This window comes from Ictalurus furcatus, chromosome 15 (genome assembly GCF_023375685.1).
Source record: "Ictalurus furcatus strain D&B chromosome 15, Billie_1.0, whole genome shotgun sequence".
In the NCBI taxonomy this organism is placed as follows: domain Eukaryota; kingdom Metazoa; phylum Chordata; class Actinopteri; order Siluriformes; family Ictaluridae; genus Ictalurus; species Ictalurus furcatus.
In genome coordinates, this window is record NC_071269.1 from 22,150,432 (window position 1) to 22,294,610 (window position 144,179).

The window sequence follows — 144,179 nt, forward strand, 5'->3', positions numbered from 1 at the left end:
TGTCTTTAGGCAGACTGGCTGTGTTTGCCACCATATTTGAGGTGTTATCGGCAGGAAAAACTCGATTTTGACCAAAACATGATTTTTGGATATTTCCCCGTAACATTCGCTGGGTTTTCTCAGACTGCCACGCACATACTGATTCCCCTTAAATCTCCTCAGTCATACTTTTCCCCATGCTGAACTTCAACTTGAGTCACTCTCTACAAATGTCATACCAACCAGTAATCTGTCTTATTAGAACAAATCCTTAATAGAATTTTTTTGTTTCCCAGAACATTGCAGGAACACTTCTAAGCATTATGCAAAAAAAAAAAGTCCTCCGAACATCTCGACACACTGAATGTTCCTCAGCGTTCTAAAACCGTTGGATTTCAGAGGTCACCTCATGATGAATTAAAGCTGGAGGATTATTTAAATATAATTAAAATGTCATTTTAGCTATACCACAGAGTAGTTTATCAAACCTTTTTAACAATTCTAGCACCAGTTAGAACTGCGTTCAAAACTTTGATGGGATACTACTAAGTTACAGAGACTAGACATAGATGCTAGCTTACTAGTTATTAGCAGCTGTCACAAAATAGACACAAATGGATGTACAGTTTCACCATAAAAAAAAAAAAAAAAGGATAACAAACAGAAAACAAAGCTCAGCACATCTGGACTGGATTGGATTGTGGATCCATGGTGGCTCCTGCATTGGTGGTGAAATCGGATGTAAGGGTAACTGTCTAATATTAGCTCTCAATGATTAAAAACAACGATTTTTCACTGTTGTTGTAGTATACGAGAAATAAAAGACTCTGAGATGTGCCGTTCTAGGAAAAGAATCAACGCTGAAGTGTTTTATTCCTATATTAGAATGGAAAGGTGATGAATAGGTGAAGAGCGGGCCGTTAATACGGAGTCTTCTCATGAATATTTGAACGTAGCATAATTGTATCTTCTGATTAGTGTCAATGAACGTCAAGTCTTCATGTTATTCTGGGTTTTGAGGAATTGATGAAACTCAGGCAGCGGTTTATGAGCTTTTTATTAACCACACTGCTTGTACTGTATGTTGATTAAATCACATCGGAAAACCTCTTCATCAACTCCCTGCCAGTCTGCCTGCAGATAGAAAGCCCACTGCCTTTATTAGCTTTCTCATTAGTGACAGTACAGCACCTCAATTAAGTCTTATCACTTCTTTTTGTAGAGGCAGGAAATGAAACACTCTGATCCAGAATGTTCTCTACCCTCCACAAAGGTTGTCCCGATGTCTGAGAGTGCGTGTCGTGGGTTGGACTAGTGTGCGCCAGGCTGCTCTGTATTCAAGGTGTGTATGAGTCGTGACTCATGTTAGTATCCGTCAGGGTGTTGTGCGTGCTGATTGGCTAGGTCACAGAGTCTCTCTGGCCAATCAGAAGCCACTGAGATGACCGCTGAGGGATACAGGACACACAGAGACGGCTGTATCCAAGCAACACCCTCCCAGCATCAGATAAAGACCTTATAGGACAAACAGTGTTCAGGAAAACTCTCTCTCGTTATAACAAAGACAAAACTCTTACATGAAATAGAAATACAGAAGAGCTTGTTGTATTTCTCAGTCTCTTTTCTGTGGCTTTTCTCACGGTGAAGTCTGTGCGCGACCTCAACTCCAAACTGACCCGTTTCAATTTATTCATCAGGTGCGCCTACATCGCAGCTTCAAAAAATGGTTTAATATTTACATATAAAAAAAATAAATAAATAAATAAACAAACAAACAAAAATGACACATAATTGTAAAATCATTCTTTCTTTATCTTTATTTATTTATTTAGTCAGTTAGTTAGCTAATTATTCTTTTGGAAATGAACAATTAATTAAAAAATAATAATTCATCGTTAATAAATTAAAAATGTTATCTTTTTTTTTTTTTTTTACTTATTCTACCCACAGTGTTCCCATTTTATTCACGATCCTTTTTAAAAAATACAAACATCACAAATGTGTATTTTTGCATATTTTTCTAGATGTATTTCAATATCTCTGTGTCTTTATTTCTATTTTCTTTTTTTTTGTAAATATAATGTTTCTAAAATATTTGTTTGTCTTTTTGAAATGTGTAATGCATTAAAAGAAAATAGAATAAAAAATAAACAACTTATTCCTCTACTACTACTTTCAAATATACAGTCCCCTACAACTACTACTGATTATAATAATAAAATTAAACAGCGGTATTCAAATTGCTCAATAGCGAAGATATCATCGGCGAGACTTATGTAAAGACTTAAATAAATAAAAATATCTCCTTGCCGTTTGGTAACATTTTGGGTTGTAAAAAAAATTATTGTTTCCTAAATTTGAGGTGTCAGAATATGTTATACACAGTATGTTATAGTTATGTTATATATGTTCTCTCTCTCTCGCTCTCTCTCTCATGCTGAAATCCTACGCTGACTTTGACACACTATGACACACTTAAACCAGACATGTCCAGACAGCCTCATGCACATTCATTTCTTTTTCAATTCCTCTTTTGAATAAAATGAGAGTGTGATTATTCGTTCTGGCTCTTTGTTTGTGAACAAGACAAAGGTTGTGTTTGTGTTTGTGTTTGTGTGTGTGTGTGTGTGTGTGTTGCGTGAGTGTGATATATACGTCATTGGTGCTATCAGATGTCACCCCTGGATAATCCACTCATTCAGCATTGTTGTGAAGTGTGTGAATGATACGTATAGATCGAAGCAGTAAACAGGTAGGTGGAACAGGGCTGTGGAATTCAGTCCCTCACGCAGACACACACGTCTGACACAGCATTCTTAGCTGTAATGTGAACACGGAGGATGAAGAATCCATCCCTCTCTCTCTCTCTCTCTCTCTCTCTCTCTCTCTCTCTCTCTCTCACTCTCTCTCTCTCTCTCCCTCCCCCCCCCCTCTCTCTCTCTTTCCCACTTTCCCAGAACACTTATTCACAAAATGCTTGCACTGAACAACACATTTAGTACACTAAAAAAAACAGTGCTTCAGTGGTTCAGTAAATATAACAAAAACAAATCTGTGATTTTTACACATAAAAAAGTTTATTAGATTACAGATTATTAGAATTACTTAAATGCTTTAAATTTTGTATTAAAACACGAGGCTAAAACACAAGGTGTATATTTCCCTTGCTTTACTTGGTAAAATGTTATATTATATTATGCAAGTGCTCACAAAAATAGAGAACAAAAAGAAGTAATGTTTATTTGAACTGATCGCACACTACAGTGTGGGTGTGGTTTTTGAACTTGATTTGCATATGCGTTCACAGAACTTTAAACTGATTGAATTTCGGGCGTTATGCATTGGTTGTTTTCAATCATTCTTGTTTTGTGTGGGCTTTACTTTTTCTTGAGTAAATTTCACTCCCGTATTTTTTTCAGCGTATACAAGTGTAGAAGAGCAAAGACAAGGAAGTACACAAGAAAAGTGTGGTAACAATCTCCATACCAAAAAATCACAGTAAATTCAACTAAGCATAGTCAAGTTTACATGACACCAAGGGTTAAAGGGTTACTCTCGTAAATATATATATATATATATATAAGGGCGCACGGTGGCTTAGTGGTTAGCACGTTCGCCTCAAACCTCCAGGGTTCGATTCCCACCATGGCCCTGTGTGTGCGGAGTTTGCATGTTCTCCCCGTGCTGCGGGGGTTTCCTCCGGGTACTCCGGTTTCCTCCCCCAGTCCAAAGACATGCATGGTAGGCTGATTGGCGTGTCTAAAGTGTCCGTAGTGTATGAATGGGTGTGTGAGTGTGTATGTGATTGTGCCCTGTGATGGATTGGCACCCTATCCAGGGTGTACCCCGCCTTGTGCCCGATGCTCCCTGGGATAGACTCCAGGTTTCCCCGTGACCCTGAAAAGGAGTAAGTGGTAGAAGATGGATGGATGGATGGATATATATATATATATATATATATATATATATATATATATATATATATATATATATATAACACTCAGCCAAAAAAAAAAGAAACGTCCCTTTTTCAGGAGACTGTATCTTAACAATAATTTTGTAAAATCCAAAGCTTTACAGATTTTTATCGGAAAGGGTTTAAACGATGTTTTTCACTGTTTTTCATTGAACCATGAACAATTATCGCAGTCCTTATGACACGAACAGTTTACAGCCAACAAACAACCAAGTTCTGTGAACAAATATGCAAATCAAGCTCAAAAACCACGCCCCCACTTTATTATGCAATCAGTTCAAATAAATATTACTTCTTCTTTTTTTTTTTTTTTTCTAGTTTTGTTAGCGCTTGCAAAATAATATTACATTTTACTCAATAAAGTGAGCAAAGTATACACTTTGGTCTTTAGCCTCAAATTTACATGAACTAATTTAGTACAGAACAGCTTTTAAATCAATCTAATCATTTTTGGGGGGTTTTGTGTGTGTGTGTGTGTGTGTGTGTGTGTGTGTGTGTGTAAAAATCATTTATAATTTCACTGAGTGATCTGCTGTCACTCAGAAGAGGACGAGTTTCATTTTGAGTCTGGTTCGTCTCAGGGTTTCTTCCTCATGTCATCTATAATGCTATTTAAATAAAAGTAAATTGAATTGTAAATGCATTATGTTGATATATTCGTTCGAAGCAGTCTTTGGTTCAGGAAGAGGGCTGCTGATGCTGTATTGAGTACTCTTTACCTCAGCCTGCTGTGGCTAAGGACTAATTATCAGCACTGGAGTTCTCTCTCGTTCTCTCTCTCTCTCACACACACACACACCACAAAGAAAAGCAGAAGGATAAAAACGGTGTGTATCTGTGAGAGAAGATGGTAAATGGTCTGCACTTATATAGCGCTTTTTTAACCTTAGTGGTTCCAAAAGCACTTTACAGTGTGTCTCATTCACACACACACACACACACGTACACACCAACGGTAGCAGAGCTGCCATGCAAGGCGCTAACTTGCCATCGGGAGCATCTTGGGGTTCAGTGTCTTGCCCAAGGACACTTCGGAGTCCCGTGGGCCGGGAATCGAACCGCCAACCCTACGATTAGTGTACAAGCCGCTCTACCACCTGAGACACAACAGCCCAAGATGTGTGATATGTGATATGTGCTGAGGTGAGCAGTTTACTGAGGGACAGAGTCTTAATCAAGCTGGATCATAGAACCTGCCAGCATCAGGTCATAAAGATGCTGATCATCACAGTGGATCAGAGGATAAACTGCTGATCTGTCAGTCTATATAGAGTACTCCCTGTACATGAGAAGGAACTTCTTCCACACTCCCACGCGTGTCTTCTTACATGATCTTTCCCCGAAAGAAGGAAACACTTGTCTTCATGAAGGATTTGATTCTAGCAGGTTCCTGTTTGTAACTCTGATTGAGACATTCTTGTAATTTTGAAGTTTGTAAATAAATGAATGTAGGTTTTATATATATGTATATATACACAGCAAAATCACCAGTGCTGATTTAACACCCGCAGTGTTGAATTCACAGCTTACAGTGTTTATATGAGTCCACTGGACTCATATAAACACTCTGGGTGTTAATTCAACACTAGGGATTTTACTGTATATATATATATATATATACACACACACACGCAAACAGACACACACACACACACAGACACACACGCACACAGACACACACACACACAGAGGCCAACAAGTCACCAGGGCAGCCTGTCCATATACATCTGCAGGTCTCACTCTGCTCGCTTCAGCCTACACACAGCTGCGTCTGATAATGCAATCTGACTGAGTCACTGTGTCTAATCTGTCATCGCTCTGTCACCACTTCTTCATTCTGTCCACATTTCTTCATTCCTTTCATGCATTCCGTTTCGTTCTGACGTTTAACAGGACACTCCGTTATTTGTCACCCTTCAGACTTTCAGTGGACACTACAGTACAGCACGGTACTCTACCCAATGCACGGCACTCTACCCAATGCACTGTACTCTACCCAATGCACTGTACTCTACCCAATGCATGGCACTCTACCCAATGCACTGTACTCTACCCAATGCACGGTACTCTACCCAATGCACGATACTCTACCCAATGCACTGTACTCTACCCAATGCACGGTACTCTACCCAATGCACTGTACTCTACCCAATGCACGGCACTCTACCCAATGCACTGTACTCTACCCAATGCACGGTACTCTACCCAATGCACGGCACTCTACCCAATGCACTGTACTCTACCCAATGCACGGCACTCTACCCAATGCACTGTACTCTACCCAATGCACTGTACTCTACCCAATGCACGGTACTCTACCCAATGCACTGTACTCTACCCAATGCACGGCATTCTACCCAATGCACTGTACTCTACCCAATGCACTGTACTCTACCCAATGCACGGTACTCTACCCAATGCACGGCACTCTACCCAATGCACTGTACTCTACCCAATGCACGATACTCTACCCAATGCACTGTACTCTACCCAATGCACGATACTCTACCCAATGCACGATACTCTACCCAATGCACTGTACTCTACCCAATGCACGATACTCTACCCAATGCACTGTACTCTACCCAATGCACGATACTCTACCCAATGCACGGCATTCTACCCAATGCACTGTACTCTACCCAATGCACTGTACTCTACCCAATGCACGATACTCTACCCAATGCACGGCACTCTACCCAATGCACGATACCCTACCCAATGGATGGCACTCTATCCAATGCACGGCATTCTACCCAATGCACGGCACTCTACCCAATGCACGATACCCTACCCAATGGATGGCACTCTATCCAATGCATGGCATTCTACCCAATGCACGGCATTCTACCCAATGCACGGCACTCTACCCAATGCACGATACCCTACCCAACGCACAATACCCTACCCAACGGACGGTACTCTACCCAACGGACGGTACTCTAACCAGTGCACGGTACTCTACCCAGTGCACGGTACTCTACCCAGTGCACGGTACTCTACCCAATGCACGATACTCTACACAGTGCACGGTACTCTACCCAATGCACGATACTCTACCCAGTGCACTGTACTCTAACCAGTGCACGGTACTCTACCCAATGCACGGTACTCTACCCAATGCGGTACTCTACCCAATGCGGTACTCTACCCAATGCACAGTACTCTACCCAATCCCTGAACCCATATTGCTTGTTATTTTCAATGAAATTTTACGTCGTATTTTAGTGAAATCCGATGTATTTTATGATGTTATGTCCATGCACCGATGCTGAGTTTAAGTAGTCCAGGTGATGTTTGTGTTTTTCTGCAAAATTATTCTGTTTATGAACGACTGTTTATAGCTGCTATAATGTAAATGATAACAGGAACTAAGTGTTTTCATGGACATTCCACCACATTAAATGTAAGTATAAATGGATAAAAAGTCATTCAATTTGTATAACAGCTTGTCTCGTCATGTTTTACTCCTTACTTAGTAACTGTTTTTGCTAGGTAGTTTGGAATGGTGGGATTTACAAAGTGGATTACACGGTTTAATTTTTGAAATTCACCTTTTCCGATTTGAACAGGAAAAAATGAAAAAGGAAGATGATGAAAAGACAATTATATAAAATGATGACAATGTAATATCGGCTTTTGCCTCTCGTGTGGTGACCATTAAGGACGTGCAAACTGCTAAGTTGCTAAACCAGTGATGATAGTAGGGAAAAAAAAGTGCATTCATTTTAAAAATGACTTCCTTATCATATGAAGGCAGAGGAAATAGCGTGAGATCAGTGTGGCCTCTTTTATCCTCTTCCACTCAGCCTCCTGCTTTCCTCAATCTCCACTATCATAATGCTGATGGAATCCTTAATGATTTCCTAATACACACACACACACACACACACACACACACACACACACACACACAGAGCACCGGGAGCCAGCGTGTCTCCTCTCCTGCTTCTTTTATGACATTCCAGGCTCGCGCTGGTCTAAAATAGCCAAGCTTGCTCTGCACAGGAAGCGGGGTGTGTGTGCACAGGAAGTAGCAGACAGGAGCTGGAGACAGCAGTCTACTCAGCTCAGCTCAGGGTCAAGGGTCACACACAACTCTGCAGTTCAGGAAATACACACACGGGAATGGGCACACATAAATGAAATAATATAAATAGTATAAATTTTATCCAGGCATATAAAAGTGAAGAATGGGGCTGCAATATATTAATTAGTAGTACCTTAATTCTCTCTTACTCTTAAGGTACTTTTACCACACACACACACACACACACACACACACACACACACACACACACACTGCAGTTTTCCTTCTTTTCCTGACTCCGTGTTCCTCTGGTCATCTCTCACTCTTCCCTCGTGCCCTGTTTTCCATTTTTAGGTCTTATTAATGGTTCATCAGCGAGACAGCCATGATAGGCGCTGTCTTTTTATGGTATGATCAAGGCGATTTCTCAGGAAAAGAGTCTTTGATGGATGAATATCTGGAGAAATAAATGGAACATGACATGACCCAGAGAGAAGGAGTCAGGAAGAGCTAAGAATACAAACCACTGACGAGCATTTATTGGAAGCCCAATTTGTGAGAGACTGGCAGCCACAGGCAAAGACTTTTTTTTGTGGGGGGGGGGGGGGGGGTGTGTTCTTTTAGCAAAGAGAGCATTTAAAAATTTGTAAACGAGAAATATGTGTAGGCAACCTTTTTTCCCCACATAAAAATCTTTTCCCCAAAACCTTACTGCGAAGTTATTGAAAAATAAGGACTGCTTTTCTGCAAAATTGATGCTGACAAATGGGAAACTCCTGAAGACTCGTACAGTACTCTGTCTACAACCAAACAAAATGCTGAACCATCAATGGCCAGATATATACAAGTACTTGATTGAGTGCACATTAGAGTAAGAAATCCTGAATTTAAAAATAATAATAAAAAAAAAATAATTTAATTCTATAGCAAACACTGTATCACAAACACAATGCCAGCAAAACCAGATTATTAAGATTTACACTGGATTATCATTTAGTTCTCATTCAGTGAATCTGTAGCCTGAAATATGTGTCTGGGAAATCAATAAATTGGCAACGCTTTACATGGAGAAATGGCATGATTTAATGCAAGTTTAATACAGCAGCCTAAACTAATATTGGCACCCTTGGTAAATATGAGCAAAGAAGTCTGTGAAAAATGGTCTTTATTGTTTAACCTTTAAATCTTTTGTTAAAAGAATTCACAAAAATACTCTGCTCTCAAGGATATCAAACAATTGCAAACAAAACACAGGTTTATCAAGAAAAATATCTTTGTTAAATATAGGTGCGCAACAATTATTGGCACCGTTTTAGTCAATACTTTGTGCCAAGATAACAGCTCTGAGTCTTCTCCTATAATGCCTGATGAGGTTGGAGAATACATGGCGAGGGATCTGAGAGCGTTCCTCCATACAGAATCTCTCCAGATCCTTCACATTTCGAGGTCCACGCTGGTGGACTCTCCTCTTCAGTTCACCCCACAGGTTTTCTATGGGTTTCAGGTCAGGGGACTGCGATGGTCATGGCAGGACCTTGATTTTGTGGTCAGTAAACCATTTTTGTGTTGATTTTGATGTATGTTTTGGATCATTGTCCATTTGAATCTTTCTGGCAGAGGCCGTCAGGTTTTCATTTAATTTCTGTTGATATTTGATAGAGTCCATGATGCCATGTATCCTAACAAAATGTCCAGGTCCTCCGGCAGAAAAACAGCCCCGAAACATTAAAGATCCACCACCATATTTAACCGTAGGCATGAGGTACTTTTCCATATGGCTACCTCTCTGTGTGCTCCAAAACCACCTCTGGTGTTTATTACCAAAAAGCTCTATTTTGGTTTCATCTGACCATAGAACCCGATCCCGTTTGAAGCTAGTGTGTCTGGAAAACTGAAGACTCTCGAGTTTGTTTTTGGATGAGAGTAGAGGCTTTTTTCTTGAAACCCTTCCAAACAGCTTGTGGTGATGTCGGTGACTTCGGATTGTAGTTTTGGAGACTTTCTGACCCCAAGACGCAACTAACTTCTACAATCCTCTTCACAGTGCGTTGAGACGATATATACCCCCGTCCAATTCCAGTTTGATTCATAACACTTCCGGTTGATTGGAACTTCTTCATTATTGCAAACTTCGTTATTATGAACCAGTGTTTTATTCGGTAACCCTTTACAATAATGTTCAATATAACTCATATGTAACTACTGTATACAGGGACTAAGCAGGGATACATGAGTAGTACTATACAGTATTAGCACCTACTATTAACTACTAATGAATACTGCATAAATGCTCTGTAAGTAATAATACATAAATGGTTTGGAAGTTTATTACTAACTAAGCATTAACACAAAGCACAATACTGCTCCAGATCATCATTAACGTCTTGGGAAGATGACAGTAATAGCAAACTTTATGGACTTATTAAGTCATTTATATATGTTCATTAATGACTAAAGTGTTACTGTGCTCTTCCTTAGTAGTTAATGATGATCTGGAAGAGGATTGTAGTAAGGATTGTTAATAGTGGGAACTTATCCATTAATAAAGCACGACTCTTTCATTCCTGCATAGACCCTACATGGTTATCTATGCTTGCAGGCCTTTCAGCCACTTTATCAACAATTACGTTCAGCCATTTTGATGAACTCTTCTTGAACTAGTATTAACTGTGATAGTATTAGCTTCCTCACCTTGTTCGTTCTCATCATCATCATTAGCTACTCTAGAATCTGGCTCATAGGAGGAGGATCTTGAGCTGAAGATCCTCAAGATCCACAAGATGAGGCTCCTCATATATAGTATATGATCAATCAGAAACTCATTCACTCTGCTTATATTCCATTCATTCATTACCCTTATACCGCCTGACCTGTTTAGCCTCATATTTGTATGTGGCCCAAGGGCAAAGGTTAATGAGGGTTTATGTACTAGACATGTTTATTACACATAATGTTAGCTTTACATCAGATGTCCTGACTGGTGTAGTCTGCTTGAGTTTATGTCCCGTTAGTGTTGATATCCTGTAGGGTTATTTCTTTGCTAAAGTTCACTATTGGGTCTGGAAAACACTTCCCTGACTGTAAACCCATCTTAGTCATTATAAAGAAAGGTTTAATACTGTAACCTTGTACTTCACCTTAAAAAGTGGCGCTTTTTTTTGTCACTTCTGCTATGACGCTAATTTTCACAAGCGTCCTAATGGGAGTTGCAGTGTTAACTTCCGTGAACTTTCCGTAATGATGTAAAAGCAGGAACCAACAGACATATTACCAATAGACAATTGGAATAATTATCATATCAACGTAATCATATTATCATATCAAACTTTGAAGAAAAAAAAAACACAGAAGTTTTATTTTAAAAAGTTGGGAAAATACACTAAAAGAACTGAAAAGAAAAACCCAAAGCAATAAAGTATGAAGTAATGTTTACTAAATCGCTGTCCTCTTCCCCTCTGTGGTTTCCCTTCATTGCCTGTGCAGGTCTTTGACCTCTTTTAACCGTTAATGCCCTGCAGTGATGCAACGCTCTGACATACCAATCTGCCAACACCTCTCCTACACACACCAATCCTGTGAGGCCCTTCTGTGAAACCCACACACTCAGATACGAACACACACATGCACAGAAGTCTTGCTGGCATTGCATTTGTAAATGAGTTTGCAATCAATAAATGTATGTAAATATGGTAAAAACACAGGGGGCGAGAGACATAGAGTCAAAGTGGTAGGAAGGGGAAAGCAAGATGACAACATCACTGTTTGGCTTCCATATGACTAGCAAGGACAGAGAGAGTGTGTAACGTCAAGGTCAGCACGAGACATTACACGTCACACATGTGAAACACACAAACACGGGCCTCGGGATTTGTAAATGATCGGCTTCTGATCAATGCACAGAGACTAAAAACATTGTGTGTGGTGGGGCTGGAGGAACACGTGACAATAACATGACGTAAATCCAGATCCGAAGTCAAGAACAGAAGCCCACATGATAACCACATGTACAATACACCAAGGACCACTTACACACACACACACAAACCCCTGAATCACACGAATGCTGTGAATAATTGGCTTATGATCAATACAGGAATAAGTGCTGAGACTGTAAACACTGACAGAGTCAAGAAAACACAAATGAAGAAAAAACAAGAAAACAGCAGCAGAAGTCACTATAGGACATCCACGTGACGGTGAGCAGTCGCAGTCTAGCGTGAGGGTCTTACACAACATCACACACTCGCACATCTGTCCTCTCAGATATACAATACACTCACCAGCCACTTCAACAGAAACACCTGGATTCAAGCAACTATCCAATCAACCAATCATGCGGCAGCTTGGGTTTAGAGATGTTCAATCAGACATCAGAAAGTGATTCTGGCAATTCAGTGAGTAGAGACACTTTGTTGATGAGAGAAGGCAGAGAGAGGTCAGAGAGAGGTCAGAGAGAGGAGAACGGCCAGAGTGGTTCCAGTCGACAGGAAGGTGACGGTAACTCAAATAAACACTCTCTACAGCCGTGATGAACAGAAAAGCATCTCCGAATGAACAACTCATCTGTTGAGGCAGATGAGGCAAATTTTGCCATAGTCCGTTCTCTGGGTTGTTCATTAGGGTTCTAAATGTCCGTTGGGATTTCCGTAAAACTGCTTTGTGACCGTGTCGAGCTCTAAAAGCTTTAAAAACTCAAATTGATTCGAATAAGTGAAGCCTTTCATTGAAAGACATTTCGTTTCCTGAGAGTCAGAAGTAGAACCTTGTCATGCAAATGAAAAAGAACTCTTCTTTTTCTGGGGTTATTTATTTATTTATTTATTTTTTGGAGTGTGGCACTCTCTTTTCATCAGGCAACACTGTGGAAAAGGAACAGCGTGTGTTTCCTGAGCGGAGCCTCGCTGGCACACCGCTCCCTCCTCTTCCTCAGCCTCTTCCTCCAGCACTTCTGAATAGAAGGTTATTCCCGCCCGTCCTCTGAGAGACTGGGACTGTCACACTGCGCCGTTGCATAATAAGGGAATAATTGTGTGTTTGCAAGTGTGCGCGTTAGCGGGAAGCCGATCTGGTGACTGAAGAATCCGAGGAAAAGCTGCTCAGGAAATCAGCTGGTGCACGGTCATTGTTAATTATCTGAACAGGGTAAAAAGTGTTCCACACGCACACGCACATGAGGGGACAGTCTGTCAGTGACAGTCCGAGACGCCTATCTAAACGGAAAGGATATAATAGACAGAGGGAGCTGTTTAGACAAAGCATCTGCGCACTGGCGACACACTCGCACACAATGTGGAGGAAACAAAGCCACGCTCGCTTAAAGGAGTCACCATGTCTGCCTTCAAGCTTTGGCCTTCAAGCTTAGAAACACACCCACACACACCCTGCGTCTCTGAAGGACACCCTGACGTACAGTTGTATCAGTCGGTATTGTCCTGATGCTTGCGTGTGTTTCACACACACACACACACACACAGAGTTACACTCATACATCATCCACATCTAAAGAACGGCAGCCATACCTCATACGTGCTCATGCTCTTTAGATTTATGAATAATATTCATCTCGAGATTAAAGAGTAATCAAGTAGGTTTTACTCAAAAGGCTCGACAGATATGTGCATAACAGATCAGTTTGCAAATTACAAATTAATGATGACCCTGTGTGCTTGGGCACCTGCCCTGTTCCCACAATTCATCAGAAATGTCATCAAAAGAGATTAATATAAATGATGAGATTTAGCTATTTCACATTTCATATTTCTCATCAGTTTGGATGGACTGGAGCTAATTTTGGCTGCATAAGGGATTTAAAAAAAAACAAAAAGAAACACTGGGGTGTGCAGTTACTCTATAAGAAAAAAATCAACGACAATGTGGTGTGATATGGCGTAACACAAAGTGGAGTTACTGTTACGGTTAGGAACTTGTAGTGTGGGCCAGGAATTCTATTATGTTCATGTTTGTCCATATTCCCGGGTTTCTTAGGTTCTAGTCTCAGTTGTATTTGTCATTGTTATCTGTCACTGCTAGATTTATCTGGACATTAAAGTCATTTTCTGTTTCACTGCGCTATATGTTGGTAGGTTGGTAAAATAGACAGTGAATAACCTGCTGATACATACACTGTTACTTAACCTTATGTGGAGAGAGCATGGCTCAGTACAGCTGTAAAATAAATAGACACCAGTGACAGTGACACGCTGAGAATTTAGGACAAGGCCGGGAACCCTTCTGTGGATTTTCCATCTGTGTATATACTTTAGGGGGGGCGTTGGTGTGGTGTGTTCCTGTCCTCCAATTCAGAGAGAGCCTGGGCCCATGGTGGGAGGAGACTGAAGTATGGAGACACACAGACGAAGGGGTGGGTCACGATCGTGGTGAAATCAAAAGCAATGCAACACGGCTCGTGTCCCAGTGTCGCAATGTGTCCTGTGTACACTTCGGACTTAGATGTCCTTGAAACGAACGCTCTCACTGATAATGTCACAGCTATAATGGCAATAATGATGTGACAACCCAGTGTGGTTATGTTATGTTATAAGATTATTGACCTACATCACTGTGGGTGTCATTTTCTTTTGGAGTGTGCAATGAGACAATATTATTTCCTGACTATTGCAGACAGGCAATACAAACACAGTTAGTCTGCAAAGCATAGTCATTATTCAGCTGAGTCATTTTCCACACTGTTCTGCTGTGGGTAATAATGTAATTATATTCACACTGTGATTCACCGCTGGCTCGATGTGTGTGAGTGTGGAGATGCTTTTATATCTTGGTGGGGACTAAGCTTAGGGTTCGATTTAAGTGTCGTGAGGTATTCACTGTCTGCATTAATAATTAGGTCAATGGAATTTCCTCGCAAGGATAGTAAGACAACCGTGTGTGTGTGGTTTTCTAGGGTGACTTGTACAGGTCTGTGCTGTGTGATATTCATCTTTATGCTCTCTAATAGAAAGTTTCTCCTGCAGCATGTTCAAATTAAGAATGAGAAATGGTCATGGAGCAGAGCTGGAGGAAGTGTCGGGGTCCATCTTTAATTCGTTGGCGTTCTTTCCCAATATAGCATGATGCAAAGAATTTCAGACTGTTGCATACTGTCAGAGTTTACACAAGCAGTCAGTCACTGGAAGCGGAGATAACACGCCCACGTGTCTGAGGACGACCTCCTGCTTTTTCAGCACGATGGAAATGAGGAAATGTAGGCACTTGATTGATAATGTACAGGCACCGTGGGTGTGTGAGGCCATCGGGGTTACATAAGCATAATGCTAGATAGCAGCAAGAACGCCAGCTGGATGGTAAGGCAGAGAATCTTAAACCATACAGTGTTAGTTTAGGCATTCATTTCAAAACGGTGCTGCACAGAAATGGAGTTCCACTACAAATACTTTATGTGCCTTGTAAAGTAATTTTACGATCCGACATCAACCGAAAACACTACATCCGTGATCTTGACACAAAGACAAAGTAACTGACTCAATACTGAAACTTTAATCAGTCAGTTGCAACTGAAGGCCCTAACCTTAGAGATTTTAGCCAATCAAGTGCGAGTGAAGTCTGAGACTTTAGTCAATTAAGTGCGAGTGAAGTCTGAGACTTTAGCCAATCAAGTGTGAGTAAAGTCTGAGACTTTAGCCAATCAAGTGTGAGTCAAGGCAGAGACTTTACCCAATACAGTGCGAGTCAAGTCTGAGACTTTAGCCAATCAAGTGCGAGTCAAGGCAGAGACTTTACCCAATACAGTGCGAGTCAAGTCTGAGACTTTAGCCAACTAAGTGCGAGTGAAGTCTGAGACTTTAGCCAATTAAGTGTGAGTAAAGTCTGAGACTTTAGCCAATCAAGTGTGAGTCTAGGCAGAGACTTTAGCCAATCAAGTGCGAGTCAAGTCTGAGACTTTACCCAATACAGTGCGAGTCAAGTCTGAGACTTTAGCCAATCAAGTGCGAGTCAAGGCAGAGACTTTAGCCAATCAAGTGCGAGTCAAGGCAGAGACTTTAGCCAATCAAGTGCGAGTCAAGTCTGAGACTTTAGCCAATCAAGTGTGAGTCAAGTCTGAGACTTTAGCCAATCAAGTGTGAGTCAAGTCTGAGACTTTAGCCAATCAAGTGTGAGTCAAGGCAGAGACTTTAGTCAATCAAGTGTGAGTCAAGGCAGAGACTTTAGCCAATCAAGTGTGAGTAAAGTCTGAAACTTTAGCCAATCAAGTGCGAGTCAAGGCAGAGACTTTAGCCAATCAAGTGTGAGTCAAGGCAGAGACTTTAGCCAATCAAGTGTGAGTCAAGGCAGAGACTTTAGCCAATCAAGTGTGAGTCAAGTCTGAGACTTTATCCAATCAAGTGCGAGTCAAGGCAAAGACTTTAGCCAATCAAGTGTGAGTCAATTGTGATTAAAAACTAAAAGTTGAACCAATCAAGTGTGAGTTGAGAATGAGACTTAAACCAAATCAGTCAGGGCAGAGACTTCCACCATTTGAGATGGAGACTTGAACCCATAAAGTATGAGTAAAGACCAAAAAATTGGACCAATCAAAAGACAGCATTTATATAATGCTCTTTATTTATTATGGAGATCAGCCAGATGCCCCCACAAGGTCAAATATTAGTTGCGTAAAGAGATATTTACCCTGAAACCTGCACACACACACACACACACACACACACACACACACACACAGAAAGTCAGCGTTATAACCCCTCTATCCCGATCAACGTGAATCCAATTTACATAAGGTCATAAGGTTTTATATCAGAATGTGTGTGTGTAGGTGTATGTGTGTGTGTAGGTGTATGTGTGTGTGTGTGTGTGTGTGTGTGTGTGTGTGTGTGTGTTTATTTAATTGCTATGACCCAGAAAGACCCAGTGACCTAAATAGGTTAGTGTAACCAGGTTGAGCCAAATTCTATTCTGCCAAGTCACAAAACACATACAGTGCTAATGCAATACAATGCAACACACACACACATGCACAAAATCCAGACAGAGGTTTTTCATGCAGGTTTTTTTCCCTCCACAACCAGCGGATGGGCTTGGTAGCGTTGTTTGGCACAACACACACACACACACACACACACTGTACATTTCGGCCCTGCCCTTGGCTGCAGGAAGTTCCACTGGCTACGTGATCTTCCACCATGTACTTCCTGGGTCATGCACACAAAAAATGAAAGATACAGGGCAGGGCTCACGTTAGGCTTCATTCATTTTCCTTTCTTGCTTTTCTTGCTCTGCGTTTGTTTAATCTGGACGCCGTGAGTTTACTTCACAGGAGCCAGCGATAAGTCGTTCCGACATCCACCCTGCAGAGCCCATAGAGGAGCCTTAGGCCACACTGCTGCTGACCTGCTGGTTCCTTCTCACACGGTATTTACACACACAACCCTGCATACAATTTTCCACTGCTACACTTATGAGGGCATTAAACTCTGATTAAACTCTTGCCCTGTGTGCAATGAATGTAGGTCCATGTGTGTTGCATCGATTCGTTTTTTGCCTGTGTTGGGAAACGCTGGGGTATGGACTCAATTAGAAAACATATGATTGGTCCAAAGGTCTTTATAGCACAGCTAACTTTCACCTTGACAGTCGAACGGCAAATAGGCAAATGGGCGGCTGTGGATCAGGTGGTAGAACGGGTTGTCCACTGATCGTAGGCTTGGCGGTTCGATTCCCGGCCCACGTGACTCCACATACCGAAGTGTCCTTGTGCAAGACACTGAACCCCAAGTTGCTCCCAATGGCAAGTTAGCGCCTTGCATGGCAGCTCTGCTACCATTGGTGTGTGAGTGTGTGTGTGAATAAGTGAATGAGAACCAGTGTAAAGTGCTTTGGATAAAAGCGCTATATAAGTGCAGACCATTTACCATTAAAATAAATAAAAATACAAAACAATCTGAATAAAATAACAAAAAAAAGCATCTTTTTAAAAAAAAACCCGCTATGAAGCTATTGAGTGGATTTGTGATTTTTGTCTCTGTGTGAAATAATTCCTAGATAAGACAAGACATGATCTTTAATGGCACAAAGATTTGGTCCTCAGAACATAAATCTGCTAACACGAATAGGAAAAGTGCAGTTTACAGCAAAACCAAAAGCAGAACAGAACTGAGAGTGTTAAATATTGTATACTGAGTGTTTCAGACTGTAGCACTGTGCTGATTCAGCACTTCTTTGGTTGGGTTCTGAATCTGCACGTCGACCCGAGGCCACGGCGCTCAAGTCTGCACGATAACAAGCTCTCACACATGTTTTCAGTGCACAGCAGCACAGGCAGGACTTATGCCAAGGGAAACAAGCCCTTCATTTTTCAACTTTCTGTGTGTGTGTGTGTGTGTGTGGTGTAGGGTGGGCATCGTCTGCAATCAAATCAAAATAAAAACTGAGCTGGGTGTGGATGCAGTCACGCTCAGCGACGTGACTGAACACAGCACGTTTCCTTTCCTCTTTCATTAAAGGAAAGATTCCATCTATAAGGCATGACTCATTCATAAATCAAAGAATATCACCAAGATCTACGTGGCGTGCCAATGCACCACATCTCACATCTCAAGCGTCACAACGATGTATTCCAGATGAAGTTAAACAGTAAATAGCGAGTTACGTTTTGCGCACTTTGCTAGCTAGCTAGTTCCTTTAGGTCTGAACACATCACCCATAAAGTAACTGGCTAGCGTTAGCAACGATCAGGGAACGTAAAGGGAACAGCTGCGTAGTTGTGGTCTGCAGGAAGAGCAGGTCTTACACACACTGCTAGCTTTTCTACTGAGTTTGACAAAAACATTTCGCCAGACACTCACTGTCTATTTCTATACATTTACTGTCTATTTCTATACACTTACTGTCTATTCCTATACACTTACTGACTATTCCTATACACTTATTGACTATTCCTATACCCGTGCTGTCTATTTCTATACACTTACTGTCTATTCCTATACACATGCTGTCTATTTCTATACACTTACTGTCTATTCCTATACACATGCTGACTATTTCTATACACTTACTGTCTATTTCTATACACTTACTGTCTATTCCTATACACATGCTGACTATTTCTATACACTTACTGTCTATTCCTGTACACATGCTGACTATTTCTATACACTTACTGTCTATTCCTATACACATGCTGACTATTTCTATACACTTACTGTCTATTCCTATACACATGCTGACTATTTCTATACACTTACTGTCTATTTCTATACACTTACTGTCTATTCCTATACACATGCTGACTATTTCTATACACTTACTGTCTATTCCTGTACACATGCTGACTATTTCTATACACTTACTGTCTATTCCTATACACATGCTGACTATTTCTATACACTTACTGTCTATTCCTGTACACATGCTGACTATTTCTATACACTTACTGTCTATTCCTGTACACATGCTGACTATTTCTATACACTTACTGTCTATTCCTGTACACATGCTGACTATTTCTATACACTTACTGTCTATTTCTATACACTTACTGTCTATTCCTATACACATGCTGACTATTTCTATACACTTACTGTCTATTTCTATACACTTACTGTCTATTCCTATACCCATGCTGTCAATTTCTATACACTTACTGTCTATTTCTATGCACTTACTGTCTATTCCTATACCCATGCTGTCAATTTCTATACACTTACTTTCTATTTCTATACATGCACTGTCTATTTCTATACATGTACTGTCTATTTCTATACACTTACTGTCTATTTCTATACACTTACTGACTATTCCTATACCCGTGCTGTCAATTTCTATACACTTACTGTCTATTTCTATACACTTACTGTCTATTCCTATACACATGCTGTCTATTTCTATACACTTACTGTCTATTCCTATACACATGCTGACTATTTCTATACACTTACTGTCCATTCCTATACACTTATTGTTTATTTCTATACACTTACTGCATATTTCTATACACTTACTGTTTATTTCTATACACTTACTGTCTATTTCTATACATGTACTGTCATGTAATGGTGGCGAAGTCAGATGCAACTGCAGACTTACAAAAGACTATGATGCAAAACACTAGATATCGAGACAAGTGAAGAAGATACACATAACCAGAGAAGCAGAGATCGACAGACAAGAACGACCACAAATGACAAACGCAAGACAACGAGTGAGGTGCAAGAAGTGACTTAAATACATGTGTTCATTAATGTTAAACGTGACACGGGCGTAAAATGGTCATGTGACATATTCCAGTGCGGTGCAGTGGCTGATGGGAGGCGTAGTTCAGTGCCGTTTCCAGCATAGCCATGACACTTACACTATACACTTTAGAGACTTCAGTTGGAAGTGTCATCTTTTTAGATTATTTTATATATTTTTAATCAGCATTTGCTCTGGAAATGCCATGAAGGATATTAAAGATGACAGCTGCCAGGATTATGTGTGCAGGAAAACCTAAGGTAATAGTCTAATGTCCATCCATCCATCCATTTTCCATACCGCTTATCCACAACAGGTTCGCAGGGAAGCCTTGAGCTTATCCCAAGGAACTCGGGGCACACCCTGGACAGGGTGCCAACCCATCACAGGGCCCAATCACACACCTATTCATACACTACGGACAATTTGGAAATGCCATTCAGCCTACAACACACGTCTTTGGACTGGGGGAGGAAACCAGAGTACCCGGAGGAAACCGCAGAAACACAGGGAGAACATGCAAACTCATTTGATTTAGGTATAGTCATAATAATTATGTCAATGGGAGGTCCTCTCTATGATAGCAAGACAAATGTGTGTGTGTGTGTGTGTGTGTGTGTGTGTGGACATAAGCCAAACCACTGTATGATGTCACGAATGAAAGGGATCACTGGCTTGGAGACTGATTCACACCCAGAACATTCTGTGACGGTGAAGCACAGGACGGACGTGGGTTTGTGCAGAAAGAAGTGTCTGTGTGTGTGACCGTGTGTGTTAAAATTCACTTCCCACACTCAGCTAAACGTCCCACACAGCCTCACACCGAGTCTTTGGGAAAGCGATAGCCTTGCAACCTCATTACAGCGCCATATCACGTCGGTGTGTATTGAGAGCAAAGTATCGCTTATGAAACCTAAAGTAAATATTAAAGGAATGTGAGCGTCAGGTGGAGGGATTTTCATTCCAGCCCCGAGGAAACAAAAATGCTGCAGGCTGTGGGAAGAGTGTTTATAACTCAAAGACTCAAAGAGACCTGTCGCTTTCTGTTGTAGAGGCGATTCCATATTAACTGGTCCAATTCATTTGCCCCAAGATTCTTCTTTATAGATTATATAACATCCAGGTGCGCTCATAAGTTTACATCCGCCGTGCAGAATCTGCAACATGTAAATGGTTTAAAATAATATATTATAAAATAATAACTAAATTTTTCACAGTGAGCCAGTTCAAAAGTTTACATAGGCTTGATTTTTAATACTGTGTGATGATTTTAATACCTGGATGATCAACGACATAGTTGTTTGTCCTGAGCAGTTAAACTGCCCACTGTTCTTCAGAAAATTCCTCCAGGTCCGGCACATTCTTTACTTTTCCCGCATATTCTGCATATTTGAGCCTTTTCCAACAGCGGCTATATGATACCGAGATCCATCTTTTCACACTGAGGACAACTGAGGGACGCGTACACGACTATCACAAAAGGTGCACACGTTCACTGATGCACAAGAAGGCAACACGATGCGTTAAGAGTCAGGGGGGTGTAAACTTTTGTTTGCATCTTTGGGAATTTTTATTTTTTTTAATTGTACCGCCAGTAGCCTTGTAGCACAAACGTAATTCCGGAAAATTCCCTATGACCCTGTTTTTGGCTTTGATATATATTTTTAATATGATATTTGTTTAGGATGTAGTTAATGTAGGATTGTAGCTAATTTAGGTCGTAACAGCTGACCGGTATGGTTCGGTCCACTCGAGTGTAATCAGGTTTGCTCGTGGTGGACCTTGAGTAGAAATTCTTCAAATGGTTTACGACCGATGAACATGACATTTTGCAGAAACGTTAAGTTTGTTTAAGAAATCTAAGAAAGAATGAACGGATTGGTCCACAGGGAATACTGCTGAGTGAACTGCGTGTGAAAAAACAGTTGAAAAATGAAAAATAATCATTTGCCACCAAGATCACCAGCATGAGCTTTTTATTTTATTAAGTTGCAAATGAATACAATTCCATCATAGTGGATTTCTCGAAAACGTCTAATTGTAAAGCACAAAGTCTTTTATTTATCATGTCAAGGACATACACTACCGGTCAAAAGTTTAGGCACACTCATTCTTCCCCCGCACACATTTTAGAATAATAATAAAGTCATCAAAACTCTGGAGTAACACAAATGGAACTATGGGAATTATGTTGTGATAAAAAAAAAATCCGAAATAAATCAAAATAATGTAATATTTTTTTTTAGCATCTTCAAAGTAGACGCCCTTTTCGCCTAGAATTTCCAGAAATGTAACCAGTATTAAAGGAGTTCACACCGACGCCGGACTCTTATCGGCTGCTTTTCGGAACTTTTTCTCTCCGACTCGTCCGTTTAAAGAAAAAATTTTTATCAATAAAATGTTAGTTTTCTAATGAAAGAAACGAACACGTCGGCACGATTATATTTTTGTCTACGACACCGATTTCACACGTTTAATCACACACCTTCAGATCAAAACGCTTTTTAGCGATCGTGAGAAACATTTCAGTCGGGTGTCCACAAACTTTTGACCGGCAGTGCACTGAAATGCTTGTGGCAAGGCTTGATGATATTTCATATTATGATAAACTGTAATGTCAGCTTATACAAACGGACAATTATCCCTGTGTGTAGAGAGAATATACAGTATGTGATATTATATAAGGCATCACTAGGTTTTTTTTAAAGGTAGGCAGGTGAATATGATATTCAGAAATATTGTATTATACTGTGTCTAATTTTGAAAGCGTTTTTTATCATCTGAGTTAAACTAAGATAAAGCCACTTTAACGGTAGTGTATTAATCTGCGACGCCCTCAGTGCTTCACAGTAATAGTTTTAACCTCAGTGAAGAAGTGGTAGGAGTCTTTCCCTCCTTCTCTCCCGATGCCTGAGCTCTTCATTCCTCCGAACGGCAGGTTTAAATCTCGGATGAGCCAGCAGTTGGTCCACACTAATCCGGCCTGCAGCTGCCGAGCCACTCGGTGAACACGTCCCACGTCTCTGGACCACACCACAGCGGACAGGCCGTAGCGCACGTCGTTAGCCCGCGAGATCGCTTCGTCTTCTGTATCGAAGGGCGTCACGCAGGTGACGGGGCCGAATATCTCCTCCTGCATCACGGCAGAGGAGTCTGCAACGCCCGTGATCACCGTAGGCAGCATGAAGTATCCGGATGCGTTTCGAGGCGGGAGAGCGAGAGCGTCGACGCCCTCACCACAGTGCACCTGAGCACCCTCAGCCCTCGCCAGAGCCACATAACCCCGCACCTGAAACCAGGACACAACGGCCAGGCAAACCGAGTTGTTATGTAGCTTCATGCGAAACATGGTGACGTTAGTTTTAATCCAAGCAGTACATGTACTTGGACAATACAAACAAAATGCAAAATAGCTTTTCACAATCATGGAAAAATCAGAACAGTGGCTTGAGTAAATATTAACACCCTTTGAACTTTTCCACATTTTTCCAGTGCAAAGAACTGCTTATGAAATCTAAAGTAAATATTAGAGGAATGTAGGAGTCCGATGGAGGAAGTTTCTTTCCGGATACAAAACTGCCTCGAGGAAACAAAAATGTTACAGGTTGAAGGGAAGCTTCGGACTTGAGACTTGTCTCCTTCTCTTAGAGGACTGACTCCCTGTTTAAAAAAAACAACTACTTCTTTATGAGCTGTTAAATTAATATTTTAACCGTCACAAACCAATGGCAACATAAATGTAACAAAAAATACCACTATTACATCTTACCATTGCCATTTAATATTTGTATTTCATGTCATCAGCAGCTCAACTAGTTTCCTAACCAAAAATGGTTTCAAAGAAAAAAAGAGATATATATATCCATCCATCCATCCATCTTCTATACCGCTTATCCTTTTCAGGGTCACGGGGGAACCTGGAGTCTATCCCAGGGAGCATCGGGCACAAGGCGGGGTACACCCTGGACAGGGTGCCAATCCATCGCAGGGCACAATCACATACACACTCACACACCCATTCATACACTACGGACACTTTAGACACGCCAATCAGCCTACCATGCGTGTCTTTGGACTGGGGGAGGAAACCGGAGTACCCGCAGGAAACCCCCGCAGCACGGGGAGATCATGCAAACTCCACACACACAGGGCCCATGGTGGGAATCGAACCCTGGACCCTGGAGGTGTGAGGCGAACGTGCTATATATACACATATATACATATATATATATATCTTTTATTATATTACAAGTGTATGAAAATACAAAGGAACCTGTTTTGTTATTGTATCACACTATATTGCGTCCTCCAGTTGGAGTTGACGTTTCAGTGATTTGATGCCTCTCCCCCACAGTTATATAGTCTGAGAGAGAGACTACAGAGTGGAGTTACAATCAGCAGCATGTCATAACAACAAGCTTCACGCTTTATTACTGCTTTTAATCTGTCTACGAATAAAAAATAATCCCTCTCAGCAGGGTAAATGATATTTACTACATTAATTTCACATTTTACGTGAAAATACGAGAAAACTAAAAGGTCTAGCAAGCAATAAGAGAGACCAATCGCTCTCGCGCTCTTGTCACTCGCTCTCTGCTCCTATTAGGTCTCTCGCTCGCTCTCAAAAAGATCAAGTTCCAGGATATTGTCTAGAATCAGTATCCGGGAGACGTGGGATGCCTGTTTATGTCGTCATTTATTTTTTATCTTTCTTTTCATGTTACGCATGACGCAGACTCGACTGTACTCGGAGTCCAAAATGTCCGAGTCCACAAATCATCACTTACTGGACATGTAGCACACGTTTGAAGGTAAGTTTGAAGACAATCGATTTTCTATCTGTTTTTGCTAGCTAACAAGCTGGATGCTAGCTAGCAGGGAAAGCTGCTATGATACTGTAGCTGTGCTAAGCTCTTGCTAACAAAACAAAAAACAAATACAGTATAACAGTAGGTCATATATAACATATGTGGGACAAAAAAAACACTTTTAAAAACAAAGATACCGTATCATCGATTGATCTTTTAGGAATTAGTGCAGACAAAGTGTGTGATTTCGGAAGAATAGCTCGCTAGTTTTAGTGTTAGAGGCAACGATCATTCACCAGAATGCTAAGATTGTCTTTCTCAACTGAAGTAACACTGATAATACTGATTTCGTTATACTAAATTCAGTGTAGTGTTGTCTCACAGCTCCAGGGTCCGCTGTAAGATCTTAAGCTCAGGTTACTGTCTGTATGGTTTCACATATTCTCTCTGTTTCCATATGGGTGTGTTTCCATGTGTTCTCGGGTTTCCTCCTTAAAACTTGACAGTGAGTGGACTGGCTATGTTAAATCTCCTGTAAGTGTGAATGGTGTCCTGCGACGCACTGACATCCCATCGTCATACATAGTGTTCCTGGGAGAGACTACAGATCCACCGTGATAAAGCGGATACAGGATAAAGCGCTAACTGGAGATGAACGAATGAAAGATTGAATCATTTCAAGTGGCTTCTTTTATATATTTGCATCTGGAGGAATCCTAAAGAAAGTTTGGTGTATTTATTAACCATCCTTGAAGCCATCCAAAACCCAAATATCTCTTCAGTAACATTCAGCACTGTACATCTGAGAATAAGTTGAAATCCAGTATAAGAGTTTAATTATGACATTGTCTGACCTTCTTTAAGTGTTCCTTGCTCACAAGCGCTCCATTGTCGTTCGAAGGGTCAGAGGGCGTGCCGGTTTTCCACTGGCGAGCCGCCTCTACAAACTTTGCTAGGAATTGTGCATAAATGCTCCGCTCCACAAAGATCCTGCTGGTACAGAGACAAATCTCGCCCTGAGGAGGGAAAACAGGGTAGAGATGAGAGTTATATGGAGCATGAGCACCTCCATGTGGCGATACATAGTACAATAAAGTCATAAGTACTTCGTTACTGGGTCACTCCATAAAAGCTGCAGCCGTTCAAATGGATATAAATCTTTGGCAATAACATGTGAACAATATAGGGAATGTTGTTAAATAATCATGATTCGTTTAGGGCGCACGGTGGTTTAGTGGTTAGCACGTTCGCTTCACACCTCCAGAGTCAGGGGTTTGATTCCCACCGTAGCCCTGTGTGTGCGGAGTTTGCATGGTCTCCCCGTGCTGTGGGGGTTTCCTCCGGGTACTCCGGTTTCCTCCCCCAGTCCAAAGACATGCATGGTCGGTTAATTGGCGTGTCGAAAGTGTCCATAGTGTATGAATGGGTGTGTGAATGTGTATGTGATTGTCCAGGGTGTACCCAATGCTCCCTGGGATAGGCTCCAGGTTCCCCGTGACCCTGAAAGGAATAAAGCGGTATAGAAGATGGATGGATGGATTCATTGAGATCATTTCATAATATGTCATCTTTATACATTCTACCCGTTCATTAGTGTCGGAAATGATGACATTTCTTACTTTACCTAATAATTATGTTTCGCGTTAATTTTTGACCATTTCCTGTAATTAAAGGCTTCGTATTTTAGTACAGAGGCTATGTACTAGGTATCTATGGGAACGGTTGTTCAGGGTCACAGCCTGTGTTGAGTGTGAGAAGTCGTTGGTGTCTGCATGGGTTACGTTCAGTCTGTTTAAATAAATAAAAAAAAACAAGGTTTCCGTTAGTAACAACAATATTTCTGTCAGTCAGTCAGTCAGTCAAGCACGATTTATGGTATTTCAAAAACAAAGGAAAATGACCAGAACTTAAGATTTATAGATCAAATCGAGTTTGTAGTTTTACCGTGCCGTGTTTTGGGTACGTTACACTCGAAACAGCCGCAGCCTTATTCCCAAGCTTCGAATTTCCCACCGGACCCCGCATTCAGAACTTGCGGATCATTCAACACGGCGGATCTCAAGCGTTTTGACAGTCTGTGATGTTCGTGTCCAGTAAGTTATACCATGTTACACTCACGAAGTTTCGTATATACAGTATAGTACGCGGTGTAAAGTCACTCAATTAATATAAACAGTATTGCAACTACATTATCATGAAAACTAAAATAACGGATATGGTCTTATCTCAACGTCAGTGTGTTCTGAATCCTTCTTTATGATCGGATCGTAAATAGACTAAAGAGTTATCCTGTAATACTCAAGTTAGCAGATGTTAAGATTGGACTCCTAATTACTGAGTGATTATTTTCAAACTTCTGTTAATGTTATTTATTGACTTTTTTTTTTTTTTAAAGAAAATTTTTTTACTGACAAATTCATTGTTATATTCGTGTCCTTGTTACATGCACAATGCAGTAAGTGTGATGCATATTTGAGTGGAGATGTTATCCTTTGACCCATATGTCTGATGGTAATGTCAGAGCAAAGGTGGGCGTGTTCTTCAAAAGATCCTTTTTCGGGAAGTTTACCCTCACGTCACAGTTTGGTTGCAGTTTTCATGGAGTGACCCTGCTCAGAACTCAACCGATTGGACGGCGAAGTCTCTTTTTGTCTTTGCGCTCATGCGCCCAAGCCGGATTATTCTTATCGATATTCTATGTCTTTTTAAAATGATGTTCAGTTGGCGTTTTGTTGACTAACCTTAGCAAACCTCATTATCGTGATACATATTGCGTATTGTAAAAACATCGTCCTGTATCACGGGCTGAGATTTTTTTTTGCTGCATCATCAGTGTGTAGCTAAAATTACAACGTCTACAGAGAACTGGTACTAAAATTAGTGCTCACTTCAGACAGCTGAGTTCTCAGCAAAACCCGTGTCAAGTTTTCACAACAATTATACCCAGGATCAGAGAAGGGCCAAATTACATCTCAGTAGAGACAAAGTAGACTCGCTTTATTTGAAATCTTATAGCACGTGACTTTAGTGAGTCAAAATGGATCTTTTGGTAAAAAATCATTAAAGGCGCGACATTTCTTTAAAAATATTGTGTGCTTGGCTAATGATAGTATTCCTACATGATTTATAAATAATTATTATATGATGAATAATATATTAGAGGTTATTTTGGGATCATTTTCACTAACTGAGACTAACCAGGTGAAATAAAAGTCTTATAAATGCCTTGTGTAAATTTAAAACAAACAAAAAAAGTCAGGTTAGGGATTCATCTGTCTCTTGTTTATGCCCCCATCTACCTCAGGATGATTCTCAAGCATAGAACTTTTGGAATATTTTTAAACTTTATTTCAATTAATATTTATAAATCATTATTTTTATTAGGATTCTCCCTGATTTCTTTCCCCGCAATCTGGCCAATTCTCATTCTGCCTTCTTCCACATACTTGAGCACACTGACGCCCGCAATCATCTAGTGTTGCTTTGATTGACAAGGGAGAAAGAGTATGTCAATCCCTCCCACCCAGAAAGCATAGCCAGTTTTGCTCCCTTGCCTCCACCTATCATCGGGAATCGAACTCAGAATTCAGTCTGATTCACGATACTGGCTTCCCGATTGTATTCTATTTGATTCTTGGAATATTTTGGACAGAATTTTAATGAAGAAAAATTATGACTGAAAAGGCTTTATTTATTTATTTATTTATTTAAGAATTATAAACAGTGCAAAACGTGTCCATTTCTGTCTGTATAAAACTTGATGAACAAAATATACTACAGGTTTACCATATCTTAAAAATAAATACATAACTGGAAAATAATAATAAATAACTCACAAAAAATTTGATTCATTTAACAAAGTTTCTGACCCCTGGAAAAAGAGCTTCATAGCAGCGCCTGAGGCGTCATTTTAACTCGAAATAGAGCTCCAAAGTCGGCTAAAATGCCGCATTGTCTTTCTGTAGATTGGCTGGTGGTGTTTAAAAGCCACTGAAGAGCTCTTTTAAACTGTTATAACATGGTTGAATAAGTCTTGTGCAGACTGGGGACCTCTGGTGTTCAAACAGTGCAATTGCATTAAATAATAGACCGCTCATATGCACAATGTGAATTGTGAATCAGAATCATCATTAGTACATGATTGGTAGTCTGGAGTAAAAGAGTGAGCTGATTGGCTAGGTGTAAGAGTAAGAGGGAGTAAGAGAGCTCACCTGATTGGAGAAGCTGGAGCGCACGGTGGTACTGATGCACTGTTCGAGGTCAGCATCGGCGAACACGACAGCTGGGTTTTTTCCCCCGAGCTCCAGAGAGAGTTTCTTGCAGTAGGGGGCGCTGCGCTCGGTTATGACTCGAGCTGTAGCCGTGCTGCCCGTAAACGAAATTAAGGGCACATCCGGGTGAGACACAAGGGCATCGCCTGCACGCGGACCTGTGCCGAACACTATATTCACAACTCCTGGTGGGAAACCTACACACACACACACACACACACACACTTAATGTTACCACTCAGAAGTGGATTATTTTCCTATAACAACACACAACAGGGTTTTATTCCTTATATACCACAACATTTTGCCCACAATAAATTTTTTTGTATCACACTTTTATCACCTTATAGTTGTTAATGTTTTGGAACATTAATTTGGTATAAGTTCCTGTTATCACTTGTGTTATAGCAGCTATAAAGAGTTGTTCTTTTTTCTCTCTCTTGAAGTCAATAAGGCAAAACAAATCCAGCTCGTCATTTTATAGAGAAAATGCGAAGTGTAAAGTGCTTTTGTCCCATTTCCCATGAAAACATAACGTTATGGCTTCACATAGAAAGTGCTGACACTGGAGACTCCTTACGAAAATTCACCATACAAGTACCTGTGTGAGTTACTATAGAAACGCTAACATATTAGAACAAGCGCATTAATATAAACCTGTGATTTGATTTGCAGCAGGAACTACTGTCTGATCCTGATCTGCTGCTCTGGAAAATGAACCAACACCTTCTGACCAATTAGAATCGAGGATTGAACAGCGCTGTGGAATAAAAACAAAACTCCTAATCGTCAACAAACCATTTAAACCATTACACTACGTCTCCAGAGTGGGGAAAGCTATCGAAAGTTTCAACTCCTGACTGGGCCACAGACACTGTGAGATGTAAAACTAGCTCACTGTGAGTGATTAGCGCCCCCTAGTGACCCACACTGTGTTTGATGGTAGTTCAAATGAATACACTTTTCCTGCATATTTACAGTGTATGTTGTCAGTGCGAGAACTTTATTAGAGTGATTTTATTTACTGAGCAACATACTGTATATCAATTAGACTTTAACTGCACACACACACACACACACACTCCTCACCAGCCTCTTCCAACAGCTTGCACATCATCCAGGCAGTGACTGAGGTCATCTCACTGGGTTTGGCCACCACCGTGTTCCCTGTAGCCACAGCAGGAGCGATCTTCCAGGTAAGGAGAAACAGAGGCAGGTTCCAAGGACTGATCAGACCAGCTGTGAGGAAAACAAGTGTCTAATATCATCTCCCTCTATCTCTCCTTCTCATTCACACACACACACACACACACACACATATATACACTTACCCACTCCTACAGGGCTTCGCACAGTGTAATTGATGCAGCCCATGTGGTCCATCTGACTGCAGTCGGTCGTGTGGTGCTGGACGGACGAAGCGAAGAATCGGAAGTTGTACGCGGCACGTGGGATGTCGACATTTCGGGCGAAGCTTATAGTCTTGCCTGAGTCCGAAAAGATGTGGTGAGAGATGGGGGAATGGTGGAAGGGGAAAAATACCCCAAAAACAAATCTGTATGAAACAAATGTGCTAAATAATTGAGCTCCCATTATTGGAGCCATGTTTTTATATATTTATTTTTGCCTTGGTTACGCCTTCAGCAGATGACAGCACCGTAAGTCTCATTTTTAACATGTGTGCACATCAGTGTATCAGTATGTAGTCTGTAGACACACTGATTGTCAGTCATACCATGTCATTCCCTATAACTCCTCCACCTGTACATATGAGACAGGCTTGCACTATGCGATTATAAAATAATATAAGCTAATGGACATGTATACTAGGTCTATATATATATATATATATATATATATATATATATATATATGTACAGTATCTCACAAAAGTGAGTACACCCCTCACATTTTTGTAAATATTTGATGATATCTTTTCATGTGACAACACTGAAGAAATGACACTTTGCTACAATGTAAAGTAGTGAGTGTACAGCTTGTGTAACAGTGTAAATTTGCTGTCCCCTCAAAATAACTCAACACACAGCCATTAATGTCTGAACCGCTGGCAACAAAAGTGAGTACACCCCTAAGTGAAAATGTCCAAATTGGGCCCAAACTGCCAAGATAATTACTGGAACCAAGATAAACTTATTTGGTTCAGATGGTGTCAAGCGTGTTTGGCTGCAACCAGGTGAGGAGTACAAAGACAAGTGTGTCTTGCCTACAGTCAAGCATGGTGGTGTGAGTGTCATGGTCTGGGGCTGCATGAGTGCTGCCGGCACTGGGGAGCTACAGTTCATTGAGGGAACCATGAATGCCAACATGTACTGTGACATACTGAATCTGAGAATCTGTGACATACTGAAACTGAGAATGATCCCCTCCCTTCAGAGACTGGGCCGCAGGGCAGTATTCCAGCATGATAACGACCCCAAACACACCTCCAAGACGACCACTGCCTTGCTAAAGAAGCTGAGGGTGAAGGTGATGGACTAAACCCTATTGAGCATCTGTGGGACATCCTCAAACGGAAGGTGGAGGAGCACAAGGTCTCTAACATCCACCAGCTCCGTGATGTCGTCATGGAGGAGTGGAAGAGGACTCCAGGGGCAACCTGTGAAGCTCTGGTGAACTTCATGCCCAAGAGGGTTAAGGCAGTGCTGGAAAATAATGGTGGCCACACAAAATATTGACACTTTGGGCCCAATTTGGACATTTTCACTTAGGGGTGTACTCACTTATGTTGCCAGCGGTTTAGACATTAATGGCTGTGTGTTGAGTTATTTTGAGGGGACAGTAAATTTACACTGTTACACAAGTTGTACACTCACTACTTTACATTGTAGCAAAGTGTCATTTCTTCAGTGTTGTCACATGAAAAGATATCATCAAACATTTACAAAAATATGAGGGGTGTACTCACTTTTGTGAGATACTGTATATATATACATATATATATATATATATATATATATATATATATATATATATATATGTATGCACATGATTTCCTGAGTAAAACCCACTTTCTCAAACATTCAAGAACATAATACAAAAATTATATATATATATATATATATATATATATATATATATATATATATATATATATATATATATGTGTGTGTGTGTGTGTGTGTGTGTGTGTCTTGTATTGCCTTGGTCTTTAGATTCCGCCTGGGCGAAATCCTCCAGGCGAGCTTCTATCAGATCAGCAAGTTTATTCAGAACCCGAGCTCGTTCTGCTGGACTTGCGGCTGACCAGCCAGGAAACGCTTCTTTAGCAGCCTTCACTGCTGCCTCCACCTTTGATTACACACACACACACACAATTTTGTGTTTGTTTATGACAAACACAAAAGCTTTAGTTTTATGACCTTTTTTTTCTCTCTTTTCAAATAGCAAAGAGGCAGGGAATATTTGCATGGATCAGCAGTTATTATACGGCAGGCAAGTCTTCTAACCCTAAATCTCCTGTGTGCAAATATGAAAAGTTATATAGTTATAAGTCGAAGCATGATACACACTTACAAATGAAGTGTGTGTAGAGTATATGCTATAATATGGGATTTTGTCCTATCTAAACATACTGTAGAATTTAATCCTCATAGTTTGCATGAGAGATTAAGACATAGCTGGATTAACGGCACACGTCATTACGTCCCCGCGCCACGCCGTCCGACGTTCCCTCCAGAATTTCACGTATCGACGTACAGTTGGTCTTCGTTATGGGACCGTATACAGTTTTGGGTGTTTTTATTTTTAATTTTACGAAAGCTTCAAGTGCGGTTAATTATTTGTCATGCTATACGTGCTAATAGACGACTGCTTGAAGCCGTGGGCTGCGTCCCAAACCGCGTACTTACCTTCTATATAGTAGCTGATATGCATGTATCTCGCCTACTATATAGCAGGTAAGTACGCGGTTTGGGACGCAGCCGTGCTCTCTAGTTTGCCGTCAAACGGTTGAGCACTGCCGTGTGTGTACATGTTCTGTCACAAAATGCGGTGAAAACTCTCACACGACGTTAATAGTGTGATTAAGGTGTGTACATGTCTGTAACACACGTCGATAACGCGACTAAAACAGGAATACTCCACACGTCTTAATTCCGTTTGTGTTTACTTCGAGTATGACTTTAGTCGGATTAAGGTCCTCAATAATCACCGTTTACATGCTAGTTTCTTAATCAGAGTATCGTCTTAATCGGGTTCATATCAGATTATTGTTGTCCGTGTAAACGTACTGACTGGAACTAAGAGGCCAAAACCTGTTCCAGCGTGACGATGCCCCTGCGCACCCTGTACAAATACAAACGGTGTATTTATATATATATATATTTTTTTATTATTATTTATTTATTTGTTTATTTTTTACAAAATGTTCACACTTGCAATAATCACCCAAATAAGTTCTACTCCATCTAATATGTACATACACAGAGTTTGTAGAGTACATGACATTGTATGGAACTGTGTCATATCCACATATAATATATATGTATATATAAATACATATTCACTGAAAAAAAGACAAATAATAATAATATAAATATAATATAATATAATATAAATACATGCAATTTCTGGTCCATTTTCGAATGGTATAATGAATATTTATTATATAGGTCTAATTATGCACATAAATACATTCATATAGCTACGTCTGAGTAATATTGTTATAAATATATATACGATTTTATACTATTTTAGCCGCGTTCCGCTGACTCACAGCATGTTTTTCTCGTTTGGTTGAGGTTGAACTCTGAGCACAGACCCCGGCTACTTTTTAATCATTATCTCTGGGAAGACAAGGGCAAAGTGCACCCGACTGAAATGCCTACTCATGCCTCCAGAGCAGAGTCTCTTTCTTCCACACAGATGCTAATAGGTGTTAAGTAGCTCAAGGTAGATGAGCTTTCACTTATACGGAGTCATCTACTCTTACAGTTGCTCCTAAGAGAGGTCAGAGGAGAGCAGAAGGGGAAAAAATGACCATCGCAGAACGGCTACAACAACAGGTTCCACTCCTGTCAGCCATGAACAAGAATCTAAGGCTACAGGCTTCACCCAAACTGTCATGGTGGAGATTTTTAAAAGACGTCGAGATGCTTTTGTAATCTTCAACTGGTCAGATCCGGTGCCCATAGTAGTAGCCTCACATTCCTGTTCTTGGCTGCTGCTTTTCTGCTCACCACAGCTGTAAAGAGTGGTTATTCACATTATCATAGCATTTCCTGTCTGTCTGTCTGGACTAGTCTAGTCCGGACACTCTTCTCTGAACTCTTTCTTCGACAAGGCATTTTCCACCCACGGAATCATCGCTCAACGGATGTTTCTTTTTTTTTTTTTTTGCTTTTCGCATCACAAACGCTGTCACGTGGAAAATCCCAGATCAGCAGTTTATAAAATACTCAATTTGACACCAACGAGTTACCCCCCCTCCCCCCTCATTCTATTGTATGATATGAAGATATGAAGATGAACCTAAGCTCAGATGAACCTGCACGTACCTCCATGATTGTACAGTATGCATCGTTCTGCCACATGATTGGCCGATTGTATAATTAATTACAGGTGTTCCTAAAAAAAAAAAAAAAAGTCTATATTTGTAGATTCTGTATATATCTGTCTGGGTGGCTGTCCATCCTCATGAATCAGTATCTGTGGCACACTTCAGTACTTCGTGTGCTGGCAATAAAAACGTGCAGTGCACGTGCAAGCACCAGTCCTGTTTAAATGACTATTTGACAGGTCATATATTCCTCTCCTGTCAGCATGACAACTTTGTCAGGAGTGAAATACACGATCCGTGAAGTAATAACTGCGGCACTGGGGCACGCAACTGTGTAAATGCATGTTTATTTAATCAGCAACTAAACGCACAGGCTCAGTTTGGTCAGCCATCAGTCCTGATATATCACTGCACGAGTTTATCATCAGAGATGAATCCAACACTGGTCTAAACCGAGGTTAGACTGCCTGATTAAGACTGCCGGTCCTTTTTACTGTTTTATTTCTCACGCGCATTTGAAATGTTTTCAGTACTAGTCGTGGAGTTCAGGTGTGCACCCAGTGCACGCTCCTCACCTCAGCCACACCGCTGTCCGGTACTCTGCAGTACAGCTCTCCGGTGGACGGGTCGTATGAGTCTACGTGCCGGGAGCAGGGCACGAACTTCCCGCCGATGTAGTTCTCCAGCACGAGGGTCACGGACATGTTGGCTTTTCTCAGAGACTTTCTGCAGCACGCGGTGAGAAAACCGAGCAGTAAGAAAATAATACGCGCGCTGGGATGATTGTTGCCAGATCGTGCTGTTTTCTCCTTATTTGGCGATTCTATTTATTTGGACTTTGGACCAAGTCATAAAACACTTCAGGGCGCACTGTTAGAGGAAAACAATCAACGTTACCCAGCACATCCAACAGCTTCTTTAATGTATTAATGAATAATGCATCATACTTTTTTTTTTTTTTTAAACTGTTGTGGAATGTTCACAAAACAAGTTGGTTTATCATCAGTCACTTCAGCTGTAAACAGTTTAGCACTGACTACAGTCCATCATTTTTCTCTCTTGAAGTTGATAAACAAAAAAAGAAAAAAAAAAGAAAAGCAGGTTTATGTTGCTTAGAAACTGGAAGACATTCACACGGTGGGAACATTAGGTGGCTCAAACGGTTAAAGCTCAGAAGGTAGCGAGGGGTCAAGTCCCAGCTCTGCCAACCTGCCACTCTTGGGCCCTTGAGCAAGGCCCTTAACTCTGTCTGTTCCAGGGGTGCTGTATCATCTCACTACCAGCTTCCGAACAAGCTGGGATATGTGAAAAATGTATGTAAACTCTGCTGTAATGTATATGTGACAAATGGAATGACTGGTCTGCACTTATTTAACCTTAGATGTGTAAAACTCTTTGGAACTGCTAACAAAGAGTTAGACACACGTCTATGTAGGTGTACGTGATAAAACGACCAATGACCATAAGCATATAAACTGGCAGCTCGCTTAAAATGAAAACGTAATGAATTTTTGAGTCTGCAAGAGAGTTAGCAAAACATACACCGATTGAATTCCTTCCTGTGAAGATGGGGAAATTAACCACCCTTACCCAAACCAACCAAAAGTTCTTATCGGTTTTGAATAATTGTTCGATCCTATGACTAGGAAACAATCTGGCAACCAGGGACCTACAGTTAGTCTTCCCATTGGTTGTCATGACCGTGATTTCATAATCAGTGGTTTTATCATTAACCAAAAGTTTCAACACACTTCGGTACACAGAAAATGGCAAGTGTTTTCAGTTCAGGGTGTAGTTTTAAACTCCACCGAAATGCCCAAGACAAGCTTTAACATTCATCGAGGTCAAGGACCCCAGCTCTTAAAGTGTTTCTAAGTATTCCAATATGGGGAAGCCTTCAGGACAGAGGACTTTGTGATTTATCAATAAAATGGCAAAGGAACAACTGTTTACAGCTCCTATAAGTTTAAACAAGTAGAATTCCACGTCAATGGAAACGACACGACAAATCTATTCCTTCTGGTCACTAATTTTCTATGCCTCGAATACCCTTAACATGTACACCGATCAGCCATAACATTAAAATCACCCGTATAATATTGTGTCGGTCCTCCTTGTGCCGTCAAAACAGCTCTGACCCGTCGAGGCATGGACTCCACAAGACCTCTGAAGGTGTGCTGTGGTATCTGGCACCAAGACGTTAGTAGCAGATCCTTTAAGTGCTGTAAGTTGCGAGGTGGGGCCCTCCATGGATCGGACTTGTTTGTCCAGAACATCCCAGAGATGCTCGAGCGGATTGAGATCTGGGGAATTTGGAGTACGAGTCAACACCTTGAACTCTTTGTCATGTTCGTCAAACCGTTCCTGAACAATTTTTGCAGTGTAGCAGGGAGCATTATCCTGCTGAAAGAGGACACTGCTATTAGGGAATACCGTTGGGGTGTACTTGGTCTGTAACAATGTTTAGGTAGGTGGTACGTGTCAGAGTAACATCCACATGAATGCCAGGACCCGAGGTTTCCCACTTTAGATAGGTACTAATCAGTGCATACTGGGAACACCACATAAAGCCTGCTGTTTTGGAGATGCTCTGACCCAGTCGTCTAGCAATCACAAAGTCGCTCAGATCCTTACGCTCTCCTGTTTTTCCTGCTTCCAACACATCGAAGTCGAGACGTGACTGTTCACTCGCTACCTAACATACCCCCACCCCTTGACAGGTGCGACTGTAACGAGATAATCAATGTTATTCACTTCACGTTTCAGCAGTTTTAATGTTATCGGTGTACTTCAGATAGGAAGGACGCTATTAAAGAAAAACTATTTCAGATATTTGACCTTGACGCTGTTTGGATCTTTTCCAAAATCTCATCAGTTCATTTGCTGGTTACAATGACGATAAATCCGTACAAGAACTCGCTCTGGAGATATTGCACGAACGTGAATCTCGGATGGTCACAGAGACGAACATACGGACAAGCTGAAAACGTTATGCGTCTACAACCAAGTGGAAATAAAAAAAAAAAAGAAAGGGGGTGAAGAGAAAGCGCATCCCGTGTCCTCTGCTTATACTGCTCTGTACGTGAGCGGTGCAAATTCAACAAGGACGTACACTGGGTATATATTTTAAATGTGATTTAATGAGCCGCCTCAAACTAGTCTTAAATGTATCCACATAACAGCTTGGAAACCCAAACAATGGGAAATTTATCAAATATTCAGAATCTCCCTTACACCTTACTACCACAATCTTACCCTATATGCTGCTTTGCTTTCTTAATCACCGAGTATTTCCCTCCAGCAATCAAATTCCCCTGATTTCTCAAACTTGTTGGGTAAAAAAAGATCAACTGTTTGGTGAAACGTGTTTGAAGTAGAACAGTTAGGTCAATGCCATGTCTATATGGACGAGCTTACACCTACTCATTTACGCACCATACCAAAAAAATAATAATAATAAGTCGTATGAGTTGTGCGGTCATTTTCATGATTTTATTTTCTTAGTGAAGCAGCAGTCAGATGTTTGAACAAGTTCAGCTTCAATAAACCCATTTTAAATACGTCTCACTGCTGCCAGAGCTTCTCAGCAGCTCACAGTTTCTTCAGGTGCTTGTACCACGAGAACCCTAACCAAAGTGCTCCTAACCTGCTTTGAACTCTCTCGGTCTCTGCTGGATCAGATCTTTAGTGTTGCTTTAGGTTCGGTGTACAGTTGTAGATTGTAATTTGTTTGTCCCCCCCCCCTCCTGAATTTCCATTTCAGCTATAGGATCATCAGCATCAATGGATACAAGAGAAGGGAGTTTAGAAATATCAATGCATATTATCATATTTGGTACTGTGGTGCCAAAGCCCTTGATGAATAATTCATAAATAACCTCAAAAAAAAAAAGAAAAGAAAATGCACCTTAAAAACATCCTCACCCCATCCGGGGTGAATTGCACTTTTTTTTTTGTCGTCATAATCAGATTCACATAAAATAATAAAACAATCAGAAGAAAAGTTTTTGGGTTTGTTCATCAGGGACGTCGTCGGTGTAAACAAACTGTGCTGGTGTGGTGTTAAACAGCCACTAATGAAACAATGGAGGGAATCTAAGGCATGCAGACACCGAGCCTTTGTGTTCGAGACGGGAGCGGATGTGAATGAGCTTGTGATGAGGATGAATGAGGGAGATTGTGTGTGACGTCCAGTTTAAGGGTGGAATTGCACTTCTGTTCAGTGGCTCCTCAGTCCCGTCAGCATGTTCTGAAGGATCTGGGTGCAGCTGCAGTTTAATCTTTGATCTACACAATGGAAGAGAAATGCTTATTAAGACTAGCGAATACAACAGTGGTGGCTGTGTTTGTGTTAGAGCTAGGACATAGGACATCGTAAAACAAAACAAAAACAAAAACAAACAAACAAAAAAAAGCATTGTCAGCAATTAATGTAATTGACATTGGAGCATGATTAACAAGACTGATCTTTAAACAAGCTTTATAGGTGATTTTCACACTGGCCACGCTTGCTGCGGTCCGAATCCAAGTGCCATCGTTCCCGGCGCTCCCTGCAGCCTTGGTCTGGTTTCAGGAACACTTGATTCTATCGACTAAACGTTTTTTTGTAGTTGTTCTATAAAAAAATTATTTTGGTGCTAATATGTGCAGCAGTGGACCTCTTCTGTGTCATGGTACAGGTGTGTCGTGGAAACTTATGATTTCGTCATCGGCAAAAACACACAAACAGGTTACTTTAGTTCCTGAACGAGTGCCGACCCGAGTACGAGTTGCTTTTACATTCTCGGGAATCGTGGGTCAGTTCCAGCGCAACCAAACTCCTACAGGTATTCTCGGGTTCGGTACCCGACTAAACGGCTAGTGTGAAAGCCCCCATAGTGCGGCCCCGACATCTTGGTGCCCCATGTGAGTAATAGCATATAAATATATATAATAAATTACATATATATATATATATATATCTAAAAAATAGTTCATTTTCCCCCTCAGATGTACATACTGTAAAAATTATATTTACTGTCCATATGGAAGAGCTTTATTGTGATGATGTCATAGCTTGCTGCCATGTTCACTTTACAGTACATTTACTCATAACCTACATTATATAGGACGCTTAGTTTGGAACCTTCATGTGTGTGAGTGTGTGTGTGTGTGTGTGTGTGTGTGTGTGAGTGAAAGATACCTCTGTGACGACCCCAGCAGCGATGGTGGAACCCACATAACGCAGCATGAAGCGCCCGAGTTCTTTGTAGTCCTTATAGAGCTCCAGAGCCACAGGTCTCTGAGTCTGAATCTCCACCACAGCGTTCTGACCTTTACTCAAACATCTACACACACACACACACACACACACACACGGCACTAAAGATGATCGTCCCTTAGACTTTGTCAACATAACACATTTATAAAAGCATGAATCTTTTCTAAACTTATTTCCTTCATTTTGCTTAAACTACATCATTCACTGTGAAAAATATTCACCTGCCTACATTAATACACCCACACCGGGGAAAGAAGGGGGAGGGGGGTGAAAAAAAACAAACCAAAAAAAAACCCCTAGTGGAAACAGGATCTTTTGTATCTCTGCACAAAACATCATAATCAGACTTTGACATTACTTTACTTAAGACATGCATTAGCATAAAAATGTAGAAATACACCACGTTAGTCCTAGTGTTTTTTTTCAAGGTAGGGAAAATATGTTTTGCAAGCAACAACTGGTGATACTGAAAAAACTTAACGTAGGCTATAGAAAGAAACGACATGCGTCGAGATCATAAATCCGGGGTCCCATGAAATACTTCGCATCAGCGGAAATCATGTATAAATTCATCAATAACGCCAAACACGTGGATTAGTAACATTAAAAAGTCATTACCAGGCCCTAATTAAGCTTCTTAACAGCCGCATTCTGGCATCACAAGCTCGAACAAAACAACGAGGTGTCTAGAGATCCCCCAATTCTAACGTACTCACTTCGGTTTCTTTTTCAGAACCTCGCCGCTGGTTTTGTGTAATACACTGACGAGCTTTCTGATGGTGGCAGGCTCACTCACCGTCTGGTAGTGCAACAGGACCTGACGATCAGAAACACACACACAGAGTTTAAAACTCTGCACTGTGCACACAGATAGCTGAAACGTAAACAATACAAGGCATTTCAGAGCAGTGTATTTGCTCCGATGCTCGTCGGTGAGGTTGGGTGAACTCACGGGGAAGCCTTTTGTGACTGGCAGTTCGATGTTAAACAGCAGGATTCTGGCTCGGAAACGAGTGCAGGCCCTGATGGGCTCCTTGGGGTCACAGAACACACAGCCGATACTAACGAAAGAGAACGAGAATAACGATGTGAACAGGCAGGGAATGAAAGCGTTAGTATGTTTACACGTACAAAACGTGCCAAGTTTTAAATGATGCTCCACTTCGCCTATTGGAAAGCGCTCTCGGGCCGAGTTCTGGAGCGTTCGGGTTGGGAGAGATGTCTTGTTGGCAGTTTATTGTTTGGTATTTTTCTTGTTTGTTTTTATTTCAAATGTAAATCAGAATTGCTATGACTACTGGGATTTCACTCTCTCTCATCCTTTTATTGTATATAATTGTGAAGTTTTATGTTTTTGTTGAAATAACATAAAATGCGCAATTGCCAAAGATATCATTGTGTTAAACCCCAAAATAAAAAATAAAAAAACATTTAAAACAAAATGTGCTGACAATCACTCATTCATTCTTTAAACAGATGCATGCAGTGTTCATTTTGTTGATGGGGGGGTGTACGACAACTCCCCAGCCCCATCACAAAAACTAAATAATTCACTGCTCACAATGTACACACGCTACCAGTCAAAAGTTTAGACACACTCATTAATTTATTTCCCCCCCCCCCCCCCCCACATTCTAGAATAATAATAAAGTCATCAAAACTCTGGAGGAACACAAATGAAACTAGGGGAATTACATTCTAATTTTAAAAAAAAAACAAACAAAATAAATCAAAATAATTTAATATTTTAGCATCTTCAAAGTAGACGCCTTTCTCGCCTAGAATTTCCAGAAATGTATTCTTGCCGTTTTCTAACCCGATTTCTTGAGGAATTTCCCTGAGATGCTTTTTTTAGACAGTATTAAAGGAGTTCACACCTACGCCGGACTCTTTATCGCCTGCTTTTCAGAATATTTCACTCTGAGTCGTCCGTTTAAAAAAATGTATATATTTTTTTGTAAATGAAATGTTAGTTTTCTAATGAAAGAAGCGAACACGTCGGCACGATGATATTTTTGTCTACGACACCGATTTCACACGTTTAATCACACACCTTCAGATCAAAAGCTTTCTAACGATCATGAGAAACATTTCAGACGAGTGTCCACAAACTTTTGACCGGTAGTGTATGACGAACATATATAAACGTAACATTTATCTCAACACATGAAAACCAGACAGTGACCCCCCCCCCCCCACCGTTTTTTTTTCCCCACACAAGAAAAACTTAGTTTTCGTCAACTAGATGTAAACAAACAATAACAATGATTAAAATGATTTTTTTTTAAATTTTTTTTATTCAGAAGACTGAAAATAAAAATTCTAATCATCTGTTAAAAATGAACTGGGTGCACACAAGTAATATGATAATTAGAGATGGCACCACAATCAGATACCCAGTATCGGTCTAAGGCCAGTACCAATAAAAATAAATAAATAAATACATTTTACCAAAAAAAAAAAACCACGGTGGATCGGATATTGTAGAAAACATCAGATCCTGAAACAACTGTCAAAAAATTTTAATTGGATTTGGAAAAGAAATGCGTTTTTGGAACTGGAGAGGTTTCCATGTAATGAGATTTCACAGTTTTTTCTTTTGTTAGGATCGATTAGATTTTTTCTTTGACTTTTTTTCATGAAAGAGTTTACAGGATAACAATATAGGACAGGTGTCAGTACCGGCTGATACCGATAAGGTTTCGGTAACAGAAAAATCGGTCTCTGATAAAGTGTGGAACTCCGGGTATACTCGAGGCTCTCGGTGGTCAGATTTATTTTTAAATACATGGCATGTTCAACTGAACAGTCACTTTCGAGTAACCCACTAAAGAAGAAGGGTGTAGTGAAATTAGGAAGTAAAATTTAATCATCCTGCCATGATTTCCGTTCCCATGGAGTTGCTTTACTGGCATTTTCGACGATAGTTGCAAAATTCTTTGAGCTGTGAAGTCTGTGGCGTGTACTGGTTCTGTCCGGTTCTTTACGACCCGATTATATCTACACACGAGCGGATGGTCAAAAATGTCTGGCATCAGTTTAACAGTATACATGCGTCGTATTTCACGACAGCTCTATGACTAGACTCACGATCTCTGAAGGTGATTTACAACTTATTTCTTTTAAGGCGGGTCTCTGAGACAGAACACTCCAAGGTCAGAGGTGAACACAGTCCTAGGCTCAGACCTGCTTCCCCCAAAGAAATGTACTCACTTGATCTTTATGATGTCCATCCCTGTGACGGTCAGACTGACGTGGTCCCCGGCTGCTGCCCAGTCTAACGGCTCATCGTGAAGAGTGATACCTGAACGGAGAGACACACAGGAAGCATGACAAATCAATGAGCTACCACAAGAGGGCAGTATTACATTTCTTTAACAGAAGCCTTGAGCTCAACAACGGCCAACAACTTCTCTTTTTTTTTTTTTTTTTTTCTTTTCCCCCTGCTCTAAATAGTCAATGTGAACATTTTGAATTTAAACACACACACACACGCACAGCACCTAGAGTGTTGCGTTACCTTTCACAGTGCAGGTCTCGTTGGGAGGCATGGCCAGCATCCGGTCTCCTGTCTGAACGAAGCCAGCTTCGATTTTCCCCGTCACACAGAAGCCAGAACCCTGATCTGAAAAGCGTACATCAGACAGTCTCCGAATGCGATCCCACGGGAGGGTTAGGGGTTAGGTGCCACCATTAAAGGAGGTGTTCAAGAAAACTTGGGTTAAGATTTGAATTGGAGCTGCATAGCTAATGCTACTAACACATAAAAGTCGCTGCAGCACAAAAAGAAAAAGTCGGTGGAAAGTTCTAGAAATTTCTGCACTGGTTGGTGCACTCTTCATCCAGATCCCAGTCTCTTAGGACCTTCAGCCTGATCTGACACGTTCATCATTTTTAAATGTTCAGACATCATTCACTAAAAACATTTTGGGCCAGGCCAGGCCTACCTCTACCTCAGAAACCCTGGGAATGGAAAAAACAAGAAAAACAAAGAAAAAAAAAAAGAACTGAAAGGTGAGAACAGGGTGATGGGTGTGAATGACTAATACGATGTACTGCAACACTATATGTGAAATGTGGAGTAATGCTTTTTAAATGAATCTACACCGTGTGCAAAAACGCAACGCGACGCAAAAGTACCCACTGCAAGAAAACGTGTGAGCTGCAATAAATGGCCTCAAGCACGCTTTCACACCTTTTAAACCAATCAAGATCAGAGTGGAACTCACATACTGCTTCATTCGTTACTCGCTTCGTTTCATAGGTCAGAAATAAAACGATGAGATAATTATATGAAAGATTAAGCGCATCATGTCGAGGGCTGAGCAATAATATCACGATATAATATCGATATCGTAATAAATTGAGATACTGCAGGTATTACTATATATATATTTTTTTTTTATTCATGTATTATTTATTTAAATAAATGCCATAAGCAGATGATCAGATGTTATCTTTAAAATGGTAAAATTGTTCAAACCGACCGATTTTTCCATTTCATTTTCATTCATTCCTTTTCCAACGTCACATCGTTTATTCTTCTAGACATTAAATAAAACGTATGATCAATTCCCCATGTTTCACACAGCAGTTTGTTAGCAAAACTAAACAAGTGTGATCGACTATCTCGATACGCTATTTTTTTTGCCATACGTCGCTTTTATATTGTTTAATTCCTGCAGCGCCACGGCTCTGCTCAGCACAATTTAGCAGCTCACATCTACACAAATAAATAAATACGTAAAGACACGGCATGTTTGTTTCACTTTCTGCAGGCTGGCTGACTCGCTTTGAATCAGAGTTGAATCACTTTCTCACAATCGAACTGCGACGCGGTTTAGACTCTCGGACAGGGCGCTCGGTTCTGCGTCAGAGCGCGATCGCCGTTTCCTCGCCTGTCTAAACACGGCACGGACGAGGAAACGCGCCGGGGTTCGGCTCGAACAGACGAAACCCTGCATGTGTGAAAGCACCCTTATGGTCACTGTTAAGCGGGTTATGAAGTGTGTGGTTGGTTTTGCGAGGGTGGATTGACGTCGCTGACCTTTAAAGACGTCTGACACGCAGAGTCTGAAGGGCTTCTCCACTGATCTCTGAGGCGCTTTAAATGAATCTGCAGGGGAAAGAAAGGGGGACACCAAGACCCATGAGATCATCTTAAAGGATTAAAACTTCAGTACTTTCTTCATGTTAACAAACAATTATAAAGGTGCAGGTTGTAATGTTTAGACATGCTTTTAGACCAGGAATCATACCGTCATCTCGGAAAACTACAGACTTTCCTAAGCTTTCTTCACCTGACCAGAATTTTTTTTTTTTTTTTTACACCACTGTGTTGGTTAAACCGGCTCATTTATCAGGCAAGGCCTCATTTTGGCAAATTATACACCATACAGCCAAATGTTTGTGGACACCTGATATTTGGTTCTTCCCCAAACCGTCGCAACAAATTTGGAAGCATACCACTGTCTAAAAATGTCCCTTCACTGGAACTAAGAAGCTTAAACCCGTTCCAGCATGACCAAGCCTCTGTGCAAACGACAAAGTGAGCTCCAGGAAGACCTGGTTTGCCAAGGATGGAGTGGACGAACTCGAGTTTTCCTGCACAGAGTCCTGACCGCAACACTTTTGGGATGAACTGGAGCGTGACTGCACCCCAGGCCTGATCTCACTCTTGTGTCTGAATGACCACAAATCCCCACAGCCACGCACCAAATTCTAGTGGAAAGCCTTCCCGGAAGACTGAAGCTTATTATAACAGCAAAGCGTGACTAAATCTGGAATGAGATGTTCAACAAGGACATATGGGTGTGATGGTCAGCTGTCCACAAACTTTTGCCCATATAGTATACATTTACATTTTTATAAAGTAGAGATGTCAAAGAATATTACTCACACACACAAAAATTTCCGGACAAAACCCAGTTTTTCGCCACTTTTTGTCGTTTGGTGTTTGGCCAGAATTGATCAGGTTTAAACCGGTTTTCCCAGACTGCCACACATCTACAATACGACCACGCAATGGATCTTAGTAGTTCTCTTTACACTTTTTCCGGCTTATCCTACAGAGCAGGTGTGGCCAGTTAGATGGAAATGGCAGTGTCTCCTTTAAATCGCTACCTGCCTCACAGCCAGCACAGGACACAAAAATCTACAAACTGCTCCTTTAATACATGTCTCTAGTCTCCTTCTTATCCACGTGTAGACCCCCCCGCCCCTTCAAATGCCAAAATCTTTTAACGTTCATAAAGTCCAAACCAACAGAATTAAAATAAACCCATAAATCAGAGCGAGCCAAAGCAGCGCACGTGTGAAAACCTCTCCGCGTTCTCATTTGTGCGATATTGCCGCACACACGTTCACACCTTCTTGCAAACCGTGCACAGCTCTGCAGCGACCACAGCGGATAAAAACAACAACAACAACAACAACAACAACGCTGACCGTTTACGCAGTCACACTGATGGTCAGGATTACATTTACAGTACAGATGTCGCCTTTATACACAACTGGACTATAAGCCGTCTAACGCAGTCCTGCATGCTCCGAATGCTCGTGAAAGAAAATGATTTGTATTTCTGATCATTTGCATAGCGCGAAGAAAACAGACCGGTTTTATTGTTTTTCCCTGCACTTGTCGTGTGACTTGTTTCTGCATCATGACATTCCCAACATTCAATGTTAATGATACTACTACTACTACTACTAATAATGATAATAATAATAATAATAATAATAATAATAATATTATTATTATTATTATTATTATTATTATTATTATTAATACCCTATATTTGGATTTCTCTAAAAGACAGAGTAGACAATCTCAGGACCATTAAATTAATTATCAAAATGACAATATACAAGGATCTCTGTCCTCTTAACAGAAACGTAATAATAAAATAATCCCTTTCGATAAAACAGGAAATTTAAAGGTCTGTAATCGACCCTGAACATTAGCAGTAGCTCTACGCGGTGTATTCGGATCACAGAAACTACAGAAGATGATTTTTCATCTTAAATAAGATCACTAGATGGCAGGATTCATTTTATTACAAAATAAATAACCTTAGATGACATTCTATTAAAATTATGGGGGGGTTTGTTCATTCATTCATCTTCAATAATTGCTTTATTCTAGTCAGGGTCGTCGTGGTATAAATAACTATTTCGTTCATATTTTTTTGCAAAACACACTGCAAAAAAAAAAAAAAAAAAAAAAAAAAAAAGGATTCCAAGTGAAAATAACTTGAAATATGGGCAAATTGATCTATATATTTATATTTATTATTATGAGATTAATATAAATCAAATAAGATTAGTAAGCTCGTTTTTTTTTTATATATATATATATATATATATATATATATATATATATATATATATACTAATTTCAAGCTTTTTAAAAAAAATTCAATTGGCAGATAATGTGGCTTCGTTCTAGAAAGAAATGCTTAAAATTAGAATCAATAAAACTATCAATAGAACAAGACTAATTTCAGCTTCAATTTAGTAAAAATAAAAAAAATGTAAAAAGTTTCATAATCAAACATTTGGTTTATAGTAACCTTACAATAGGGAGAGAGAGAGAAAAAAAAAACTTTTTTAAAGTTTGTTAATTTTTTTAACTTTTTTTTTGTGTGTGTGGTGCAGATCTAAGTAAGTCTGTTAGAAAATATTGTGGGCAGGTATAAACAGAAATAACTGTGGGGGCGGTAAAGTCTGGTCAGAATTCCTTCGGGAACTGAATACATGCAGCCCAACCCCAAATGATTTTATTTTAAGCAACACTATGCTTAATAGATGCCCTTTCAAATTCAGCCACCGGAAAAAGGCGCGAAGTTGTCATTCACATGCATTCATATGAAGCCATTTTTTTCTACATCACATCATGTGACACAAGGGTCGTTTGGCCAAAACATTCAGTAAAGATTACGACGGATTTAGGTCAGGCGACAGAGAGCAGAACAAGAAATATAGGTTTTATTTTATTTTTGTGCTATTAAACAACATTTAAGTTAACATACACAAATAGTACTAGAACAATGAAATGTGTTCTCAACTTAAATATACTCCATTTATCCTCTGCTTCTAATTAGGGCTAGTCAGTATAACAATATGATACTGATATTGTGAGACACTGAAAGTATTTCAAGTATAGTACAAACGTCGATAAAAATTCAGCACTGCTCATAGTAAGATGACTGGAGCTGTTTTTGTATGTTTAAAGTTTTTTTTATTATTATTATTATTTAAATTTTATATGTTCCCCTGCTGTTTTGCAAACAAAGCGATACATATTATGCATCAGGAACATGTCTTCAGGTAACGTGATATATGAGATGAAATGATATCCCATCACTTATCCCAATTAATAACACATGGATTACTCCACCTACACCTGTCTCAATAAAACCATTCATGTTGAAAATGACAAAAGACCCAGATGGAGGAGTTTGCAGTTTCAGGAGAAATAATCTCAAGGTTATTTCCAAAAGTCAACCGAGGCAGAAACGGACAGCGTGGACGTAGCCTTTAGCACGTGTAAAGAAATCTACTTTAAAGAGCAGTACACAGGAATAAACTGAACAAAGTCCATTTTGTGTGCCTTTAAAAATGCATCAGCAGTCTCTGGTACATTTGATTTTGTCGCTCTTGGTCTGAGAACTGGTCTAATGAGTAAAATATTACTTTCTTTACTGACATGCAAATATTTCTCTAATGTTGAATTTTTTGGTTGGAAAAGTAATGATAAGAAAATCTAAAATGCTTTATTTACTAAGCGAATAATAATAATAATAATAATTCTTATTATTATAAATATAGCTGCAAGCAGCAATTATGGGGCCAAGCACGACAGAGGCAAAGTAAGGAGCTAAGCAAGCATCATGAGCATGGGTGACGGTTCGGTTTGGTCCATCAACATAAAATCGATAACTTATTGCTGGCATGGACCGAAGATGATTTGTGTCGATTTTGGTAAAAAATCGGAACGCAAAACTGCGCTTTTGTCATCTCGTGAGCACTAGGTGGCGCTGTTCAGAAACTGCGCAGGTACCCTCGAGCCATGATGCCTATGACATATATACCAAGTTTGGTCTGAATACACTGAAGCGTTAGGGAAATACAGCCTCACGCCCTTTTCGGCTTGTTCACTGTCAGATTCGTTTGCGCGTTATTCGAGAACGGTTTGACTTGAATTCGATAACTTTTTGTCAGCATGGTCCGAAGATGATCCGATTCGGAATTTGTGAAAAAGGGATAAATGGTCTAGGAGGAGTTTGAAAAAGTGTTCTCCATAAAATTCTAAACAGTGGAAAAATGTTTAATTACGGAAAATTACGTCGTCGGGTGCATTCGTCTCGAGTCAAGGAATCGGGGGGGGGGGAATATTTTGTTTCTGCTCCTTACAGTTCAAAAGTTATTAATATAAACATGAGCACAATTTTTTAAGCTGTTGGTGGCGTTCGAGAGTTCGAGATAGCAACTCCAAATTTGCTATGGGATCAATTCAGACCATCACATCTGTGTGCCAAATTTCATAACCTTCCTATGTACGGTTCTATGGGCTGATCATAGACTCAAGAGCAGAAGAAGAAGACAATTTGTATTAAAAAATGAGGATGCCTAAGACTTTTGCACAGCATCTGCAGGATCTTAAGGCTTGGATGAGGCTCAGGATGAACGGCCTAGGGGCTTTTTTTGTGAGTCAACGGAATCGTGCTGAGCGTGCCGCGATCTGGCCGTTTGTGTGTGGGTTCGCTCATGGGTTAACCGCTGGAAAATCCTAGTTAATATACCAACACCGGTCCCTCAAAATTGTTTTGTTATGCATGCACATAGAGAAGTAGTTTCTCAGGATTCTGCAACACTGTAAAACACCTAAACCTACGCCACATGGACATACACACCTATCTGTTCCAGTAGACACGGGCCTTTGTACCAGGCTGTGAGCGCTGCTTCAGTACTCCTGGTGGTGAGATTCTGTCCTGAAAGGCCACTGGTAGGGATGTAATACACATCACTCTCCTGTAAGCACATTGCAAGTGACACATTAACACGAGAGGACAAAGCACATAACCTATCCCGCAATTACTGATATAGTCTTAATAAAAAATATAATTACACAACAATAACAAAGCAAAGCTGTTAAGCCTGCTCTAAATAGTCTCATGGCTAGTCACACATTCTTTACAAATATGGTCCAATGTATTATCAAGTGTATATATATATATATATATATATATATATATATATATATATATATATATATATATATATATATATATAAAGCATATATTTTAGAAAGTGTACATTTCTAATTTGTGTGCATTTGCTGTGGTATCTGGCACCAAGACGTTAGCAGCAGATCCTTTAAGTGCTGTAAATTGCGAGGTGGGGCCTCTAGGGATCTGACTTGTTTGTCCAGAACATCCCAGAGATGATCGACCGGATTGAGATCTGGGGAATTCGGAGGCCGAGTCAACACCTTGAACTCTTTGTCATGTTCCTCAATTCATTCCTGAACAATTTCTGCAGCGTGGCAGGATGCATTATCCTGAGGCCACTGCTATGAGCGAATACTGTTGACATGAAGGTGTGTATTTGGTCTGTATCACTGTTGAAGTAGGTGGTACGTGTCGAAGTGACATCGACGTGAATGCCAGGACCCAAGGTTTCCCAGCGGAACATTGCCCAGAGCATCACACTGCATTCTTCCCAAAGTGTATCCTTGACGCACCCGACCGTCCACATCATGTAAAAGAAAACATGATTTATCAGACCGGGCCACCTTCTTCCATCGCTCCACGGTCCAGTTCTGATGCTCACGTGCCCGTTGTAGGAGCGTTCACCGGTGTACAGGGGTCAGCATGGGCACTCTGACCGGTCTGTGCAAGCTGCGATTCTCTGCACGTTCTGATACCTTTCTATAAGAGCCAGCATGAACTTTTTCAGCCATTTGTGCTACAGTAGCTCTTCTGTGGAATCGGACCAGACGGGCTAGCCGTCACTCAATGCGCATCAGTGAGCCTTGGGCGCCCATGACCCTGTCCCTGGTTCACCGGTTGTCCTTCCTTGGACCAATTTAGGTAGGTACTAACCACTGCATACCGGGAACACCTCACAAGACCTACTGTTTTGACGATGCTCTGACCCAGACGTCCAGCCATCACAATTTCGCCCTTGACAAAGTCGCTAAGATCCTTACACTCGCCCATTTTTCCTGCTGCAAACACATCAACTTCGAGAACTGACTGTTCACTCACTGCCTAATAAATATATCCCACCCCTTGACAGGTGCCACTGTAACGAGATAATCAATGTTATTCACTTCACCTGTCAGTGGTTTTAATGTTATGGCTGATGAGTGGTTGATCGGGATCTTAGTTTGTCAATCAAACCTTCTTCCAAACTTTTTTTTTTTTTTTTAAGATAATTTCCAGATCTGGAAAATAAGTACCTTTCATACTTTTTCCCCTATAACTGTACTACAGTTTGAAATGTAAGATACTTCTATATTTCACTTTTTCTTCTGGATTTTTCGAAATATGGTCGTGCGTGCAGGTTCTCCTACAAATCACCGGCTCAACTTGCAAAGAAGTTACAGACAAGACCGAAGTAAAATGTAAAAATGCTGTATGAAATGTCCCTGAAATTTCAAACTAATTTCCAGCCGGTGCATCTCCCTGAAGCCATGGGCGGTCTCTTCTGCAGATGAGATGAGCACATCTCTCTCTCATTTCTGAATACAGAGGACAAATCAGCAGATGATAATCATACCAGGAAACCAACACAAGTATGATTAAGCTGTAGCCATATAAGAACATGAGTTTCTCTGAACTCCAGTGTATTAAATGAGTCATTCAATGTGATAAAAATCTGTGTTGGACTTCTCAGAGAGGTGCAAACACACAACTTGGCGTATCTTGTGCAAAGATCACCACAATTACATTTGTGCAGAAAACAAAAGCACGGTGTCGTACCTTGAAACCAGCCTGCTTGAGAAATTGGCCAAGTTTGGAAGTTATTTCTTGGAACCTCGACTGCTGCCAGTTCACCTGAAGTTACACACACACACACACACACACACGATGAGAGAAAGGCAGAGAAGGAGTTCCCAGAGGCTGAGGGAAATTTTGATTGACACGACTGTGGTAACTGTGGATGTTGTGGTCACCATGGTTACTCACCTGGTCCATCTTGTTAACAGCGATAGCAAGTTGTGTGACGCCGAGAGATCGAACGAGGAGCGCGTGTTCCCTGGTCTGACCACCGGCCTCAAACCCGGCCTCAAACTCTCCTCGACTGGCGTCCACCACCAACACGGCTACGTCTGCCTGAACACACACACACACACACACACTCGCTGCTTCAAATCCCTCTCCCAATATTACTAATAACAGCTCCGACAAACTCACACACTTACTCAGCCTTAAATTTCCCCAAACTGGCATACATCACTAACACATCAATACACACACACACACACATCCAGCAGAGAAAGCTAAACATTCACAGTGTGGGCCAAATTACACATGAGCAAAATAACATATGCTCATTTGCCTTAGGAATATGCAAATCGATGAATTTTTCAGCCTGAAAGTCAGCTCAGGAGTGACAATCTATGTGAGTAAATTAGTACAACCGCAGGTTAAGCCATAAATTTGTGGAAGTCAAAACGGTATCATTAACCCGGTAAGAAGATTGGTCGAGAATAAGCCTGAAACGATTCAAACGTTTCTTAAAATGTTGTTTCTGAAAATGATGACAAATTGGTTTCATATTTCCAGCCCGTTTCATATTTGCGCTGGTTATCTCGCTGTGTCGCACTGTTGGTTAGCGATTACTCACAGGTCTGACGCAGACAGTGCGAGTTGGCCAGTGATCAAAGAACATCACGAAAACAAGGCTCACATTACTACCATCCAGGACAACGGCCTTCAGCGTTATTTACACTACAGAACCGCTATTTGTGCAGGTCTATTACTCACTAAACAAATGAATGTCGAGCGGTGTTTAATTTGGGTGTGGTTTAATTGGCAGTGGCCTGCGTGTGTTTACTTGTCAATCGAATGTGGTCCACACATTCGTTTTTGTCCTCAATATCGTCGTAGGTATTTTTGCGGTTGTTTTCCCACAGCATTCTTAAACAGCCTTTGTGACGGCTGTTGTATATATTATCTCAGGGGCTGTTCAAAGTCATCATTGGCTGGCTGATTACTAGAAATATCACCACATGACATGAAATATGTGATGGTCTGAAAAAAGCTTTATAATATTGCATCACACAGATACAACCCCAAAAAAATGGTAGAGGGTCAAGGCCATGACATGCATTTATTTTTTTATTTTTTTTTATGTCCTATAATTACCTAGAGAATATTTTAATAAATACATGACATATCACATTACTCTAACGTCCACTTAACGTGAATATATAAGCAAAATAAAATGCGTTTGACTCATTTTTGGCATAGGTCACGTGGTGCGACCGACTGACCATACGTGCGGATTAAGAAGGCAAATTTAGTCAACAAATTCTGAAATAAATAAAATAGTTTGGCATGATACGTTTGAAACCTTTACAGTCAGAAAATCCTGCGGAATTATTCGACTCTCATTAGAAAATTCTAATTTCCACAAATGGGATGGGGCGTGGCCTAGAACCGAAGACTTTTATTTTGGCATGGATTTAAAGACAGAGAGGGTCTCGCATCGTAAAACAAGACCTCAAGTCACCGTAACGATGCAATGACGAGGTCAGTAGTAGTAGTTTTGAGGCTGGTACCGTTTACGACGTCAGGTTGTGCCTGTTTAATTTGAGAGTCAGGTGGCACAACCACTCAAGCCAGATGGTGCTAGCAGAGAAAACATGTATATAAACAATTAAATTTGGTGCAAAACTGTGCAATTAGGTAAGAACTGTAACTGCAACAGCTTATGTAATGCGTGAATGTGGGGTTTTTTTGTGTGGTTTTATATCATTTTCTGTCTTAATAAAAAAAAAGGGGGGGGGGATTTTAAAAATGACTCAAACATACCCACATGTATGAAATCTTTCAAAATTGTAAATACAATGTTTAAAACAAGAAAGAAATTACGATGTCTTACACAAAGCAGACATTTCTCCCCATTTTCTGTAAAAGGTACATGACCAAAATATCATTCTTTTCATTAATGCACGGTTATACCACATGACATTTTTCTGGGTGGTGAAGGTTTCAACACCTTAAATACATTTTTTTGGTCGTGTGTGTTCAGTTTGTAAAGCCGTAGGTTTTATTTTACATTCCTGTTTTATCCTGTGCATTTTCAAATACATATGATAGACGGATTATTAACATAAGACAGACTATTTTGCTTTTTTTTTTTTATTTAATAAATTGTGCCTATTTCTGCAGGTTTAAAGTTTAGATTTAGGGCACGTGATGACACTCTCACCACAATATAATCTCAAACTTCTGCAGTCGATTCTACAAAAATTTCCCCGTGCTATAAAAAACACACATTTAAATGATCGTTAAATTTGAACTTGAAAAACAGACCTGCTTATTACTTATGAGAATGAAACCCCCAAACACACACACACACACTTTCTCCCTACTGAAGCCCCTTTTCTCAGTGCACACACACACACACACACACACACACACACACACAGAACTGCTTTCTCTCTACCAAACACCTTACTCAGCATCGACACTCAAGGAAATGAGTAAATCCGGCCAGTAGACCGTGAGTAATTTCATTCACTCACACAAGCCCAAACAGAAGGAACACACTCATACAGAGAGTTGTGGTGCCACCCGATCTACAAAGCAAAGATTTCATTCAGACTTTCAGAAACAAATTTTTGCAAAGTCACTAAAACTCTCTCTCGCACACAAACGTGCACACACACACAAGCGCGCACACACACACACACAGAGAGTACCCAACAAGCATTGCACAGCCCATGAGACCTAGAATCTTCATTTTTAATACCTGTGCTGCTCCAGTGATCATGTTAGGAATAAAGTCTCTGTGGCCTGGTGCATCCATCAGGGTCACAACTTTGGAGTTGGTCTCAAACTTGGTCATGCCCACATCCATGGTCACCCCTCTGAGAGAGAGAGAGAGAGAGGGAGAGAGAGAGATTATCAGAAAGCATGAGATGAGAGACAGAAAACAAACAAGAAAGAGAAATGAGAGAGAGAGAGAGACTAGACAGTGATAGAGAGAGCAAGGAAGACAAAGACAGAAATGAGAGAAAGACACGAGAGAGGGAGGGAAAAAAAAAAAGACAGAAGTGGTCAGAGATGAGAGACCGAGCAAGATTGATAGGGAGAGAGGAGAGACAGAGATTGAGACAAGAGACTGTGGCAGAAATCTAGACACCAGTAGACTCGTCCTCCCAGGTGTAGAAGTTTTATTACAGAGAGAGATGAATACAGGCTAGAAGAAAGCAGGATAGATGATGAGAGCGCTCTGAAGTACTCCTCTCTCACATGCACCATATAAGTTTAAGATAAGGAGAGCTGGACATCTGCGAGTCTCGAAAAGGGCGTCCTAGGAGGTTTGAGCCAGTTTGGTGGTTTCAAGCTGTTAGCAGATATGCAGACATTCCTGAAGACAATAATTGTGTCAATGTAACAGGAAAGAGCGTTCCGTACTAATCTCCATGACGTGACCGCAAGCGGCATTATTCGCTGATGAACACGAACAGAGCGAACAGAGCTAGTACAAAGTAAAAAATGGATCATTTCCCCCTCACAAGACAGAGCAAGAAAGACAGAAGACAGAAATGAGAGACACAGAGACGAGAGGGAGAGACAGATGGGGGGGGGGGTTAGAGAGAGAGAGAGAGAGACAAGAGAGAGAGAGGTGGTCAGAGATGAGAGACACAGCGCAAGACAGGAGGAGAAAGAGGGAGAGAGATGAGACAGACAGCCAGCCAGAAAATAGGAGACAGTCACAGAGAGAGAGAGACAAAGACTGAGAAAGAGACACAGATGGACAAACACACAGACAGACAGTCAGAGAGAACAAGAGAGAGACAGGCAGAGAGACAAGAGGGAGAAAGGAAAAACAAAAAGATAGACAAAGCATGAAATAGACAAGAAATACAGATCGTCAAGAGAGAGACACAAATTGAGGCAGATGGACAGAGAAGAAGAGGTACAGAGTGAAAGAGAGAGAAGGAGACACAGCAAGAGTGAGAGAGAAACATTTATGAAGTAATGAAACTGAACCAAAATAAAGAAATCTTTGTAATAATAATAATAATAATGAAATTGTATTTAAGCACACACTGTAAAATCTATTTAGAAAAAGAAATAAAAATAATGAAATTGTATTTAAGCACACACTAAAATCTATTTAGAAAAAGAAATAATAATACTAAAATTGTATTTTTAAGCACACACTAATTAAAATCTATTTAGAAAAAAAATAATAATAACAAAAACAACATAGTTTAAGTCTGCTGAAGTGCAAAAAAAAAAAGTGTTTAATAGACAAAGTTACCACTGATCATCTGAACTGTACAGCCAAAAGCCAAACCTCCAGCCGTACAAGCGCTTGCCTTGCTTTCACATTTTTACTTTAGACAATAATAACGAAGAAGCGAAAACTATGAAATAACGTATACACAGTTAGGCAGTGACACAGGAAGCAAATCGGGCGTCCTCGAGTTTGTCGAGTCGGAAGTCGGAAGTTTGTAATTACTGTAATTCTGAAATGACTTGAAGGTACTACTGGGGGGCGTTTCAATAGGTATATATTACGGAAACAAATTCCAAATTTAGGCATTGCCTTGACTATACACGCGTCAAACAAAAACCTTCAGAAATGGAAAGGGGGAAGAAGGAAAAAAAAAAAAAAAAAAAACATTGCACATATCAACAATTCAGGCTGGTCGTGTATATTTGACGTACGTGCGTGTGCGTGTATGTTAAACCGACCTGTCTCGCTCCTCTCCGGTCTCGTCCAGCACCCAGGCGTAAGCGAAAGACGCCTTGCCAGCTTTCTTCGCCTCCTGCTCATACTTGTGCATGGTGCGTTTATTCACGTTCCCCAACAGGTACAAGAGATGACCCATGAGCGTGCTCTTACCCGCATCCACGTGGCCTGTGCGCACACATTCAGACACTCATGTTTAAAGTTTGCGCGTAGAGTCAGGAAGCGTATACAATAATGTTAAAGGGTTAATTGTTGACTGGATCATGTGCAAGACTGCAGACGGCTAGACGGAGAAGGCGTACCTATGACGACGAGGTTGAGGAGCGGTTTCCCTCCCTGCCTCTGCTCCAGCTCGGTGCGGATGTTGAGCTGCTGTTTGTTTTTGCTGGTGGAGCGGGGCGGGGTCGGGGCCGCCGTTTCCTCCGCCACACACGGCGCTTTAGACGGAGTCTCCGGAGCTGCTACTGCCGTCGCGTCTGGGCTCGGACCTCTGCGAACGGACGGGCTGACTCCGTTCTCCTCGGAGCTGCACGGACGCAACAAGGCCGCCGATTTAATCCGTAAATCATAGACCGTTAAAATCTGACTAGATGCATCATTTGCAATGTAGAAGATGCTTTGTGTGCATCATAGATGATTCTATCAGACAGGTTTTGCAGCTATACACCGCAGCGAGATTTAAATAGTTAACCAATAAGCGTTTTTTAACCAAATGAGCTCATCAGTTTATGGAAAATATTTTGTGGTAAATGTGATTTTTCTCTTCTCCTGGTCTCACACACAGCTGTTGATTGAAATTTTGTATATTGCCAGTATGGAATAAAACACTTAAGGCTACGCTGTTACAGGAAAATAATCAATAGTGTAAGGCGTCATGAAGTGCTCCCCCCCCCCACTAATAACACAGCAAATTTGTCCACGATTACATTTTATTTATTAAAAGAATGTCATTTTGTACTTATTATCCATTTATAGTTGCATCTCCAAAATTGCAGGTTCGTCAAAGCACTGACACCGGAGACTCCTTCCAACAATCCTAAACAAACATCACTATATAGTGATGCAGATGCACAATTTTTCAATACGTTTATTCTGGAGTGTCTGCTATACGCCGATCAGCCATAACATTAAAACCACCTGCATAATATTGTGTAGGTCCTCCTCGTGCCACCAAAACAGCTCTGACCCGTCGAGGCATGAACTCCACAAGACCTCTGAAGGTGCGCTGTGGTATCTGGCACCAAGACGTTAGCAGCAGATCCTTTAAGTCCTGCAAGTTGTGAGGTGGGGCCTCCATGGATCGGACTTATACAATATTATACAATACCGTTCCCATGAAGGTGTGTACTTGGTCTGCAACCATGTTTAGGTAGTTGGTACGTGTCAAAGTAACCTCCGCATCAAGGTTTCCCAGCAGAACATTGCCCAGAGCATCACACTGCCTCTGTTTTGGAGCTGCTCTGACCCAGTCTTCTAGCCATCACAATTTTTTTTCTTTGTGAAAGTCCCTCAGATCCTCACGTTTGCCCAATAACAGTCTGTTCACGTGCTGCCTAATATATCCCACCCTTTGACAGGTGCCATTGTAACAGCATAATCAATGTTATCCACTTCACCGGTCAGTGCTTTTAATGTTATTGCTGATTGGTATACGAGTAAGCCGTTACTATAGAAACAATAACGTGCTTTCGAATTTGTCCTTTCATTACACATAGCTCAATTATGAAACTCAAGAAAACTACATTTGTGACAATGTCTAATTGTTAACACCGTTCTATTCCGTTAACGTTCGGAAAGACGGTTGTCTGTTTGTTTGCTTCGGTACTGCGGCACGACGGACGTGTGACAAACTCGCGTCAACACGTTGCATGAATGTGTAAATAATTCATTTTAAATGCTAAAGCAAACAAAGCTCCAACCTTATTTTTCAGGCTTTACTTGAGTGTTCAGTATTATGCTCCTCAAGTTGTGCAAGTATAAAGGTCGAACCACCTGCAGAACACTCTGTACACCCCATAATCCACCCTCCCTGCTCCACCGCCAAGGGTGTGGTCTGTGGTTTAAGGTGGGGAGGTGATAGTCTGCGGATTTCTGTGTTTGCATGCTCATCTGAATAATCTATAAGCAGCAGCCACTCCTGTGGTTTTATTGCTGTGAGCACACACACACACACACACACACACACACACACACACACTCTGTCCCCTTTCTCTGCTGAAAGACCACCTAAATATGAATGTTACTGTGATATGAATCATTTTTATCTTCACTATACATGGCCTAGAATTTTCACACGTGAAATAGTACAACTATGGCGCACAGTGTGCAGCGGCCCATACAAAAAAAAAATAAAAAAATCCGGTTAACAAAACCAAGAATTACTGAACTACTGAATTACTCAACTCAAGTTCTAACGGTGCTGAACTCTGCTGAAAGAAACCCAGCTCCTGGAGAGCTTACCTCGGCACGTCGAAGCCCATGGTCTGCTTCTTTCCGGAGACGGTCATCCGGGCCACTTTAGGAACCACCTCGGATTCAAGACGAGTCTCGGGAAGCTCACGAGGTTTCACTACGTCACAGAAAAACAACTTGCAGTTACATTTTTACACATAAATCACAATAAATGACCTGTTTGTTAAAGAAAGAGGACTGACATCTATATACATACACACACACACACACACACACACACACACACACACACACACACACACATATATAACTTGGATATATGTGCTGTTTTCTGCTCCTGCACTGTAATTTCCCACAGGATCGCTAAAGTTATATAATAAGTCTAGAACACGTATACACCCTATATAAGAAATACCCAGCGCTTAGGATTCTAAAAAAATAATAAAACTGTTTTGATCATAAGTGAAAACAAAACGGGGGTGTTGATGGAAAGTACTCACAGGTGTCAAGTTAAGTTTTGCTCTTTTTTTAAATATCTCGACTTTTTGAGTCATTTGTTTCTTGCTTCTACTCACAGTCATGCTGAATGGTGTCTAATTTAGAGATGTGTAACGAGTAGGACATATAGGCACCATTACACACAAAACCCATAAAACCCATCAAAACTACTCATAACACTTCTATAGTCATCTCAATCAAATGAAAAAAATGGCAGGAAAGGTGTTGGGCAACAAGAAGAGCTTCACCGATTCTATAAATGTTGGTGCTCGACATCATTCTTAAAACGTTCTCATATGTGTTCAGTTCGGTTCAGAGATCTGCAGAGGGTGAAGGTCGTAGCGTATGATTTAGACCATACCCTCGAGCCATGCGGGTAAAGGCGGGGCCGTCCTGGAAGAAACCACGCCCAGGATAGATAGACTCGTTTCTAAGGTTTACATATCAGGGACATAGTGTTGATTAATGGCTTTGTGAACCGGAAATAAGAAAATACGGCCATCTTGAAAGTCCTTGGTGAAGATTTGAAGCAAACTGGTGTGCACGAGTATCCAGTTATTAAGCGTACATACTTATGGATCTGGATATGCTCTGAGGAATATATTTACCGAAACTAATTTTCCATTACGGCATTTAGTTCAGAGTTTAAAAACAAAATCCACAAAAGATGGTCTTGGCTACATTTAAGTGAAATTGGTGATATCTTTGCTGGACTGTTTTACTTACTGAAGTTCATGACTCAACGCTCTCATGATAAAGGCGAAGGTGACGTGCAAGAACAGAAGAAGAACGAAAGAAAGTGTGTATGAGAGACACACCGTGCGTGTGTGTGTGTGTGCGTTTCCCCCTCTAAGGTAACCGGGCTTTCTGTTTGCTTTGTCATTCCAGTACTCGCCGAGTCAGTGCTCAGAGCCACAGCCAGTCATCTCTCTCTCTGCAGCCTGGCTAGGAAAGAGTTAACTGTTCCCACGTCACTGACAGTTACGTGCACCGGTGGCATAAAACCCACAGGCTTTCACTTAAACGAATAAACATTCACACACATACACACACCTCATCAGGATAATTGAGCAGAGCATGACGCTGACTGCAGCAAGGCACAGTTCTGAAACTTGGCCTTTAATGCTTCTTCAGAACTTTCTGACACTGATGGATGTTTTGAAATGATTCAAACGCTTTTCATGTCAAAACTGGCACAGTGTGGAAAATGGTATATATATAAAAAAAGGTCTGTGGCATATTTTCAAAATGTTCACTTTCTTTACCACCCCCCACCCCACCCCACACACACACACACACACACACACACACACACACACACACATACTCAATGAGCATCTTAGTAGGATCTGACTCATGCTCTATGGTGAATTCTCAGTAGAGAAATATTTCCCTATAGAGAGCTCACTACATTCCCCTTCCACCACAGCACTGTTAAGAGCTGGATTCTGATTGGTCAGAAGGTGCTTCCATAACAGCAGCTCTAACAGGAAGGCAAAATCACTGGTTTATATTATCGCACTTGTTCTAACGTGGTATTGTGTCTACAGGAACAACTTGCAAGCTTGTTTACGTGAAAGGCTACGCTCCACTCAATTGGATTAAAAAAAAAAATATTGTAAACCCCTATGTGGAAGTGTTGACCTGGTGAAGTCATCAGTTTTTACTTAACGTTTCGGAAAGAGTCTCCAGAGTCGGCGTTTTATTCCAAGTTCTTTAAACTTGACAGGCTACATTAAATGTTTACGTCTTATAAACTTCGAGCCGGGGGTGGGGTTGAAGATAGAGGCTGGAGAGAGAACAATTCTTTGCAGACACTATACCATACTTGTTTCACAGATGTTACTACAAACGGATGTCGTTCTTTAATGAATCGAAATTTTCAGCGTTGGCAAATTTCTGTGGTATACCAGGAATAAAACCCTTTGAGACACTCTGTTAGAGGAAATTAATCAACTTCAAGATGGTAACAGTAATCCTGCTTTGCGTCATTGGTTGTTTTCCTGTAACAGCACACCCACCAAGTGTTTTATTCTTAACATAGTACTCTGTAAATCCAGGATAGAACTGATGTACACACTAAAGCGCTACAATGGAGCGGACAACTTCATACACACGTGCATCTTTAAAAATAAAAATTTATAATCATGGAAAAGTTCATCCCCCCCCCCCGTAATTTAATTCAAAAAGTGGAACTTTCATATACTCTAGATTCATTACACACAACATGAAATACTTATTTGTTGTTGTATTAATCTTGATGATTACAGCTTACAGCTCATGGAAATCAAAAACCCAGATTCTCAAAGTATTAGAATAAAGAATTTATAATACAGAACCTAACCCGAACCCTATTTCAACATATTCTAATTTTTTGAGATGCACCTGTATAAAATGTACATGTATAAAACTGTGCCTAATGATTAATAAAGCAAACAGGTGTTAGGTTTAATGGTATGTTTAATTCAGAAAATTGCATTTGATACTTCTGGTTTCACGTTGGTCGGTAATTTAAAACATGCAAATCAGTTCACAGAACAATGGGTCACGATGTCTTCCTAGAAAACCCACCAGTATTCAGTACAGCTTCTCCAACACTGCGTGGAACAAAGCATCAAAATACAGTAACCATACTGGTTTGCATATGGGTTGTTTTTTGTTGTTTTTTTTTTGCCAAAGCTGCACACAACCTCTAACTAGCGTGAAGACCTCTGCAAACATACAGTCCCCTCCGAAACTATTGGAACAGCAAGGATAATTCAGTTGTGTTTGTTGTAGACTGAAGACATTTAGGTTTGAGATCAAAAGACGAATATGAGAAGAGAGTTTAGAATTTCAGCTGCAATTTCCTGGTATTTCTATGTAGAGGTGTTAAACGGCATAGAACGTGGCACATTTTGTATCAGACCACCCAATTTGTAGCTAAGCAAAAATATTGGAACCTAGTCTGTAAGTTGTTTCTTGTTACCCAGGTGTGTCCTGTTAGGATTGATTGTTTAAACAGTAAACAGCTCTGAATATCTACTCTTGACGTTAGCCTTCATGTTCACCTGTGAAGACTGCATTTGGTGTTAAAAAGGATAAACCAACATGAAGATCAGAGAGCTGTTTATGGGAGAAATGCAAGTCATTTTGAAGCTGGGAAAAGAGGGAAAATCAATCAGAGGCACTGCACAAAACACTGGGCATGGCCAATACGACAATTTGGAATGTCCTGAAAATGAAAGAAACCACCAGCGTACTGAGCAACAGACACCGAATGGGTCGGCCAAGGAAATCAACAACAGCTGATGACAGAATCATTGAGAGAGCTGTGAAGAAAAACCCAAAAACAACAGACAGTGACATCAACAACAATCTTGACATTGAAGGTCTGGAAGAACCGTTGGAAGAAGACTTCGAGAGCAGAAATATAAAGTAGAAGCCATACCACAAGATGCAAACCACTCACTCACCAGCATTAAGAATCAGAAAAACAGTTTGGAATTCGCAAAGAAATACAGAGATGAGCCACAAAAGCTCTGGAACCAAGATTATCCTCTACGAAAGGCCAAAGTGTAGAGTGATCCAAAGCATACAAGCTCATCTGTGAAACATGGTGGAGGTAGTGTCATGGCTTGGGCTTGCATGGCTGCTTCTGGAACATTCTCACTAATCTTTATTGATGATGGAACTCATGATGGTAGCAGCAGAATGAATTTTATCTTCCAAAATACAGAGAAATGCATCCCAATGAATCAGGTGGAACTTCATCATGCAGCAATGTTGTCTGTTGTACTGCCAGTGGAACAACAAGAAATTCATTTCAGTAAGATGAGGAAATGTACAAAATAAAATTACGATTGCTTTTCTCATCTGTACAATTATAACGGCGTGACGTAACGTGCTTGTGCGTTTCAGGTGGAGCTCAGACAGCAGTAAGAGTGGTGATGACATGAATTTGTTATATAGCCAGATCATTTAAGCCACAACCGACCATCGAACAATCGTTCCATATTAATAAACGTCGTCATGAAGCATTTGTGTCATTGAAAAAGATTCAAATCAACATGTTAGTAACAGGTGAATATTATGCCTTATATTATAAATCCTGATCTACGACTCTTACAATACAATGTATTGATATTGCAGTGGTTTGATTTGTCGTCATTACTAAATAAATGTATTCATATTTAATTTGTGTCATTATCATTTCGTGAAGTCTGTACCGATGGATAGATAGATAGATCAATCTCATATCGTAGCTTTAGTGTATCGTCTCATGTGCGGTGATAAAATATCGTATATCGCGAAGACATCACCTTAGAGAGATGTAACGTGGCCTACCGAATTTTATTTCACTGCACCAACAAGCTTGAAGATATATGGATGACGACATAGTTCCACGTCAAACTTGCATCTATAAATAAGGACTTTCCTGCCATTTTTATTTTTAAAAAATCTGACCCGTCTTGCTATATTTGCGTTGTAGCACTAGAAAATAAATTTTAAAAAATTAAGCCAGATAACATATCTTGACAGATCGATTATATTTTGTGCCGGCTTGATTTAACACCAAAGTATTCATTTATGTAGATTCAAAGAAAAATAAAACATGTACGATGAAAGATTAAAGTATTTCTTGGGACATTTGTCCACACCCATACCAAAGCCCCCAAACCCAGCCCCCAAACACCCCCACACACAGCAAATCAACCTTTATCTTACAAACACACAAACACCTGACTCTGCAGGCACAGCCACAAGGCCAGGAAGTGGTGTGGGGGGTAGAGATAATTCCTTCACCTGCTTGTGCGCACACACACACACACACACACACACACACACACACACACACACAGTCAGCCACACCTACAGAATATCTATCCTCCAAAACACACAATAATGATTGTATTCTTACACACAAAACATTGCCACTAGCATTTTTATTTATGCTACAGTACTTATCACACATTTACAAAACTACAACTACATGTAGTTACACTACATGACAGAATGAATATGTTCTGTACTACAGAACTGTTAGGGTGCTTTCACACTTGTACTGTCTTCTCAGAAAAAGTACTGGTCAGGGGCTTTATGTTCAGATATACACTACCGGTCAAAAGTCTGGACACGACCAAAATGTTTCCCCATGACCTTAAAAACCTTTTGATCTGAAGGTGTAGGATTAAAAATGTTCGAAATCGGTGTCTTTCTTTAGAAAAAAGTACATTTTATTTACAAAAAAATGTTATTTTAAACGTAGGAACTCTTTACACTTTAAAAATCATCTCGGGGAAATTCCTCAAGAAATCGGTCGAGAAAATGCCAAGAATACTTTTCTGGAAATTCTAGGCGAAAAGGGCGCCGACTTTGAAGATGCGAAAATATTCAATTATTTTGGATTTTTTTTTCCATCACAACATAATTCCCATCGTTCCATTTGTGTTACTCCAGAGTTTTGATGACTTTATTATTATTCTAAAATGTGGAAAAAAATAAAAATAAAGAATGAGTGTGTCTAAACTTTTGTAGTGTAAGAGAATTAAAACGCTCACACTTACCATAACACTCTTACCGGTCATAGCTACTATTAGATGAACTAATTAACTAATCTAACTTGCGATCTAGATCACATTTATTGCTCTGAGTAATAGCGATTGGTTTAACTCTGGCGATGATGTGGTTGCCTGCACACCAGGGAACGTCCCAACAAAAATAGACTAGCCCTTATTCCTCTATGTCGCAATACCGGAATATTGGCAATGAAATATTTTCCTTCCTCGCAATATTTACTCACTAAAGCCTATTTGTTCACCATGCTTGTTTTTGTCAACTGCTAACTCGGGACCTGATCGGTAAGTAAGGTAAATTAAATAAATAAATTTTAAAAAGCGGCGCAACAGAAACGCGCATATCATTAGTTCACAAGTATAAATCCCGATGATGGCCGGGAGTTTAAACCGAGTGCTCTGGTTGACTGAGTGAGACGGAGGACATGCTGTATTGTATCTCCCCTGTCAATCACAGCGACACTAGCCAATCGTGGAGGTCTGAGAGCTCATGTCTACGGAAGGGGGCGGATAACGCTTTCCTCAGAGCATGTTATTCTGCCCTGTGATGCAGCATGAGCAACATGCACATTCGCCATGGGGGGGGGGGGGGGGGGACCTCAGGGCTTTTTTGGAAAAGCTGAACTTCTGTCGACCAAGAAAACCCCCCAAAACATCAGCAGCAGTGCAACTGAGATAAAACGCCAAGCGTGAAGGCAGCACTACAGGGTCAGATCAATAATAGGATCTAGAAAACACCTATACATTGGGGGGGGGGGGGGGGGGGATCAAATCCCTTACTAAACAAGGACAAACGCTTTGCAAAGGCTTTGCTGTGGTGCACACTACCCCCAGGACACCTTCAGTGCCAAACAAGGTCAACCTTTCTACGTGATCATTTTCATAAGAATAGCCTTAAGGTTGTGATGACAAAAGAAGCAAATTTTCCCTCGTTGCCCCTGGAGGACTCTTACACACACCCATGCCCACGCCCAGCAGGATATGTAAATGCACTCTTCCTAGGAAAACGGATCCAAACCTGAACACCAAACACCAGTGAGGGCTCAAACTACACTAATCTTTCATTACTTTTCACCTGTGACTAGTGTCACTGAAACAATACAGGAGGAGGAGGAGGAGGAGAGGCGGGCCAGACAGAGCTCAGTAAACATTAAAAAAATAAAAAGATTAAATGAATAAAGGGGAATAAAATGGAAAGTAAAGAAAATCCGAGATCTTTATTCATTTTTCAATGCAATGTCTTCAGTACTAAACCCAGTATCGTTTAAAAAATTTTTTTAAAAAACGAGAAAAAAAAAAAGAACTTTTAGAGAGTAAATATTTTAATTAAAAGTATTCATACCTATAAATGTAAAGCATGAAGACTATGTAAAGAGTGCAAAACCTCAACTCACTCACTGTGCTCATTAAATTAAAAACGGTTTAAGATTAGGACATGCTGAAATCCATGTTAACTAACTTTATGCTTTTTCTTGTTCTACAGCCCTCTCCGAAACTTACAATTTATATATTTTAAAAAAAATTTTGCTGTAGACTGAAGACATTTAGGTTTGAGATGAAAAGATGAATATGAGAAGAGAGTTTAGAATTTCAGCTTTAATTTCCTGGTATTTATATGTAGACAAATACAATTTGTATCAATTTGTAGGCAAGCAAAAAGACTGGAACATGTGACCGGGTGTTTCTTGTTACCCAGGTGTGTCCTGTTAGATTGTTTCAACAGTAAATAGCTCTGAACAAATACTCTAGGTTGTAGCCTTCAGTTTTTAAAAAGGGTAAAGCAAGATATAGATCAGAGAGCTGATTATGGGAGATAAGGAAGCCACTTTGAAGCTGGGAAAAGAGGGAAAATCAAAATCAGAGGCACTTCACAAACACTGGGCATGGCCAATATGACAATTTGGAATGTCCTGAAAAAGATGGAAACCACTGGTGTACTGAACAACAGACACCGAATGGGTCGGCCAAGGAAATCAACAGCTGATGACAAACATCGTGAGAGCTTTGAAGAAAAACCAAAAAACAACAGACAGCGACATCACCAACAACCTCCACAGGGCAGGGCTGAAGGTCTCACAATCCACCGTTCGAAGAATGACTTTGAGAGCAGAAATATAGAGGCCATACCACAAGATGCAAACCACTCACCAGCAGTAAGAATCGGAAAGACAGTTTGGAATTCGCAAAGAAATACAGAGATGAGGCACAAAAGTTCTGTTCCTATACTTGTGCTTGCCTAAAAATTGGGTGGTCTGATACAAAAGGTTTCTATGAATGTTTTCTGTTGTTTAACACATCTAGATATAAATAAAAACATCATCAACAACCTCCACAGGGCAGGGGTGAAGGTCTCACAATCCACCGTTCGAAGAATGACTTTGAGAGCAGAAATACAGAGGCCATACCACAAGATGCAAACCACCATATTGGAATTCGTAAAGAAATACAGAGATGAACCACAAATGTTCTGGAACCAAGATTATCCTCTACCAAAGTGATAGAAAGGCCAAAGTGTGGAGAAAGAAAGGATCTGCTCATGACCCAAAACATACAAGCTCGTCTGTGAAACATGGTGGAGGTAGTGTCATGGCTTGGACTTGCATGGCTGCTTCTGGAACATTCTCACTGATCCGTATTGATGATGGAACTCATGATGGTAGCAGCAGAATGAATTCAGAAGTGTACAGGAACATTTTATCTGACAATTTACGGAGAAATGCATCCCAATTAATCTGGAGGAACTTCATCACGCAGCAAGACAACGATCCAAAACACACTGCCAACTCAGCATAGGACTTCATCAGGGGGGAAAAGTGGAAGGTTTTAGACTGGCCAAGTCAATCACCAGAACTTAACCCAATTGAGCAGCATTTCACCTCCTGAAGAGGAGACTGAAGTGAGAATCCCCGTGAAACAAACAACAAACTGAAAGAGGTCGCGGAAAAAAGAATCACAAAAGAAGAAACCAACAATTTGGTGACGTCAGTAAGTCTCAGGCTTGATGCCGTTATTACAAGTGAAGGAAATGCAACCAAATATTAAGTGTTGTTATTCACTTATGTTCCTATACTTTTGCTCACCTAAAAATTGGGTAGTCCGATACAAAAGGTGCTGTTTTTTGTTGACGATTTACATCTACATCTAGACGTAAATACCAAGGAAAACAAGGGGGGGGGGGGGAACACACAAGCGAGGATACTTTTATAGGAAAATAATCACAAACAGGGTGATTGCGGCAAAAATATCGATCACAATTCTCCAAGGCTTTTTCTCCAAATAGGCGCCACAAAAGCGCATCATTTTTCTACCTCGCCAATTCGTTCTTATGAAAAAAAAAAAATATGATAAAAAAAAAAATTCTCTAGTCTGTCTCACACTTTTAAAGTTTATATTATTAACCCTTGGATGTGCCTCACGATCTACAGGTTCGCTCACAAACCACCAGCAATACAGTAGCGTTACATTTAAAATGACTTATAATTAATAAAATTTTAGTATTATTTAACAATTTATAAAATATTTGGTTTATTTTTTGCATTAAAAAAAAAACCATTTAAAAAAGAAACATTAAGAGGGAAAAAAAGGTAAAAAAAAAAAAATTAAAACTTTATAACATTTTACAATTTAAAAAAATTAAGCAAACTTTTAATAAATCGCACCATCTGCTTAAAGTCAGCTAGTAATATTTATAGTACTAAGTAATAATTTTCATGTAAAAATCTAATAAAAAAAAAAAAAACATCCCAATCCCACATCCAGAAGTGTTTTATTCCTCTTCAATGCGAACAATTAACAACTACAGAATGATGCTATAACTCTTATCCATTAATAGATACGTTCACTGTTGTGCGACATACAGTACCTGAAACAAATGACGTCATTTCAGCTGTATGTCAGTCCCTCCAGGAGTTCATGATTCTGCAATCGCAGAAATTAACGCCAAAATATATATATACAAATAAATAAATAAACAAACAAACGTCAAGCAAACTCTGCATTATTCACAGGAGCTTGCAATTTTAAAATTACCGCACATTTTCTGCACATCACGTGATGTCATCACAACGCACACTCAGCCAAAGCCCTCTTTGATTCGCGTGTGTCGAACGAGAGTACGTCTCGATTACCGACAAACATCCCTGCGAAAGACCAATTTTCAAAAAAAATCAAAAATAAAAATCCCGTGTCAGAAACCTGGAGACGTCCCGCCTTCCAAAAACGTTAAATAACCATCTTCTACCAAACAACTTGGCTACACGTACGAGTTCCTGTGCCGGGTGTTACTATAGAAACGATATATTAGATAGAACGTATTCAGATATTAGAACAAGCGCGTTAATATAAACCATCAACATCTGACCAATCGGAATAGATCACTCGACGACGCTGTGGTGTAATATCGTGTTAATAAAAGTCCCGTATATTACATGTATAAAAGATGCAGCGAGAATCGCTTTATATGATCGTCTCGTTATTCTGACATCACACGGTTGTCAGGTCTCGAGCACGCATTCCAGCTGCTCAGGAACCGGTTTAGGATCGTGAAACGTGTAGGATCCAGCTGGGGGAGCTGTTGCAACACAAGTCCCGTGCCAAAAGGGAGAAAAGAGGGGAACACACTCTTCTCTTTTAAACAAAAACAACATGCATCTGCCACAAGTTGGTGCAGTCTTGTTTTGTGTGTGAGTTCTGAGTGGGTGTACGATCTCTTCAGGATGACGGGGGGAATCCCTACAGCTCGGCTCACCATTCACATCTACCCTGTACACATCAACACGATTCAGCAGACACCGACCTGAAGGGTTGTAGTACACCGAAATGGCACGTCGCTGCTTTAAAGGTTTAATCACGTGTACCCGGGTAACAATTCTCCTCGCCTGTAAAGTGCAGGGTTATTGTTCGCTACACACCTCGCTGTGAATGCAAGTGTGCGAGAGAGAGAGAGAGAGAGAGTGTGTGTGTAGTGCAGGCAGGGAGAGAACCTAGAGACCAACAATATACAGATGAATATACCACCAGAGAAGAAAAAAAAAAAAAGCATTAATAACTGCAAGTGAGCTGAGTCGTGATGATCACTTGCGGTCTGAATAACAGGTCAATTCTGTCTCTCATTCTGTTTTTATGATTCTCTCTCTCGCTATGACCAATTTATAGAACTTTGCACTGTTTCAGAGCATGACATATCCGCATTTCAGCAGAACCCACAAAGTGCAAAAACCGAGGGAAATGCAGCAGCCGAAGGCCAGCTGTCACAGTCACTTTTTCCTGCGTAGGTGGAGAAAAAGACGACGACCAGAAAAAGAGGACTGGAAGAGAAGCCTAAGGTGGTCAGATGGCGTAAAGACAGTGTTCATACAGAAAGAGAGAGAGAGAGCGCAAAAGAGAGGGGGGGGGGAGACATATGCAGAGACATATGCAGATAGAGAGGGGGGGGGAGGGGCAGAGAGAGAGAGACAGATGCAGAGAGTCAGAGAGAGAGAATATGACAGACAGATGCAGAGAGAGAGAGGGGGGGAGGGGCAGAGAGAGAGAGACAGATGCAGAGAGGCAGAGAGAGAGAGAAGGGGAGAGACAGATGCAGAAAGAGAGAGAAGGGGAGAGAGAGAATGGGAGAGACAGATGTAGAGAGAGAGAGAGAGTGGGAGAGAGATGCAGAGAGAGAGAGAAGGGGAGAGAAAGATGCAGAGAGAGAGGCAGAGAGAGAGAGAGGCAGAGAGAGAGAGACAGAGAGAGAGAGAGAAAGAGAGAGGCAGAGAGAGAAGGGGAGAGAAAGATGCAGAGAAAGAGGCAGAGAGAGAGAGAGAAGGGGAGAGAAAGATGCAGAGAGAGGCAGAGAGAGAGAGAGAGACAGAGAGAGAGAGAAAGAGAGAGGCAGAGAGAGAGAGAAGGGGAGAGAAAGATGCAGAGAGAGAGGCAGAGAGAGAGGCAGAGAGAGAGAGAGAGAAGGGGAGAGAAAGATGCAGAGAGAGAGGCAGAGAGAGAGAGAAAGAGAGAGGCAGAGAGAGAGAGAAGGGGAGAGAAAGATGCAGAGAGAGAGGCAGAGAGAGAGAGAAAGAGAGAGGCAGAGAGATAGAGAAAGAGAGAGGCAGAGAGAGAGAGAAAGAGAGAGGCAGAGAGAGAGAGGCAGAGAGAGAGAGAGAAGGGGAGAGACATATGCAGAGAGAGAGAGAGAGAGAGAGAGAGAGAGAGAGAGAGAGAGAGAGAGAGAGGTTGTAGTGGTTTGACCCCCAGATCTACCACTACAAAGCCCTGCAATGCCAAGGGTTGAGCCGAGAGAAGAGTCTCGTCACCCGGCTGGTCCTGAAACTCTGTGCATTAACACACACTAACACGGTTCTACATCAGAACAGCCGGATACAAGAACAATCAGTCCAATCAGACCTCACCAAATTAAAACACATCACCCACTGGAACACACAAACATAATCACAAAGTAAAATGCAGTGCTATCTGGCCCGAAACCCACACTACACTGTATCCGAATACCTGAGCACAGTGACTGAACAACACAGAACCACGGCGACAAAGTACACACACACACACAGCCCTGCTTGTCTTCCGTTTTGTTTTTTTACATTTTTATACATTTTTCTTTTTTACACAATGTTTATTAATAACATTTCTACATTCCTGTAATTGGCAATACTGTGCATGTATACGGTCATGCCAATAAAGCTTGCTGAATTGAATTGAGAGAGAGAGAGAGAGAGAGAGGCAGAGAGAGAAGGGGAGAGAGGGAGGCAGAGAGAGAGAGAAGTGGAGAGAGGGAGGCAGAGAGAGAAAGGGAGAGAGGGAGGCAGAGAGAGAGAGAAGTGGAGAGAGGGAGGCAGAGAGAGAAAGGGAGAGAGGCATGCAGAGAGAGAGAGAAGTGGAGAGAGGGAGGCAGAGAGAGAAGGGGAGAGAGGGATGCAGAGAGGGATGCAGAGAGAGAGAGAAGTGGAGAGAGGGAGGCAGAGAGAGAAGGGGAGAGAGGGATGCAGAGAGGGATGCAGAGAGAGAGAAGTGGAGAGAGGGAGGCAGAGAGAGAAGGGGAGAGAGGGATGCAGAGAGAGAGAGAAGTGGAGAGAGGGAGGCAGAGAGAGAAGGGGAGAGAGGGATGCAGAGAGAGAGAGAAGGGGAGAGAGGGATGCAGAGAGAGAGAGAAGTGGAGAGACATGCAGAGAGAGAAGTGGAGAGACATGCAGAGAGAGAAGTGGAGCGACATGCAGAGAGAGAAGTGGAGCGAGGGATGCAGAGAGAGAGAGAGAAGTGGAGCGAGGGATGCAGAGAGAGAGAGAAGTGGAGAGACATGCAGAGAGAGAAGTGGAGCGACATGCAGAGAGAGAAGTGGAGCGAGGGATGCAGAGAGAGAGAGAGAAGTGGAGCGAGGGATGCAGAGAGAGAGAGAGAAGTGGAGCGAGGGATGCAGAGAGAGAGAGAAGTGGAGAGACATGCAGAGAGAGAAGTGGAGAGACATGCAGAGAGAGAAGTGGAGAGACATGCAGAGAGAGAAGTGGAGAGACATGCAGAGAGAGAAGTGGAGAGACATGCAGAGAGAGAGGCAAAAAGAGGGAGACAGAGAGAGAGACAGAGACGGGGGGGGGGGGGGTTTGGTTGGAGAATGATATTTACCCGAGTTGTTTGCGTATGTTTTAGTTTATTATGCTGCAGATGCGTGTGTACTCTTTTTGTATAACTTTTGGTTGAATCTACCTGCACTATTTGCTTTGGCAACAATGTGATTTATAACAATCATGTCAATAAAGCACTGTTGAAATGGAGCGAGAGAGAGAGAGAGTGAGAGCGAGAGAGAGAGAGTGAGAGCGAGAGAGCGAGGCCATCGCTGTGCTCAAAAGCAGTCTTTCCTGTTTTCACCCACGTTCGTCTCGGTACACAAAGTGTTAAAAAAAATGTCCTGCTCAGATCTCACCCACATCCTCACATTAATAATTCTGCAGAAGAACTAAGACACAGACGACTTTGCTTCCTTGACTGGTTTTGCTTTGATTCTGTACAGAATAAGAAGGTAAGTCAGGATGGCTGTGTACGTAACGTCTAGAGAGAGAGGAGGAGGAGAAGAAGGGGAAAAAATGAAGCCGGTTTCAGCAGTAAGAACTTTCAGTGTCACTCTAATTTCTGTTCAGATTTAGCAAACAACCTAGAAGTGTTTGAACAAGAAAGAAAAAAAAAGAGAAAGAGAGGAAGAAAGAAAGAGAGAGAGAGATTTTCACATGCTGGTCTCAGCCTCAGATGCTCCTCATGCTGCATCTTTTGTACACTTTTCTAGCCACAACCTTCAGAATCTCATTCTGGAGCCTCGTTCAGTGCACTGAAAAGGTTTCACGGAATTTTGTCGTTAAACGATATTAAAGAGTGGTGTGTAAAGCAGTTAGAAGTGCGTCAAGATAATCTTGTGTATTACTCGACGTGTTGCTGAAAATGGCCCGAGACGTCAGTCAAACTCCAGCTTTTATTTTTTTTTAGCCAGTTCTTGGACACATTCACTGAAGAAACAGAACAGTCTCTATAGCAAAGCTAGAGGTCTGGCTTGCGAGACTGATCACGACACTCGGGCGAGTCTCCACCCACCTCATGGCTCACTCGGGCGAGTCTCCACCCACCCCATGGCTAACTCCGGGGGTCTTACTCAAGTCTGTAGATGTCCGATAGCCTATGCAAGATGATCTCGATAGTCTCTATAGTCTTTTCAATAAAACGTTACACCACGGCACTGTCGAATTCCCCACTCTGATTAGTCAGGAGGTGTTGATTTATTTTCCTCCAACAGCAGCCTCGACAGTAGTTCTGGCTACAATGCAAAATCCACATCAGTCCACAGATGATGTAAGTTTTCTGTGAGGAGATTTTGTCTCCAGTGTCAGTGCAGTAAGTGTCAGACAGTAAGTTCTCCATCAGGGGACTTTCCATTTTCCGGTTTCTCAGTAGCACAAGTTTCATCTTATTTTTTCTTTTATTAACTTAAAAAGAAGGGGGGCGGGGGGTCTGGTGAGGAAACAAATATTTATGGACGCTATAGAGGACATATCCACCTGTGGACTATGAACCAAAAAACACTTTAGGACATGCTGCTATAGGAAAATAATCAACTTCAGGGTGGTAAGAGTAAGTCTGCTTCACACTGGCGATTATTTTCCTAGAACAGCAAGCCCTTTAGTGTTGTACTCCTTACTTACTCGGATAGTTTATTACATTGTTTATCTATTACTTTCTCCAGAAACACCATCTGAGGGAGGGAGGGAAAGAAAGAAAGAAAGAAAGAAAGACAGAAAAAAGAAAGAGACAGAAAGACAGACAGAAAGAAAGACAGAAAGAAAGAAAGACAAAGACAGAAAGAAAGACAGACAGAAAAACAGAACAAAAGACAGACAGAACGAAAGAAAGAGAACGAAAGAAAGAAAGAAAAACAGAAAGAAAGAGAGACAAAGACAGAACAAAAGAAAGAAAAGACAGAAAGAAAGAGACAGACAGACAGAAAGAAAAAGACTGCAGTTGGTAAGTTTTTAGTGCGAAATAGATAAAGCTCGTAAATCTAATCTTAAAAATAAAGCAAAATTTGGACACCAAACATATTAAACATATTTTGGCTGGCCAACAGCATATGAGGGGGCGCATCGTTGAGCCGTGGGCGTCCTTGACCCTGTCGCTGATTCAGCGCGTAACAGACAACCGCACAGTGACGCGGAGTCGGCGTCCGTTCCGTTCCGATTTTAATTATCAAACGAAACCAATAGAAATAACATATCTAAATAGCTTTAAACACAACAACTTCGAGACCTGACTGTTCACTCACTGCCTTATATTATATTATATTATATTATATTATATTATATTAATATTAATATATATATATATATATATACACACACACACACACATACATATATACATACATACATACATACATACATACATACATATACACCCCACCCCGTGACAGGTGCCACTGTAACGAGATGTTATTCATGTCCCCTCGTCCCTCGTTTTAACGTTCTGGCTGATTGGTGTACATCAAAAACGCCTTTTCAGATGTGGACGTTGATGTACACATTCATATGCGTTAAAAAGGTTTGTACTACAGGACATTTTATCAGTCAGGATATAAAACTGACTGAGGATCTTAAATGATTTCAATTCACTTACAAGAAAACTGAAATAACAATCTTTGTCGCATACAGAACCCTTAAACCCAGCTCCAAAAGCCCTGACGTAAAGGCATGACAATTCCCTTGCAAAACATTTCCTATCCTTCGATCCTCAAAGACTCAAAGGGAATTTTGTTTTTAAAAAATAAAATAAAATAAATTTGGTATATTTGCCAGAATTTGATGTTTTTACTAATCCTGTACTGAAAATCAGATAAAGACACTACACTGAGGTTGTGCTTGTATCCTGTGATGTGTGTGTGTGTAGGGAGGAGGACTTGAACATCTCCAGCTGTGGTTGGTCATGTACACCACAACAAAACCAAAACAAACAAGGTTGAAGTTACCCAGGATGCTCTGGGTGTGTTTACACCTCAATGTGGCCTGCAGGAGTGCACGCCGGTCTCGCATACACACACACGGTCACGGAATACGTGATAAACACCACAGAGCTTACACACCCATTAAAGTTAGCGCGTTAACACGCTTTGTGTTACTACAACCACACGCATACACGCGTGCATGCAGAGCGTCACACACCCCTGCACCCGCATCGACCCAACCCATGCAATCACACGTACGAATCTCTGCAAATGAATCTTTATTTCAGTACATACACAAACCTCAGGCCTACGCCCACATCAATCAAAACCAACCTCAACTGTACATCAGTGCTTTAAAAGAGGAGGTTAAAAACGAACAAGCTTAAGCATGGTATATTTATTAGGAATCATAATCATGATAATAATCTTAAATTGTCCTTAAAAAGAAAGAAGAAGAAAAAAAACTCAAATAGATGCGCAGAATTTCAGGTGTCTCCCAAACCCAAAAAGTATGCTCTCCATGTTTTCTCTCTTTCTGCCTCTGTGGTAAACCTGAAACGTTTCTGACATCAAAATACAGCACAGCAGCTGTGAGAGATTTTTTTTTTTTTTATAGTTGTTGTTTTCTATAAAGACGTTTTCTCTCTCCCTTTTCCACTTGAGTGCACCATTATTATAATCAACAGGTATTAAAATTCCACTTGAAAAAGAGTCTATATATTTAAAAAAAAAAAAAAAATGAATAAAATAGTAACAAAAGCTGGCGAAGACAAATTTAAAAACCTGTATCGATACCGATTTTTATTTATTTTTTTTAAAGAGAAAAAAAAAGCTGCTCAGTGAATGGATTAACCTGGTTCATTTCTGAGGTAAGACTATTTGATAAAGAATGACAGAGTGCTATTGGAAAAATGTTTAAAAGTTCATATGCCCCGTGGGGGGATCAGTCGAGCGGCCTTTGGGATTATTTAGTATGGCAGCTTGTTGTAGGTCGAAGTTTAAAATGGACAGTTATTAAGCTCTACTCTCTTGTAAATGCCTTCTTCTGGTTGGCTTTGACGACGTCATCAGGAGACGGCGTGTCGAAGGAGAACGGCACGATGTGATGGAGGGGTGGACCCTGCGCTCGTTCTTTCACTCCTGCTGTCTGTTTGCTGTACGGGAAAGCTTGATGCCCCGCCCTGCTGCACTGGCTCCTCCTCTTCCTCATCTGCACGCACATGGTGAGAGCAAATACGGACGGCTCTGCAAAAACCCCCGCTAGGTTTCGCTTCATCGAACGGTTCGAGCACGGTGAAGCGGGAGTGCGGCTGTAATCGCGAGGAGTAGAAGGCTCGGGTGACGTTTGTGATATGAGGACGCTTAAGTCGACGTTTTGTGGTTCGCGGGCGTGAGAGGATCGCTTAGCCTGCGCCGGTTTCTGTTTTTGGCGTTTGGGTGTTGCAGCTCGGTGTTGGGATATGAGCTCCGACAAAGACGGTGTGGAGGAAAATCCAGGAAGAGGAGCGTTAGGAGGAGGTTTGGGAAGAGGAAGCGTAGGAAGAGGCAGATTGTTGGGACCGAGGCTGCTGCGTTGCGTTTTAGGAGTGTTACCGTTACTCGGTGGATTCGCCGTGAGCGTGGATAGGTTTTGCAAGCCTGGCACTGAATTGAAAAGATCAGGGCTGTTGCTCTGATGCTCCTCAATCAGCTCAGCCAATGAGAGGCTTCCACTTTGACCACCGACCCCAGGACTTTTACTAACCCCTCCCACTTCCACTGGCTTACTAGCCTTCCAGGAGTTACTCAGACTCTGTAGTGGTACAGGCAATGATCCAGCCATCTTAGAGTCTTGTAGAGACAGACTACTCAGAGAGCAAGACAGAAGGCTGGAGCTGGGGCTTACAGAGGTGAGACTGCCCAGGCTGGGAAGAACACCGAGACCCCCAGAGAGGGAAATACCAGGTCCCAGCTGGAGACTCTGGCCAAGACTAGAGGAACCAAAGTTGGTAAGGGAGATATTTGGACCCTGAGCTGGACTTGCATGCTTGCGCTCGTGCTCAGCCATTAGTTGAGCCAGAGAGCTCGGTCCGGCAGCTACGCAACCAGTCCCTGAATTTGGAGTTAACGCGTCGTTCGCCAAACCACCCGCAGAAAACTGACTGCGGTCCTTGACGTCTTTTGGGTCGGTCGGGGCTAAAAGATCGCTAAGGCTGCATGAAAGCCCTGATCCAGACTGTGGCTGTGTGCGTGTCGACACGTGTGTTACACGTGTGACCCTATCAGTGTCGTGTGGTGCGGAAAGGGATAAGGCTCCTTACCTTACGAGGGCCAATTGAGAAGAGGAGGCGGAGGAGGAGCGGGAAGCGGAAGATGATGAGTGGCGAGGCACCACAAGCAGGCATACAACGGTTGAGATCAGACAAAGAGAGAAAAAGGCAATACGTTACTCACTTGGTGGCTAAAGCCAATATTGAGATCAATGTGCCATTTTATTTACTATAACTCTGGCCTTTTGATTTGAAGACAACTCTTATTGAACACTCGCACAAGAAAATGAGTATGGAGAACTACAAAGTAACCAGAAATACCCAGAAAGTGTCCTTAAGCCTACATGAAAACGGACTGCAGAAGATGAGGTGACATGACCAAGTCTTCAGCTGCTTTATTTTAACTCAATGTGAAGTGGTTAATCTGAATCTGGCAACACCAAAAAAAAATAAAAAATAAAAAAAATCAGGCAAGAAATATTTGCTTATTTGGTTTATCGGGCAGAGAGCTGAGCTGCTTTCCAGAAAAACAGAAACAGAGGTCTGAAAGGAAACAGAAACTACTCAGATCCACTGCATGGTGATATGTGATATGACAGCCTGTACAGGATCTCATGGAGGGTTTATTTTTTCTGATTGTTGTGACCAAAAATCCTTGATTTTGCGACGTCTGTTGGCAGACGAGACTTACTAGCTGTACTCATGTTCAACGCACGTGAGTCGAAGTGAATTCGACTAAATGCACATTGTGATGACGTCACTCGGCCCAAATCTGCGGAAAATCGGCCGTAATTTTCAAACATTGCAAGCTCCTCCGAACACTGAGGACTTTCCATACTTTTTTTTTTTTTTTTTTTTTTTTTTTTTAAAGTCAACCAGGAAGTGTAGAAATATTGATATTGTCCCATTTTACAGAATACCATGGAACATTTTTTTTTTCCTTCTAAAAACCAAGTCCTCTTCATTTGGATTAGCACTGAAGTGGACTGGTTGTACATGGGCCATTCTTTGGCCAACTAGAACTCATCACCACAACATGCGATTGGTTAAAGATCATGGATATGTTGCAGCAAACATGGCGGCAATTCGTGCAGGAATCACCCTGCGGCCAAACCAGCGAGCAACAAAGCGGCAGGTGACCATTTTCCAGGTACGCTTGGCAGGGGCAGCAATTTCAGTGACAGTGTAGCATGAAAAGGCAACAGTACCACAGATGTTGACAACTTCATGCACAATAGGAACGAGGCCGTGAAGCAACAAAGACAAACGACTGAGCAGCATGATTCCTCGGACCAACTGTAGGGTGCGCATGGTATGGCATTGTCACCCCCCCCCCCCAGTCCCCAGTCCCCCTCTCATAACTTTATGCTGTTTTTGACATACCTTAGAAGTCGGAATTATGGAAATAATTATGGAAATATATCCATTTGATTGAGGGAATAAACATTTCCATGCTTGTTGTTTGTTAGCATCAAGCTAGATACAATACGTGTATATACAGTAGAACTCATTTAAACAGTCCCTCCAGGATTTTGCGATCGCAGAGGTTAACAGCAAAAATAATTTTTTTTTTTTTTTTAAATCACAGAAGATTTTCCGCAGATTCGGGCCGAGACGCGTCATGTGACGTCATCACGACGTGCATTCAGTCAAAAGCCCTCTTCGATTCACGTGCGTCAAACATGAGCACGGTAGTAGTTTAACGCACGAAAGTAAATAAATAAATAAATAACTTGCAAATTGCACCATAAATTTTGAAAAACGCTGAAGCATTTCTGGCCGCAACAATCACGCAAAAAAAAAAACTCTGCGACATCCTGTACGGACTGATTAAAGGTAAAGACGTGCTACTTTGTTTTGTTTACTGTTGATGCTGTGAGCAGCCGTTCTGATTTGACGTCACTTGCTGAACTCGGTGTTCAGGAGACCGTCCCTAGTTCCAACCTTTATTACCTGTTGTTTTTTTTACACAAGTTATGTCCTTTAATCAAACGCATCTTATCCTGTCGTACACGACCTCTCGCTAAATGTAATGTGTATCGAGAGCATTAGGAAGAGAAATAAAGCTTGGAACCAAGTACCAGATCTCAGTGGGGTCTCGGGAGACATTCTGCAGCTAGCACGGTTAGCTAATCTGCGCTGCTAGACTGCTAATGACTTATACGAAGCCTGGCAAGTGACACAGGTCAAACGTCCATACCGTTTCAGCAGTAAACTTCATTTAAAATAGGTTTTAAGACAAATAAATTGCATACTTGGGTAAATCGTGGGCCATAGGCTATGTATTTTAGTTTGTTTTTAGTTCCCTTTCTCGTCATTGCTAGCATTAAAGTAGGGTAACGGCGCTCATATTGAACGCCTGTAATCTTGTTACCTTAGGGGAAAACTAAATTGGGGGTTGTTGTAGGACTAAATGTCCTAGATTGGCACTTATGTGGGTCCCCCCCCACACACACACACACACTTTTTATTATCAAAGCAGTAAAGATCATTTTTGGGCACGATGATCTAGAAAATCCCATTTAAGTCACTGTATATCATCAAGGTAACTGTAAGCTTCTAGCACTATAAGGTATGATTGAAACATTTGTCAGAGTTATGCAGGATTTCTGGTGAACTTGCATAACCTAGGTAACTTCACTTACTTCTCCTAGGAACACACACCTGTTAATCAGAATTTTGGTATTGAGTAAAAACACCTTATAGCTTATACGCTGTAAAGAATATATAAGCTATTCTACACCAAAAGATCTGAATTTAATATACTCTACAAAGTCCTCTACGATGTCACATCATTCATTCACACCACAGAGGAACAAGCAGTGCTGAAAGTTAATAGGTCTATCATCTTTTGGAAAGCCCCTGGAGTTCGGACGTGGTCCACTGAGAGTATCCCTGACTAGGGGTGTGTACCTTTCTGTGGTGGAGGTTGGGTTTTGGGTGCGGCTGTCTGCTTGCTGCTGCTTTCCGCAGATAGAATGGAGTCGAGAGCTCTGTGAGGATCGCAGTCGTACTTCAGAGCCGCCTCTCTCAGTGTGGGCTCAGGCACAGAGTCTCCCAGCACCGTCCTCATCTGGTCCAAACACGAGTACAGCTGACCTACACACACACACACACACACACACGTCATCTTGCGTAAATACAAGTACAACCCACCTGAAAGTCAAGGCAGAGAATTAAAACCTGGCTCAATTACTGTACAAGTCCACATTTCACACCCCATATACACAGAGCCATCACTAGAACACTTTCATCAACTCCACAGGAACATCTGCAACATTTCCCTTACAGGAGCCTCGCGCTGGTGTCGAACGATTACGACATCCTACACTGCAATTAGACTTCCCGTGAAGCAGGAGAGAATTTCTTCAGCGGGGAACATCCAGCAGAACTGCTCGAAGAAAACTCCCTCGACATACAGTACCGAGGAACACGGAAAGTAAAGATGGCTTCAAAAAAGGATGAAATCCAATCTTTCTATTTAAAAGAAAAACGCTACAACGTCCAGTAAACAGTAATAAACTAAACAAACTCAATATTTGGTGCTAAAACCATTGGCGCTTTGTTTTTTTTGTTTTTTCGTAAACAGTAGTCCCAGATACAATTTGTGCATTTGTTTTTATAAGGAAATGACCTGGAAGAGTTACTGAGCGTCTTGCAGAACCAGCCACGGTTCTTCTGGAGACTTTGACTGTCGCGCTCGCTTCTATTTTTGCAGCAACGACTTAATACGCTGCTTTCTTTACCAACACAAAAAAAATTCTCGGTTGGGAAAAGTAAATGTTTGGAAATCTAAAATGTTTTTGTACTGACTCGATAACGCAGAATTTGTAAAGAAAAATAAAATAAAATAAATATCTATAGTAAAATTTGTACAAAAAAAAAAAATCTAAAAGACTTTTGCATGGTACTGTACATTTCAGTGAAAAGATAAAGAAAGAATTTGATATTACTTTTATAAAATAATTGTATTTAGTGCGTTATTTTTCACAGGCGTTCCTTCGTTACCAAAATGACTAACAAAATAAATAACAAACTGACTGAACAGTCATTTAGATTCTTAGTTAATCAAAAGGCTTGTTTTTGCTGCGCTGTTTGTTTTCCAAAATTTGCGATGCGATTTGAGGAGGGCTTTTTTTTGGCGGAAAACTACTCGAATTGGCCTGAGCGCAACTGAATGAGAAAGTTTTGCACGGTATTTCACAGTGATGTTTGTTGGCAAACGAGACCTTTTAGCTGTACTCATGTTCGACGCACGTGAATCAGAGAGGGTTACGGCTGAACGCGCGTTGTGATGACGTCACATGACGCGTCTCGGCCCGAATCTGCAGTAATTTCGAGAAACTGCAAGCTCCACCGAATTTTTTTTTTTTGCGACTGCAAAAATCACTAAATCCTGCAGGGACTGATTTATAACTCGGGTCAGGTGTTATATATTAGGCATGGATCAAGACAGAAAATATGGGTACAAAATTCTGTCAGGAGTGGGTTTAGGTGGAATTGAACGGGGAACGAAGAAAAGAAAAAAAAAACCCTTTCAAAAGTGTTTTTCTGTTAGTCGTTGCCGTTTGGCTACACCTTGCGTGAGCGGGTCGAGCGTCTGCGTGATGGTGGGCGACGTCGGCATCTCTTCCTCTTCCTCGTGTTCTTCCTCCTCCAGTGGCTCTACCTGCCGTGTCTGCCGCGAGTCCCGCCGCGAGTAAATGAACTGAGCAGCTGTAGAAATCAAACACACACACACACATCAGGGGACATCTCCAGCTAGTGGTTGTTAGAACATTTACAATACGTGCTAAGATACAAGATGCACCGTATTCCAACTACGCAACAAACCAGACACGAATACGTTTTCGCTTGCTAACCCTAGGGTTGTGTGGTAAAGTTTAGGCACCCCACACACCTCGATTTTGTTCTGAATGTCCTGCATAACAACGTTTAGGATCATGGGTGTGTTATATTTCTCGATTATTTCACAGGCATTGCTCTTTTTAGTGTCTTCCTGGCACGACAAAATACCGACGTGGCTCAAACTTTATACGGAAAACAGATTAACCCAAATACACACGTTATGCATCAATATAATGCCTTCACTAAATCTTCTAAATGTTACCAACATTACAATGCACTGTATTGTGTTTATATATACTGATCACAACCAAGGCAGCTCGAGCGCTGAACGAGACAGACCCATAAATAAAATGCCTAGGTTTTACACCCAGATCATTAGGGTGGACGACAACGTAGCTTGTGACTGCGGTGCGTTTCGTGATCTGGGTTTACCTGAGCACGGGACTGAGGATCTGCACGGTGTATATAGTCACATAGCACTACAATATCACAATACCAACCCGTAGCAGGCGAGATGCAGTAGTCATCGTCCACCGATTGCCCGTAAATGTCGTCATCCTCAAAATCTGTAGGTTAAAATAATACACCAGAAAGGTACAGGTGTGAGATAGAGACAATGCCAGCATTTGAGTGAATGAACGGGCCCAACAGCCCAGTTTTTAAATAAAAACAAACTCATTTACAAACATGTATAGAGGCATAATCATTCATATTTGTAAGTGCAACAGTTTAAAGAGGACATTGAGCTTCTTTATTGTTTTATTTTAGCTTTCAGCACTTATCTGTGTTTCTCCAGATTCGTCCTCTCTGCCTCATCAACACTAACTATTACTGAACATTATCAACAAGTTAAGTATTATCTCTGGTTAGCTAACCAGGCTTGCTAGGTAAGTTAAAGCTGACTATAGGCAGTTCAGGCAGTCAAACCCATGATATTTGATTCCTACAATGATAACACACACAATAAGAGTCATTTCAATGCTGTTTTAAATCCTGACACGCGAGCACATCAATAAAGCCGGCCACCTGCTGCTTAGCTAGTTAGCAAAGTTAGCTAAGCTAGCTACACCAAACTAGCTAGTTAATAAGTCTAACTAAGCCCAAAAACAAACAAACAAACAGATTGACATTAATCACCTTCATCGTAATTATACCCTCGAACATTCCTGTGGCGGGACATTGTAATTTTATTTCAGCTGTTGTGTTGTTTTTTTTTTTTTTGTTTGTTTGTTTTTTCTGCTAAAAAGTTGAAGCATATGCGTCCATAGGAATAATACTGACGTAAGCACCTCACTGCAGCACAGCCGCCATGTTTTCTCTGAGCTCTGCGCATGCGCACTGCACTACGAGTCACTACCCAGGGCTTTCAAAGAAAAAGTCGCTTTAGCAGCCTGCATGAACACGTGACCTGGGCTTGGTTTGTTTGCAAAAAGCACAAATTTTGTGTTATAAATCATGATTAAAACGACATTTATTTAATTCTAGAAGTTTAAATCTAGAAATATTGTTATTTGGAATGGATGTGCATGACTCTAATTACACTATATACACAATTAATGCATAGTAAGTGTGGGCAAAAATATATATATCACTATATAGAACTTTTTTCTTTTTTTTTTGACTGATGTTTCCAAACTGTATTGTTGCAATGTGTTTACAATGGTAAACACATTGAATATAAAAAATATATATTTAAAATGATTTGTTGGTCACTTGTAGCTTTATAAAACTAACCCTGCTGGGGGGTGGGGGTGGGGGGGACAGTAGAAACCCTCATAGAAATTGTAATGGTTTTAATGGTTATAATGGGAATTGTATTGGTTTTAATGGAAACTGTAATGGTCCCTGTGGGTCTCTACTGGTAATTTCTTGCCTTCTATTGGCAGCTTGTTATGTCTAGTGGATACCATTATGGAACAATATTGGTAATGGTTTTAATGGTTAGATGATTGTTTGTAATGGTATTTGTAGTAGAAACCATTAGAATTTCTTTCATGGTTTCTATTGTTTTTGCGGGTTTTCTCAACAGGGAAGTTTGTATAAAAACAAAGCTCAATGATATGTCCTTAACAGAATTTAAGGACATTGATTTTGTAGACGTTCTGATGTACATTTATCCTTCATTCATTCATTCGTTCGTCTTCGGTAAGAGCTTTATCCTAGAACCCGAAGGAAACCCAAGCGGAGATGTGGAGAACATGCAAAACTCCACACAGACAGTAAACCTGGAGCTGTGAGGTGACTACTCACCGCTGTACTTTTATACCTTTATAACATGTAGGTATTTGATTGACACTTTAATCCAAAGCAACATACTGAGAGAAAATAACGTCCAAACAATTTAGGGGTGGCTCTCTGGCACTTCTGATCACTATCACAGAGCTAGTCTACTGATTGGAAAATTGCGTCACTGCTGCGGCATAAACAAGGCCCTTAACAAGGCCCTCAACTGGTCCAGATGTGTCCTACGTCTGCCCCCAACTTCCTTTCACCCTACTGGGACATACTGTACTGTACACACATGTATCAAGTACATATGTATAATCTTTAGCCCCAAGACAGTGATATCAAGGTGGAGGAAAATTCCCCATGTAAGAGTTATCTCCTAGTGTGAATTGATTGTCCCACAGCTGCTGCACCTTGCCTACTCCTGGAAACCACCTTATTCCCCCCACCCCTCACCACCACCACCACCACCACCACCAAGCTGCTCCTCTCACCCCCCTTCCTCTCCAGCAGGACATTTGAAACAAAAGATTAACAATGCTAATTCATTTATCAGTACTGATAACAAGTACTGATATCAGTACTGCATCATCTGCAGGATTCCATATGCTGTATACAAATACACACCCACACACACACACACACTCATTGAGATGGGTGACAAAGTAATTACTCATGTGGGAACCATTTACTGATTTATTTTGCAGTCACGAGTTGAGTCTAGTACACTTGTCACTGCAAATTAAAAAAAATTCATCAGATCACCTGTATCTGCTGATGAAACACTGCTATCCTGATGGGCGTGGTCTCTTCCAGGAGAACAGTGTACAAGGGCTCTCGGAACGTTTTAATGAGGATGAAAATGATGTAAATCATATGCTTTGGCCTTCACACTCACCAGCCCTCAACCAAATCGAACAACTATGGGACATTTTTTGTTGGAGTGCCGTGTTAGACAACACTCTCCAACAACCATCATCAAAACACTGCCTGATGGAATATCTTCTGGAAGAACGGCGTTTATCACTCCAGAGAATCGATGGGAAGGTGCATTGAAGCTGTTCTGGGGGTTCGTGGTGGTCAAATGCCTTACTAAGACAGTTACTAACACTTAATTGTGTACGTACAAGCCCTGAAAAAAGCACGACTCAAAGTTTCCAATAACTCTGGACTCCTAAATGCAACCGCACTATCCAGATGAATCAGAGTTATGTGTATGTGCGTGTGTGTGTGAGTGTGTGTGTGTGTGTGTGTGTGTGATTGATCTTCTCTAGCAGTCTGCAATCTTTTGCTGAAAGGTGTCATTCACATCTGTATGACATTTGACACTTGAGTGCAGGTCTAAATTTAACTTGGAACAAAAACAGACACCTGCAGTACACACACTCGAGTTTGAGGTGCACTTGCCTGGTTCTTTCTTAAACTGACCTAAATACACAGAGAGTGAGGAATGAACAAAACGATGAACGTGTGAGAGAGACAGAAAGAGAGCAAAAGAGAGAATATACAACATTTCCCCATGTAAATCAGACTGAGGATCAAAGCATAGATCGATAGATAGATAGGTAGACAAAAAAACATTATCGATTAGTGATTAGCACGGTTGCCTCGCACCTCTGGGGTTGGGGGTTCAAATCCACATCCCGTGTGCCTGGACTCTGTATGTTCTCCCCATGCTTCGGGGGTTTCCTCCGGGTACTCTGGTTTTCTCTCCGAGTCCAAAGACATGTGCTGTAGACTGATTGGCATTCCCAAATTCCCCGTAGTGTGTGAGTGTGTGTGCGCGATTGTGCCACCCTGTCCAGTAGGTCCCCCGTCTTGTGCCCCAAGTCCCCCTATGATAGACTCCAGGCTCCCCGCAACCCTGTATAGGATAAGCGGTAGAGAAAATGGATGGATGGATGGATGGACTTTATAGATATTAAACAAAATTGTCATATATTAAGTCAAAAATATATCACTACACTTAAAGATACTTCAACAATACACCAAATATATACTCTTTTTTAATGAGGTATGCTAATAAAGTCCGATCCAACATGTACTGTCACGTTCCTTTTAAATGAAACTTTCACGTTTTTTTTTTTTTAACAATTAACAAATGGAGTCGTTCAGTGTTATAGCGTTACCATTAAACTGCATCGTGATGTGACATAATTATATTGCTCTACTATATAGTCAAATATGGGTCACGATGGATCCGGCGTCTACCCCAGGAACACCCCAGGGTGTGAGGAAGGAATACACCCTGAATGGGATTCCCGTCCATCACAGGGCACCATTCACACACACGTTCAATATATATATATATGTGTGTGTGTGTGTGTGTGTGTGTATTCATATATATATATGAATTTGAAAGATTGCAATAAGTTGGTCTCAGAGTTCAGTTTTTAGAGAGGTTATGGTTGTGGTTGCATCTATGTGCGTGTGTGTGTGTGTGTGTGTGTGTTTACTTCCCTAAAACCTGCTATCTGCAGAGAAGTGACAGTAAGCATGTGCGTTCAGAGCAGAGAGAGAAAATGAGTTAGAATTAACTTCACACCTCATAGTGTGTTTGTGAGTGTGTGTGTGTGCGTGCACGTACATGTGTATGTGTGTCACTACTCACACTGGTCTCCATGGTATCCCCTACGCAATGTGGACAGGCCTTTCCGAGTGACAGACTTTACTATAACGGAAACATGTAATAGTGAAATCCTTTATCTCACACTATCAGTCTAATCAAAATTGCTAACTCACTCACAATTGTTTTGTAGCAAGGATTTATAAAAATCCTTGTGAGCACAAGTGTTGCACATATATCAGTATTTAATCTTGTCAATATATCCTTATTATAACACAACAGTAATTTGTCTTATGTAGTACTGCATAACACAAAACAAGTCAGATCGGTTTTATCATACACCTAAATGCAACACGCAACTTTTACTCATCTATATGCCTTCATTTACACACTGGAGGTGTTAAAGGAAACATACTCCCCCAAATATATTACATACAGTGTCCTCCGAAACTATTGGAACAGCAAGACCAAGTCAATTCTTTTTGCTGTAGACTGAAGACATTTGGGTTTGAGATCAAAAGATGAATATGAGAAGAGAGTTTAGAATTTCAGATTTTATTTCCTGGTCTTTCTATGTAGAGGTGTTAAACAACATAGAACATAGCACTTTTTTATTTCAGAACACCCAATTTGTGGGCGAGCAAAAATACTGGAACATGTGACTGACAGGTGTTTCTTGTTACCCAGGTGTGTCCTGTTAGAGTGATTTTTTAAAAACAATAAAAACCTCTACTCTTGGTTGTAGCTTTCAGTTTCACCTGTGAAGACTGTATTTGTTGCTAAAAAATAGTAAACAAGCATGAAGATCAGAGAGCTGTCTATGGGAGAAAAACAAGTCATTTTGAAGCTGGGAAAAGAGGGAAAATCAATCAGAGGCACTGCACAAACACTGGGCATGGCCAGTATGACAATTTGGAATGTCCTGAAAAAGATGGAAACCACTGGTGTATTGAGTAACAGACACCGAATGGGTTGGCCAAGGAAGTCAACAACAGTTGATGACAGAAACATTGTGAAAGCTGTGAAGGTAAACCCAAAAACAACGGACAGCGACATCACCAACAACCTCAACAGGGCAGGGCTGAAGGTCTCACAATCCACCGTTCGAAGAATGACTTTGAGAGCAGAAATATAGAGGGCATACCACAAGATGCAAACCACTCACCAGCAGTAAGAATCGGAAAGTCAGTTTGGAATTCACAAAGCAATACAGAGATGAGCCACAAAAGTTCTGTTCCTATACTTTTGCTTGACTAAAAATTGGGTGGTCTGATACAAAAGGTTTCTATGAATGTTTTCTGTTGTTTAACACATCTAGATATAAATACCAGGAAATAAAAACTGAAATCCTAATCTCTCGTCTCATATCCATCTTTTCATCTCAAACCCAAATGTCTTTGGTGTAGAGCACAAACAAATGAATTGCCATTCCAACTGTTTCACAGGGAGCTGTATGTTTATATTGAAATATTTTCTGGTGCTGATTTGTTGGTTGGTGTTGTATTTTCATCATTCCTGTGTGAAGTTAGTGGTTTAATGGCTTGGGGGCTTAGCGGTTAAGGCTCTGGGTTACTGATCGGAAGGTCGGGGGTTCAAGCGTCAGCACTGCCAAACTGCCACTGTCGGGCCCTTGAGCCTCTTAACCCTCTTAAACCACTTAACCCTCTCTCCTCCACGAGCGCTGTATGATCTGACCCCAACTTCCTAACATGCGAAGAAAACAATTTCACTGTGCTGTAATGTATATGTGACCAGTAAAGAGTCATTATCATTATCATTATGTCCCGTTGATGCCACAGTGGGAGATTGCTAGAGCTGACACAACTTAAGAAATTAATTCAGCAATCTAAAACATAACATAAGAGATAACAGTCAGGTCTTGCTGAAGTATGAAACTTACTGGACAGATTAAAGGATTAAAGTGCTGCTGCATCGCTCTCTTTATCAGCAGCTAGCAGTAAAAAAAAAAAACAAACAATAGACCCACATGTAGATGAAAAAAGTTTCAACTAAAAAAAAGAAGATCATTAAAGATCACAGATTGGTTCTAAAGATTCATATGCAAGTCATTCAGGTTTTTCCTTTAACACTTCTAAAATTCCCTTGATTTCCTTCTAGAACATTGTAATGAGTTCTGAGTAATTTGTGACTGCAGGCTCTTCCCAGGTAATCTGCACAACCCTGTTTTGTGACTAACTTGTGTCTGTAATGAAGGAACCCATGGATCCTCCTCCTTTAGTTGAGATGCATGGATGAGCATGTGTAACCCCATGGAGAGCCACAACAATCCCACAGCGTCCACAGGAACATCAGCGCTCAGAGACAATGGACCAAGCCAAATGATGTAATCGGACGTGACTGCAGCATCATGACAATTATTAACAGTAATAAAAGCAGAGAACAAAACACATGCAACGTTTGTTGAATTTAGAACAACTTTCATGATGAACATGTGAAAGTGTGATCATAGATTAAAACACATTTCTGTTCCACTGAATTGACAATAACAGATCTAGTCTGAAATATCAACAGTTCAACAGTCATTTAAATAATGCTTTGGAAACATCGCAGCTGAAGAAAGAGATGTGCAGTTTATGTTTATGTAATAATAGCCTATAGTTCAAGGACAAATGCACAAAAACATTTAGATTAGATATGATCCCCCATCAGTTATCTCCAGTGTTTCCAACTTAGTGACTCTGTCAGTAGAATTGGTGCCATTTTAGAACCTGAAGACAAATATAGCGATATTCCAGACAGACATTAGCGACTGTCCTGCACTCGATATGGCCCTCCAGCTCAGATCAGAGCTGCTGGTTATAGGAGATGAGAGAGAGAATTTCAGTAGAATCACCATCAGTATGTAAAGCCTGATTGAGACATGCCTGTGTGAGTCTATGCTCCCAACAATTAATCAGTAGTCATCATTTCTCCCAACGACCAATCACTGATCACTAGTGTTACTAAAGACCAATTACTGATCACTAGTGTTACTAAAGACCAATCACTGATCACTAGTGTTACTAAAGACCAATCACTGATCACCATTGTTCCCAATGATTTATCACTGATCAGTATTGTTACTAAAGACCCATCACTGATCACCATTGTTCCTAATGACCAATGATCACCATTTTTTCCAATGACCAATCACCGATCATTGTTGCTCCCAACAACCAAACACTAATCACCATTGTTTTTTTCCACGCTCACACTACTTCGTTCTTGGTTTTTAAATCCTCTTGGCAGTATTTACGAGTAATAAACGCAAGTTATTCCATCTATATCTGTTTTCTTTCATGTCCGTTTCCTGACTACTTTCATGCACTGCCTCTTTTTGTCTGGTAGAAATGATAGCATCGTGCAAACACGTCAATCTTTTGTGGTGCCATGACCAAAGACGCCTTCTTTCAGTAGGAAATGAGTTATAAACTATTATTTTTCTATTCTGATTAAACTCTATTCTGAGTGTCTTCCTTTTTCATATAACATGTTTTGATTATCATCATGACTTTTAAAAAATATATACAAATCTGGAGACTTCTAACAGGCATTAAACTTACCCATGAAAGGAATGTGCAACACTAGTTATCTTTTTTTTTTTTTTTTAATTAGTTACCAAGGAGGAAGTAAAAGGAACCTTCAGTTCTTTAAAAGTGAAAGTGAGAGTGCAGAGCGTAGGGAAAATCATTCAGAGAAAATGTAGAAATAACGACACGTCTCGTTCATAAACGACATTTTACATGCCACAGTGATCCAGGCTACAGCAATGGCAGCCTATATTCTGCTTTTAGAAGCTTAAACCATGAAAAGCTCTGCATTGAAATGGCCCCCATTCGTTCAAGTTCCTCCTCCAGCTCGGTAAACATTACTAGCACTACAGCACGAGTGTGTGTAACTGGAGTTTAGCGCGACCAGGCGACCGATATGGCGCGCTGACGACAGAGCGGCGCTTGACGCCTCGCTCCACCGCGCATGCGCTAAAACAAACGCGCGAACTTTAGCGGGGGGGAACGGGGAGGCCGTGCCAGAGCTTTGTCTGATGGATGGTGTGTTTACAGTCTGGCTCATTCCCCCTTAATGTGAGCTTAATGTCAGTCCACTTCCTTCTCATCGCGGAGACCAGGAGCGTATAGCGAGCACGCCTGCATACACACATACACACACACGCGCGCGCGCGCACACACGCACGCATCCACACACACATACGCACGCACTGTGCGCCCTAAACTAAACTTCTCTCATCTCACCTTCCAACACACGGGATGGCGAGGCGACCGAGACACAGGTAGGCATGGAGCTCTTTTTGCTTTAAGTGCACTTTATGATTTAATGCTGGATGCATGCATGGTGTTGCTGCTGCTGCTGCTGATGGTGTGTGCGTGCGTGCGACAAGCTCGAGAGCTGTAAGTAAGCGAGTAAAGATATTTATATTTATTTATATGCGCACGCGGATGAATGCTTTCCTTTTTCTTGAGCGTCGCGTGTGAGCGGTATATTTACAACGACGGGTTTTTCGTTTTAATCTCTCCTTAGCGTTGTTTTTTTTGTATTTAATTGCTAAATCCTAACAGTTCTCCGGCTCGCGCGCAGGAACAGGTGGCTTGGTGGTGGTGGTGGTAGTGGTGGTCATGTGAGTGAGTAGAGCGAGCTCGCGCGCTGGTGCCTGGTGGTCGCGCTCTCATTTAAATTTTCATTCATTCGTTGCGCGTGCGGGTCCGTCGGTCAGTCAGTATGAGGACGAGGATGAAGATGAGCGTCGGGGGTCGAATTACTTTTTGGAAATAAGTTACTATCTTAAACTGAGACCTGTTCTTAAATAGTTTCAGGTGGAAATAAGAGCTGTACACAAGCTGTAAATGTGTCAGCGGGGCTGTTTTTGAGGTAACCAAGGTGATTTTGACACTGAAAGAAAGTTCGAGAGTAACCAAGACAACAGTGTGACCTATAACCTATTTTCAGTTGTTGTGTTTTTTTGTGTTTTTTTTAAAACCTCATATCATTATCCGAATTGTTTTACTCCTAAAAGACAGGTGTGTGTGTGTGTGTGAGAGAGAGAGAGTTTGTCTTTTAGCTTCGAAAAGGTTTGGTCTCGTTTTCGCCTCCATCTATAGTGTGACCCTAAACTGAACCCCAGTTGCTCCCACGTCAGGTTGGTTTTGGTTTAAATCGGTTCATCTCGGTTATTATTTTACCTCCAAACCTGTGGTTTCGCTCGTTATGCTGCAGAAACTTTGTATTTATTTATTTATTTATTTATTTAACATCATGTGGAAGTTCCCGGATATATGACTGACGTGCAAAGAAAAGAAAAAAAAAACCCAAATCGTAATACTATCTTTTCTTTTCGACAAGTGCGTCAAGAGTATTTGAAAAGTTTCTGCGACAAAAACAAAGAGACGCGATTGTTTGGGCGTCAAACGTGCAAAAAAAAAACCCCGAGCGCACGCGACGGCGGAAACAGGGGTCGGGGTCACGCGAGTAATGAACGGCGAGTTGTAATGCCCTGCTGTCAGTGTGGCACGAGCGCACTTGTGTGATCTCTTCTCAGTACTCGGTTGCATGCACACACACACGCACACACTCACAAATATAATAATAATTAAATATTTTTTTTTAGTATTATATCTGGTGCAGAAAAGTTCATGCATAATTAGATGTTTAATTTGAACACAGTTTTGAGTAATATACAAAGTCGCATAATCAACACTGCAATATCCAGCCCAGGCTTCACATGAGTTTTACACTCATTCCAATCTCTCGATGTGAATGCTCTAAAACTGCTCATATAGCTAGTATAGAGTAAAATGAATAGGTAACCCCAAGATCCCCTTTTCTTTCTTTCTTTCTTTCTTTTTTTGGGGTGAACATCGACACGCCCCTGACCTCTTCCTTGTCGTTTATCAATCATTAAGCAGTAATGATAAGCACAAGGCTTACATAAACACACATAGCACCTAAAGTGTGACACAAAAGCCAGGTGAGCACGGGCTTCCACGCATGCCGTGCTTCCTTCTGATTGGCCAAGAGCCGGCCAGGTGAGTTAGTTGAGCATGTGGCTGTGACAGGACCCGAGCAGGTCTGAACACGCAGCAGTGGGGAAACAGGGCCGCTCCACGTTTTGTACATATATCTGTGGAAACCAAAAACATCAGAACAGGTTTCTCTCAATCTGCTGGTACTACAGGTTCAGCCACTTCACTTTTGTTTTGACTGTGTTATCGCTCAATTTTTCTATTATTCATGACAGTATGACTAGGGGGCTGTTTGTAATTCGCTATACGTCATACATGTCTTTTTTTTTTTGGAACATAAAATTGACTCAGAGTCTTCTCTCACTCATTATACCACTCTCTCTCTCTCTCTCTTTAACCTTTACTCCTCCTTTCCCTTCCTTCTTCCACCGTTCTGTCCTCCCCTCACGCTTTACTCCTTACCTTCTTCGATTGCCCCTGTCCCTCTTCCCCGTTTTCTCTTTTCCTGCAGTGTTTACAGCAGCGACGAGGACGACGATGACGTGGAGATTTATGATCACGACTACGATGCGCCGTTAGCCAAAACAGGAAAACGGCACCTCGGCAAAACACGCTGGACACGTGAAGAGGTACACGGAAGCACTGTTCAAATGTGAAACTATGCTTTCGAACCGTGTTTCTTTTCAGTCACAACATATCTGGTGCCTTTCGCAAAATCAGGAAATGTGATGCATAGTTACGGTTATAAACGTAGATTTACAGTACGTGTTATACGTGTATTTAGAACGTACGCGGTCCTAGCGAGCCGCCTAGAAACGTTTTGTTCTTCTCATCTGCCTTTATATCAGTTCTTCAGCTAAGAATGAATAATGTTTGGCTTGTTCTTGACAGGATGAGAAGTTGAAAAGATTGGTGGAACATCATGGCTCAGAAGACTGGAAAGTCATCGCCAGCTTTTTGCCTGTAAGTGTGTGTGTGTGTGTGTGTTTGTGTGTGTGTGTGTGTGTTTGTGTGCATTCTGGGACTTAGAGAGGGTCAGGCTAGGTGAGGATGTGTTAGATGTGTGAGTATTTGCATGTGAATGGCTAGAAGCTTCAGGTAGTATAGATGTGCTGGTTCATGGCACAATTTGCATATTTGGGCATCCCTTTTAGATTTGCTCCAGTCTGGGGCAGAGTCAAGGAGGGTGGGGAAATTGCTTTGTTTCAGAATCCGCTGTGCACCTGCTGACATGCACACACACACACACACACACATATATATAGATATATATAAATACACACATACATGCATGGTATCAGCTTGTTTTGTTTTAGAAACCGATCTGCATTGTATAAATCACTGTACATGAGAATGAGAAAGTGGGGCTGTTTCATTTCTGAAGCACTCATAGGGGAATCCACGCACCTGGCCATCTCGGCAGTCTAACACCTTCAGTAATTCATGCGCCAAAACACCCACCACACAATAACGTACATCCTGTTCGCGTATTACACAGCACAACCAGAGCAACGTGTGTTTATAATCTCATGGCGACCTTTGCTTATTCACACCAGCAACATCCTGTTGGTGTTACTTACAGAAGCGCACCGTAATTCAAATGTTGGGTGTTTTGTTTGTCTTTCTGCACGTGTGATTACACTTTCACAATCTCGAAACCATCCTCGCTCGTTACAGAACCGCACGGACGTCCAGTGTCAGCACCGCTGGCAGAAAGTCCTCAACCCCGAGCTCATTAAAGGACCCTGGACCAAAGAAGAAGACCAGCGGGTACGTGCGTCGCCTGAACACCTGAACATGAAAAACAAAAACAAATCAAGACTTAAAGACAGCTCAGAGACACACCGAACGCACCAAGCGTACGGCCCTTATAAGCACAGTTATAAGAACATTTCAGCAGAAAGAACTGGACGCAACTAATGATTAACTGTACGGAGCAGGTGTCTAACTCTGTATCGCCTGTAACTTTATGGCCTGCCGATAGTCATTGGCAGGTGGATATTACAGATGTTTAGTCATTTTAAATACCACTATCTATGTGCAGCCTTAGTATAGTTGCGCAATTCAAGTTCCCCTTCTGTGTGTGTTTGCGCTTCCTCGCCTGTCCGCTCCATCTAGCCTTCCTTTACTCATACGACTCTTTCTCTCTGCATACCCTCAGGTGATCGAGCTGGTGCAGAAGTACGGTCCGAAACGCTGGTCGGTCATAGCGAAGCACTTAAAGGGGCGTATCGGCAAGCAGTGTCGCGAACGCTGGCATAATCACTTAAACCCGGAGGTAAAGAAGACGTCCTGGACGGAGGAGGAAGATCGTATCATCTACCAGGCGCACGAGAAACTCGGCAACCGCTGGGCCGAGATCGCCAAACTGCTGCCGGGCAGGTTCGAACGATAACACGATCAAATACACTTCCAGCCATTTCGATCTGAACCTGTAAACAGCATTTAAGACTTCCAGTAGACCCGGATCGTGTGATGTTGTATTCGCCTTGTTACTTATCTGTAACCGTTTTGTATTTTCAACCTGCTCTGCGTGTACATCCACGTCTAATAACCCGCTCTCTCGTCGGCAGAACGGATAACGCCATAAAGAACCACTGGAACTCTACGATGCGGCGTAAAGTGGAACAGGAAGGCTACCTGCAGCACACGACTAAAGTCAGCTCATCGCCGATTACCAGCGGATACACGAAACCATCCCACCTGCTCAACTACAGCCAGACTCCGACTAGCAGCTCCATGCCAACCAGCCCCATCACTAACCAGTACCCGACCCAGTACTACATCCCCGACCCACAACGGGTAACTGTTAACCCTACGTTCCTACATTCCGTTCGTCGTTCATTAACACGCACGGATACAGACGGCAGGTTATATCGCTACAAAAATGATGCCGCGATTTGATCAAAACCCCTCCAGGAATATCTGCCGTTTTTACTAAACGGAATAGTTATGTTTATAGTTCGATGTACAGAGCGCTTATTGGCACGTTCCAGACTGTAGCGATTAACATTCAGTGCATTTCTATTGAAAACACATGCGGTACACTTCTTGCATTAGAATGACTCAATGAGCCAGTATGAGACTGTCCTCATCATCATCATCATCATGAACTCATTATCTGTTTCATCATTGGTTGTTTAGGTGCCGTTTCCATTGGCTCTGCAGCTGAACATTTTTAACATCCCTCAGCACGGCACTGCAGCTATACAGGTGACCCAGAAACGTCGACTTTTTATATGAAGTCTATTTTAGACTTTTAAAATGTCTGGGTAAAAAAACACTGCGTCTATTGTGTAGATAAGCACAGATATTTTATCCTAACTCGGTTTGTGTGTGTGTGTGTGTGTGTTTCAGAAACACTATAATGAAGAAGATCCCGAGAAAGAGAAGAGAGTGAAGGAGATTGAGATGCTTCTGATGTCGACAGAGAATGAGCTGAAAGGACAACAAGCACTACCCGTGAGTGTGTGTGTGTGTGTGTGTGTGTGTGTGTGTGTGTGAATAATTGGAGGAAGCATCTGGGGGTCTATTTCACATTCTAACTGCTTGGCTAAGTGATGCAATGTGCCCTTATCACACCACAAACTCTGTTCAAATTCTTGTGAAACATAGAACCCCCCCCACCCCACCCCTTCCACCCCTTCCACCCCTCCCAAATCATTCAACAAGTCAAGTTCCCTTTCTCTCTCCTCTCTTCCTCCATCATTTACTCTGTCTTTCACTCACCCTCTCTCTCTCTCTCTCTCTCTCTCTCTCTCTCTCACACACACACAGATCTCCATGGCCAGTTACACATGGGGTCGGGGCTCTTTGACTGACACCTCAGTAGGTGTGGCTGTCTCCGTCCCAGCCCCACCCTTGGAGCAAGGCTGCCTTCCAGAGGAGAGCGCTCACGGCAACACGAACAGTCCGAACGGTAGCGGCGGCGGCGGCACAAACGGCGGCGGCAGTGCAGCAGGCAACAGCGGCGTCCTGGCAGCCTTACCAGAGTTCATGGATGCCATCGATTCTGTAAGAAAACGAACAAAACTTTGTATTACAGACGTGTGACATATTGCTGCCTGGACAAGTTTAGCGTCAGTTAGAGAGTTTGCACCTGACATATTCAAACGTATATACAATATACGTTTACATGCCTATTACACGTATATATCAGTTTCCTGAGCAAAAAAACATTCTAGTATAAGTATAGGTAGTATATCAGTGGGCGGGCAGGCTAAATATCAACCCTCTCTGCATGATCTTCTCAGAACATCACAGCATGGCCCGACAAGAGCTCTAACAGGAGTTTGAGTAAAACGCATAAGGCTGCATGTGTGAACAGCGAGGACAGCGGCTTCTCGTCGTTCGCTCGCTCCGCGCCTAAACGTTCTGACACAAGCATCCTGCCCTTTTCTCCCTCTCAGGTACCACCGAGAGACCCGAGTCAGTAGTCAGTAGTGCTAGTAGTGGTAGTCTCCACTGTAGTAGTGGTGATCGTGTTCGTGTCGACAATCATTTCTTGTTCCTTCCTGATTTTTCATTATCTCATCTCTAAGGAGTGTGTCGTAGTGTATATCCACGGTACTGGAGATCATACCTCTGCAACTCCACACGCATTTTATTACATGTTTATGAAATCTTAATTCAGCAGTTGTAAAAGTTGTGCACTTTGCGCAGGACCGAACAGGCTTTCGTTCACCAAATACCACCAAATCCGCGAATCAACGCGCATGCAAAAGTGACTATCCTCAAGAAACATCGGACTCTTTTAAGCATTCGGTTCCTCTTCCCAGACGTTTAGATCTGAAATCGGTTACTTCACAAGGTGCAAGCTGCATTCACAGGGTGCAAGAACCTCAGATTGTCCTTTTTCGTATTCAAAACACCCCCCTGGTGCGAACGTTCCATTATGAGCAGAGATTAGATAATATAACGGGTTTCGCGTTCCTATAAGAGATGGGGGGGGGGATTCGGGGGGGAGGAAAACCTGCTTTTTTTCAGATCTTCTTTCATAACTTGCAGGCACGTTTCTAAAACACAGCTGCGTTTTTCTGAAGTGTATTCTGTGGCTGTTTGTTCCTTTACACACTCAAGAACAGGTGTGTGATGATGATTTCTGTTTTTTTTTTCTTTTTTTTTTTTTGTTTTTTTTTGTAGTTCTTAAACGCTTCCGTGAGTCCAGACCCGGACGGTCAGAGTCTACCCGTCTCGCCCTCAGCCGTGTGCTCCCAGAAGCCACTGCAGCCCGACCTCGCTCTCCACCACCAGAAGGAGAACGATATGTAAGTTTCTGTTGTTTTTTTTTGTTTTTGTTTTTTTTTACAGTATTAGACCTTAAATGAACTCTTTCACACGATGATCTAAATACCGATACAGCGTTCTGCACTCATAGACCTAAACCGATTCGAGCGGCGTTTGTTACGATAAAGCCGTTAGCTCATTCCTGAATCGTCTCTCTTTCTCAGGTTCAGGACTCCGACTCTAAGGCGCTCGATCATGGAGTGTTCTCCTCGCACTCCTACTCCATTCAAAACAGCACTGACCTTGCAGGACACCAAATATGGCCCGCTGAAGAGGGTGAGAGTTTGTGTATAAGTGCGGGCGTGTGTGTGTGTGTGTGTTTAATACGATACTGATGGTTTAACATTAGCTTCTACGTGCGTGTGTTATAGCGTCTTAACGGGAATGTGTGTGTTGTGTTTAGGCTCACAGCCCTCCTGTAGATGCAGTAGTTGGAGGAATTAAACAGGAGCCTCAGGAATGTGAAGTGAGCGTCGGAGGAGCGCATCACGACCAGCCTCCGCTCAAGAAGATTAAACAAGAGGTGAGTCCTTTCTTTATATGTATCTAGATATCTTTTATCATGTCTTCCGTCATGTGATCTGTAAGCGTACGTATGAAAGACAGCGAGTGAGTTCGAATTGCGCTTGCAGGTCGAGCCAACGTGTCTGCAGTGGGAGGGACAGAATCTTCATGCCCAGCTTTTTCCTTCAAGTGGCCCCGCCCACAATATGCCGGTGAGTGACCTTTCACCTAAGCATGGGCGATATGTCCACAAATTTCACAACAGACTTTTCTGAGATATGCATTTCATAAAGTGTTTGTCTTCCGTTTTTTTTTTTTTTTTTCTAGAGTAATGAGCGACCCTGTTATGACTCACAGTCGGACAATGACAATCTAAAATCGTCTAAAACAATTGTTGTCAATAATAAAAATAAACAGATGTTTTGACTCTTAAAGTGACTTCCCGTTCGAAAACCTGAGCAAAGCGAGACAATACGAAGTTGTCCTCAGATATTATGAGATTATAATCACAATCAATTGCACCATCATCCAGTCCTTGTTTTCACCTCTGTCCTCTGTTTGAACTTCTTTAATGTAGGTGAAATACAGAAATAAACTTCTGTTGTTTCCTCGTGAGGTAATATTTAACCTCTGTGTCGTTCCGGCTCGTTGCAGGATCTGTTGACGAGCTCGCTGCTGATGCTGCCCGGATCGGAGAAGAGCGAGGACGGACATAAAGCCGCTCAGATGCCCCGCAGAACTCTGGGTAGCCCAGTGCAGGTAACACAACCTCTTTCTTCAGTTGTGCATTGCTTGATACGTCCTTCTAACTATTTAACGTTCTTGTATAGCCGTCGTATTGCCAGACGAGTCCAGATGTGGGGATAAAATTGGGGGGATTGGGGGAAAAAATATCTCCAAGGATTATAGATTTCATTTGAAGAAAACGTAAACTTGAAAGGCTGGAAAGTTCTTTAAAAGATCTTGGGGGGGACGGGACCCTGATCAAACTATCTCCATCCATCCATTGTTCTTCCAAAAAATTTTGCATTTTAATAGCGAGACACAACTGTGGTTCGTTTAGTATAAAGGTATTTCGAATGGGCTGTAAACGTGTTTGCTTGTTACGCTGCGAATCCAGGTGTTGTATTACGCCATAAAATCATAAAATGACGACGCTCATCATGTTCGTTATCTTTGTGCTTCTTTCCCGCCTTCCTCTTACCCCTCTGTTGTCCTCCTCCTCCTCCTCCTCCTTAGCACGTGGGAACATGGGAGCAGGTGCTTTGTGGGAAGACCGAGGACCAGCTTCTGCCCTCTGAGCCGACACACAAATACCTCAACAACTTCTGCTCCCGCACGCTGGTCATGTAGGAAGTGTGGAGGAGCGAGGTCGAGAGACAGCAGACAATCATTCTGCAATAATGGAAAGAGAAAACACTCCGTGGCCGCTCCTAAGGCGGGGTCGAGTCATTATGGTACAATACGTGATTTGGGAGAGGCGTACAGCCATTCATTTGACTGCACAGCCGTCAATTATGTTGTGCTTTTCCGTGTTGGACGTCAGCCAACCAAAGTAAATGAACCTTTTTTTTTGTTTGTTTGTTTTTCTACATTTTTTCATTTTGTCTCTTTTGTTTGTCGGCTTTTATTTTTTAATAATATTGTATTATATATTTTGTATTATACACGGGGAAATGAACTGTCTATGAGGGCTCTAATTGTATGGAATTTTAATATAAATAACAATTTGTAATAATTTATTATTTTGTATTAAGAATAATTAACTACGACAGGCGCATTCGTCAGTGTTGGACCCCAGTATTCGTGCATCCTGCTAATCTCTAGTCTATGCTGTGCGTTAACAGTAAGGAGCGTTGTTTGCTTCGAGCATTACCCATGATTTACACCCTGTAGCCCAGCAGTGCTGCCTCCGAAATGACACAGAACCATGTTTAAAGTGCGCTACACGAGACACAATCCCAAACCAAAGCACTGATCAGAGTACTCAAGTGCCTCATAGTTCACATTGCCAAGTTTAGAAGTCGTGTGTGTCCATAGAAAGGCACCCATCATTTCACTAGTGTTACCATTTCAAATTTTTAAAAAAAACAACAACCCAAAAACGAAAAGTGCGGGATTGAATTAAGATCCCGTTAGCACTATGTTAAACTTGATACCAATAAAGCTACAACGCAAGATTTCAATTGAACAAAGACAAAAAAATAAGTATTGGTTTTCTGATTTACTACCAAGCTAAAAAACAAACAAACAAACAAAGTTTACCAAGCATGCTTTCATATCAAAGGCCTAAGTGACAAAAAAAAGAGCTTTTGATCTGATGAGACATTTCTTTACACTTAATTTCATAACACTGTTTATTTTTTTTTATATTCCAGCGTGTCAATGGTATTGCTAGTTTTATAAACACTGAAATTCTTGTTTGGTTTTTTTTTGTTTTGTTTTTGTTTATTTTTTTATAACTGTGCCTTTTTTTGTGATATTATGATGTGCTTTTTATACCAAGACTATGATGGCCAATCAGAAACATTTAGCAGTAACGTTTTTGTTATTTGCTGCCTCTTTTGTATTAGCGGAAAGTACAAACACTTTTTTTATATACATCAAACGTTTTCTACACGTTTTTTTCTACATTTTTTTTTTAACTGCCATGTGAATAAAGTGTGTTTTTGGAACTTTCTGTGGTTTTCTTTCTTATTCCACAATGTGACATTTCTCAGGTTTTTCTCAAGCACTTCGGTGTGTGTGTGAATTACGATTGAATACTCAATACAACCATACAGACTCACGTGAAGTAAACGCGAACCGTGCGGATTCTTTTTTTTTTTTATTTCTGAATTTTACAAAATGGAGAACCGGTGATTATCGGTTGCAGTGTGTTAAAATGTCAACATATTTTATATCAAATTAACAGCAATTTTCCTTATTGGTGGAGGTTAGACGCGTGATGAATACGAGCTTATCGTCAATTACACTAATATTGGCACCCTTGGTAATATTGGCCTCCACTGATATTGGCACCCTTGGTAAATATGAGCAGAGAAGGCTGTGAAAAATGGTCTTTATTGTTTAACCTTTTGATCTTTTGTTCAAAGAATTCACAAAAATACTCTGCTCTCATGGATATCAAACAATTGCGAACAAAACACAGGTTAATAAAAAAAAAATATCTTTGTTAAATATAGGTGTGCAACAATTATTGGCACCCCTATGAATTCATATGAGAAAAATATATTTTAAGTATATTCCCATTGATATTTAAAAAAAAATAATAAAAATGTATACCTGGGTAACTAGGAACAGGAAATTGTTCAACCATGACTTCCTGTTTCACAGGTATAAATAATAGGCCAAATTCCCTTATTCATTCATAACAATGCGTAAAACCAAGGAATATAGCTGTGACATGCGGCAAAAGGTTGTTGAGCGTCACAAAATGGGACGTGGCTATAAGAAAATAGCACAAGCATTGAAAACGCTCATTTCCACGATCAGGGCAATAATTAAGAAGTTCCAGTCAACTGGAAATGTTATGAATCAGCCCTGGAATTGGACGTGTGTCTAGATCGTCTCAACGCACTGTGGAGAGGACGGTTCAAATGGCCAAAAAATCTCCAAGGATCGCAGCTGGAGAATAGCAGAAGTTAGTTGCGTCTTGGGGTCAGAAAGTCTCCAAAACTACAATCCGAAGTCACCGACATCACCACAAGTTGTTTGGAAGGGTTTCAAGAAAAAAGCCTCGACTCTCATCCAAAAACAATCTCGAGCGTCTGCAGTTTGTCAGACACTACTGGAGCTTCAAACGGGATCGGGTTCTATGGTCAGATGAAACCAAAATAGAGCTTTTTTGTAATAAACACCAGAGGTGGTTTTGGTGCACACAGAGAGGTAGCCACAGTTAAATATGTTGGTGGATCTTTAATGTTTTGGGGCTGTTTTTCTGCCAGAGGACCTGGACATTTTGTTAGGATACATGGCATCATGGACTCGATCAAATATCAACAGATATTAAATGAAAATCTGACTGCCTCTGCCAGAAAGATTCAAATGGACTGTGGTTGGATCTTCCAGCAGGACAATGATCCAAAACATACATCAACATCAACACAAAAATGCTTTACTGACCACAAAATCAAGGTCCTGCCATGACCATCCCAGTCCCCTGACCTGAACCCCATAGAAAACCTGTGGGGTGAACTGAAGAGGAGAGTCCACCAGCGTGCACCTCGAAATGTGAAGGATCTGGAGAGATTCTGTATGGAGGAACGGTCTCAGATCCCTCGCCATGTATTCTCCATCCTCATCAGGCATTATAGGAGAAGACTCAGAGCTGTTACCTTGGCAAAGGGAAGTAGCACAAAGTATTGACTAAAACGGTGCCAATAATTCTTGCACACCTATATTGACCAAAGATATTTTTCTTGATAAACCTGTGTTTTGTTTGCAATTGTTTGATATCCATCAGAGAGTATTTTTTGTGAATATTTTTTAAACAAAAGATCAAAAGGTTAAACAATAAAGACAAATTTTCACAGCCTTCGTTGCTCATATTTACCAAGGGTGCCAATAGAACTGGAGGGCACTGTATATATGCATTGAGGTTTTTATTTACACCTGACTCAGCGTGTCACCAAAGCTCTGTTTAGCCATAGTTAATGTTACAAGGACACTGTAAAAACTCTGTAACGAAACAGTAAAGAGTTGCCAGATTGAAGCAGAGAAGTGTTTATAGCATTCGTTACAGATAACCCAGTGTCCACATGTAGGCCATGTATGAGTAAAGTAGGGGAAAGAGCACGGCGTCTGTAGTATTCAAATACAAGAGAGTAACTCACGCTGATAGAGCTGATCAGAGGCGACTGATAAGCCTCGTTCAGGAGCAGCGGGTGTGAATGGAAAAAGCTCATCAACACTCTACATAGCGACTTCTAAATGATCTATCAGCTGCCACAATACACCCCTCCAGCTACTACACATGCAAATGCCTCTAACTGTATTCCCTCTTGCTATGCAGTAGTTTCCCTTATCAAGGACTACTTCGGTTCAGCAGGGCGTCCGGACTTAAACTACTAAACTTAAATATATATCAGGGATCAGAGTCTGCATACTGTGTATAGGCACTTTAATACGAACACCTGTACATCTACATCCAATCAGCCAATCACATAGCGGCACTTCCATGCATCAGGATGAGGTTTGGATGAGCCTGTGCCTGTGTGTGTCGCCTCAGATTCCTGTTCTTTCTCGAACCCGATTTGGTCTTATAGCCCATCCGCTTCAGGGTTCGACACACACCGTGTCATGCTTTTCTGCTCAGCACGGTCATAACGAGTGATTATTGTTCCTTCCTGTCAGCTCAAACCAGTCTGACCGTTCTCCTTTGAGTTTGATCATCAACAAGAAATTTTCACCTGTATCTTTTTTGTTTGTTTGTTTGTTTGTTTGTTTTATTCCAGAACCAGAACCACTCCGTGTAAACTGTAGAGACTGCTGTATATTTCAATATACATTGAAAATAATGCAATGACAATTCTCCTTATAGTAAATGAATTACTATAAAGAGCAGTAGGTGGTAAAAAAAAAAAAAAAAAAAAAAAATAGATATCGAGTCAATATTTAACGTGTCGACATTCTGCCTTTAAAACTGACTCGGTTTGGGTTTAATATATTTTCATAAATTTTTAAGTTCATAAATCGATTTCTTTAAGCCGAATACACGTAAATAGAACAAGTTTGAGTTCAATTTTTGTTATATTTAAGTGTATTTGGCTTAAAGAAATCGATTCACCGACTTCAAAATTTTGAGGTAATGAGTTTCCTCCGATTTTTTTGAGTTAAATGAACTGATCCGGTTTTACAGTGTGGTTGTTCTAAACACCTTAGAGAACTTCTGTTTCTGCAGGTAATTCCATACAGCATTCATCATGTTTTAATCTGATCAGTCTATTATTATTCAATATCCTTCCTTTTCCTCTCATTGACAGTGTTAAAAATGACTTTAACGGGGAAACAAAAATAAGACATCGGTATTGGAAGCTTTACATGAAGGCACGGGGACAATCTTTGTTATATCTCACAGGAATGAGATCCCCATCCCTAACCTCAACCTTTAACTTGCAACTTTGTGTCACGGGTTGTGTTGCTTTTGTTGCTATTTTGCCAGCATGGAACCATGTTGATGCTCTACAGATGTTAACTGCTGAACACTGACAGACGCTTAAACAAGCATCTGTCTTTCCGTGTGTCCTTTAACCATATCGGGTTCGTATTACATTCTCACTCCTTTTTCATACAGCAGCACTACTGACTTCTCCATCTGCTTGGTCAGAAGATGTGTCAGAACATGTGTCAGAAGATTCTGTCTTATTAACTCTAAGAGAAAGCGGCCGAACTGCTGTGTATGAGTGATAACAGGAACTAACTAATATTGTGACCATTCAACAACATTAAATGTAAATATAAACGGATATGAAGAGGAATTGGACGGAATAATAGTATGTAAAGGTATGTAATAAAATATCGTAACCATTGGTAAAAAAAAAATAAAAAAAATAAAAAAAACTAATTGTGGTGGTATAAGAGGAATTAAACGCTGTTGGATGCATTTTTATAGGAAAATAATTGACTAATAATACTAATAATTTTCACACTACCCTGTCGAAGATTGTTTTCCTGTAGCACCAGACCACATCACGTTTTATTGTATTATATATTACAATGCAATGGTTCCGTGTTTATATTGTGGTTTGCCACAGGGAAGGACTGTTGTGAAATGATCTTTGTATAGTTGTGTTTCTTCTAATAAACCGGTAGTAATGAATATTGTATTATATTAGGTTTCTTTACTGCGCACAAGACTGGTGGCTTTTTCTGCAGTGTGTATATTTATACCATGGCAAGGTGTTGGTGGAGTACTGTAAATGGCCCCTTTTAACGTGAACGGAAACCAAATTTGTCTCTGTATGTGAATGTGTGTGTGTGTGTGTTAGCTTGTGGGTGAGAGAGGATGGTAAAGTGAATGAAGGAATTGGTGCGCTTGGATGTGTAAGGTCTCTTGAGGATAGCTCTTTTCCTGTGTGGGTGTCAGAGACGAAGGCCTGGCTCGGACCAGGGCCTAAATTTACAGCTGCTCAGCTCTCACATCCCCTCCAACGTGGCCACCTGCCTGCTCAACGCTGCCTGTATCCCCCAGTTCTGTAAACACACACACACACACACACTAATTAATTCTGTTTGTGGCATGCTTTTAACAATATACGTTGTCACTAAGCAGCTTTAAATAAAAAGGTTGCAGATTTAGATCGCTCAATCGCAGAAAGGCTGAAGGAGATGGAGGGATTATAAAGCATTACCGTATATACAGGTGTAGAAGAGTCGAGACAAAGAGTAGAGTAAGTGTGTTAAAAGGATGCTTGGTGCGAGCATTTTTTGTTTGAGTCCTGAAATGAGCACAGTAAGATTCAGGAAGCTATGATTACAGCAGCTATTCTATAGGTACGAATCTACAGTAGCTTTGAAATCCATCTGTCTTGTTCTCTATGAACAGCAAAGCCAGAGCTGACAGCCTGTCTTGTGACATGGAGGATCTCCGATCATTAGTTTCTCAGATTCAGTTTGCGTTCTCACTTGCTACAGCTGGTGGAAGTTTTAGGATCTTTTGTATGTGACGGCGGAAAAGCTGATTTCATGTCTTTGCTGACCAATTAGTCCAGAACGTCCCCGAGGAGCAGATTCAGATCTCCAGCATGAAAGCATCCTACAAAGAAAGCGAGTTTGTCGAAGGCTTCAGTAGATTTTTTGTGTGTCTAGTAAGCAAAAAAAAAGCTTTCCTGTCCGTTCAAAGGCTCGTCCGTCGTTGTTTTGTCGGGAAACTGGATTTTTTTTTTGTCGTCCATATTGGTACACCTCTGGCCCTGTGTGTGCGGAGTTTGCATGTTCTCCCCGTGCTGCGGGGGTTTCCTCCGGGTACTCCGGTTTCCTCCCCCAGTCCAAAGACATGCATGGTAGGCTGATTGGCGTGTCCAAAGTGTCCGTAGTGTATGAATGGGTGTGTGAGTGTGTATGTGATTGTGCCCTGCGATGGATCGGCACCCTGTCCAGGGTGTACCCCGGCTTGTGCCCGATGCTCCCTGGGATAGGCTCCAGGTTCCCCCGTGACCCTGAAAAGGATAAGCGGTATAGAAGATGGATGGATGTTGGATGGTACACCTCTAGGGTTGGGGGTTCAAATCCCGCCTCCACACTATGTGTTCTCCCTGTGCTTCAGGGGTTTTCTCCGGGTACTCCAGTTTCCTCCCTCAGTCCAAAGATATGCATTGTAGGCCGATTGGTATTTCCAAATTGTCTGTAGTTATGTGAATGTGTGTGCAGTGGGTTGGCACCCCATCCAAGGTGTCCCCGAGTTCCCTGGGATAGGTTCCAGGCTCCCCTGCGATCCTGTGTAGAACAAGGGCACGATCGGCCGGTTAAAGGATCAGATCTTTTTTCTTTTCTTCTTTTCAAAGTAAAAGCCCTTGCTCCTCAAGGATACAAGGATATCCCATCCACTGCCATTCATACATACAGTACATTACTTTTTATTTTACTCACGAAATGTTTACATAAATAATGTCATTTTAATCTCAGCAGCAACAGGCACTCTTATGGTCTGGGTGCTATTGCACATCCACTGCACCAGCCCTGTTATCCACTGAAGATGCAAATCTTTAGGGTATCCATGTAGTACCATCCTTCCAGATATGTGAGTGAAACCTCTCTATCGGCCTAAATATCGCTCCTGATATGACGACGGGTCGGATTGTATCCGAGTGAAAATATGACAGGATCACACAAAGTTGGCCGCGTTAGGCACTTCATCTGTCATTCCTGTTGTTGTGTTGTTTTGAAAAGTCAGGTCGGATAACGGTAAACCTAATTAAGCGATTTAGGATTGATCGAAGGATTAAAAAAAAGACAAAGCATGAAGAGAGAAAGAAAGTGACACAGAGAGCCATTGTTCGGAAAGTTTTGTTACTGTCTCAGCTGTCTTTTGTGAGAGCATCTGTTAACATTTTGTGTGTGTGTGTGTGTGTGTGTGTGTGTGTTTGTGATAGAAAGAAAGAGAGAGAACGAGAGAGAGAGGGAGAGAGAGAGAGAGAGGATATGCACGCTGTGGGTTTGAAACGGAAAGGCCTGTCAATGAAGAGACATGAGCAGACTTTCAGAATACGCGTATAGCCTCTCCGAAGCCCCGTACACCTGCTCTCTGTCTGAGAAAGAGCGAGAAAGGAGAAAAAAAGAGAGGCAGAATGAGAGAGAGTGAGAGAGAGAGTGAGAGAGAGAGAGAGAGAGAGGGAAAAGGGGGAGGGGGTAAGATCACCAAGCCAATGTGACACAAAAAAACAAAAACACAGGTGCAAAGAGAGAGTTCCCTCCACTTAGTCACACACACACACACACACACACACACACGCACGCACACACCCCCATATGTTCAGAAATATAAGCACGAAGCCCCTACATACACAGCCTTGACGTTGGAAACATGGTCTACAGAACTTTTCCGATGGTGAATGACATCACTAATGCCTGTCATGCCTCGTCCAATCAGCACGCACGCATCACCCTATATATGAGCCCTCCATATACACCAACCAACCTGCTTCTAAAATTACACTTCAGTCAAGCTCACCCCTCCTTCTTTCCACTTTTGGCAGGTAATCAAGCTATTTCATGTTGCCTCTAAAAACAATTGAGGCTTGGTAAAAGCAGACGCCTGATCAGAGCCAAGTTCACATTCAGCAAAAACACCAGATGTCAAATTGGTGGCCTGTTGCTGTGTTGTTGAATCGCTTCATCGCTCTTAAGGGTGGAAGCGTATACCGGTGTGACGAGTACATCGTGGCGAGGGCATCTAAAATTGATATACTATTAACGATCCGGATAAGAGCATCTGCTCAATGGTGTAAACGTATCTGAATGAACCTCCTGTTAGTATAGATGACAGGATAAATGATGACATCATAACATTTTCAGATTTGATGAGTACCTTGGAATATTCTGGAGTGGAGTGGCCTAATTTGGGGGAAGGAAAAAAAAAACCCCACCATTAAAATACATTTAAAAAAAAATAAAAATTGAAACGCAGAAGCTTTTCTAACCAAATAATGCGAGGCTAATCATTTCATTAATTTATTCATTCAGCTTCACTAAGCACTTTTTCCTGATCAGGGTGATGGTCATGGTGGATCTCGGGAACACTGAGAGTGAAGCGGGAATACACCCTGCAAAAGATTTGAGAACGTATGCGACATCTCTTACCGATTCTTTTGTTTTCAAAGTGCTGCCCCACTTTTTTTTATTTCTTTCAGTGTACTGAAGAGTGGAATCTACAATCGCAGCTAAAATTAGGACGGAATGAAGGAAATATTCCACATACGTTGACGTCATGTATAAAAAAAAATATTGTACATCAGTAGCTCTGATAGGAAAATGTATCAGATCCTGTCCAATATTAATCAAGGCCAATACCAGTCTAATACCAGTGCTCAAACTGGTGCATCCATCGTAATTATAATTAACTTTATATATAATAATTGTCTTTCAAGTTACCCAAAGACCCTACACTGTACAAACAGATAAAAAAAAAGATGAGGCACAAAACCAGGAAGGGACTTCATAACCAGAAATGATGTTGTAGGTACAGTAGAAGTGGACAGACAGCCAAATAAATGTTATTTTATTAGCAAAATAAAGTTGTGTTTTCCTGATATATGTGTATTATATACTTAAACCTCATATACATTTTGGGACACCTATTTACAATAAACAATGCAAATTAAAAAAAAATATAAGGTTTTCATTTTGACTCACCATGATATATACACTACAAGGCCAAAAGTTTTCGCACACCTGACCATCACACCCGTATATATATATATATATATATATATATATATATATATATATATATATGGGGTTCTTCCCCAAACTATTGCCACAAAGTTGGAAGCAGACAATACTATAGGATGTCTCTGTATGCTGTAGTGTTACAATTTCCCTTCGCTGGAACTAAGATGCTTGAACATGTTCCAGCACGACAATGCTCCTGTGCACAAAGCCAGCTCCATGAAGATATGGTGTGTTCCGGTTGGTGTAGAAGATCTCGCGTGTCCTCCACCTCAACCCCACTGAACACTTTCGGGATGAACTGGAACACCGACTGTACCCCAGACCTCCTCAACATCCTGACATCACTGCCTGATCTCACTAATGCTCTTGTGTCTGAATGATCACTAATCCCCACAGCCACAAAGCCAAAATCTAGTGTAGAGCCTTCCCAGAAGAGTGGAGCTTATTATAACAGCAAAAGGAGGACTAAATCTCTTCCCGGGATGTTCGACAAGCACAGATGAGTGTCTTGGCCAGGTATCCGCATACTTTTGACCATATAGTGTATTCATATTTATCTCAGCTGACTAACTAATCTTTGCTAAGCTTAGCAATACTTGCTTCAGAAATATCCCAGTTATCCTATGACATAGCTAACTAGCTAACACAGCTGGCTAAACATATCTGTTTTGGGGCATTTATATGCGTACACACAGAGAAACGTGATCATTAAAGAGAAAACTAAAGGTCAAATGATTTTTCGTTGTGACAAGTGCAGCTCCCAGCACAAGCTCTGGAGCCCGCTGCACAATTGGTCTGGCTAACATTAGCAACACTGACAAAGAAATAAGTGCTAGCTAGCTAGCATCTTGACCTGAAATAAAGTACTCATTATACAATCAGAGAGTTTTGTTGGGATTATGCTGGTGATCCATTTATTAGAATGCTCAAATAAAATGTTAATCGCTCTCTTGGTTGACGGTTATCGCAACCAAGAGCATTTCTATTTAAAGGCATGTTCTTGGCAGGGTTTGTCCTCCATTCTGTCCTCAAAATGGCAGTGATTATACGGCACGACGGGATAACCTCCGATTAGTCATTTTCGAACTGCAGTATTCTTAACCATCCATCCACCGTCTCTATGTCAGCGTGGGAGGACTGTGTGAGGGTTCAGATTCGGCAGACAATTGTGTATCAGCGGTGCAGCAACTGAAAACAATGCTGTCTGATGATATTGCAAAGGTGTCAGCGAGTATATACAGTACTTATTTATATGACTTCTACATTACCGAGTCAGTACAAAAACACTTTAGATTTCCAAACATTAGTTTTCCAGCACAAAACGTAACTGTTACAGAAAAATGTCAGTAAAGGAAGTAGCGTATTAAGCGGTAAGAGACCAAAAACATAATGAAGGCTGCTGGGTTTTGCTGCAAAAATAAGAAGCGAGTGCGACAGTCAAAGTCTCCAAAAGAACCGTGTCTGGTTCTGCAAGACGCGCAATAAAACTTACAGCTCATTTCCTTATAAAACTGCACTAATTCCTCCTGAGACTACTTTTTTTTTTTGTTTTTGTTTAAAGCAAAGGGTCGTCACATCAAATATTGCCTTTGCTTCATTTACTACTGTTTACTGCTCTTTATAGTATTGAGAAACATTCCATTTCATTATCTCTGAAGGCATCTCCGCTCTACAGCATTTCCTTGCATGTGCCTAAGACTTTTGCACAGTACTGTAAGGTATATAAGGAATAGCAGTGGGATGAGATCTGAGTCTTGACGAACACCAATGGAGTGATGAGATACAGGCTGAAAACTAGTGGAAGACAAATTAATGCTAGATTAATGCTGATCTGAAACCTCTCCAGTGATGTATCCCAGTCATGTCCGGGCAGCCACATGTCATGGAACACTGTGACAAATGCAGTGATATGGTCCAGGAGAACAAGATTTTCATCCATAACAAACACTCATTGCTATACTGTAGTTTGTAGCTAAATGCTGTCTGATCTATGGATCTAGCTACTGCAGGATCTATGCATATCGGTACTGATGCCTACTTGAGCAGGTTTCTGGTGTGAAATCGATTCAGGTACATGTACAGCCAAGGCACTTTCGACCAAGTGACAAGAAGCGCACGATAGTCACCAATCATCATTCATCTTCAGGAGCTGCTTCATCATGGTCAGGGTAGAGCTCTATCACAGTCTATCATTCACACCTAGAAGCAATTTATTTACGTATATGTCATTCTCAACCTCAAGATATTTGATGTGCGAAGTGGGGGGCAAATGGACGCCTCCATGAACGCAGGGCTTTTCTTTGCTCTGTCAAAGTACGCAACGCTCATGAAGCTACTTTAACTGCACTTTTACAGTTACACACCTGAGTGGCTATTGGTGCTGGGCTACTATAGTGAATTTCAAACTTTCATGCAACATTTTGGGCTGAAATTGCAGCACATCAACAACAAAGGACAATAGCAAGTAGTGTTTAGCAACAAGCTGGGCAGCGGTCAATAGAAAGTAGCGTTTAGCAACAAGCTAGTCAGCGGACAATAGCAAGTAGTGTTTAGCAACAAGCTGGGCAGCGGTCAATAGAAAGTAGCGTTTAGCAACAAGCTAGTCAGCGGACAATAGCAAGTAGCGTTTAGCAACAAGCTAGCCAGCGGACAATAGCAAGTAGTGTTTAGCAACAAGCTGGCCAGCGGACAATAGCAAGTAGCGTTTAGCAACAAGCTAGCCAGCGGACAGTAGCAGGTAGCGTTTAGCAACAAGTTAGTCAGCGGACAATAGCAGGTAGCGTTTAGCAACAAGCTAGTCAGCGGACAATAGCAAGCAGCATTTAGCAACAACCTAATCAACGGACAATAGCAAGCAGCGTTTAGCAACAACCTAATAAACGGACAATAGCAAGCAGCGTTTAGCAACAACCTAATAAACGGACAATAGCAAGCAGCATTTAGCAACAAGCTAGTCAACGGACAATAGCAAGCAGCGTTTAGCAACAACCTAATAAACGGACAATAGCAAGCAGCATTTAGCAACAAGCTAGTCAACGGACAATAGCAAGCAGCGTTTAGCAACAACCTAATCAACGGACAATAGCAAGCAGCGTTTAGCAACAAGCTAGTCAGCGGACAATAGCAAGCAGCGTTTAGCAACAAGCTAGTCAGCGGACAATAGCAAGTAATGTTAGAAGCAATCTAGTCAGCTAAGGTTAGTGATAACTCTAATATTGATTATTTCCTTCTCAAAACAGTGATTAGTTTGGTCAATGTTATAGATTTAACCAAGTACTATGTCTGTATATGAACCGATCTAAACTTTATGCTAATATAAACTCATTTAAAAGTAGAGAAGGGGGACTTTACACTGTTCACAGTGTTTGTAATCAAGTAGCTTTGACGTGACTCTGTAAAACAGGGAAGGAACTAGTAGTTGAGAAGATGAGTTGAAATTTCAGTGGGTTTTTTTTCCAGTTGTAGGCAGATATTACAAGTTTCAACATCATTTTGGCAGAAACCCTTATCCAAGGCAGCTTATATAGTATTATATCTCATTTATACAGTTATGGGTTAAGGGCCTTGTTTAAAGGACCAGCAGTGGCAGCTAGGTGGTACTGTGATTTGAACTCACCTCCTTCTGAGCAAAAGTCCAATGTCTTAACCACTGAGCTAGCATCGCCTCGAACGCAGCACTAGCGCAGCCAAACCATCTACCGCCATTTTTTTTTTTTTTTTGCGAATCCCAATGAACCCAGAGGAAACCCCTATGGGCACAAGCACATCATGAAAAACTCCACACAAACAGTAATCCAAGCTCAGGAATACATCGAACCAGATACACTGGAGCGTTGAGGCAGCAACGCTACCCACCATACCAACATGCTGCCTGCTAATCACTAGTAACAATCAGTTGAATTTCTATTTCGAATGCCACTCACCAACGTTTAAATCTTTTTCATTTTTACCTGCATATTATTAGCGAACATTTCCGAAGGACAGTTTCAGTTTCATTGAGGTCTGTATGTCAGACTCGTGGAAAGTTCGCCACAAAAGCCAACCAACAAACAACCATTTGACATGACAGTACTAGTACAGAACAATCCTGCTCTACTCTTATAGTATTGTGGTATGAGAAAATGGAACATCCAAAACGAGGCTAACGTCACTGTTAACATCATAACCCATGAAGACTGAGGAACTAAAACAAATGTGTTCTGAGTACTATAAACACGCCCGTTACACAATTTAGTATGAGTCTCATATGTTTAGTATTATAATATAATTTAGTACCTCATCTCATATGAAAAGTTACACAAAGTTAAAAAGGCTTAAGACATAGTTCTGTTATTCGTTCGAATTTATTTGACCTCATTGTACGCCACCCTGGTTTTGAATGCGCTTTTACAAATACTTTGACTTAATCCATTTTAAATTCAGTGAAGCAGCAGACTCCAGATCCATCCATCCATCCATCCATCTTCTATACCACTTATTCTTCTTCAGGGTCACGGGGAAACCCGGAGCCTATCCCAGGGAGCATTGGGCACAAGGTGGGGTACATCCTGGACAGGGTGCCAATCCATCACAGGGCACACAATCACATACACACTCACACACCCATTCATACACTACAGACACTTTGGACATGCCAATCAACCTACCATACATGTCTTTGGACTGGGGGAGGACACCGGAGGAAACCCCCGCAGCACGGGGAGAACATGCAAACTCCGCACACACAGGGCCATGGTGGGAATCGAACCCCCGACCCTGGAGGTGTGAATGATTTTTTAAAAAATTTTTTAAAATTCTTATTTTCACTAACGGTGTCCTGGGAGCATCTCTATACCTTTTTACGGCCGTTGTTTGGCTCCACTATGTCTTCTACAGAGAATATCTTCTATCTTCTACTATCTTCTACATCTCTATCCTATGATGAAACATTTCTATCCTAATGGGCGTGGTCTCTTCAAGGAAGTCCCCACCCAATCCTCACTGAATGATTTGATTAGCATGAAAATGAAGCAAATCATACGCTATGACCTTCGCAGTCAGCAGACCTCTACCCAATTGAACAATTAGAGCGACGTGTTAGACGGCGCTCTCTACCACCGTTCGTCAAAACATTAAAGGAGGGTATATCTTTTGGGAAAACGGTATTCATGGCTCCAGTACAGATCCAGAGACTCATAGAATTGATGCCGAAGATCATTCTGGTGGCTCGTGATGACCTAACATCTTACTAACATACTTTGTGTTGGTTTTTCCCTTTAATTCGTCACCTTTCTGTATAGTAAACGTAGCCTGTATTTGAAAAGGTTCTGCAGTTCTGTCGAACTGAACCGTTTAACTGAAACCTAACTCTCGTAGATTGTTTTTATGTTAGAACACGGAGAACGTCTCGAAAAGACCGTTCGTGAACAGCTTATAAAAGCAAAATCAGACATCCAGGACGTGTTTAAAAAGCACATTTATTTATTTATTTATTTATTTATTTTAAATCTAAGTGCAGGACTACTTTGTTGTTGTTGTTTTTTTTTGTTTTTTTTTTACAGTACTGCAGTAAGCAGTGGAAAAAAACACATCTATTTTCTCCCATCTTGTGCATGAGTCAATTCTTTTTCCCTCTCTTTCTAAAACAGTGCATCGGAGTGTCGCAAGCAGATTGACACACAAATTCAGTTTGTTCAACCTGTCACAATAAATTATTAGCCGGATGTTGCAGAAGCAGCACTTTCCCTTCTTTGCACCGTGGGCCACCCCCCTCTCTCTCTCACACAAACCCTCATACACACACACACACACAAACATGTGCACAAACACACAAACCCTTATAAAACCCCCCTCCGTTCTGCCCCCCCCCCCCCCCCCCCCACACACACACAAGCACTCGCGCACATAGCCAAAAACATTGAGAAGATTACAATAGGCTGATTTCCTCTGTGGTCAGGCCCATTAGCCACACCCCACTCTGCTGGCAGGTACAATACTGCTGAGCTCCCATGATAAGTGTGTTTGTGTGTGCGTGTGTGTGTGTGTGTGTGTGTGTGTTTATGTGAGACGGAGTTGAAAAATGTGCATGGTGTGACTGTTAACAATGAAAAACAATTACTGTAAACGCTGACACGCATCTGTCATTGTAAGATCTTGAAGTGTAATGTTGCACAAACAACGCAACTTAATCCCAAGCGCATTGTGTTCGTGTGTGTGTGTTTGTGTGTTTGTGTATATGTGTGTACTCTACAACATACACAAAAGAGTCACCAAATACACCTCACAACCGGCATAGCATAACACATGAATCATTGATGATTTCACTTTATTAATAATACCCTTTATTTACACAGTACGTGAGGACTTTCTTTTAAGTGTGAAACGTAACTTAAAGTGAGTTTCCAAGTAAAGCAGGACCACGTTAAAGGATCTGCAACGGTTAAATAAAAATAAAGTACATACAAGGAAAGTTAAGTACGTCCTTACACTTGGTGCTTGTGCACTTGATATGTGTTTGTTACTAAACACTCCCAACAGGTCCCAACTCAGTTTTAGGCTTTAACGAATGAGGGATTCGTTTTAAACGCTGACCTCAGGGCCGTACTGTTTCTTTACAGCCTTTAACCTAAAACTTGTTCTGGGATGACGAGCAAGGATTATATAAAATTTATAATCACGACGAACAGGTTGTTAGAAACGCAAATATGTATTACTATATGTAACGGCGTGCATTTTGTAAGCGATAAAACATGACGGTTATATGTAAATAATCATCAGAATCGAGTAAGTCTCCATTACTAGCTTGAAGTCGATGATCTTCTTACAACAGCATGACCTAAAATGTTTCATTCTTCTTACACCAAAGGAATATCCCTACCATTACACTTTGAATGAATTCGAGAATGACGTGTCGAGCATCCGCGAAACAAGTCCGTTCATGTTATTAATTATGTTACAGCAGCTATACGCAGTCATTCTTTCGCTTTCTCTTGAAATTAATAAGGCAGAAAAAATGCGGCTTGTCGTGTTACCGAGAAACCGCAAAGCCTTGTGTGTTTGAGATTGTCGGAAAACTTCGAGTTTACAACGGCTTCACTTCTGACTTTTTTTTATTATTATTATTTTTTTTTTTTTACAGTGCTGACACTGGAGACTCCTTCCAAAAAAAAAAAAAAAGCGAAATAAACACGTCCTTACGGAAAGCTTCACCATATCGACAATTATACAGCACGTAGTTAAACAACAGCACATTTTTAATCCATGATTTTAGCAGGCTTATATACTAACCAGTCAGATGTGTTGATTAATTTCCTGTAATAGCATAACGCCAATTTTTATTCCTTACTTAAGACGGGGCTTATTTGGAATTCTGAACCTCTTTGGTGTAATGTGTTAGCAAACAACCGATTGCTTTCAAAGCCCCATTGAAAGGACTTCTGTTTTTTTTTTTTTTTTAAAAACTACAATCGCTATGATAGCTTTAGGAATGCAAACGCCACAAAGAGTTTAGCACTCAAGTCTCCATCAGTGAACAGTTGGCACTGTAAGTAACAAAATAGACTTCATGTGAAAACTATCATGAATTTCCTGGTTGCACAAATGCGCTTTTTGACCATGTAGTACACACTTATAGAAGGGAATTACATATTTCCTGCTTGTATATTCCTTGTATTTCCTCATTTGTAAGTCGCTTTGGATAAAAGCGTCTGCTAAATGAATAAATGTAAATGTAAATATATAATTGCACTTATCTTTGTCACCCAGATGAGGACGGGTTCCCTTTTGAGTCTGCTTTCTCTCAAGGTTGCGTCCTCATATCGTCTCAGGGAGTTTTTCCTTTCCACCGTCACCTCTGGCTCGCTCATTAGGGATACGTTATACATTTAAAATCTATATCCTGAATGTATATAGTTCTGTGAAGCTGCTTTGTGACAATGTCCATTGTTAAAAGCGCTACACAAAGACGACTGGATTGAATTGAAATGTATTAAAAACCAACATTCTCAAGCAGAATAAAAACGTCAAATTTATTAGATTATTGAGGAGGTAAAGGGGGTTCGATAGCTACTAAGCTCAGAGTTTGTGAGCTTTAAGAACCAATTAAGCTTCATTTCCCAAGCTTTAGTAGCTCTATGGTTAAAGTTTGGTTCACCAGAAGCCTGTGAAATCAAATCCGCAGACTGGTAGGCACTGTAGGGCCCTTAATCCTTAATTACTTAGCTGTATGAGAGGATTATAATCTGCCTCGTTTAGGATAAAAGGATTATGGATTTGAAAGGATTTCTGGTTAGATGATGACGCTGCAAAAATGAAATCTTAGCAAGTGAAAATATCTTAAATATGGGCAAAAGTATCAAATATTTATTTTTATGGTATTATTATTATTATGATGATGATGATGATGATGATTATAAACCGAATATAAGATTATTCACCCTGTTTTTGAACGCTTTTACTCATTTCAAGCTTTAAATGGTCTTAATCTACTGGCAGGTCATTTTGCTTTATTTCTAGAAACGAATGCTTGAAATTCTAAACATTGTCTGCCAATAGAATGAGACTATTTAAAACTTGAAATGGGTAAGAATGTGTCGAAATTGGTTGAATAATCGGTTGATATTTAGTTTATTGTATACTTCTAATAAGAAATAATGTGTATACTATAGCCGAGTTATAGTATAGTGCGTAGAGTGTGATTTCTTTTCATTGAGTCATTTTATATATATTGAGCCTAGTTGAGTGTGGAATGTACATCTGGGCCCATCGATGACTCCAGGGAATTTATTAAGTAAGGAATAAACACTTTTTGGGCATGCTGTTATAGGAAAATAATCCAGTGACCAGGTGATGTGATGGGGCTTGACAGGAAGCAGAGTTAGTATCACCTCCTTCAAGTGGATTATTTCTTTTATAACAGCACACCATGAAGTCTTTTTCTCCTCTGATGCCCCAGTGATTTGCCAACGATGACAATTTTGAATTGTTTAATGTATTATATTCCGGGCTTTTTACATTCGCACGTTGGAGAAAGTCCGTCTCGCATTTTTCTGTGTGATATAACTCAACGTTTTAATCTGTTTAACATCAGCCATAGATTCCATACAGCATCTGCGCTGTGAATTGACTGTTACCGTAGAAACGATGCCATATTAGAACAAGCGCATTACTGTAATACATATTGTTTGAATCGCTATCAGAACTGCTTTAATAGAACATTCTGACCAATCAGATTGAAGAATATAACATCGTTGTGGTGTGATTGATTGATTTATTTTTTCAGTGTCAGTGTTAAGTGGTAAGTAATGTGCCATATTTACTCCAAACAACGTACTGAAAGCGTACAGCTGACTAGTAAGTGAGATTGCTCAGTGGTTCAACGGTTGAGAGTTTAGGATCTCGTAAAAGGGCCCCACAGCAGCTTTTTGGCAGCCCCTCACTACCTTCTGTTCACTTGTACAAAACTTTAACCACCGAGCTACCACGTCACGATATGTGCTAATCCACATGTCTTTCGTTAATTGATTGAGCTGGATGTGGAGATGAACCCTAGCAGACTGGAACGTGCTAGCGTGTATTAATGAGCAAAACCTTGGCACTACAGATCAGTGAGTCTCGGCATGTTCGACTCCATCATGTTTACATGTCTTCTCCAGGTCTACAATCTCCAGGGATTCTTCCGCATTGTTTCTGAACATTGTCCTCAGAACATTATGAGCCAAGCTTTTTCAACAAATTTGCCAAAGAAGCCCTGAATGCTCCTCAAACCATACGCTATACACTATATCTAGGGTAGTAGTGTCTTGAAGCAAACACTATATTTTGCACTAAATGTGATACTTCTCTGGGTTAGCATGTTTACCTCGCACCGCCGGGGTTGAGGGTTCGAATCCTGTCTCCGTCCTGAGTGCTTGCATGTTCTCCCCGTGCTTAGAGGGTTTCCTCTGTATACTCTACTTTCCTTCCCATGATCCAAAGACATGCGTTGTAGGCTGATTTGCATTTCCAAATCATCTGTAGTATGTGAATGGGTGTACGATTGTGCCATGTGATGCGTTGGCACTCTGTCTTGCTCCCCAAGTTCCCTGTGATAGGCTCCAGGCTCCCCCGTGACCCTGTATAGGATAAGCGGTAGGGAAAATGTATGGATGGATGGTACTTCTCATCACTCTCATCACTACATCAGCTAACTGCCGATATCAGCTGTCCTAAATTTGTAAAGAACTGCACCAGAAGTAGCTATTAGATGTTAATTAAATGAACTAGTCAGGTTCGCTAGCAATGGGTGATATTAGGCTCACTGTTATATTGTGTAACTAAGTACGTTAACAAGCTAGCTAAAAGTATCCTATTACATTGTAGAATGAAACCTAACAAATAAGCTAGCCAGCTAGCTAAACGCAGCACTTTAGCCAGCTACCTAGTTTAGCTTATTGAACCTGGTAACGCTTATCGAACCTCTCCAGCAGCAATTCCCAGCTTAGTATTTATTAGTGTTTATTAATTCATTCAAATATATTCTGTAGTCACAACTATGAATTATTCATAGTCCAACTAGTAGTCCAATTCATATTCAACTCCGAGCTTACTAGCGAGCTAGCTAATGTTAGGCAAACTATTGTGGTGATGTAATGCGACGATGTTTGTAAGCTCTGCCCTTGTTAACCCAGGAACGACTGTTTTCCTGGTTTTCCATTTTCCTTGCTTTATCTAGTTTCAGTGTTTCCTAGTTCCTTGTTTCTTAGTTCCTCAATCGTAAGAGTAGTTCCTAACGCATTGTGTTGTAGTCATGTCCGTAGGCTGTTTTTTTTTTTTTTTTTGGGGGGCGGGGGGGGGCGGGTTATGATTATGGCTTCAGTGACAATGTCAGTTAAGTGTTGTCACCCTTCTGCTGTGATTCATGATGTGCCTTAGTAAATAGCTGCAAATTCCCACATGTGGCTCACTTTTGTTACAGACTGTGCATCTTTCCATGGCACAGTCCTATGCTTCTCAAAGTCCACAGGTCCCCAAGGGTCACTAATTCAGCAATTCAATGATTACATGATTATTAAGCATTTATTAAAGAACATACACTTTATTATACATTTATAGTTACGCTTAATGTTGTAGAACATCCACAAAACATTCACTTATATTATGGCAGCTATAACTATGGCAGACTCTTGTTGAGTCTGTGGTGAGTCTCTCCTTTTCTTCCGCTCTCTCGCTCTCTCTCTCATCTTTTGAAAGCAATGAGTCCAAAAAATTTTTTGCTAGCCTGATTTGAAGTCAATAGATTTAAAATTACGCACACTACGCTAACTTAAATCCAATCTCATGCTCAATAACTTTAAAACAGGGAAAAATAACGTCATTCATTTTGAAATTAATTACATTTTAACTGATTTTTTTTTTTTTTGAATAGAAAAATAATTATATAAATATAATTATTATATTAAATATAATATAATAATAATACAAATTGTATTTGTATTGTTTGCTTGTACTGTCTCATTGCTAAGTCGCTTTGGATAAAAGTGTCTGCTAAATGAATAAATGTCAATGTAATGTAATGCACTGTGTTTGTATTTATAGGAATTTCCAGTCCCTCCAGGATTTTGCGATTTTGCGATGGCAAAATCAAGCAAACTCTGCAATAAACAGGTATGTTTTCAAAGCTTAGAGCAGATTCGGGCCGAGACGCGTCATTTTGGCATACAGCCAAAGCCCTCTTCGATTCGCGTGCGTCGAACATGAGTACAGCTAAAAAGTCTCGTTTACCGACAAACATCACTGCGAAAGACCGTGCAAAACTATTTCGTGCGAGTGCGATTTCGCCAATTCGTGTAGTTTTCAACAACAACAAAAAAACCGGTATTACACTGTATATTTGACTAATGTGCATAATATTTAAATCGAGAGAACCCCCTGTCTAGTCGTCTAGGCTTTGTGGGTAATGTTATTTACTCAGCACAGTAAGTAATATGTCCTGCTTTTGTTGCAGTCATTATAATGTTTCATTCAATACTTCATTCCTTCTACCATCAAATTACATTTAAAAATTGATCTGGATATGATACGAGCCAAGATATGATATGAGGCTGCTGCACGTGACGAGAATTATATGTGACGGGATGGACGCAAACCTTTCCTTTGTATTGCTTCTGCACAGGTAAATGACCTTTTTAAGGTGTCGCATGTAAACGAATTCATGACTCAATGTGATCAAATTGAAATTGCATCTGTTCAGACAACAGCAAGCGTGGAAGATAAGCAAAAAAGTTGTGAATGAGGGTAAACAAAAGAAGCCAGCCAGACCAGCCACACACACACACACACACACAGTGGGGGATTGAGGTGACAGATGCTGCGTGGATGATAGAAAGGAAAGCGTAAGACCTGTCCCTGTCTTAGCCTCTCCGATAACACAGAGACACGTGACACGTGAACGGACACACACGCTCTGATACAGAGTGAAAACCCACACAGATTGAGCAGATAATACCAGAGAGGGGCTCTGAGAGACAAACAGAGGAGAAGGAGAAGGATGGAGAGAGAGAGAGAGAGAGAGAGAGAGAGTTACAGAGACAGCTTGTGTGTTGGTGTGATTAGCCAGAGATTTGGATGAGCTTCGGCATTCGTTTGTTTGACAGTTTGTTCATGAGAGAGCAGAAAAAATGCATACAGCAGCGTGTCAGGGATAGATAATAATTGATGAAAACTGTTTAGACCCAGGAAAGAAAGTCAATAAGAAAAAAAAAACAATCCTGAAAACTCAACGTGAGGCCGAGCATCATATACGAAACATAACTACGATAAGGCCGAGTGACAGAAACACAATCAAGTCACACATGTTGCAGTAAAATATCAGTTAATCACATTATAGACATTTAGAGAGACTCAATATGCCTTAATGTCTCTTCCACTTACCCCTACATTGTAGGATTAGGTCCGTCAAAAGAAAAAGGGAAGCAAGTTTCTAGTTACACAGATTTATCTCGCAACTGCAAGTTAATATCTCACAACTACGGATGAATATTTCATAATTACGATTTGGTTTATCTCGGAATTACGTCTTAATATCACACAACCGTGTCTTAGAGCATCTGTTTCCAATACTCGATAGTCTCGTCATCGATTGGGCGCAGAGGATAGACTAATAAGCGAAAGCACAGTAACTCAGAATTGCATGATAAGTGTGAGATATTAACTTGCAGGATAAAAGGTCACGGTTGCGCAACATGAACACGCAACGAGATAAATCTGTGTAATACAGTCCTGTCCGAAACTGTTGGAACGGCAAGACTCATTCATTTGTTTGTGCTCTACACCAAAGACATTTGGGTTTGAGATCAAAAGATGGACATGAGACGAGGGTTTAGGATTTCAGATTTTATTTCCTGGTATTTACATCTAAATGTGCTAAACAATATAAAACATAGAACATTTTGTATGCGATAACCCAATTTTTAGGTGAGTAAAAGTTTAGGAATAGATAAGTCTTGAAGTAAATAACACTTAATATTTGGTTGCATATCTGAAATTGTTTGTTTCGTCTTTTGTGATGCTTTTCCAGCCTCTTTCAGTTGTTTGTTTCGCGGGGATTCTCACTTCAGTCTCCTCTTCAGGAGGTGAAATGCTGTTCAATTGGGTTAAGTTCTGGTGATTGACTTGGCCAGTCTAAAACCTTCCACTTTTCCCCCCTGATGAAGTCCTATGCTGAGTTGGCAGTGTGTTTTGGATCGTTGTCTTGCTGCGTGATGAAGTTCCTCCAGATTAAATAGGATGCATTTCTCTGTAAATTGTCAGATAAAATGTTCCTGTAAACTTCTGAATTCATTCTGCTGCTACCATCATGAGTTCCATCATCAATACGGATCAGTGAGAATGTTCCAGAAGCAGCCATGCAAGCCCAAGCCATGACACTACCTCCACCATGTTTCACAGATGAGCTTGTATGTTTTGGGTCATGAGCAGATCCTTTCTTTCTCCACACTTTGGCCTTTCTATCACTTTGGTAGAGGATAATCTTGGTTCCAGAACATTTGTGGTTCATCTCTGTATTTCTTTACGAATTCCAATATGGTGGTTTGCATCTTGTGGTACGGCCTCTATATTTCTGCTCTCAAAGTCATTCTTTGAACGGTGGATTGTGACACGTTCAGCCCTGCCCTGTGGACGTTGTTGATGTCACTGACTGTTGTTTTTGGGTTTTTCTTCACAGCTCTCACAATGATTCTGTCATCAGCTGTTGTTGATTTCCTTGGCCGACCCATTCGGTGTCTGTTGTTCAGTACGCCGGTGGTTTCTTTCAGTTTCAGAACATTCCAAACTGTCATATTGGCCATGCCCAGTGTTTGTGCAGTGCCTCTGATTGATTTTCAGTCTTTTCCCAGCTTCAAAATGACTTGCTTTTCTCCCATAGACAGCTCTCTGATCTACATCTTGCTTTACCCTTTTTTAACACCAAAATGCAGTCTTCACAGGTGAACCTGAAGGCTAAAACCAACAGTAGATGTTCAGAGCTATTTACTGTTTAAACAATCAAACAGGACACACCTGGGAAACAAGAAACACCTGTCGGTCACGTGTTCCAATATTTTTGCTCGCCTACGAATTGATACAAATTGTGTTGTTTTATATCTACATAGATAAACCAGGAAATAAAAGCTGAAATTCTAAACTCAAACCCAAATGTAAAAAAAAAAAAAAAATTGAGGACCACCTTTTTCTAAAAGTGTACTCTTGAGTTTAAGCTCTGTACTTAATCCAGATGTTAATGCATTACTCTGAAGGGTATAACACAATATTTAACACGATAGTTCATTTGTTTGGTGTGTTTGTCGATGTTGTACTGAAAAAATGTTGAATCAGTAAATAAATACATTAAAATGTATTTAAAAGTCCTTGTAAAGTTAAAATATATTAAAATAATGCTAGTATCTTATCCATTATTATTATTATTATTATTATTATTATTATTAACTATCCATTTTCTATACTGCTTATCCTTACACGGTCACAGGGAACCCGGAGCCTATCCCAGGGGGAACGGGGCACAAGGCGGGGTACACCCTGGACAGGGTGCCAATCCATCACAGGGCACAATCACATACACACTCACACACCCATTCATACACTACGGACACTTTAGACACGCCAATCAGCCTACCATGCATGTCTTTGGACTGGTGGAGGAAACCGGAGTACCCGGAGGAAACCCCCGCAGCACTGGTAGAACATGCAAACTCCGCACACACAGGGCCACGGCGGGAATCGGACCCCCGACCCTGGAGCTGTTTATAGTATTAATACATATTTATAGTGTAGCACCAGTGACCGTGACACCAGTGATACTGATCACAAAACGGCTGATGTTGCTTAAATGTGACCTTGGTTAACTCAAACTGAGGCACTACAATATAATAATCTGAATAACTATGGAGTCCTGATGTTTTAGAAACTGCAACATCAGAGATAGACATGATTTCTGCCTGATGTAAAAAATGCCTGAAACACTGATGAAAAATAGGGAGACACCTGATTCATTGCTTCCTTCGAATGTTTGAGAGTAAAACTCACAAAGGCGTATTTTTATATGTTTCAACCACAGCGACACCTGGAACACCCTCTATTTAGATAACACCCACTCAAATCCAAATGACCACTAACCTGTACACAATAACAAACACGAGCATTCGTCATTCCTAATTCACATGATGGCGATGCGTATATCAGTCTGTGAAATCAGATACAAAACACCTCGGCAATGCACACACACACACACACACACACACACACACAAGCAGGTGGACAACAAAACTGGAACTGCCACTACTATCCCTGGAGGAAGTAGCTCACACAACCCCCCTCATTCGTGTAAAAAAATAAATAAATTAAAATTTAATGCAGGCAAAACACATGGCCATGTGCCCAACCTCTGTATCATCAAAAGCCAAGTCAAACACTTCAGGCAATGGTGGTGAAAAAGTTGTGAGTGACCCTGAGTGCATGTAGTAAAATCCCTCATTAGCATGGAACAAGTGAGCTCTGAGTGCTCTGGTCTATTTAGCATGTGCAAGAGTTGTATCCTGGTACAATAGTTTGTCTTGTGTATTAACCTGTCAGGATGTGAGCAGTCAAAACATTTACATTACACTTTTACACATTTACACTTAACGGCCATGCTGCTCAGTTTTTGAGCACTGGTTGTCTAATTATTATTTTCTTTTAAAGGGAGAAAAAAAAAAGTACAATGAAAGTTTAAAAAAGGATCAAGTAGACACAGCAGTCATAGTAGATTTTAGCACACTATTCGGCCAAAGTTATACGAACACTCGATCATCACATCACATATATGTCTTCCTTTCCCAAACTGTTGTCACAAATCTGTAAGTACACCATTGTCTAAAATGTCTTTATATGCTGTAGTGTTTCAGTTTCCCTTCATTGGAACTAAGAGGCCCAAACCTGTTCCAGCATGATGACACAGACTGCACCCCAGGCCCCCTCACTTGACATCACGGCCTGATCTCACTAATGCTCTTGTGGCTGAATGAACACCAGTCCCCATAGCCACGCTCCAAAACCTGGTGCAAAGCCTTCCCAGAAGAGCACAGGAGACCATATTAATGCCCATGGTTTCGGAATGATATGTTCGGCAAGAACATACGGGTGTGATCGGCGGGTGTCCACATACTTTTGGCCTTATAGTGTATACAGTGTAGCACATATCCACTACCACAGAACAAGGCAGTTTGATAAAGCAGCAGTAGAACTACTCAAAATAGTAAGATTTGAGCTTGAGCTTTAAAGCCAGCCTGAGCCTTAAAGCCTAATTATACACTGTCTTATTTTATTTATTTATTTATTTACTTACTTACTTATTTATTTATTTATTTTAGCCAGAAAGAGGGCATTTGGTTGAGACTAGAGATGTGTATCAGGACTGGAATCCCACAGGATGTTAAATAAATAAATAAATAAATAAATAAATAAATAATTTGAACTGTCAGATATGAAGCTTGTGGGACAAACAAAGACCACGCTCATTAACACGTATTTACAGCATCCTTAGTAACTGCCTGGTCAGGGGCAAGGTGGTTTAAATTAGGCTACTAGCTTGTTTACATTTTAAGAAGCCAGTGCCAGATTTCACACACTATGATGACATTTCTACCTCTGGCTATTAAAAAAAAAAAAACTGTTCCAAATTAGGCCACGCCCACTTCAGGTACAAAACCAAAAACAGATATGTCTACGGATGGCAAGGACTAATAATAAAGTTCTAAATAGCAAATTCATCAAAGGTAAAATATATACATATATATATATATATATATATATATATATATATATATATATATATATACATATATACATATATACATATATATATATCTCAATAATCTTTTGTTTAAGCATATATTTTTAAAAGATAATATTTTTATTCTATATTATGATGAATGCATGAATTTTCTCACACATCATCTGTTATTATTATTATTATTATTACAATATTTGCCTTTGCAGTACACCACAGAACGTTGCAGATTTATGAGCAACTACATAATTTACAATTACCTAAGTGTGTCATAGTCATCATGACTAATCACGCTCCGTATAATGGTCCAGCATTCCTAAGTCATAATAAGTTTTGAAAACCTGTTTCATGGCAAGGAAATGCAAGTGTGTTGTGCAAAGAGAACTCATGAATAATAAACAAACAAACAAACAAACAAATAAATAAATAAAAGAATTGCAAATAAAATGTTTGAAAAGGTTGCGGAAATGATTATTAAATTATTAGAAGATTGAACATAAAGAATTTTATTTTATTTTATTTTTTTTAAAAGATCCAAAAAATGTATTCATTTGAATTGATTTCTTTAAAGGAATAAAGTAAAAGCACTAATATGTGAAAGTTTCATTGTTGATGATTTATTCATTCATATATTTGTCCATTGATTTCTTTTTTTTTTACTTCACCGAAACAAACAGAAATCCAAACAATTTGGACTCAGAGTCGACAATTTCACTTCAAACCGGAACACGTGATTCACTTTCTAAATCCGTCCCAAATCTAATCTAATATTAGAGTCGGTCAAATGATTCAAAATTTCCAGGCAGTTCATAGGAATAACATAGAGGTACACACCTCAGGACAGTCAGAGATGTGTATTCACTCTTCAAAAGTTCGAAAATAACAAAAAGCTCTTATCTTTCACCTGATTTATTATTTTATTCATAATGCCGTCTGATAATATTCAGGCGTCTGATCTCTGTAAGGCTTTGATTTCTTTCTTTGCAGCCTGAATTGCTGGGTATTTTTGTTGCTGACTTCTGAGAAACGTGTCATTAATCTGTTCATAAAAATAAATACTTTAAAAAAAAAAAAAATCAAAAAGGAACCATTGACTTCCCACATTCTGTGCGTGTGTGTTGTTTGTGAGTGTGTGTGTAGGCGTATTTGAATGTGTGTCTTGCTCCATTCACCTGGTGAAATAGAGCAGAATGAAAAGAGTAAATGGAACCTATTATTTACGCAGATACACAATCCCGCCACGCACGTCCAAAGTCCCGCCACAGACTCACTCCCTGTCTCTCTCTCTCTCTCTGTCTCTCTCTCTCTCTCTCTCTCTCTCTCACTCACTCACTCCCATACACACACACACACACACACACACACACACACACTCCCTTCACCCTGCAGCCCCTACCCCCTACAACCAGCCGCTGTCCACTCTTTTATAATCCTTTAAATGATGCTGACAGCAAAAGAGCAAACACACACCCACACACACATATACACACAAGGGTGCACACACAACACAGACTGCCTGACACTCGAGCCTTTTCCCTTTTTTTTTTTTTTTTTTTTTTTTTTAAATAACTATGAGGAAATCTCACACACACTCTGTCATCATAATGAATATATTTGGACTATATGGTGGAGATGTTTTTTTTACACACTCTATTTCTAAGAAATGTTTTGTGTATGTGTGTGAGTGTGTGTGTGTGTGTGTGTGTGCGTGTTGGTGGGGTGTATTGTGGGGATTCCAGAACACCTGTGCCTTGATAAGAGATATCACAATCCTGTTTTATAGAGCTACTAAACACTAAATAAACACTACGACTACCAGACTACTCTATTAACTCTATTAACACTACAACAGACTCTCTCTCTCTCTCTAGTAGGACTTTCCCCAACGTTTAATGTACAGTCATGGTAAAAAATAAATAAGCATACCCCATGGAATTTTCCTTGTGGTTTTGTTTAAGTATATCCACTTTATTAATAAGCACTGTTTCAAAGATGATCAAATGTTTGTTTGTCCAAATATGTCAAAAAAAAAAACCACAAAAAAAAACAGCGATTTCCAATGGGGTACCCGGAGGAAACCCCCGAACCACGGGGAGAATGCACACAGGGTGCAGGTGGACTTCAAACCCCCATTCCCGGAGGTGCGAGGCAAACGTGCTAATCTCCAAGCCACTGTGCTCCCATAGACACCTTCCAAAAAATGTTAAATAAATGTCTCCTCACAGAAAACTTCACCATATCAACAACTACACATTTTTTCATCTGTTGATGTGGAGCATCACTAGCACCGCACGAGTCTAGCCACTACTCTGGGGCAGTGGTGGCTCAACGGTTAAGTCTCTGGGCTGCTGGTTCAAGTCCCATCATCGCCAGGCTGCCTCTGTTGGGCCTTTGAGCAAGGTTTTTCACTCTTTCTGCTCCAGGGGCGCTGTATCATGGCTGACCCTGCGCTCTGACCCCAACCTCCTAACATGCTGGGATATACGAAGAAAAGAATTTCACTGTGCTGTAATATATGCGTGACAAATAAAGACTTCTTCTTCTCCTTCTAGTCTGGTCTCGAGAATCATCTGTTTTCACTACTGAATTGGATGGCCTTTCTCGGTCTTATTGGCATTTGTACTCAGTCTTGGTCAATACAGTATTATCTTGGTGTCGTCCGAGAGTTTGTTTTGTCTTTCTTTGTAATGTTTTCTTTATGACGAATATGTGGCACGATGCTCGAAAGAAGTAAAGGCTTGCCCTTGAAAAGGATTCAATAGTGTTCAGTCTAAATCTTGACTTGACTAGCTCTCGACTTGTCCTCAAACCCCTTAAGACGCGGTCTTCACTTGATCTCGGCTAGTCCTGGTCTTGGACTTGACAATGGCATTCTTGTCTACAGACCTATAAGTCTATGGCTGTTTCTCAATTCTAAGAAGGTGCGTGCTCCTGAAGACCGGTCTTGCCAGGCTACCTTGGAAGAATGAACTCGGAAGGACAGGAGGACATCGAACGCATCATTGTAAGACCTGAGATGTGCTGCGATCTTCCTGTTGAACAATGGACCACCCCAGCACATTTCTAGTAGTGGGTTCGGACCATCGTCTCTTCAGTGCCACCTAAGTAATACGTTTCAGTGGTTAATAGATTTACTCTTAACTGGCTGATGTTTTAAAGTCGTAAGCTCACCGTTTGGAACTGCGACCTCACGTTAACTAAAAACTACAAGCTAACAAGTTTACTGTTACCTCAGCATGGAAGCTAGTGTCGTTTAATTAAAACACTTCTGAGGGATGAATTCGACTTTTCAGCAACCCTACATATCTCCCAATCGAAATCATATATCGAGAACATTCTTTTCAGACGCATATTTACATTGTTGCAGTCATCCGCCGTTGTTTTGCCGCATTGACTTCTGGGACTTCAAGCGGGTTCTGTCCGCCCGATGCATCCTCGATAGTAAGAACACATCCGGGTAATTTCAAGCGTCCTCGTTACTAACGGAATTGAACTTCGGCGGTGGACGATGACGTGGAACTAGTACGCGAGACACATATTGAGAATCGGCTACTGTGCGAATTGTTACTATAGGAACGATCGATCAAAAAAATAATAAAAACACGGAGATTCGAATCGCAACATAAAATATTGTCCGAGCCGCTTGTTTAGAAAATCAATCGACACGTTCTGGCCAATCAGAATTGAGAATTCAACAGCACTATGTTATAAGCACATTTAAACGACCTTTACAGTTCTGATTGTTGTTGTTACACTCATCTCTCTTTTTGGTAGACTGTATATTAAATTGTCGTAGAACATGTGAGGTAGAGCAACATGCTCAGGCATAAATTGTGCGTTTGCTGTCGTGTTTTCACTACTATGACGATAAATTCAACCCGGTTTACGACACACACACGTCACAGCCAACACAACACACAACACGTTTACCATCCTAATATACAAATTTTGGTAGAACAGTTTCTGTCGTAATTAGCGTTACAATTTAGCAATCACATTTTAAAAGTTGGACTTGTATCTAAGTTAGGAAACTAGCAAAGCAACTGAATCAACAAATAACCTGGACTGCACATTAGACAGTGACGATGTGTGATGATATCGAATGTTACGCACTTTTGGCATGCTGTGAGTCAGATCAGACTTAAGGTGAACGCTGTTTCACTGTAACCCAAATATGAAGGTGTTAGATAGACTTCATACTTTTACTCAGTGTGAACACACATGCACACACAGACCCACACACACATACACAAACACATGAAATGAAAAGGAGAAGTAGTGTGTGTGTGTGTGTGTGTGTCAGTGGTTAGCGTAAGAATGCTGGGGTACAAAATGAATACAACTTGCAAGTCACTTCCCCTCAACACACTCACATACTGACACACACAAATATACACACACACACACACACATGTTTGAGAACCTTCCACTGATATAACTACAGTGTTAATACAGATATTTCATAGTATGCCTACAACTAATATATATATATATATATATATATATATATATATATATATATATATATATATATATTCATATATATGTGTATATATATATATTCATATATATGTGTATATATATATATTCATATATATGTATATATATATATATTCATATATATATATATATATATATATATATATATATATATATATATATATATATATAATTTTTTTTAAAAACATACTTTCTAAAACTTTTTTTCCCTCATGGGGACCAACTAAAAGTCAAAACTGTCTGGTATTTCTATCCTTGTTGGGACTATAAGCTATAAACCTGCCCACACACACACCCACCCACACACACACACACACACACACACACACACACACACACACACACACACACACACACACACTGAAACAAAGACAAGAGAGACTGTGTGTTAAACAGAAGCTCATTGAACAATAATAACTTGTCGCTGCTGTTAAAGACCACAGATGAGTATTTTCTGTTCCGTGTTTATGGAGGATTATACGAACTGAGAAATAAAGAGTGAGAGAGAGAGAGCGAGAGAGCGAGAGAGAGAGATGGAGGGAAGGGAGGGAGGAGGAGGTTGATGTTGGAGAACGTGTGAAAAATATATGCTGATGATTTAACACCAAAAACACAGCAGTGAGAGAAACAGAGAGACAGTCCAACTTGTTAATGTCAAAAAATAAAAAGTGCTTTATTAAATACATTAAAAACATGAAAACCATCTTCATAGTAAAATCATCTTCGTGTAATATTCCATAACACAAACTGCCAGCTAGACGTGTGCCAGGTGTTGAGTCGGAAATGAAGCTGAAGGAGACAGAGTCGTGTTTGTGTGTAAGCAGATTTAGAAGATCTTCGCTGCTGTTTACAGTGACAACATGAGAAGCTTTCTTGTTCGGCGTCAGCAAGTGGACTCACACACGCACAAACACACAAACACTTAAGCACAAAGAGTGGAAAGTACAGCCAAGTGCTCCCTCCCCCTGTCCACCCCAACCCCCCTTACCACAGCGCAATAAAACTGGGAAGCCACTTCTCTGGGTTCCCCTTCTCATGAATTGAGAGAGAGCGAGAGAGAGAGAGAGAGAGAGAGAGAGAGGGCGAGGCGAGAGGAGGGGGGCTGGCATTATCAGAACGCTACACTTGGGTAATGTGACTTGAGTTGTAGACAGAGTTAAACAGAGATAAGAACAAAAACCACAGAGAGAAAGCGAGGGCGAGAGAGAAAGCAAGAGTGATAGAGAGGGAGAGAGAAAGAGTGAGCCCAATGGAAAGGATTGAAAAAAGTCCAAGCACAGAAGGTCGGAGAGATAAGGCCTGCAGTTCTTATGTTTGAAGATTAAGCCAGTATGAAAGTAGAAAACAATAACCTAACAGGCTTGATCGCTTTGCTGTAAAACGTCCCGGTAATCCGAAACACGAGGTTCAGCTGAGGTAAACGGATTTCCGATGCTAGTTTTGAAAACTGCGTTTAAATTGGAAAAGTCAATTCCGTTATCACGCCATCAATCTGTATCTGGTTGCAGGCGCACGGTGGAAATGATTCAATCTGAAATTATTAACTTGCTATACATCATAACTGGGAAATTCCTTGTTATCACACTGTAGGTTTAATCTCTAATGCACATCATAATGGTTAAACACGCTACCAAAGATGATCAATTTTTCATTGAATGTCTGTTATTCATATCACTACGTTCACTCTGAGGCAAACTTACCTCCTTATCAGTCCTCTTATGCTATAAAGAAACACACAAACATGCATTTATACATCAGCAAAATCCTTGTAGGTAGCATAAACAAACCCACGATATCCTCACACGATATTCTCTATGTCCGACGGACCATGTTTGACCCACACACACACACACACACACACACACACATACACACACATGTACACACTTCCTAAAACAGACCAGACTGTGTGTGTTGAGAGAAAGCGAGGATGACCATTGGAGCAGCTGGCGGAAGAGTCATCCTCAGAGTTATGCAAAACACATCCAGCACCACTTAGCATTGGGGCTAAGTGAGTCCCTGCTCACTGAGATGCAGGTGGCCATTTTGACGCACGTTCTCAAGTCAAAACTAAAATAACTATAGGGATAATTCAGTTTTTAAATAATGGAAATTATTTAACTAACAGTGAGGGGAAGTTTCAATAGATTAGTTAGTTGGTTAGCATGATTTTATCTCAGCTAGTAATAGGGGATAAGTCTGCTAGCTAGATTAGCTATGTATGCTAGAACTTTCCTCTAACGGTTAGGCTTTGACGTTGGTTTGGTTAAACTCATGGAGAGATTAGGTTTAGGATTTTAGATGAAGGAATGCCATAGGAATATCGTGTGGGAAAAAGTAATCATGTAAACCACGACATAGGCTGAGCCTAAAGCGAGTTAGCGCTCTGCTCTCTGTGTTCTTTGCAACTCTTCATCTTGTGTTAATGTAGATGTTAGGATGATACAGAGCAAGAGTTTGCAAGCTGTTTATAGACAGACTCGTTAACCATCTATGAGTTTCATATGACGCGACACTGTATAATCCCTGCAATCTCAGAGCCGAATACGGGACTGACTACATCAGCGTTATTGTGTCCGTGCTTCATTAAGAAGCAGCAGTGAAGCAGATCTTCCCTGCCGTGCTGCCTCGTACGTAGCTACGTTAGCTAACTAGCTACATTATGGGACAACTGGGAAGTTTATCTCAGCAGCAAGTACTATTAATTATTAGCTGAAATTGAATTACCCTCTCTATAATGACAGAGCAGAGTATTTCTTTCTCTCTCCTCCCGATGATTCAGCAATTCTGGAGAAAGGAGATTTGGCTTTGTCGGAGTACAGTCGATTTTTTTTTTTTCTGAAGAAAGGTGAGTAACTGTTGCCACCTTTCTCCTCTAGTACACTTCCGTTGTAGAATTCGCCGACTGCAACAGAACAATCACATGACTGAATCGCTAGGTTAAAAGAAACTAAACCTATTTGATTCATGTGTCCAACTGGCTAATAACTATAATAACTCATTAACGAATAAATGACTAATCATGCTGGGTTGTGATTTCCATTACTTCGTCCACCACATATAATAATATTAATAATAATTCTTTTTAAAAACATGGACCCTATGTTAGGAACCATTCATAAAGAACACCATCATCCCTCTCCCTCTGAGTGTGTGCGGTGTGTTCTCTTGTTTCATTCCTAGTTTGATGACTCATGATTCATGATTAGTATTTGCTGCATTTCTCCAACGCTCATAACTGCGGCCTTCCCGTTAAAGTCGCAGTTTATCATTCGGTTATTCGTTTAAATCGTATTATTGAGCAACAATTTTAAATGAACCGCTCTGAAACTAATAGGAAAGCTATGCTAATTGTTATGCTAACGTTAGATATGAGTTTCGGGGATTAATCTCGGTGCGTTCTCGAAATTGTAGCGGCTGTTTTTCCTAGATGTTCCTCTCCGTGTTGAGACTACCTTCATTGAGACACACATTTCCTTCTTTTGTAAGTGAACTGACAATCATTGCGTTTACATGGACAACAATAATCTGATATTAACCCGATTAAGATGATATTCGGATTAAGAAACTAGCATGTAAACAGCGAGTATTGAGGACCTTAATCCGACTAAAGTCATACTCGAAGTAAACACGAATGGAATTAAGACGTGTGGAGTATTCCTGTTTTGGTCGCATTATCGACGTGTATTACAGACATGTACACACCTTAATCACACTATTAAGGCCGTGTGAGAGTTTTCACCGCATTTTGCGACAGGACACGTACACACACGGCAGCGCTCAACCGCTTGACGGCAAACAAGAGAGCACAGCTGCGTCCCAAACCGCGTACTTACCTGCTATATAGTAGGAGAAATACATGCATCTCGGCTACTATACAGTAGGTGAAATACATGTAGGTAAGTACGCGGTTTGGGACGCAGCCCACGGCTTCAAGCAGTCGTCTATTTGCATGTATATCATGACAAATAATTAACCGCACTTGAAGCTTTCGTAAAATTAAAAATGAAACAGCCAAAACTGTATACGGTTCCATAACGCAGACGAACTGTATGTTGATACGTGACATTCTGGAGGGGACGTCGGACGGCGTGGCGTGGGGACGTAATGACGTGTGCCGTTAATCCATCTATGTTCTATAACATGTAAAACGGGAACATGAAAGGAGTATTCTAAAAGCGACTCATGTAAACACCTTAATCAGAATATTGTCTTATTCAGAATAAGGTCAATAATTAGATTTCTGCTGTCCATGTAAACGCAGTCAATGAAGGGACCTTAATTCTATTCTCCAGAAAGTAAGGTATGACTTATGATAGCATCTGCCAAATTACTATAATAAATACAATAATAATGATGATAATAATAATACGCTAAGTATACACCCATGTGTGCTTGTTGAATATCCCGTTCCAGATTTAGTCCTCCTTTGCTGTTATAATAAGCTCCATTTTCTGGGAAGGCTTTCCACTCGATTTTGGCTTCGTGGCTGTGGGGATTAGTGATCGTTCAGACACAAGAGCATTTGTGAGATCAGGCAGTGATGTCGGGATGTTGAGGAGGTCTGGGGCGCAGTCGGTGTTCCAGTTCATCCCGAAAGTGTTCAGTGGGGTTGAGGTGGAGGACACTCGAGATCTTCTACACCAACCGTAACACACCATGTCTTCATGGAGCTCGCTTTGTGCACAGGCTCATCGTCGTGCTGGAACAGGTTTGAGTGTCCAGTGAAGGGAAATTATAATGCTACATAAAGCATACAAAGACATCCTATAAAAATTTTTTTCCTATAAAAAAAAAAAATCCCAAAACCTATAAAAGTTTTGGGTGTGATAGTCGGGTGTCCACATACTTTTGGCCTTTTGTGTTAATATAATAATAACTCTAATGAAATATAAAGTAGCTTAGCAGTGAGAGCAGAGGGATGCTATAAAATCACAGAGATGAATAAAACCACAGAAAAATGGTTTCATTTCCTAATGGGAATTTGCCTAGTGGTTTCCATTAAACATTTTCCCAGCAGGGTGTATCGGTTTCTAAATACCCACATTCCTATTTCAGTTACAAATGCAGGACAGATTTGACATACAGTACTGTGCAAAAGTTTTAGACACCCTATTTTTATAGTACAAATTTTGTTAAAGATCTTTATTTTATGACTTCTACATTATCGATGTTAGATTCCCAAACATTAGTTTTCCAGCACAAAACGGAACTGTTACAGAGAAACTGTTACAGTCAAAGTCTCCAGAAGAACCGTGTCTGGTTCCGCAAGACGCTCAATAACACTTACGGCTCATTTCCTTATAAAACTGCACTAATTCTTCCTGAGACTACTTTTTTTTTTTATTTTAAACCAAAGGGTCGTCACATCAAATATTGCCTTTGCTTCATTTACTACTGTTTACTGCTCTTTATAGTATTGCGAAACATTCCATTTCATTATCTCTGAAGGCATCTCCGCTCTACAGCATTTCTTTGCATGTGCCTAAGACTTTTGCACAGTACTGTAGGTGTAATTAAATAAATTGTCGTTTCTACAATGATAAACACTCTTTAAAGTGTTCAAATGAACAGGTATGTGAATTAAATTGAGAGATGTGAATATTACTGTCACGGGGCTGTTGACATTGTCAAATTCTCAATTTGAAATGCTCAGAAGTTGTTGATTCATTTTCTATAACAGCAGCGTTGACATTAGTGTTGGTTGTCATTCTAATCAGTGGTTTATATTAATGCACTGGTTCTAATATGTTCGCGTTTCCATAGTAACAGAGTACACAGGGACTTATATGGCAGATGCTCCACAGAATCTAATAAATAAATAAATAAATAAATAAATAAATAGGTTTTTTTTTAAAAAAAAAACTGAAAACAACAATTCCACAATGTTCAACAAATTCAACAAAACAGCATTGTTGTTTAACAACGAAAAAATGTTTTCTGTAAGGAGACGTTTATTTAACGTTTATGGAAGGAGTCTCCAGTATCAGCATTTTGTAACAGCAAGTTTTCCGACACATGAAAGTCTTCCAGACTTTGTGCTTTCTAACTAACGTGACAAGCTAAATTATTTTTTCATGTGATTAATGAAAATGTCATTTGTCGCGGACAAATGTGCTATAAAAAGAAACGAAACACTTCGGGACGTGGTGTAATAGGAAAATAATCTACGTGTAAAAGTATGTTAATAGCTATGTTTCCATCCAAGCTGCAAATTTAATGTCGCGTAAAACATCTGCGAATAAAGCACCGTTTCCATCGCACGTCTTCAAGAGAACAAAATCGTCACTTCCCGGGAAACCGCCGCATCTCTTACTTTTCCGAGCCAATTATCCAATCGCGTGATTTTTTTTTTTTTTGAGGCAAAGTCACATGACTGTTTTGATGCGCATCGAGGAATTTATCCGCTAAACGTGTTTCCATCGCAGTTTATGCGCACGTCTTCTTATCGAATAAAAACAATGACAAAAACCTCAATTGAGTGCAGACACTTTTTATTCCTATTATAAAACCATTAAGCAAACCTCTCACGCACGCACACACACACACACACACACACACACACACACACAAAATTGCTTTGCAAACACAACAGTGACCAATAGAAACTTGTCAATCATTTCCAGGACTTTTTTCAGCAGGAAAGCAGAAGTGAGTGTATGAACAATTGGAAGACTTCTTGGTTAAAAAAAAGAAAGATAGAAAGAAAGAAAATGAGGAAGTAAATATAACAACAACAAAAAAGATAGATTTTTACTTATGTGTACTCCAGACTTCACAATACTATAGCTACTGGATAACGACACACACCCACACACACACACATGCATGTCTACAGTAGTACACACATGCATACACACATGTCTGCTCCTGGACACAATCCCACTGTGTGCAACAACCCACCCAAGACCACAGACACACCCTTTACCACATCTTCACACACACACACACACATTTCTGATACCACACCCAAACCCAGGGCATCTACACACATCACATTTTTATTAAAAAAAAACACTCCTCTCTGTCTGATTCACAAGGACACTGTCCTCCATAACAGCCTTAAGCAACACAACACAAGTGTGATAATCACACCATGAATTATAATGACATCATGTTATTATTCATTATTTATCTACAGGTTTTTATATTCCTAAAACGTATTGTAAGGAGTATAACAGATAACGATGTTAAAGTACAACAGCAGTATAATTCTATTACTTATCATACATTTTGAGCCAGATTGTTATCTAAGCATCACTGTTCATCATTAGGCTCAGAGGAGCGAAAGAAAAAGTGACAGAATGCAGATATGTGGTTTTATCATACGAACCTTCAGTAGTTTTCTTCCACTGAACATCAGATCTGTTTCCATAAAACATTGACAGTTTCACGAACGTGTATTACACAGAAACCTGTTCACACAGGAAGAGCGACAGTGCTTTATCTCTGCCTGAAGTGGAAATTATTTTTTAATTTTTTTTTAATGTTATTGTTTTGATACAAAATCCATTTACTGAACACATTCTTCAAAATCCTTGCATACCATTGTTCACTGAATTTCTACCACAAGTGAAACTCTGTATCTTTACAGAGCAATTTGTAAAATATTTGTGCAGACTGATGTATTTCAGTCACCTTCTTCCTCATCATTTGTGGAATTTCTTTCAACTTTGGCATAGTGTGTTACTGCGTAAGACCTTTTAACCAACTTCATGCTGTTATAAATGTTCTATGTAAGTGTTGATTTGATGGAACAGGGTTTGCAGTAATCAGACCTGGTTGCGTCTAGTCCAGCTGAACCTCATTATAATGCAGTTTTATGGATTTTGGGAATTAGTATCTATGGGGACCAATACATTTTCACACAGGTCCAGTAGGTATTGGATAACTTTTTTGCTTCAATAAATAACGTTATAATTTATTTATTTTTTTAAAATGCATTTTGTGTTCACTCAGGTTGCCTTTGTTTTATCTTACATTTTGTTTTAGTGCATTTTGGTCACGAAGTGAACTGATGTGCTAAGCTGATAGTTTCTGCTAGCTACTGAGGTTGGTATCGGTATGGAGAGTGTAAACATTATACCAGTAGCTGTGGTAGATAGGTAAGTTGAGCTTGCTTAAGTTGTTCCTGGTGAGATAATAAGCCTCATGATAGACATGGTAGAAAAACAAAATGCTCACAGGCACCTCATTAGACAGACAACGGAACCAGCTGCAATGGAAAGTGAATAAATAGTGTAAATAAATTCATGTATGATTTCAGTTGTTTTTAGTGTTGTCTGGGAAAACCCACCTGATGACTCAGGTTTTTGGGCAAAAACTCAATTTCTGCCTGTAATACCTGACTTTTAAGAAAACATAAATATATTTGACCAAAACACATGGAAATATTTTTATCTACTTTCTGATCTTGCCTAGGCTACTTCCTGTTGGATAATGAGCCATGTTGGCTTTTCCAAACAGAAATGATGAAGAAGAAGGTGATTGAAAGACGCCAGCCTGGGAAGGGTTACAAAGCTATTTCAAAGGCTCTGGGACTCCAAAGGACCACAGTGAGAGCCATATGTTTCTTCCATAACCCGTTGCCAAAAAGTTGGAAAAACATAATCGTGTAATCACTGGAACCTTGGGGTCCAAACATGTTCCAGCATGACAATACTCCTGTGTCCAAAATAAGCTCCATGAAGACATGGTTAGTAAAGTTTGGAGTGAAAGACCTCGAGTGTCCTGCACAGAGCCCAACGATACTGACCTCAACCCCACTGAACAGCTTTTAGGATGAACTGGAACACCGACTGCACCCCAGACCTCCTCGACATCCCGACATCACTGCCGGATCTCACAAATGCTCTTATAGCTGAATGAACACAAATCCCAACAGCCACGCCCCAAAATTCCCAGAAGAGTGGAGGTTATTATAGCAGGAAAGTGGGACTAAATCATTTTGGCCATACAGTGTTGAAGGTTTTTCCAACATTGCTGGTATCCATTAAATAAATAGAGCGCCGACTCGTATATCCTCCTGTATTTAACCTCTGGACACATCAGCCTACTGTAACACGGCCTAGTACCATGTTCCTGGAAATTAATCAAGATTAATCATGGCACGTTTACACTATTTCTCCCACGATGCACGAAGATGAAGTGGCAACGAAAGGAACTGAACATATGTCTGGAAATTAGATTCAGAAATAAGACTCGAGTGTTTGAACGTGTTTGTATGAGGGATTTATTGAACATCACATCCTGACTAACGGGACTTTTGTAACAGTGCGTTGGTTATATGACGCAAAACAGAAACATTCACGGTATGCTGATGATGTCTGTGGGTATGAGTGCGAAAATACGAAAGAGAAAAACAAATCTAATTAATAAGTGCGAGTGTTGAAAGTGTTCTTTTGTTTGCACTGAGGTTGTGGTTGAGTACAAGTTCACTTCCTGTCTATTCATTATGTCATAATTCTGTGCTATTGCTGTGTGGGGGTTTTTTTATTTTATTATTATTATTTTTTTCACATTTTCTTACGCTACACCCGACTTTCGGTAAATAAATCTTCCTTCAGAGTCATCTGTATAGGCTGCTACAGTGCCCATGTGGCATAGAAATACGTCAGGAGCTCATTGTTGGTGCTTGAGCTGCCAGGATTAAATCCGGATCCTGTTTGGTCCATAGCCAGGCTCTCTGTGCCTGTGGCTTCCACCTCAGAGCAGGACAGGAGAAGAAGAATGATGATGCAGAGCAAAAGGTTACTACTTTTCTTTATGTGTAATATAACCACAGTAACAAGAGCACACAGGCGTGTTTGGAAATGATGAGGTAACTAAACCAGATAACACACACACACACACACACACACACACACACATACACACACAAAGGCCCTGTTTAAAACGAAAACGATCCTCATCCATACCGGCGTTTCCGATGCGTTTCAGAAACGATCTCCGTCCACACTACACGACCGAAAACGCATGTCACATGACCATTCACGTACACTGGGCATGCGCATACAAGTGTAAACAGGAAGTTGTTTGCTAGTCACCGGCAGGCACAACAACGAGCATGATGGCGAGGAAAAGCAAGGACGTCTTTCTTAAACATCGGGTTTCGTACTTTCTAGTCGTTCTGTTTTCCTCGTCATGTTTTTTCTTTATAAATATGGATCATCGAGGCTAGCATGTACGCTAGTCTGTACATCATCAAACTCCATAAAAACAAAGTCAAACAATCCACTTTATTTGTAACATTAGCACACTGGGACATTGCAGGGAAAACATAAACGATATGGTAGGGGCTTGACGAATCAGGGAAGGATACGCCATGATCCAGAAGACCCAATCAGGGGGCGAGTGTTGGCGAAGCCACGCCTACGTTTTCAAAAGTCTTCGTTTTGGTCTGTTTGCACTGAAACGCGAGGCCGGAGTTTTCAAACTAAAACGGCGTCTTCGGCGTTTCCACAAGTCTCAGAAAACGCCGGAGTAGAGTAGACGACAAGCGTAACCGTAGCAACAGTTATGCGTTTTAAAACGGAAACGCACTAGTGTAAACAGGGCCTAAGACAGAGATCAGGGGACATTTGCCGGAGAACCCGAGGGGAAGTGGGGTGCACAACAGGAATCAGGACCATCGTAAAACGCCAGAGAAGGAAGTGTGTGGCGTGTGTTTGTTTGTGTTCGTGTTTGCGTGTGATGAGTCTTAACATTGCCAAGAAGAGAAAGGAAAAGAAGGGAAGAGAAAGGAGAAGAGAGGTGATGTCCTTTGTGGTTCTTACTAAGAGGAGTACTATGTGATCGGACTGGTGGAACCAGGTCAGGATCAGGGGTGAGTCAAAAAGGGTTTGGCCTCCTTCTGCACCCCGGACTGTCTCACACCACTCCTGGATCCGGGAGCAGTCCAAACATGCTCCCATGCTCACACACACGACAACCCCGTCACACACGACTAACCTGTACAGCCAGCCTGCCCCAATAACAAACACCACGAGAGAGAGAGAGAGAGAGAGAGAGAGAGACAGACAGACAGACAGCGACAGCAAGGCTAGAAGAGACCAGTGTTAGACCCTTAGTAACTTTTCAAGATAGTTAGAATGCAACATTCCAGAAATAACAGAAATAATTCCCGCAATGTTTCAGAATGGTTTGCTTCACAGTGTGATTAGTGTTAACGTTAAGGAACATTAAGGAAATGCTCCCCACGACTAACAATGTTGCAGCAACGTTGTAGGAAGGTTTGTAAATGTTATGTACAAATGTGCTCAGAACAATCAGGGCAGAAATTTAACGTTTCTGCAACCCAACTCTTCTACAACCATAGAGAGAGAGAGAGAGAGAGAGAGAGAGAGAGAGAGAGAGAGAGTGTGAAAGAGAGAGAGAGAGACAGACAGACAGACAGACAGAGGTAGAGAGAGAGACAAACACAAACATACAGACAAAAAGGTAGATAGACAAACAGAGAGACAGGCAAAAAGAGAATGAGAGAATGGGAGACAGTAGAGGCAGACAGAGAGAAAGAGAGAGAGAGAGAGAGAGAGAAACAGAAAAGAGAACCACAGAGAGAGACAGACAGACAGATAGTCAAAGGCAGAAACAGACAAAGAGAGATAGACAAAGAGAAAAATAGAAGACAAGACAGTCTGTGTGTGTGTGTGTGTGTGTGTGTGTGTGTGTGTGTGTGTGTGTGTGTGTGTGTGATCTAATATTTACAATATTAAATGTAAATTGAATGAATTCCCACCCCAGACACACGCAAATAAAGACATGTAAACACACTTCTAGGTCCACTTCTAAACCAAGCAACGTCTGTGGACATTTTATTACACCACCCCTGAAAACAACCCCTCTCCACTGCATACACACACACACACACACACACACAAACACACACACACGTTTACACCAAAACATGCAAATTAGTGCAAAGAATTTGGATCCTAGTTTGAGATAAGCACTCCT

The 144,179-nt window shown here is 40.9% G+C and overlaps 3 protein-coding genes across 5 annotated transcripts; 1 reads left to right on the forward strand and 2 right to left on the reverse strand.

Annotated features, from left to right (window-relative positions):
- Positions 1-22,127: 22,127 nt before the first annotated feature.
- On the reverse strand, positions 22,128-35,812 carry aldh8a1 (aldehyde dehydrogenase 8 family, member A1). Its single transcript, XM_053643688.1, has 8 exons — positions 35,803-35,812; positions 35,341-35,588; positions 32,409-32,556; positions 30,579-30,734; positions 30,337-30,486; positions 29,188-29,444; positions 25,831-25,992; positions 22,128-23,457 (listed from the first exon to the last, which is right to left on the reverse strand). Exons 1-8 carry the CDS (start codon positions 35,810-35,812, stop codon positions 23,005-23,007), a joined length of 1,584 nt encoding a protein of 527 aa, XP_053499663.1. The 3' UTR covers positions 22,128-23,004.
- Positions 35,813-37,885: 2,073 nt separating this feature from the next.
- On the reverse strand, positions 37,886-84,309 carry hbs1l (HBS1-like translational GTPase). 3 transcript variants are annotated; one of them, XM_053644426.1, is made up of 18 exons: positions 84,134-84,309; positions 83,497-83,562; positions 82,727-82,864; positions 81,062-81,247; positions 59,430-59,538; positions 57,272-57,495; positions 56,972-57,137; positions 55,014-55,131; positions 52,220-52,366; positions 52,013-52,087; positions 49,940-50,057; positions 45,073-45,141; positions 43,546-43,650; positions 43,239-43,329; positions 40,978-41,086; positions 40,742-40,842; positions 39,948-40,092; positions 37,886-39,052 (listed from the first exon to the last, which is right to left on the reverse strand). In XM_053644426.1, the coding sequence occupies exons 1-18, from the start codon at positions 84,174-84,176 to the stop codon at positions 39,041-39,043; spliced, it is 2,022 nt and encodes a 673-aa protein (XP_053500401.1). In that variant the 5' UTR covers positions 84,177-84,309; the 3' UTR covers positions 37,886-39,040. The 3 variants fall into 3 exon arrangements, with proteins under 3 accessions (XP_053500401.1, XP_053500403.1, XP_053500402.1); XM_053644428.1 differs by lacking the exons at positions 81,062-81,247; positions 82,727-82,864; positions 83,497-83,562; positions 84,134-84,309 and adding an exon at positions 78,200-81,042; XM_053644427.1 differs by lacking the exons at positions 37,886-39,052; positions 39,948-40,092; positions 40,742-40,842; ... (9 more) ...; positions 57,272-57,495; positions 59,430-59,538 and adding an exon at positions 75,384-78,194.
- Positions 84,310-91,152: 6,843 nt separating this feature from the next.
- On the forward strand, positions 91,153-102,652 carry myb (v-myb avian myeloblastosis viral oncogene homolog). Its single transcript, XM_053643898.1, has 15 exons — positions 91,153-92,076; positions 94,275-94,392; positions 94,655-94,726; positions 95,441-95,533; positions 95,925-96,145; positions 96,337-96,565; positions 96,908-96,976; positions 97,121-97,225; positions 97,541-97,777; positions 98,906-99,030; positions 99,214-99,325; positions 99,453-99,572; positions 99,682-99,765; positions 100,208-100,312; positions 100,793-102,652. The coding sequence occupies exons 1-15, from the start codon at positions 92,054-92,056 to the stop codon at positions 100,904-100,906; spliced, it is 1,827 nt and encodes a 608-aa protein (XP_053499873.1). The 5' UTR covers positions 91,153-92,053; the 3' UTR covers positions 100,907-102,652.
- Positions 102,653-144,179: the final 41,527 nt, after the last annotated feature.

Coding starts and splice junctions, on each gene's coding strand:
- aldh8a1 (XM_053643688.1), bottom strand. Junction 30,735..32,408: donor GGCGGAATCTAAAGACCAAG/GCAATACAAGAC, acceptor TTTCGGACTCAG/GCAAGACTATAAGCTTCGCC. Junction 25,993..29,187: donor GCTCCAGCTTCTCCAATCAG/GTGAGCTCTCTT, acceptor TTCCCTCCTCAG/GGCGAGATTTGTCTCTGTAC.
- hbs1l (XM_053644426.1), bottom strand. CDS start 84,176: ATGTCCCGCCACAGGAATGTTCGAGGGTATAATTACGATGAAG. Junction 45,142..49,939: donor GTGTCTACTGGAACAGATAG/GTGTGTATGTCC, acceptor TTTCCCCTGCAG/ATTCATTTAAAGCGCCTCAG. Junction 40,093..40,741: donor GTTCTGAAAAAGAAACCGAA/GTGAGTACGTTA, acceptor GTGTGTGTGTAG/ATGTTTGAGTAAAGGTCAGA.
- myb (XM_053643898.1), top strand. CDS start 92,054: ATGGCGAGGCGACCGAGACACAG. Junction 96,977..97,120: donor ACGGCACTGCAGCTATACAG/GTGACCCAGAAA, acceptor TGTGTGTTTCAG/AAACACTATAATGAAGAAGA. Junction 97,778..98,905: donor TCATGGATGCCATCGATTCT/GTAAGAAAACGA, acceptor TTTTTTTTGTAG/TTCTTAAACGCTTCCGTGAG.